We start from the raw sequence: 144,179 nt of genomic DNA, 5'->3' as shown, positions 1-144,179 counted from the left end.
GGGAACAGAAAAAGTACAGGTGTTGGAAAATGATTTATGAATATCAATATGCATTGTGTATGCTTGTCATGTTTATTCAAATGTGGAGAATTAAACATGGCCTTTTTTACCCCACTCCAATCTCTTGGTTATTAAATTAAAGATGTGGGGTTCTGCATGTTGGTTCAGGTTGAGGGTGGCGGGGGCAGAGCTGGAGGGTACGGGTCCTAAAGCCATCACAAACGTGACAGATATTTTGCCTGCCGTTGGATGTAATGCACTTGTGATACCACAAACAGGATATCTTGGCCGCCAAACTCTAAACCAGGCCCGAAGTTGTGATCTCCTTAAATGTAGTCTTATTATATTATTTCTTCACTAGTTCACTCGGTTGTGCACCTGCAGCTCATGCTGCTGATACCCAGTTGCATGTCCTTGCATAGTTCACTGCTAGCTGCTCATAAGTCACCAAGCTTGTTGCACGATAAGCTTGTTAGTGTGGTCAAGCACTTTGTGCTGCTGCATTTTTCACACTTCTCTTCAGTTTGACTGTCTGTTTGCAAATGTTTGTGTTTTGCTGTGTTGTGTTGACTGTTCTGATGTGTTAGGGCTTAGTACGTGCCATTTAAAGACCTTATAATATAAAGTATTATTTTGCTTTGCAGCTCGTACTCCTGTTACCACTTTTCACGTCTTAGTCCATCCTTGGATTTTAGCTCCTATTCCTTCTTACTAACCTTCTCTTCTTGGCATATATTTGCCACCAGAGCTCCTGCGTCTTGACACCACCCATCGTACACTGAGACATCTTTATCGCTCAGGTCCAGTTCCTCATTATCACCCTTCATGTCTTGGTGCGTCTTACTTCACGTGTTGGTGCTTCTTCACCATGGAGCTTCTATTCGTTGTTACTACCCTCAGTCGTTGGTGTTTCTTCACCACGGAGCTCCTATTCGTTGTTACTACCCTCAGTCGTTGGTGTTTCTTCACCACGGAGCTCCTATTCGTTGTTACTACCCTCAGTCGTTGGTGTTTCTTCACCACGGAGCTCCTATTCGTTGTTACTACCCTCAGTCGTTGGTGCTTCTTCACCACGGAGCTCCTATTCGTTGTTACTACCCTCAGTCGTTGGTGTTTCTTCACCACGGAGCTCCTATTCGTTGTTACTACCCTCAGTCGTTGGTGTTTCTTCACCACGGAGCTCCTATTCGTTGTTACTACCCTCAGTCGTTGGTGTTTCTTCACCACGGAGCTCCTATTCGTTGTTACTACCCTCAGTCGTTGGTGTTTCTTCACCACGGAGCTCCTATTCGTTGTTACTACCCTCAGTCGTTGGTGTTTCTTCACCACGGAGCTCCTATTCGTTGTTACTACCCTCAGTCGTTGGTGTTTCTTCACCACGGAGCTCCTATTCCTCTTTACCACCCTCGCATCTTGGTGTGCCTTCCTCCCTGAGCTCTATACCTCATATCTGTAGAGTTGATGGTTGGAACGTTAAACTCTCTAGCGTCACAGGTATAGGGTGGGCGACAGCTTCCATTCTAAGCGTCAGATTATAATGTATGATCATTTGATGGCAGCCGCGTCTGTGTAAGGTGGCGAGCAGACGTATGTAGGGTCGAAGAATAAACGTGTGCATACCGTATGGTATTGTGCGAGTAGTCTGCTTCTGGGACATGACATTGGCGACGAGCATCAATCTTCCCAGACCCCACGTGCAGGTGATCACAGGTTGGGGGCTGAGCTGAGAGTGATCCGCGTCAGAGAGGGACTGTCTTGCCAGGGAGGTGCGATCACAGTCTCTTAAAGAAGCTTTGAAGGACTGAGCGCTGCACTTCTTCAAAGTGGCTCACTGACTTTGCCTTTGGTACTGCGGAGAAGCCGGAGAGTGCAGTGAGGGGGGATCCTGGCATGCATTTTTTTAAAAGAGTTTTATATAGCGCAAACTAGACCCGAGACATCGGGTATCAGGGCGCTTTACATAGCACCAGTTTCATTACATGAGGCCACATTCATTTTTGTTTGGCACGGGGAGATACATCGATGTGTGTCCCATGGTAACAGGGCCTTTAGAGATCGGAAACCTCCTGTAGTCCACACTGTAATCGGATGACTACAAATGTGTAAGGAACACATAAAGTAAGGTTTTCGGTTCCCTAGACTTGCGGGGCCGATTCACAGAACTAATTTAAGACAAAATCCTAAACTTACTACCATTTTGGTATTCACAGAAGGCACTTACTCATTTCGGTATTCACAGAAGGCACTTACTCATTTCGGTATTCACAGAAGGCACTTACTCATTTCGGTATTCACAGAAGGCCCTTACTCATTTCGGTATTCACAGACGGCACTTACTCATTTCGGTATTCACAGAAGGCACTTACTCATTTCGGTATTCACAGAAGGCACTTACTCATTTCGGTATTCACAGAAGGCACTTACTCATTTCGGTATTCACAGACGGCACTGGCACTTACTCATTTTGGTATTCACAGAAGGCACTTACTCATTTCGGTATTCACAGAAGGCACTCACTCATTTTGGTATTCACAGAAGGCACTTACTCATTTCGGTATTCACAGACGGCACTTACTCATTTTGGTATTCACAGAAGGCACTTACTCATTTCGGTATTCACAGAAGTTAGGAGTCCTAACTTTAAGACTCCTAAACTGAGAAAAATCCTAACTTTAAGACTTTCTTTATTCACAGAAGGCATTTAGGAGTCCTAAAGTTAGGAATCCTACCTTCTGTGAATACCAAAATGAGTAAGTGCCTTCTGTGAATACCAAAATGGTAGTAAGTTTAGGATTTTGTCTTAAGTTAGTTCTGTGAATCGGACCCATGATTTGGGGAAGGAGTTCTCTTGTCAAGGGGTGTGTGGTAGAAATTATTTTTTGTGGCACACAGCTCTGTATTACAGAGGTTCTTTGCTCACAAACCCGTTATGGTCTTGCTCTGGGTGTTTCCCGAGTAGTTGACGGAATATTACTGGAATAATACCTTTATTACGAACAGTAGCCAGGATGTGCGTTGCACAGTAATTTACAACGACCCCGCCCATTCCTTTCTTGGCTGCTCAGGGAGAACCGGTTATGAAGTGGCAAGAATGAGGGGATTATTTTCAGAATCATATGGAAACAATTGACAATGAGGCCTTAAGCTCTGAAAAGAAAAAATGAATTTTTCTATACTCTCTGGGGCCAGAGGGGATTCAAGAATATAATGCAAAGACAAAGAAGTGGAGGGAACCAGATGATGACGATGGCTTTAAGAACGCGTTGTAAGACTTGAATAGTCTCTATTCATCAACAGTATGCGTTGCTATAGATAGATATACATTTTTCTATAGGAAACACAAACAGGATGAAACAATTGATGATGATGTATCAGCGGTGAATGAACTAGCTGCATCCTGTAGATCTGGTGTCTTACATGATGAGTTAATAACACACCAAATTATAAAGCACACAAAACACAAGAGTGTTCATGACAGGTCACTGGTAGAAGGGGATGCTGCACTAAAATATGTTTTAGCTGTGGTAAGAAAATCTGAAATGTCAGTTACATGCACTAAAGGCATTGTAGATTCATCTGAGGCTAAAGAGGTGGTAGGTAGAGTAACTAACAAAAAGAAGAAAAATGCGCAATTGAACAAAAATGAAGGGCCTCATTCATGAGCCCTTGCGTCACTTTTACGCCGCCGGTGCGTCACTTTTTGTGAAGTACCGGTGGCGTAAAAAATGCGCCTTGCTGCGCCATATTTACAAAGTGACGCATCTAGGTTGATGCGTCACTTTGTAAACCCCTGCGCCACATTATACCTGCGCCAGGTATAATGTATGCAAGGGGGGCGTTTTGACGCAAGAAAGGGTCAGGAAAGTGACTGCGCCACTTCTAGGACACAAATGCATACATTTATTACGCCTGCCTCACAGCAGGCATAAGACTGACGCAGGCCCTTTCACATGGGGCTTGCCCCATGTGAAAGGACGCATTGCTGGAGTTGCGTCACTTTTGTGACACACTCCAGCAATGCGTCACTTTTGCGCCTACAGATACGTCAGAAATACTGACGTATCTGTAACTCCTTGCGCCATGATGCGTCTTATTATAAATATGACACATCAATTATGTCACAAGGAGTGCGCACTGAGAAGTGATGCATCGCTGCTTTCATGCAGCGATGCGTCACTTTTCATAAATGAGGCCAGAAGTGTTTAAAAATAGTAACAGTGTAAAGACCAACAGTTAAACTTACGAGACAATGGGAAAATAACAGATTGTTAAATGCTACTGGTGTAGAAGTATGGATCATTGTCCAACATTAAGGGTTATCCTGCATGTAATAAAAAATGTTCAGGACATTTTATAAATGTCTGTAAAAAGAGAAATCAGAACCCCATGGTGAAATGCATGAGTGAGATGAACGGTGAGGAGAGTTCAGAAGGTGAAGAATGTTTGGAACATGAGTTATCGGGCTGTGTGTTTCACCAGGAACAAACCTGTGTCTCAAATGTTGATTGCTGGCATCAACATTGCATTGTAGCTGATTTGGGATCACCATGCACCATAGTTACTGAGGAGGTTTGGAGAGTGAAATTTGTACATTCAATAGTAGAAGTACTGCTGCCTTCTGATGTCAAGCCTGATTGGTTCACTGGTGAATCCATTCCAACGTTGGGCATTAGATGACGGAAGATGGATTTCAAACGGAGGATGAATGAGGGGAAACTATATGTGGCAGAACACCGGTCATCAGTGTTAGGTTGGATAGAACAAATACAGCTGAGCATAATTTTGGATCCGAACAGTGCTGAGCAGGTGTGGGTAGCAGCGGATAGTGTGGAGACAGGTAACAAATTGACAAGAGAGTTCTCATAAGTATTCTCTGGCAAGGTAGGTCAGTTGAAGGATTTCCAACACAACGTGGTATTGAAAGAAAGTGTTGTCCCAATGGTTCACAAGGTTCGTCAAGTACCGATGTTGTTGAGAGATGATGGAGAAAGAGAGCTGGGGAAACGTCAGCATTCTGGGATAATTGACCTGATTGAATGCACCAATTGGATTGCTCCCTTGGTTGTTGCTAGATGGTCAAATGGTAAATTGAGGCTGTGCGTAGATTTTAGATATCATAACAAGAATATTCTGATAGACCGATTCCCACTTCCTAGATTCAATGAGTTAATGTCAAAGATGAAAAGAAATTAACGGTCTTCCACAGTTGATCTCTTGTCTACATACCATCAAGTAACTCTACATAAGGAAAGCAAAAGGTGGACGCTTTCATAGCACATGTGGGCTGCTTTCAGTTTTTGAGGATGATGTTTGGGCTAGCCTCAGCCGCTGCAATTTTCCAGTTAAAAATGTCTGAATTGTTTTTTTAGAAATGCAATAGAGAGAAAAGGGATTAACAGTTGAATTCTCAAAGTGTAAATGGTTGATGCGGTAGGTTACATACCTGGGGCATGAAATTGGTTAGAATGGGATTAACCCCAAAAAAAGAATTGGTCGAGGTGGTTGTGAAAACACCTGCACCCTCAAGTAAGGATGAGTTAAGGTTGTTTTTAGGATTCACTGAATATTATGCCAAGTTTGTCCATCATTTTTCAGAGAAACATTTGTTTTGAGGATGCTATGAAAAGAAGGGGAAACATTTGCGAGGACAGGGGATTGCCAGACTGCTTTTGAGAGTATGAAATGGGATATTGTGAAGGCACCTTCTTTACAGGGTTTTGATCCTGGAGCTCACAGCATTATCGCCCCTGTGGCTGATGATTGTGCTTATTGAGTTGTGCTAGTAGAGAGCGAGGATGTAACATGCATAAGTAGATATCAGTGGGTGAATGAGTATGGATGTGATTATGTGCGGATGGATGTAAGGAGCTTCATCGTCAATGGTTGCCATGTAAAAGTAATTTGAGCAAAGTTTGGAAGAAATTGTGGGAAGACAAGCAGGAGCTTTGTAGTAATGATGGTTTTGTGATGAGAAATGTGAACGTTGTTCCACCTTCAAGTCTGAGAGGGAAAACTTTGAAAACATGCCATGAAGGCCACCTGTGTTACAGAAAACAAATGATGGACGGAATGCTGACAATGCAAACGATCTCCCCCAGTCAAAAGATCTGGGTTAAATCCATCGTTCTTTTGCACTCCACACCACCCCAGTTTGGACCCAGCCATATGCAAATCAGTCTTGACCCTGTGCCCCATGGGAACAGTCCAGACCAAACTGCCAGGCCAGGTCCTCCTGGGACCGGAATCAAGCATCCTGGGGCCGCTTTCAGGATATGTCACCCTTATTCCGCCAGGCTAGCTTGAATCCAGTGGCACAGTGAGCAAGGGACCCACGTCTGGGCATACCCATCCCACTTAGGGCAAAAAGTGTTACTGCAAACAACTGATGGACGGAATGCTGACAATGCAAACATTCTCCCCCAGTCAAAAGATCTGGGTTAAATCTATCGTTTTTTTGCCCACTATGCCACCCCAGTTTGGATGAGTTTAGGCCCAGATCTCTGTACCTGGGGTGAAAGTATGACATTGTTCAGCATTCAGTCCATCAATAGTTCTTTTTGCATGAAGGCCACCTGGGAATAGTTAAATGCAAGAAAAGAGTGAAGGAATCCTATCCGGGTAATGATGTTGGGACAGGACGGTTTGTGTGGATTTGTCAGGGATGTGTGGACTCTGACAAAACATTAAGGACCCTACGTCTTACTTTGAGATGACATTTTTATTCAGGTTAACTCTCTGGAGTGCGTTGTAATAGCATCTGGGATGTAATGGCATGCGTTGTAATAGCATGCGTTGTAATGGATCTTGCGTTGTAAAAGTTGCGTTGTGATGGTATGCGTTGTGAATTTATGCGTTGTAACGTCATACATTCCATACATTAGTCCTGACAAATGCTCACAACCTATTTAAGCTATTTAAGGGCATAAACATGTTTGCACCTTTGAGGTACATAAGGTCCATAGCACCCATTGGCGTCCTCTGATAATACTTTATGGTATTTTTAGTCAGACCAAGGGTTCCACTTGAATAATGAATATGGTGTACCCTAAGGTATTTTTAGCAGTATCAACTGGATATAAGGGATCTATCCAGAAAAAAAAATCCAAGAAGTCCAACCCAGCTTGAGGTTGAGCCCATCCTGGTGGTACTACCTTACCAGGGTGGGACGAGGTGACCTATGTTGAAGCACGTCACATTATGTGAGAGAGTCCACCTAGTCCAATTCTTGAAACTGCCAGACCCTGCAATAGGGATATAGTAGCAGGGAAACAGCACAATAAGAGAAGTATTAGAATTAATCTCTTCAAATGCTTCCTACAGGTTACCACACCATTTGTGTGTTTTGAATTTCATTCCTTCTTATGCATGGCCCTCAGACAAGCAACTCTCTTCCCATTACACGTGGCTCTCACGCACTCACAACCATTGTGTTCAAACCTCAATTCCTTTCACCAGCCGCTACCACGTTCCCTGCCATGTAAAGTATGCTTCAGATCATTATTAATGTAAGGTAATCAATAAACGAGTGTTTAAACTAACGTGCCCCTTTGGAAACCCAGGTGTTAACAATGGATGTATGACGTTACAACGCAACTTTTACAACGCACTACCATTACAACGAAATTTTTACAACGCAAAATCTATTACAATGCATACATTTACAACGCAAGTTTTTACAACGCATATACCTTTACAACGCATACCATTACAACGTAAGTATTGGTAAGTATATAATAATTTTTTTAATGTAAATTAATTAAAATTAATATAATATAATTTAATTTAATTTAATTTCATTAAATTAATTTAATTTAAATTTAATTTTACTTTATTTTTACACTGTACCCCTGTAACCCAAAAACTCAAAACTGACCCTGAACCCTAAAAATGCCCCTTTACCCAAAAACTAAAAACTGACCCTGAACCCTAAAAATGCCCCTTTACCCAAAAACTAAAAACTGACCCTTAACCCTAAAAATACCCCTTTACCCAAAAACTAAAAACTGACCCTGAACCCTAAAAATACCCCTTTACCCAAAAACCCCAAACTGACCCTGAACCCTAAAAATACCCCTTTACCCAAAAACCCAAAACTGACCCTGAACCCTAAAAATACCCCTTTACCCAAAAACCCAAAACTGACCCTGAACCCTAAAAATACCCCTTTACCCAAAAACCCAAAACTATAACATTTTAAATATAATTATATACTTACCAATACTTACGTTATAATGGTATGCGTTGTAAAGGTATCTGCGTTGTAAAAACATACGTTGTAAATGTATGCGTTGTAATAGTTTTTGCGTTGTAAAAGTTTCGTTGTAATGGTAGTGCGTTGTAAAAGTTGCGTTGTAAACGTTGTTTCCCGTTAACAATAGACAGACCTGCCCTGTCATAGAAGTCTTGAGCGAGATGTGCCTGGGGGCGCAGAGTGAAGGATGGGTGAGCTGGGGTGAGCAGAGTGAAGACGACCCTGTACATTTCTAGCATTCACTTGCTGATGCATCAACAGTGCTGTGTCACAGACACCGTGGAGTGTAATGTAATGTAAGGTGGAATTGTAGAGTGCTGCATGTCACCGTGAGGGTATCCAAGCACTGAGCACGTGAGTGTACATATGTGATGAGTCTGGGTCTCAATACGGACACTCCCAATGTTTCCACAAGAAGACTCATTGAATAGCTGGGTCTTCATCTTCTTGCGGAATTCAAGATGTGAGGAGGCAAGGATGTGTTGGGGGTGGTTGTTCCAGGATTTGGCGGCTTCGTAGGAGAGTGAATGACCTCTCGTTCTGTTTCTATGGATGCAGGGTGTGTGTGCGAGTCAGAGTGATGCCGAGAGTGTCAGGTGGGTTGGTGTAAGTGAACCCGGTGATGGAGGTATGCAGGTCCAATTTTGTGTAGTGGCTTGAATGCGTGTGTGAGAAATTTGAACTATCATCGCTTCTGGACGGGGAGCCAGTGAAGCACTCTGCAGAGTGGTGTGATGTGGGTTTGGTCAAGGAGGAGTGTGGGGTGATATTTTAGATGGTTTGAAGTATGTGAAGAAAATGGGTTGGGATGCCGGCTAAGAGTGCGTTGCTGTAGTCTAATCTGCTTGTGATTAGGGCTTGCATGATATGTCTGGTGTCCATTTGAAGATTTTACGTAACATGAGGAGGATATTGAAGCATGAGGAGGTGGTGGTGTTGACCTGGGACTTCATGGTGAGGTTGGTGTCCAGGATGACGCCTAAGTTCCTATCGTGGTGTGTTCTGGTGGATGAGGGTCCAAGATCGGAGGGCCACCAGGGAGAGTCCCAATGGTGAGCGCTCATTCCTGAAGATCAGCGCTTCAGTTGTGTCGGTGTTGAGCGTGAGGCAGTTCTCTTTCATCCAATTTGCCAATCTGGTCATGCATTGTTTGATGCGTGTCTTGGTGGTGACGGTGTTGTATGAGAGGTTAGAAATCAGCTGGGTGTTGTTGGCATAAGAGATAACGTTGATTCTGTGGGATATGATGATGTTAGCCACAGGTGTCATGTACATGTTGAAAAGTGTGAGGCTGAGTGAGGATCCCTGTGGGACTCCGAAGATGAGGTTCTTGGGTTCTGAAGTGAACGACGTGAGCATGACTCGTGTTCTCCCAGAGAGGAAGGAGGCTGTCCATTTGAGTGCTGGTCCTTGTATGCCCGCTGTATGTAGTCTGGTGTATGATGGGAGATGGTGTCGAAAGCAGTGGAGTATTCAAGGAGGACGAGGATGGCAGTCTGTCCATGGTGGAGGCTGGTGTGATTGGAATCTGTGGCAGCAATGAGGGCTGGTTTGGTGCTGTTGTTGTTTCAGAATCCTGATTGTGAGTTGTCCAGGAGTTTGTGGCTTTCTAGGTGGTATATGGTATAGAGAATTGTCTGTTGATGGTCTTCTCAATGACCTTGGCTGGGAAGGGTAGCAGTGAGATGGTTAGGTAGCTGCTGAGTACTTCGGGGTCGACGGAGGATCTTTTAAGGAGGTGTGTTCCCGGCTCTCTGGGAAGGTGGCTGTCTTGAGAGAGGTGTTGATGATGGGAGTGAGTGCAGCGCTGATTGTTGCTCTTCCCAGGTTGCAGATGTGATGGGTCTAGGGGCCTATGGGACCCCCTGAGTGAACTGTCTTCATTATTGCTGCAGTGTCCTCGATGGATAGTGTTTCATGCTGTGGGTTGGTTGTCTTGGGTTGATGACGTGAGAAGGCTGTGAAGGTCGATAGTGGGGTTCAAAGTTACTGTCTTTGTGATTTTTACATGGCAGAAGTCTGAGAAGTTGTTGCAGGGTCCTTGTGTAGGGGTGATGGTTTGGGTTGTGGCTGTTGGGTTGGTACATTTCTTGACAATGGCATACATTTCCTTGCAGTTGGAGCTAGATTCGATTCTCAGGGTCAAGGCTTTTTTCTTGGTCTCTTTTACTTGATGATGATAGTGTCTAAGTGCAGCCTTGTGGGTGTTTATTGCGGTGGTTCTTTGGGTAGTTCTCCATCTCCTTTCAAGTTGTTTGCAAATTTTCTTGGAGTCTCCGAGGTCAGCGTTGTCCCAGCTAACCTGTTTATTGTATCTTTTGGGTTTGGCGTTTTTCTGGGGCACGAGGATATTGGCGCAGGTGGTGATCCGGTAGTTCAAGTTGCTTGTGCCATTGATGAGGTCATTGGTGGGGGTCTGGGTAGTGTAGTTGGAGGGTGTTGAGCCATTCTGTTTCTGTGACTTTCTTCCAGCAGCAGCTTGGGGTGTTGCTAGACTCTGTAGGGGTGATTGTTGGCCCTGTTATGTGGAAGTGGATGATGGAATGGTCTAGGCATGTGAGTGGAGTAATGTGGATCACTAATGTTATCATTGGAGGTGGAGATGGGGTCCAGGGTGTGTCCAGCAATGTGGTTACTAGCTGGAAGAGGCCGATGTTCTGGAGACTTTGCAGCAATTCCGTGCTCTTGGAATCTGTGAAGTTGTCAAGATGAAAGTGGAGATCACCTAGTAGTAGGAATTCTTTGGTGCCCATTGCAAGGGGAGGAATGAGGTCGATGAGGTGATTGCTGAAGCGGGTGTGAGGTCCTGGGGCTGGTACGTGAGGGTGCCTTTGATAGTAGTTTTACTGTCTGTCTGACGCTTGAAGTACATGGTTTCCATAAGTGTTTTTTTGGGTCATTGTAAAAGGTACAGTTGATGACGCCTCTGTGGAGGATGGCGAGTCCTCCTCCTGGTTTGTGGGGTTGGTCCTGGTGCAGGATTTTTTATCCAGTAAGGATGGCTGCGGTGGTGTCCGGTGCCGATCTGGGGTTGAGCCAGATTTCAGTGAGGAAGGTGAAGTCCGGTGCTTTGGAGTCGATGCGGTCCCTGATCTCAGTGGAGTGCTTGCCGAGTCAGCATGCGTTGAGGAGCGTGCCTGCGAGTGAGTGTTGTTGTGTGGGGTGGGTGAGTGGTGCTGTGTGAGTGTGGGTCTTGAGTTCTGACTTGGTGAGGGGTGCGGTGTGTGTGGGTGGTGGGAGTGGGGTTGTGGAGGCATGTGAAGTGGCAATGCAGGCAGGCAAAGTGACCCACCCTGGACCGAGGTGCGGCTCAGCAGCAGCGTTTGTGGCTGCATCGATGGTTAAGGGAGAAGTGTGCCTGGGCATGCAGAGTGCAGGGTGAGCTGGGGTGAATGGTGTGCAAGGCACTCTTGTACATTTCAAGTATCTCCTGGCTGGTGCACCAGAGGGTGGTGTAACAGACACTGTGGAAGAGCTGTGCCTGGGCATGCAGAGTGCAGGGTGAGCTGGGGTGAATGGTGTGCAAGGCACTCTTGTACATTTCAAGTATCTCCTGGCTGGTGCACCAGAGGGTGGTGTAACAGACACTGTGGAAGAGCTGTGCCTGGGCATGCAGAGTGAAGGGTGAGCTGGGGTGAATGGTGTGCAAGGCACTCTTGTACATTTCAAGTATCTCCTGGCTGGTGCACCAGAGGGTGGTGTAACAGACACTGTGGAAGAGCTGTGCCTGGGCATGCAGAGTGCAGGGTGAGCTGGGGTGAGCAGTGTGCAAGGCACTCTTGTACATTTCAAGTATCTCCTGGCTGGTGCACCAGAGGGTGGTGTAACAGACACTGTGGAAGAGCTGTGCCTGGGCATGCAGAGTGAAGGGTGAGCTGGGGTGAGCAGTGTGCAAGGCACTCTTGTACATTTCAAGTATCTCCTGGCTGGTGCACCAGAGGGTGGTGTAACAGACACTGTGGAAGAGCTGTGCCTGGGCATGCAGAGTGCAGGGTGAGCTGGGGTGAATGGTGTGCAAGGCACTCTTGTACATTTCAAGTATCTCCTGGCCGGTGCACCAGAGGGTGGTGTAACAGACACTGTGGAAGAGCTGTGCCTGGGCATGCAGAGTGAAGGGTGAGCTGGGGTGAATGGTGTGCAAGGCACTCTTGTACATTTCAAGTATCTCCTGGCTGGTGCACCAGAGGGTGGTGTAACAGACACTGTGGAAGAGCTGTGCCTGGGCATGCAGAGTGCAGGGTGAGCTGGGGTGAGCAGTGTGCAAGGCACTCTTGTACATTTCAAGTATCTCCTGGCTGGTGCACCAGAGGGTGGTGTAACAGACACTGTGGAAGAGCTGTGCCTGGGCATGCAGAGTGAAGGGTGAGCTGGGGTGAGCAGTGTGCAAGGCACTCTTGTACATTTCAAGTATCTCCTGGCTGGTGCACCAGAGGGTGGTGTAACAGACACTGTGGAAGAGCTGTGCCTGGGCATGCAGAGTGCAGGGTGAGCTGGGGTGAGCAGTGTGCAAGGCACTCTTGTACATTTCAAGTATCTCCTGGCTGGTGCACCAGAGGGTGGTGTAACAGACACTGTGGAAGAGCTGTGCCTGGGCATGCAGAGTGCAGGGTGAGCTGGGGTGAGCAGTGTGCAAGGCACTCTTGTACATTTCAAGTATCTCCTGGCTGGTGCACCAGAGGGTGGTGTAACAGACACTGTGGAAGAGCTGTGCCTGGGCATGCAGAGTGAAGGGTGAGCTGGGGTGAATGGTGTGCAAGGCACTCTTGTACATTTCAAGTATCTCCTGGCTGGTGCACCAGAGGGTGGTGTAACAGACACTGTGGAAGAGCTGTGCCTGGGCATGCAGAGTGAAGGGTGAGCTGGGGTGAATGGTGTGCAAGGCACTCTTGTACATTTCAAGTATCTCCTGGCTGGTGCACCAGAGGGTGGTGTAACAGACACTGTGGAAGAGCTGTGCCTGGGCATGCAGAGTGCAGGGTGAGCTGGGGTGAATGGTGTGCAAGGCACTCTTGTACATTTCAAGTATCTCCTGGCTGGTGCACCAGAGGGTGGTGTAACAGACACTGTGGAAGAGCTGTGCCTGGGCATGCAGAGTGCAGGGTGAGCTGGGGTGAGCAGTGTGCAAGGCACTCTTGTACATTTCAAGTATCTCCTGGCTGGTGCACCAGAGGGTGGTGTAACAGACACTGTGGAAGAGCTGTGCCTGGGCATGCAGAGTGCAGGGTGAGCTGGGGTGAGCAGTGTGCAAGGCACTCTTGTACATTTCAAGTATCTCCTGGCCGGTGCATCAGAGTGTGGTGTAACAGACACTGTGGAAGAGCTGTGCCTGGGCATGCAGAGTGAAGGGTGAGCTGGGGTGAGCAGTGTGCAAGACACTCTTGTACATTTCAAGTATCTCCTGGCTGGTGCACCAGAGGGTGGTGTAACAGACACTGTGGAAGAGCTGTGCCTGGGCATGCAGAGTGAAGGGTGAGCTGGGGTGAATGGTGTGCAAGGCACTCTTGTACATTTCAAGTATCTCCTGGCTGGTGCATCAGAGTGTGGTGTAACAGACACTGTGGAAGAGCTGTGCCTGGGCATGCAGAGTGCAGGGTGAGCTGGGGTGAGCAGTGTGCAAGGCACTCTTGTACATTTCAAGTATCTCCTGGCTGGTGCACCAGAGGGTGGTGTAACAGACACTGTGGAAGAGCTGTGCCTGGGCATGCAGAGTGCAGGGTGAGCTGGGGTGAATGGTGTGCAAGGCACTCTTGTACATTTCAAGTATCTCCTGGCTGGTGCACCAGAGGGTGGTGTAACAGACACTGTGGAAGAGCTGTGCCTGGGCATGCAGAGTGCAGGGTGAGCTGGGGTGAGCAGTGTGCAAGGCACTCTTGTACATTTCAAGTATCTCCTGGCTGGTGCACCAGAGGGTGGTGTAACAGACACTGTGGAAGAGCTGTGCCTGGGCATGCAGAGTGCAGGGTGAGCTGGGGTGAGCAGTGTGCAAGGCACTCTTGTACATTTCAAGTATCTCCTGGCCGGTGCATCAGAGTGTGGTGTAACAGACACTGTGGAAGAGCTGTGCCTGGGCATGCAGAGTGCAGGGTGAGCTGGGGTGAGCGGTGTGCAAGACACCCCTGTGCATTTCAAGCACCCACTGGCCGATGCAACAACAGTGCAGTGCCACAGGCACTGTAGAAGAGGTGTGCCTGAGGGTGCAGAGTGAAGGGTGAGCTGGGGGTGCGCAGAGTGCAAGGACACTCGTACATTTCAAGCACCCACTGGCCGGTGCAGCAACAATGCCAAAGATATAGCGCAAGAGCTGTACCTGGGTGTAAAGAATGAAGTGTGAGCTGGGCTCAGTTGTGTATCAAACACACAAAAGATAATTGGGGAATGCTTCCAATAAGTCTAACTGCTGCCAATCGCTTAGGGTACCATTGAGATGCTATTGAGAGCTCCTGCTTTCTTGAACCCAATCAAGCAGGTTTCAGGCCGGCTCATTCCACCGAGGCCGTCATTTTGGCAGTACTAGATGCCTTGAGGGGGAACGCAGACAGGGGGGCCCCACAGGCACTAGTGCTCCTGGATCTGTCGGCCGCATTCGACAAGGTAGACCATAACATCCTTCTCCAACGTGTCGGACGGGCTGGCATCCAGGGCCCTGCCTTCGAGTGGATCAAGTCCTTCCTCTCGGGCAGAGTACAATCGGTTCGTTTGGGCCCCTTCACTGCAACTAAGGCACCTACGGCATGAGGAGTCCCTCAGGGATCCTCCCTTTCACCCCTCTTGCTCAATTTGTACCTCCGGCCACTGATCTACTCGTTAAAGAAGTGGAAGATCACTGTTTTCAATTACGCTGACGATCTGCAGATCATCTTTGCTCTAGATTTCCCCGATGCCGCAGCAGAATTCCAAGCTGTGATGCTCCACATACAGCAGTGGATGAATCGCAACCAATTAAAGCTCAACCCAGGGAAAACGGAGCTCATTCTGCCAGGCAACAGCGCGGCATACTGGGGCCCTCAGTTCTGGCCAAGCGAGCTAGGCCCTTCCCCCGCACCCTCTGACTCGGTGAAGAGCCTTGGGGTGATTATCGATTCCGATCTCTCCCTCAAAGCTCAGGTGGGGGCAGTGATTTCATCTAGCATGTTACAGCTGCGCAAAATCCGTAAGATCTCCCACCTGCTCTCGCACGCGGCGCTGGTGCAAGTTGTGATCTCCCTGGTTTTATCCCGCCTGGACTTTTCCAACTCCCTCTACCTTGGTCTGCCACAGTCATTGCTCCGCCGTCTTCAAATCGTGCAAAACCAGGCAGCAAGACTAATTCATAAAACCCCGAAATGGCAATCAGCGAGGCCCTTGCTGCGCAGACTGCATGGGTTACCAATCGAACAGAGGGCCGCCTTCATGACCGGATGTATAATCTTCAAAGCCCTCTACTGCAACAGCACAGACTTCCTGAAAGCTCTCATAGTGAAGCACCGGCCGGCCCGCAATCTTCGGTCGGCTCACCGTCACCTGTTGGTCACCATTAAACTCCAGAAGCTAGGTAGCCGTAGATTTACTCACCTGGCACCTAAGCTGTGGAATCCCCTCCCGCTTGCAATTAAGACCAGCAGCTCTCTACTGAATTTCAGAAAGATCTTAAAAATCTGGCTATTCTCTAAATCCGGTTACTCTGCTTTGCCGCGACCTCTGCACTCTCTCAGCGCCAGGAAACTTATGGTGTCAGTGCGCTTTATAAATACAGCCTAACATAACATAACATAACATTCCAACCCATCGTTCTTTGGCCCACTTTGCCACCTCAGTTTGGACCTAGACATATGCAACTCAGGCTTAACCCTACTCTTATTGGCAACATTCACCCGAGTTGCCAGGATCTCACTGAACCTCCCTGAATCCTACTCACTCTCGCAGGATGCCAGGATTCTAGTACACATCAAGTACCCACACCTTACAAGTGTCCTTGGGAGACGTCACCCTGTGACACAATGCGCTCCCCCTCACAATGTGGCTCCTGAGTGTCGACTACAGAGTATCGTGGGGCACTGGCGTCGCAGACAGGATATCGAGGCACAAAATAACGACAGGTAAGCAGGGCCGGACTGGCCATAGCGGGCACCGGGCAATCCCCTGGTGTGCCGCATGGGTGGGGCGCCGGTTTGGGGCCCCTGGGGGCCGTTTTTGTTACAGGGCCGTTTTTGCAGCATAGATGCAAAATTGGCCTGTATCAAAATCGGCCGAAAACCGGCCCCAGCAAAGAGCTCGGCGGCACCCCCAACGCCCCCCCGAGTGGTTCCCAGTTCCCAGTCCAGCCCAGCAGGTAAGTCTAGATTTTCCATGCCTAACATCAAGCTACCTTGAAGACATATGTCTTTAAAGTACATACATGTGGAGTTAGGAATAGTATCTCCCTATTAGGAGTAGGCAAAATAGTCCATTCTGCCGGCAGAGTTTTGGCCCTTCGTGTTATGCATGTAACACGGAGTTCTGGCCAAATTTCGCTAACCGCTGTGTGGTGGAGTTTTTTCTCACGTGTGGCTTGCCAACGGTAAGTTGGTGAGCATGAGCAGGAATTGGCATTCCCTAGTGTGATTTTCAGGTGCTCGGAGGGCATAGGGTGAGATTTATTTTGTCAACACAGGCGGATTCAGTCCTTTGCAGTTGGAAAGCTGCTTCTGGAGTAGAAAATGTACTCGAGCGGCAGAAAAGAAGCAGTGTCCTCTGGCCTTCCATGTGGCACCGTTCACGCTAATTTTGCAGCGTGAAACAAGCTCCCGGTGCTAAAAAGAAGCGCAGTTGTGCGACGTGCCATTTTCCGCCCGTTTGCGGAACTCTGCGGAATCTCGCAGAATTTTCAACTTTTCATGTAACTCCGCGAGTTCCTCCCACCCCTACTCCCTATGCAATGACCTCTCGATATTTTGTCCGCGATATTCGTGTGCCACGACATTCTTGCACTCGATATTCCAGAGTCTAATGGATACCGCACATTGTTCTCTCTGTGTCAGCGTCAGGTCCTTACCCTTGTGAATCACCCCTACCCAGGGTGCCCCGTGCACTATCACTGACAGAGCTGTGCCTGGTGGTGAAGTGGAGGGCGGGGTGGACTAAAGTGGGTGGAGGAAAGTGCCCAGCAGAGGGGTCCCTCTGGGTGGATGTCCGGTATGTAAATGTAAAATTGATACTTGTATAGCGCACTACTCACCCGCAAGGGTCTCAAGGCGCTTGTACGAATACCGCTGTGGAACGCATCCTGGCTTTCCCTGTGAGGTGTCCACTCCTGGTATGAAGCCTCCGCAGCCCAGGGCTGTCCTAGACTGCTGTTTCACAGTCCCTGGAGAGCTGTGTCAAGGATGAATGAATGATTGTGGGGGAGGGAATGAGGGGGGGGAGTTGCCCCTCAGATGGCCCCCTGTGGGTGGGGGCCACGGGCCAGGCCCCTGAGTGAAACCTCCCCAGCCGAGAGCTGTCCTGGGGTGCTGTTTCACAGTCCCTGAAGAGCTGTGTCAAGGATGAATGAATGATTGGTGGGGGGAGGGAGGGGGGGGGAGTGGCCCCTCAGATGGCCCCCTGTGGGTGGGGGCCACGGGCCAGGCCCCTGTATGAAGCCTTCCCGGTCCAGGGCTGTCCTAGGGTGCTGTTTCACAGTCCCTGGAGAGCTGTGTCAAGGATGAATGAATGATTGGTGGGGGAGGGAGGGAGGGGGGGAGTTGCCCCTCAGATGGCCCCCTGTGGGTGGGGGCCACGGGCCAGGGTCCTAGGGTGCTGTTTCACAGACCCTTGGAGACCTGTATCACAGATGCAGAATGGAGGGTGGAGGAGGAGGGGCAGGTGCCCACAGATGGCTCCCTCTGGGTGGGGGCCAGGTCTCTGTACATGTGACCCCCCCATCCATGGTTGCCCTAGGGGTGCTGGTTCACACACCCTTTTTTTTAGTTTATTTTAGGCGTTTTTATATAGCGCGGACTTTACCCGAAAGTGTCAGAGCGCTTCACAATAGGAGCAGAACTGAGCATGAGGAGAAAATTACAAGTGGGCATTACAAAAGCAAATGTTAAGTTACATGAGGCAAAAGTGACAATTGTTGATGAATCAAGAGCAAACAAAATACAAAACGTAGCAAACGATACGTTACAAGAGGAAAAAGTGACGTGTGTATGTTACAAAAAAGTACAAAGTACAAGTAGAGGAATAAAACTGCAATAAATGGCGGACACTCCAGCACAAGAACAAACGTTACGTTACATGAGGCAATGGTGGCAATTGTGCATGTATCAAAAGCAAACAAAGTACAAGAGGTAGCAAACAATACATTACAAGAGGGAAAGTGACGTGTGCAAGTTACAAAAGAGTACACAGTACAGGTAGAAGTATAATCCTGCAATAAATGGCAGACTCTCAAACCACAAGAACACACTGATTAGGCACTGCTATAGTCATGGAGAACAGAATTTCCTATAATGGAGGGACTTCCTTCAGATAACAGAGAGGGCGGGGCAGGTGCCACAGATGCCCCCCCTGGGCGGGTGCCAGGCTCCTGTACCTGTGACGTCGGAGGTGCCGAGGGTCACACAATGGGATGAAAGACCCGGGCGCCTCAGATCTGCAGCTGCGGGGCCGTCTCTTCAGATGTGCGGTGCACACACTGTTGAAAGGCCCAGGGGGGCGGGCGGGGGCTCAAAGAGAAGAGCACAATGCGCTGGGGGCCTGGGAGGGGCACAGCCCATCACTTCATAGATGCATCAGAGAGAGGGGGCCAGGGGGGGGGGGGGGCAGCTGGTGCCGAGGGAGCGCCCCCGGAGCGGAGGAGGGAGGGGCTGGGAAGAGGACGGGGAGAAGCACCCGCGGAAAAGATCCGGCTGAAATAAAGCAACAGTTCACAGATGAAAGGTGACAGGTCAAGGGTCAATGCTGTGCCAGGGGAATCACCTGGTCATACCAGCTCCACCGGTATGGAGGCTGAGGCAGGGGTGACCGGCAGGAGGTTACAGTACTCAAGTGCAATAGGTTAAGGTTCACCCTAGTGAAGGTCAAAGGTCACCCTAGTCGCAGGAGAGGTCAGTGTTACTGTCCGGAGCCACACTAGAGGGTGTATAGCCCAATAATGGGGCCCCAGACCCAGGGGCGTAGCTACCATTGGTGCAACAGGTGCAGTGGCACCGGCGCCCAGAGTACTGAGGGGCTCATTGAACCCTGACGGTAGCTGTGTTTACATCCACAACAGGAGGCAAATGGGTCATTCATCCTGCCTGCGCCGGGGCTCTTTGCATTCTTGCCACGCCCCTGCCCCGACCAGCCTCTGAGGGCACCAGCCCAGGGGGCAACAAACATCCGGCCACGAGAGGGTTAAGAATAAGACTCGCTGCGGCCCGCACTAAAGTCGAGCCACCCCTGATCTGCACGGCACGAGTCCGGGGTAGGGGGGAGGGGGGGGGGGGGGTACACCTGGGTAGAAGTTGTCTACGCACTCTTTTCACAGGGTGGACGCTGTCCACCCTGCCAAGAAGTGGGCCCCACTGAAATTGAGGGGACACTACACAGCTTGTTACCACTTCACATGTACTGAAGAGAGGCAACTTTTGACGTTGTTCAGTCCCTGTATATGAGAGATGCCTGCACCGTAAGAGCGTCAGATGTCTTGGAGTGTCCCAGTATTTGCACGAATAATAATTTAAATACCACTATTGTATGTCTTTTATAGTGGTACTCATCCTAAAGCAGGGTGTCCTAGCGCTTTACATCACAAATACACATATTACTATAAATACATCTTATGTGTGTAATTCACTGTGTAGGATGTGTTACATAAGCCAGTCAGGGTTCCAGGGAGTAGGAGTGACGGCAGGGCCAGACTGGCCGTAGTGGGCGACGGGCGTTTCCCCGGTGGTCCGCCAGGGTGGGGACCGGTTTTTGACCCCTGGGGCCGTTTTTGTTATGGGGGCCGGCAATATCGCCCCCTGTAACAAAACAGGCCCTAGAAAACAGCTCGGCCACACTCCCCCCTTTACCCGATGGGGGGCCAGCCGACCAGTTTTCGTTCCCAGTCCGGCTCTGAGTAACATGTCCTTCATAGCTCAGTGTGCTATATTAGAAGGATTACAATATATGAACTGCAAGTAACGCACTTACCTAGATACATAAAATATAAATCTGTCATCTGCATGTTACATGATATGCTTTGCAGGAGACACATGACCTCTCTGTGCTTCTTTAATTCAAACTGGGACTAGACAAAACAAATCATTTCAGCAAATGCATTAACCGTCAGAGTTATCTTATCCTGATTATTATTTCCAGAGATTTATTGGACACAGAAAGATCTCTACAGCAGGTGCCTTAACCCCATAAGGTATATAAAAATGCAGACTTGCAACCAATGGATCAGAACAGATTTACTACCATGTTACCAGGGCTAGAGTCGGGGTACCACGCAGGTGTATGGCGTCCCCCCACTTATTTTACCGGGAGCTCGGTAACTAAAAACTTCAACTGAGTGCAAGCCACCTTTCGTGAAGTCACTTCCTGTCGTGACGTCAGCGTCCCCCCACTTCTTTTTTTAGGACTTGTGCCCTGCATGTTACTGCTTGTTGCCAATTTCTTTGTGGCCGAGTTAAAATAAAATGTGTAAGTTGAGGCTCAGATTTTGCTTCTGGGTTGCTCACTTTTGCAGCACTACCCGACGCAGAATATGTTCGGATAAATCTTTTAATGCGCTTTAATGTGCCTTGCTAGACCTGCTAAAAATGTGTTTGAGGTCTTAAGATCTGATGTCATTGCTTGTGATGTCACTTTCTGTGAGGTCATGGGTTGTGATGCCACTTCCTTTGATGTCACTTCCTGTGATGCGACATGCGATGTTACTCGCTGTGATGTCACAGGGCATGGTGTCACTTGCAAACTGCCTAACTTGGTTAGTTCCCCCACTTGTTTTTTAGGACCATGCCCTGGGGGTGTGGCTTCAGTGGCTGTTGTGTACGCCTTGTGTGTGAGGGGGTGAGATGCACTCTGGGAACAGCAGCGGCTCCTCTTTGCACTAATTGTGTGCGCTGGGGACTTCGGGAGCGCCTACTTAATTCTGAAAGAAGCCCCAAGAGCCTTTAGTGCTTCTGTTGGGATGGCTTGAATCTTATAATCAGGGCTCGAGTCGGGGTACCACGCGGGTGGACGGCGTCCCCCCCACTTATTTTTCCGGGAGCTCGATAACTGGAGCAAATGGAGCCACACATTCACTCTTTGGCCTCTCTGGGGCGAGATCGGAGCTCATTCAGAACGCTGCTCACGCGCTGACTTCTCTGATGCAATCACATCTAAGGGGTGAGCGAGGGGAGGCAATGAGTCTGATGGTGCAAGCCACCTTTCGTGACGTCACTTCCTGTCGTGACGGCAGCGTCCCCCCACTTCTTTCTTTAGGACTTGTGCCCTGATCGTATTACACCATTTATATAGCGCTTACTACCCCTGCATGGAGCCCTGAAGCCATTGCTTCTTCGCTGTGTATACTCCTGTCCTCTGCCGCGCCAGGCCCCAAAACACTGGGATGTTCAACTAGTTTCTTAACAGAGCTCTGTGAAAAGTATGACCGTTGACACTATGATTGACACCAGGTGCACTCCACCGCCCCCTAGTGAGGAGTGCCGAGCACTGCAGGCTGATGTGACGTCATTGGTGGTAGTCAGCTGCCTGTGGGTGGCGCACTCAGTGCATCGTCCCACTGCTAGCCAGTGCCGTACCCGCCCTGGGTATGTGGTGTACCTGTTTCCAGCACGCACAGTGGTACGGCATCTAAACCCAGTGTTTAATTTGAGCTGGTGCTTTCCGGTGCTGTGCACCAGCACTTAATTGGTTTCCTGTGCTCGGCACCAGCACCTAATTGTCAACACCAGACTTAGGGCAGTCTGCCACAAGGTGGCGCTGCTCATGTAATTCAGAGATGAACAGTGTAACAATTGTTTAGGAAAACAATATACATTAAAACATTGCTGAGGCCTGGCTCCCAGTCATTCTTTTATCTTTGGGGACCTGAAATAATCTGAACTGTCGCATGTACATGCGAGAGAGATGGTTAGTAGTGGTTTTGGTGAGCAAAGACAAGGGTGATGGGTGGTGTAATCTGCAGTGGCCTCCTGGTCAGAGCCCTGGCACTTGATATTTTACAAATTAAGCACTGTAAACCTATTGGGTACTCAGCCCCCTGCCCAGTGTGGGTGAGATGGGCGTGCGCTCCTTCACTCTGTAATACAGTGAGAAGGTGCTCCGATCACTAAGGTCATGCAGAGAAAGTCGGTAAAGACTAGGAGGAAAAAGTGAAAAGTTTTGGGGTAATTTCCCCTAAGAAAGATCATGTCCAACAGTTTTATTAAGATCTTCTTGCCCCGGTGTGGGACACAGAGGTGCATTTGTGGATGGATAGCACTTTGAATCGCGGGGCAGTGCGTGGTTGGCAGAGTGATGCATAAAGTGTTTCATGCAGCATTGTGGGGCACAGAAGAGTATTTGGGGGAAGAAAGCACTCTATACCATGGGGCAGTGAGTTGTAACCAGACTGTGTGCTTGCTGTGATGCTTTCTGGGAAGTATTCGGTAATTGTGAAAGAGTTTTACTCGCAAAGTTTTGCTCTGTGGAATTCCGCAAGCAGTGGAATTCCAGTCCGACGCTCTGCTTGCGCTGATTTTTAGCACCGTGAGCTTTTCCCACACTGTAAAATCAGCACGAACAGCAACGTACAGTGTGCCAGAGGGTGCTGCTTCATTCTGCCACTCGAGCAGATTTTCTACTCAAGCGGCAGCTTACACAACTCAATCGGCAACTTTCTCAATCTCATCGGGACGCGGTCTAGTCCTCGTTTTTTAGGTCTCACGCCTGCGATTGCAGGGGCAAAGCCCCTGCTGTCGCAAAGCGAGCCTATTGCAATCGTTTCAGCTTTCAAGGACTAACAGGACTTGGAGACAAGAGACTGGCACGCGCACGCAGCCTGCCGGAATCGGATCAGGTCGCGCGCGTGAACACGCGCTCCGATTCCGGCAGGCTGTTCACACACACACAATGTATATGGACGCGCACACACAAACAGACAGGTACACACACATACAGAGACACCCCCCTGCCGCCGCTCACACACACACACACAGAGACACACACACACCAGCGCACCTACACACACGCACGCACACACACATACAGAGACCCCCCCGCCGCCGCCGCACACATACACACATACACAAGCGCACCCCCCTCCCCCCTACAACTAAGCCCCACTTACCGCCATTCTGGACTTCTGCAGCCTCCGCGGGTCTCTCCCTCGTGCATGGGAGCCCCACTCTCAGGCACTCCGTGAGCACGTGCGCGGGTTTCCGAAGACGGAAGTCCCGCCCCAAGGAAGGTTTCGGTTTCCTGACTATACTTGATTGAAATGTTGGCCCAGCAAGGATCCTGCAAGGATGTGCGAAGCTCGCGCATTGCCATGACAGCCCGCCCGCCGCCTGGGTGTGTGTGACAGTGCGTGCGGCAGGCGGGCCGGCCCTCCTCATCCGTGCAATGGGCGCTTGATTACTCTGCGGGCACAGAGAGGAAGGAGAGCCCTCCCCCTGCTCGCCTGCTCTTTTCAATGCAACTTTCATTTTTTCCCAGGCAGGGGGCTGCTGCTCGCTATCTCCCCCTCTACAGATGTGATCCCGGAGCCGGGAGGGGGCCGGGTGGGGGCGGGCTGCAGCAGTGAAGAGCGCAGGAGTCTGTAGACCCGGCCGGAGGAGGCAGCGAGGGGACCCCGGCCAGAGGCAGCCGGGCTGTGCTAGGATCGCCCTGCCGGTAGCAGCGCTCCCTCCTCCACAAGATACGAGCGAAACCTGCTGCTTTTTGGGTCCTTGAATTTCTCCCCGAAAAGCTGCCCCCACCTTCCACTGTCTCCAAAAAGGACTCAGCCTACATCGGCTGATCTCACAGGATCAACTCAGCAGAGGCGATCGCAGCCTAGATCTTCTGGTCTCTGCCTGGAGCAGATCACCGCTCGCGTGCCCCCTTCCTCTGCTAAGAGTTTCTGTCTGGATCCGCTGCCGAATCCCCGCCACGTCAGAGCCAGTCTGCTGGTAGGATCTCCGCGATCGGGTGTTCCCTTCCCGGGATCTGCTGCTCTCCCCTGGTTGGACCGGCTGTACTCTTTCTGGATCTGATCTGATCTGAGCGTCAAGTCTGTGTGGTGCAGGTGAAGTCGGGGACATATGAGCTGTGTGAATAATAACTGTGTCAGCCCCGTGCCTGAGGTGCATCATCAGAGCTGTGTGAATAATAACAGCTGTGAGCCCGTGACTGAGGTGCATCATCAGAGATGTGTGAATAATAACTGCGTCAGCCCCGTGCCTAAGGTGCATCATCAGAGCTGTGTGAATAATAACAGCTGTGAGCCCTGCGCCTGAGGTGCATCATCGGAGCTGTGTGAATAATAACAGCTGTGAGCCCCGTACCTGAGGTGCATCATCAGAGCTGTGTGAATAATAACTGCCGGCAGCCCCGTGCTGAGGTGCATCATCAGAGCTGTGTGAAGAATAACTGCGTCAGCCCCGTGCTGAGGTGCATCATCAGAGCTGTGTGAATAATAACTGTGTTAGCCCCATGCTGATGTGCATCATCAGAGCTGTGTGAATAATAACTGCCGGCAGCCCCGTGCTGAGGTGCATCATCAGAGCTGTGTGAAGAATAACTGCGTCAGCCCCGTGCTGAGGTGCATCATCAGAGCTGTCTGAATAATAACTGTGTCAGCCCCATGCTGAGGTGCATCATCAGAGCTGTGTGAATAATAACAGCTGTGAGCCCGTGACTGAGGTACATCATCAGAGCTGTGTGAATAATAACAGCTGTGAGCCCCGTACCTGAGGTGCATCATCAGAGCTGTGTGAATAATAACTGCCGGCAGCCCCGTGCTGAGGTGCATTATCAGAGCTGTGTGAATAATACCTGCGTCAGCCCCGTGCGTGAGGTGCATCATCAGAGCTGTGCGAATAATAACAGCTGTGAGCCCGTGGCTGAGGTGCATCATCAGAGCTGTGTGAATAATAACAGCTGTGAGCCCGTGCCTGAGGTGCATCATCAGAGCTGTGTGAATAATAGCTGTGAGCTCGTGCCTGAGGTGCATCATCAGAGCTGTGTGAATAATAACTGCGTCAGGCCCGTGCGTAAGGTGCATCATCAGAGCTGTGTGAATAATAACAGCTGTGAGCCCGTGGCTGAGGTGCATCGTCAGGGCTGTGTGAATATTAACTGCGTCAGCCCGTGCCTGAGGTGCATCATCAGAGCTGTGTGAATAATAACAGCTGTGAGCCCGTGGCTGAGGTGCATCATCAGAGCTGTGTGAATAATAACAGCTGTGAGCCCGTGCCTGAGGTGCATCATCAGAGCTGTGTGAATAATAGCTGTGAGCTCGTGCCTGAGGTGCATCATCAGAGCTGTGTGAATAATAACTGCGTCAGCCCCGTGCGTAAGGTGCATCATCAGAGCTGTGTGAATAATAACAGCTGTGAGCCCGTGGCTGAGGTGCATCATCAGAGCTGTGTGAATAATAACAGCTGTGAGCCCATGCCTGAGGTGCATCATATGAGCTGTGTGAATAATAACTGTGTCAGCCCCGTGCCTGAGGTGCATCATCAGAGCTGTGCGAATAATAACAGCTGTGAGCCCGTGGCTGAGGTGCATCATCAGAGCTGTGTGAATAATAGCTGTGAGCTCGTGCCTGAGGTGCATCATCAGAGCTGTGTGAATAATAACTGCGTCAGCCCCGTGCGTAAGGTGCATCCTCAGAGCTGTGTGAATAATAACAGCTGTGAGCCCGTGCCTGAGGTGCATCATCAGAGCTGTGTGAATAATAGCTGTGAGCTCGTGCCTGAGGTGCATCATCAGAGCTGTGTGAATAATAACTGCGTCAGCCCCGTGCGTAAGGTGCATCATCAGAGCTGTGTGAATAATAGCAGCTGTGAGCCCGTGGCTGAGGTGCATCATCAGGGCTGTGTGAATATTAACTGCGTCAGCCCGTGCCTGAGGTGCATCATCAGAGCTGTGTGAATAATAACAGCTGTGAACCTGTGGCTGAGGTGCATCATCAGAGCTGTGTGAATAATAACTGCGTCAGCCCCGTGCGTGAGGTGCATCATCAGAGCTGTGTGAATAATAACAGCTGTGAGCCCGTGGCTGAGGTGCATCATCAGAGCTGTGTGAATAATAACAGCTGTGAGCCCGTGCCTGAGGTGCATCATCAGAGCTGTGTGAATAATAGCTGTGAGCTCGTGCCTGAGGTGCATCATCAGAGCTGTGTGAATAATAACTGCGTCAGCCCCGTGCGTAAGGTGCATCATCAGAGCTGTGTGAATAATAACAGCTGTGAGCCCGTGGCTGAGGTGCATCATCAGAGCTGTGTGAATAATTTATTTTTATTTATTTATTTTTTGGCATTTATAAAGCGCAACATATACCCGGAGGTGTCTTGGCGCTAATTAATTTGCCAGCTGATGTTCATTAAGCTGCGTTGCTCTGACCTCTGTCCCGTACCATGCACCTATTTATCGAACAGCCAAGTTTTCAACTTTTTTGCGAAATTGGAGCAGAGTGGAACAAGCTCTGATGTTCTGGGGCAGAGTATTCCAGAGTTTGGAAGCTGCTACCACAAAACGTCGATCTCCCCACGTCACTGTTCTGGTGCGAGGAACCGACAGTTGGTTGCTGTTGGTGGAGCGCAGCTGCCGTGTAGGTTGGTAAGGACATAGATGGTCTGTTTATTTAGTGCTTTGTAAACAATGCACTGCGATTTAAATCTGGCTCTGTTCTGGATCGTCAGCCAGTGGAGTTTTGTTATTGCGTCAGAAAGAGGAGCAAACTTAGGAATTCCAAGAATGAGGCGAGCTGCCGCATTTTGTATGGTCTGCAGTTTCTTTATAACTCTGACTTGTGAGTTAATAAAAAGCCCATTACAATAGTCTAAGGATGTCAATACTAGTGAGCTCACCAATGTTTTAATAGCCGTTGTTGGGAGATTGGGGCTTATCTTCCGAATCATGCGTAATTTGTGATGGGCTGTAAAGGCCACTTTGTTAGCATGGTCCATGAAGTTTAACTGGTCATCAAAAATTACTCCTAGGTTTCTTACTTTGGTCACCGGTTTGGGAGGGGCGCCAAACGTTTGGGGCCACCAGGAGGCGGGCCATTCAGGTGAAAGTTGTCCAAAAATCATCACTTCGGTTTTTTCCGAGTTAAGTTTTAGGCAATTAACTGCCATCCACTCACCTATCTCCGTCAATCCTCTCTGAAATCGTTCGGCTGCCTCTTCTCCGTCACCTCTTATTGCCATAACCAGTTGGGTGTCATCCGCGTAGGAGGTTAGGCTCATCCCATGTGCCTTGATGACATTGGCCAGGTCCGACACGTAGATATTAAAAAGTGTCGGACTTAGGGATGAGCCTTGAGGTACACCACACGGTTGTGACAACTTGACAGATTGGTAGGGGCCAAGAGTGACGGCCTGCGTTCTCTCAGCGAGAAAGGAAGCGAGGAGAGCTCTTGCGGTAGAGGATATGCCCATCTTCCCGACACGGTCGACCAAGATGCTGTGGTCGACCGTGTCGAAGGCCACCGAGAGGTCCAGCAGTACCAAGACTGCTTTTCCGCCCTGATCTCTTATTAATCTTACATCATCTGATGCTTTGATAAGGGCGGTTTCGGTCCCATGGCATTTCCGAAAACCATACTGAGTGTCATCTAACATTTTATAAGTTTCTATATACTCAGATAATTGCATGTTCATGGCCTTTTCCACCACTTTGGCCATGAACGGGAGACTGGCAATGGGCCGATAGTTTTTTAGTTCCGACTTATCAGCTCCTGGTTTCTTTAACAGTGGTTTAAGCAGTGTGGCTTTTAGGTTGAGGGGGTATGTCCCTGAGAGCAGGATGGAGTTGCATACCTGTGTCAGGACTGGTATTATCGAGTCCATCACTGGTAAGAGAGCCGACGGTGGACATGGATCCAGCCTGGATCCAGTCTTGACCGTCGACACAATTTTTAATACCTGATCTTCTGTCAAAGGAATAAAGTTAGTAAAGGATGATGTTGAGATAGGTTTTGGGACCTCATGGATAGTGTTGGGGACCTTGGTGTGTGTAGTTTTTGCCATAAAGGTTTGATAAATATCATCCACTTTAGTAAAGAAAAAATTAGCCAGAGCATCACACATGTCTTGTGATGGAGGTGGAGTCAAGTCAGGGTTGTTACCCGAGAGAGCTTTAGTTATGTCATATAGTTTTTTGCAGGAGTTTTTTGCCTGCTCTATTTGCATCATGTAGTACACTTTTTTTGCCTTTATAATCATGGTTTTGTATGTTGCCAAGGCATCCTTGTATCTAGCTTTGCTTGTTGGGCTGTAGGTCTTTCTCCATTGTCTTTCCCAGTGTCTATTCTGTTGTTTTTGTACTTTTAATTCAGCTGTATACCATGGTGCAGTCGGGGTAGACCTGTTCTTAGATAATTTCTTAGTCGGGGCTAACGAATTCATGGCATGTCCCAGCCAGTCTTGAAGTTGTTGTACGGCCAGGTTGGAGTTGGACGAGATTAGCGGACAAGTGTTATCCAGCTGGTTTTTTAGGTCCAGCTGGTTGATATTATGCCACGCTTTAAAGGATGTTAACTGGGGGAGGACTTTTATCCATAACCAAGGTACAGAAAACCGCATAGTGATCTGTCCAGGGCATCGGAAGAATATCGCGTATATGGAGCCCCCGGACACTAGAAAATATACCATCTAGAATGTGTCCAGCTCGGTGAGTAGGTGAAGTAACCAACTGTTGGAGCCCCAGGGCTTTCATATCCGCGATGAGAGCTCGCGTCTCCTTATGGTTATTATCATCTAGGTGAAAGTTCAAATCACCTAGTACTGTAATCGAGTCCTCTAGTGCCAGAGATTCCAAATGTGTACTTATACTCGTTAAAAAGCCAGTTTTTGCTCCTGGGGGCCGGTATAATAACAGCTGTGAGCCCGTGCCTGAGGTGCATCATCAGAGCTGTGTGAAGAATAACAGCTGTGAGCAACAGCATACTCTTGCACACACTCTCACTGCTCACCAATTCAAAGTTTGCTAAAAAATTATGCAACGCATTGTCATACACAATGCCAATAACTCAAACTTTAATGCTGCGAGCCCTATTGCATTGTAAATGCTTGTCTCTCTCGTCAACTTAACGTTGACATGCTATGCATGAGAAAAACTCTGTCACGTGGCGGTTGCTGGAGTTTTTGCCGAATTCCGCGCTCCAAACGGAGCACGGAGTGAGAAAACCTCCACGAACTTCTCCAGGAGAGGGGAGTTTACCGCTCACCCCTTCCTTTGGGCTTGTGACTTGGCCCCCAGGAAGTGAAAGTGCCTGATTGTGAAAGTACTGGGAGACACAAAGTACAGAAAGGTACAAGGAAGGAATGAAGAGAAAAGAGCAAACATCAGATGAAGAGCCACCTGCCAAGACAGGAACAACGAAGAACTCATGAAACAGAAGGAAATAGAAACACACACATTAATACCTGTAACAAATAGCATTGTGTTCCCCCAAGTAGATATCCAAAAGAAAAGACAAATCTTGGATTTTAAGATGGGAGCTAAGAAAGGGACGGTATAGTTTATGATTGACGAGGATACTGCCCGGGCTGATCTGGACAAGGGGCCCAGTGGTCAAGAATCAAGAAACAGGCTCTGGTTAAGGGTGGGGGGGGGGTGTTTTATTACCATACAGAGTAAACATTTTCTGTTCAATTCTATATCCCGTGATTCTTACATGATATTACATCACAACAATCTTGATCCGGATTGAAGTGCATTGGTAGAGCTGTGCACGTGGCTCGGATAGAAGACGCTGTGGGGTCAGGTGTAGGAAGCCCCCTGGGGAGGATTGCTGCCAGATCCCCTCCCAGGCACTCCCTGAAGATGGAAGTGGGCAGCATTTCTATCTTGTTCCTACCTTACAAACCCATGTGCACACATCTCACAGTGTTGACATGGGCCTGTCCATCCCCTCCTGGGATACCAATACCAGGGCAGAGAGGGGGCTCTGATGGTCCCATTAAAAATGAGTAATTGTCGGTAAGTAAGTAAAAAACATAGGGCCATATTATCAAGAAAGGGCGATACATTACCACCGCTTTTATCGGCAGGAAACTGCCGCTACAGCGGCGATAATGGGCTTGATAATATGCTGTAGAGAATTCCAATAGAAGCCCAGGTTCTGGTGTTATCCTGGGCTTCTATGGGAATTCACAAGGGCATATTATCATATTAGTTTCCTGCCGATAAAAGTGCCGGTAATGTATCGCCCTTTCCTGATAATATGGCCCAAAATTTTGTCTGGTTAGTTAAAAACTTTACAAATAGATAATAAAAAGCACAAAAACAGTAATCTATAATGAAAGATACCACAATTCCTGATTTAAAATCAAATAGACTAATACAAAATGGTGGATAACTTAGTGAGCTCAGCTGCTGATAGGAAATAAAGAAAATGTCTCTAGGGGGCTGAGAGCGTATGCAAATTATACAATTCCCTCTTGGCTCAAAAGTGAAATGCAAACCCTCATTTCAAGGCGGTACCCAGGGGCAGTGGCGGATCAATGGAAACAACTGTTTGTAGCTAAGATCTCCAAGGCTGTACATAAAACTAAACTCAGCGAGTACAATTAGGGGCATATGTACAAGAACTACTGCTAACTAACGCTAACGCTAGTTAGCGGCAGTTTTCTTAACGCGGCCTATCACCAAAAACTATCGCCCTGTTAGCAATGTATTTACAATACATCGCTACATGGCAATAGTTTCATGTAGCCACGGTAAAAACTGTCGCTAAGACTAGTGTGAAGGCGATACAAATTCTGACATTAGAGGGTGAAAACTGACAAAAGGCCGATTAGCAGCAAAAAAACTCACGTTACACTGTTTTTGCCTCTAAAGGCAAAAATAGCCTATAAGTCCACGTCCAATGAAAAATAGGAAAACAAAACCAATGGAATGCTGAATGGAGCAGCCAGGGCCAAGTGCAGCACAGATCAACAATCCCCCTCAAGACCCCAACAGGCAGGATGACCACCCAGAGTCCCAAGGGAAGAGGAAATTCAGGGCTACAATCAAGAAAAGAGGTGCATCGCTGTACAAAACCAGTGATGCATCACTTAGCATTGTGCACTCCTTGCAACACCATGACATCGAAAACCTTTAAAGCGCGGACAGTCCCCGGGGCTGAGGGCCTCTCTGGGCTTGCGTCTGGGACCCGGAGTGGGATGCGGAGGTGCTGTGGAGTTGCTGGGCCTTGGCAGTAGACATTGAGGTGTCAGCAATCACCCTTATCTGGTGGTGAAGGCTGCCAGGTCGCATGGAGACATGTTGCTGACCAGTGTGAGAAGACCGCCTGGTGCCCCTTGGAGCTGTGAACCGTAGAGGCGCTCCTGCGCACCAACGTAGGGAGGTCTGCATCTCATAACACACGCCACCACTACACTGGGATGCACAGAGATTACCAATGATGGTCCGCCCTCTCTGCATCACAGGCCGGAAAATGTTATGCTTGCCAGACGCTGTGGAGGGTGAGGCCCCTGAGCTGTGTCTAACTTGTGTGGCGGGAGCCCTGCAACTTCATGCATAAGGGGGCCCTGTTGCATCACCTGCAGCAGTAGGTTCCACCATGGACTTGGCGGCGACGGCTGTACTCAGGCTTGCGAAATCCCACTTGGCTGAGGCTCCTGATGGCTGAGTCACAGATTTGGAGAGAGTGCCACGGATTGCGCCACCGTGTCAATGTCTAGGTGAGGAAAAGGTGGGAGGCCTAGCGGAGGAGGCCCGGGGGTAGAGTCAGGCCCAGGCCTAGCACCTGTGGTTGACGCATCGCCGGTGGCGGCTCATCCGCTATGGCGGTAGGGTGTCACCCTACTGCTTTCAAGCAGTGCAAGAAGAGGAAACATAACATGATGATGACTTTCTGATGTTTTCTTTGCAGGCGGGATGGTGGGTGGGCCTGCTCTACTCACGGAGCAGGGCAGGGGCGGGGTGGTATGCCCACTCAAGTGCACAATGACTGTTTGGTCGGCCCTCTCAGGCCGCCCAAAGTAGTCATGCACACTTCCCTGTTTGCAATGCTGTCTGCATTACAGCCTGCATAGAGTACACGCCCACCCATCCAGCTCCTGGATGAACGCCTTGTCATGGCGCTCAAGAGCAATCACAATGCCACATTGCAGCATTGTGATCGACTTAGGGGAGGGAGTCTGGCTGCCTGCTTCCTGTTCCTGGAAGCCGACTCAGGAGAGCAGGAGCACAGAAAACGCGGGACCCGGACTCGAGGTAAGAATTTAAAAAGAATATATTTACAACTCCACTCCCCCCCAGCCTCCCCACCCCCTCCAGTATCCTTACCCATGTTTCCCGCCTCCCGGCTGTCCATTCCCCCCGCAGCACTACTTAATGGCACCACTTTGCGGCCATGCGCAGCGGGCGTACCACTGGTGCACCAAAGACAAACCTATCTGCGTCCGTCCGCCCCTGGACTGCGCCCAGCACCAAGTACCCTTCCTCTCGGACACTCCATCGCTACAATGCCAGCACCCTCCTCGCCATCAACCCTGGACACCACACCACCTGCCATCTAGCAACACTGTAGAATCCTCTTGCACCCTGCGCCTGTCAAAACTGCAAATGCACCTTCTTCCACTTCAGCACACCAGTGCCTCCTGCCGCCCAGTCGACCAACAGCGCAGCCGACCGGCTCCACTGCATCTTCCTCAACGTGCAGTCTCTCCACAAATATGCAACCGAAATCTAGGACCTCCTCGATGCCACCTCTTCCGACATTGCCTTCTTCACGGAAACCTGAACCAACCTCTGCTCTTGACCAGACATCACCATCACCATCCACGACGGCTACAAATTCACCCGCACGGACCACTCAGAGTGCCCAGAGGAGGCATTGCCGTTGTCTAAAAAATACACACTCCAACTGACCACGCGCTCTTATGACCCGACAGTGACCATGGAACACCTCCACTTCCAGATCCGGACAAACCCCAACACTACCCTCTGCGGCACCCTCATCTACAGGTCCCCCGGGCCATGAACCCCCATAACCGATGCCATTGAATGCCTTATTGCACCCTAGGCTCTCCCATCCACCGACTACATCCTACTCAGAGACCTCAAATTCCACCTGGACAACTCCAGTGACCAGAACACCACCCCCTCCTGGGGAACCTCGCCAACATCGAACTCAAGCAGCTAGTCACTGCTCCAACCCACATAGCCTGACAGACGCACGAGTCCGTCTTCTCTACCAGTGGGAACTTTGACTACAGCCACAACACAGGACTCTCCTGTACCAACCATCACTGTTTACATCACGCCTTCTGTGAGAAGTTGGCCTGATGTGCAGTGCTCACTTTTCTAGTGATCACTATATATCAGTCCAAACAACCCTTATTGATGATTGGTTGTAAGTCAACCTTATAGACCAGCTATCCTAGTAGCATGGATACGAGCAGTCTAAGGCTAAGACTCTAGAGGGCGTGTTAAGCCAGCTGTTTTACCATCACATTACCCCTTGAACACCCAGTGAAAGGACACCACACAAGTGTTATGAAAATAAACAATGTATTTATTAGAATCACAACAACCCTGTACTCTTTATGAGGACAGGGTGCTAGGCACACAACAAAACTCTTACGAAAATACTTTTAAGTTAGCACGTTACACAAATGCCCGAGGGGCACGAAAAACCATATACGCTAAAAGTGGAATGCGAATTACTAGCAGGTAAGTAACAGTTCTAATAGGCTTTGGAATCGCTAGGACTGGACTAGGGAATCGTTAGATTACTACTAGGAGGCCCAGGGGACTCGGGTGCAGAGTGTGCACTCTCACGCGGGATGCGGGACAAAGTCTATGGAGGCTAGTAAAGGCAAAGTTAGTGTTCACGGGCGAACCCGACCTGGTAGGAAGAAAACGACAGTGGATCCTGACCCTTGGATAGTGAGGCTATGCTGGGACACCGGAGTGCCGAAGTTACCTAGCCCAGGGGCTGCAGCTGCATAGGTCTGAAAAGACGTCGGGGATCTCGTTGCCGGACCGGGAGCCTGGAAGGAAGAAGTTGCTGGCAGGCGACCAGTGAAGGAAAGTTCGATGGATCCAAGCCTGGATCAAGGAAGAAGAAACCTGAAAGCAGAGGGGACCAAGTTCTTGAATCACTAGCCAGTGATTAAGTGGGCACCAGGATGGCACCGGGCGAAGTCACCGCAGTCAGGTGAGTGGGCGCTGCTGGGCTCTGCAGTCTCTCGGACCAGGAGGCGTTGTCGGCGACCAGGATGGAGGTGCGAGCTGTCCCACGAAGGATGAAGTCGTTGGCGTCGAAGTTACCCAGGATTGGGCAACAAGCCTTGGCTAATTCAAGCCCACGCGGTGGACTCAAAATGGCGTCTTGAGTGGACCAGGAGGGTCCAGGGTGCTCCTCTTCGGGAAGGGAGCAAGGGCCAGTCTGGAGCAACCAGACCAGCAGCAGAGATGTCGTCGGGCGTCGTCAGGAAGGCCACAAGCCAACGGGCTAGTAGCCAAACAACGCGGTGAGCAGCGGAAAGCAGAAGGGCCCCACGCAGATCGTGGAGATGCTGGGGGGCTGCACTTCGGAGCTGGAGCTGCTCAGAGTCGGGGCTTCTCGGACCCCAAAGCACTCACCAGTGGAATACTCGGTGGGCTTGCTGTGCAGAAGTCGTGCAGTCTTGGCGATGGCCGGTCCCTCGAGGTCTCGTCGCACCCACGGTTCTCAGCTGTGCTGTAGAGGTGGGTAGAGGTCAGAGGTGCCAGGGAAGCCGGGTCTCGTCGAGCTGGGCAGTCGGATTCCGGAGGAAGGACGTGCAGCAGACCGCAGTGTTCTGTAGATGGTGCCTGCGGGTGCAGGGTGACTACTCCTTAGTCACAAGGGAGAAATCTTAGGAAGAAGTCTTGAGTTCCTTTCGCAGAAAGTAGTTTCAGGATTCAAAGATGATCTGATTTGGAAGGGGGCCAGTCTCTACCTTTATCCTGTAAAAAGGGGCTGGCACGCGGCTAAGTCCTGCCCTATGGGTGGGACTAGGAGGGGGGTGGTTACACCCACTTCCTTGGCGGGCTTTTCCCCAGCACAGGGTCTGGAGTGACCCTGGAACTGGTTCCAGCCAGCCTATGCACAGTGAGCACCGGGGTGCCACGTGCAGTCACCTTCCTCTAAAGCCCTGCCTACCTACAATACACAAAACCCTGTCTGGGACGGTGCTGGCACCGCCCCTGGCAGGAAACCCTTTGTCCTTATCTCCTGCTCTGGGAGGACTCCCAGCAGCAGGAGGGCAGACTTGTGTCTCGGTGGCAGCATCCATTTTGTGGAGCTGAGGCTCTGTTCGACTTTAACCGGGGTTAGGGGTTACATGCATGTCGTGTCCCTCTAGAAGGGTGGAATGCTAACCCCGTCGCCAGAATTGGCGAGGGGTTAGTATTCCAATTCGTATGACACCTTACTCGACATGTTTTGATAAAGCGATACCAGAGTTGGCACATAACCGCGAGGATTATAATGCACTTAAGAGTATATGGTATGCGATATCATGGAAACGGCTAAGGGATGGATCCCGAAAGCCGCAGACAGGCTCAGCTCGTGCCAGAGCACCATCTCACACGATTCCAAGCACTCTGCCTTCAGGATTGTTAAGGCCTGCCATAGGAGTGACTGATAGGAGATCTGTGTGTCCATTTTAGGGTTAGATATAGGTATACTATATCTAAAGCAAAGGGTGAGTACACCACCTTGCCCCAGCTGTCGTGCAGCCAGTTGTGTCAGATTTGGATGGCCATCCAGGGGTGGCATAATACATGCTGCAGCCCCTGGTAGGCCCTGGGTACACCTAGGCCCTGGGTACCTAAGGTACACAGTACAGGGACTGATAAGGTGACTCAGTATCCAATTTAGATATGTACCTAAGGTACATGGAATCCATTTTACAGAGAGAGCAGTGGGCCTGAGGTCCTGAACAGCAGGGCCTCAGGTCAACTAAGTCAGAAAACCAGCAAAACACCAGGCAAAAAGTTGGGGGCAACCATAGTCAGGGGTCAACCTTCCTACACCTTCACCACGCCCACCGCACACCATTGCAATCATTGCCCCCATCACAGCTGGATCAAGGCCACTGAAAAACTTCCAGTCAACTCCCTCAGCACCACCACTCCGCCAACGCTTACAGACGCCAACACCGCAGTGTGCAAACTCCACAGATGAGTCTCCAACTGTGCAGACAACCTGCATCCCTCGAAAAAAATACCAGGCAAACAACACCCCAAGAAGGCCAACTGGTTCATTCCCGCTCTTCACTAGTCCAGCCCCATCTGCAGACGTCTCGAGAAGAGATGGAGCCACACCATCAATCAATTCCGAAACACAGTCACTCTTGCACCATGGCGCAAAGGTGTCTGCGTTGGCACATGACTGCAATTGTGCGCCAATGTTGGGGAAAAAGACAGGGGGACTTACTTATGAGCCCCTTCAGACAATTTCACCCCGCTGGAGCGTTATTTTCTTGACGTACTTGCAGCGTGATTCTTGCGCCACGTAGTGTCATATTTGCAAAGTGACACATCTAGGCATGTACGTGACCTTGTGAAGTCCTGTGCCACATTATACCTGCAGCAGGTATGATGTATGCAGGGTAGGCGTCCCCACGCAACAAAGCCTCAAAGGAGTGGCGCAGTGAAATCCATCCGATTTCACTGCAACAATTGTAGGACACCACTGTGTCAGTACCTTACGCTCATGGCAGGCGTAAGGTGTTGCCTTGCCACATGGATAAGCTGGCTCCATGCATTGCTAGAGTTTCGTCATCCTTGTGACACAACTGCAGCAATGCGTGACTTTAGCGCTGACAGATACATCAGGATTCCAGGCGTATCTGTCATTAATTGCGACATGGACCGCTGTACAGTAAATACAGCGCATCCATTGTGTCACAAGTAGGGCACAGTGAAAAGTGTTGCAATGCTGTTTTGTCGCAGCGATGCAACACTTCTCATGGATGTGGTCCAGGAATGCGCCCTGTGTTATTGATGGTGCGCATTCCTGCCCTGTGGGTTTGTCGCAGGGCAGTGCAGCAACATTGCTTGCAGCGCTGTCCAGCACCAAAACCTTCTGAAATGAGGCCCCGAGTGTTTGCACCATTTTTAAGACCAGCTATTTTCTGGTCTTAAAAAACTGCCTCTAACTGGAATTAGAGGCAGTTTTTTGGGTTTTGCACCATACAAGGATTTCCTTGTAAATATCGCGAAGTGGAGTTAGCGGTAGTGTTTACAATGGAACACCTACCTTGCTTCTCATTTTTGTTAAGTCCCGCTAACAGAATGGCGATCCTAAAAATTCATGTTTACGCCTGAAAACTGCTGTTAACTGCAGTTAGCGGCAACTTGTAAATGCGGTGATTAAATAAAAGCAGCCATAACATCAAAAAATGTACGCTACTGCGGCGTTAACTCCTTGTACATATGCCCCTTAATGTCGAAAAAACAGTGATCGTTTTTACAGAAATGTACAATCGTTAACAAATCAATAATGTGAGGGTTAAGCGCTACATTTGAGCTGTCTTAGTCCATACTCATCCAGAGACTTTAGCAGGGAGCTGCTGCTTACAGGATGTTTTACATTCAGGAGCTTACCTGCCTGACGTATACATTTCTAATAGCGCGCTGACAGTTGCAGGAATTTCTCGGCCTGGCAGGCAGCGACTGCGTCTTGGCAGGTTCTCAAGTTTAGTTGCAGAAAGAGTGGACGCAGCCAATATCTTCGAAGTGGCATTGGAGGGGGGGTTCACAGATGCAGCTTATGCACTCCACTCCGGCGGTGCTCCATGACGTCTGCATGACCGCTCCGTGGTACCTTCCGCTCGCCCAAAACGGTATTGTTTCAATAACAAAACAGGTGTATTTGTAAAGCACACAGGGGCATATTACCAACGATTAGCGATATTTAATGCTAAAGAGGCTTAGCAACACATTTTTTAACGCTAAGCATCGCCGGAAATTATCGCAGAGATAACTTGCTATTAGCAAGGTTTATTTCAGAAGTGATAAAAATCCTCGCGCTAACTGCCAAATGAGATATTGTCGCTGGAAAACCAACAATAATCTCTCGAAGTTTGGCGTTAGCTTGATGATAGGGGCTCACAAACTTAGCCATGATATCCACCTTCCATGGGATATCATGGCTAAGTCAGGAAAATACCAGGTGTAAAAAAAGCAGCGCTAACCGCGGTTAGCGCTGCTTTTTTTTATCACTAACAGGGTTAGCGAAATCCTTGATAATAGGAGAAATGTCGCTTAACAACATTTCTCCTATTATTTTTCTCCGGAACGCCCCCTTTGCATCTCATTAGAGATGCAAGGGGAAGCGTAGAGAAAAAGGGTGCAACATGCGAATTTGCGTGTTAGCACCCTGTTGCTGATAGGGAGATCATTTTATCTCCGGTTTCTTGGCTTTTAAAGCCAAAAAAGCGGGGATAAATCCCTTGATAATATGCCCCACAATTACCCGTAGGTGTCCTGGCGCTGAATACCAAATGTTTATTGTTACCCAACTCAATGGTAGTCATTTTATCAACCCCAGATGGATGAAAGGCTGAGTGGATCCACTGGGATTTGAACCAGCAACCATGAGGTCAAACACAGGCACCTGCAGGGGCTGCTTTAGTCCACGGAGCCACGAGACCAATGGGATCACCCCACACCTTAAAGGTCATCGACTCTGCTTCATCAACATTTTCCAGGGCAAGTACAAGAACTCCGCGACTCCCGATTCATTGGACTCGGAGGGTGGAACTCCAGGTCTCTTCATGCCGCGACTGCATCAATGTCCAATGATCTTGAAATTAATCTGGTTTTTACCTGGGAATTTGGAATATCATGACAGAATCCCCTATAATTCTCCATTTTCCCCAGACATACACCAGGACATTTCATGTGCAAAGAGCTGCTGAACTCTCTGGGGCAGATTTACAGCCCCTTGCGCTGCCAGTGGGGCACTTGTTGTGACGCACTGGCAGCGCATTTTCCTGCCCCATATTTACAAGGACAGGAAAAGCCACCCAGCGTGGATTTTCATGGCCTTGTAAATACGGCCCCTTTACAGGCAGCACTTTGCGTGAAAGGCGCGTTCCTGGGTGTTGCTGTGGGTGTTCCCACCAACACCCATGGAACCAGATACTTTTCCAGATTTACAAGAAATCGTGAATCTGGAAATGCATCTGAATGCTACACCTCCCAAGGGGAGGCATAGCGAGGCGCAACGAGGAGAAATGTATTCATTTCTCCTCGTTGTGTGCATTCTGCAGCACACATAGCATGAGGAAATAACCTCTAATGATTGTTTATGTGCAGGAAGGTGTCCCTTTCTCCATATAAACAATCCTTTAAATAAATGAAGTTCTACGTGTGCTAATGCCGCATACAAATAATTTGGAAAACGCCGTTTCTGATTGTTCATCACAATCATCTCGTGACGCAGGTTTCCTTGCACCATGGTGCACGGGTGCCTGCGTCGGGGCTAGGCAGCAGTTTATGCGCCAGCTCAGGGGGCAGCATAGAGATGCGACACATTGTTGTAAACATGTCACATCCGTGTGCTTCCAAACGAACGCAGCGCGGAACAGAAAAACGTCTTGCTGCACCGTGCTGCGTTAGTTTATTGTAAATCTGCCCCTCTGAGTGAAGACTAATGGATGGACAGTCTGCGCAGTGGAGGCAAAATAGGCCTATGCTTCACCACATGGTGCCTTATGTTACCTCTCTGGGCACCCCCAGATGATGCCGCGGCCCTCTTCATGGCAAGGTGGCGGCTGGTCAGGAATCCCTGCTCCCACTCTCCACACACAGGGGCGTGGCTCGCTTCACAGGGTTCTCTGCTGCTCCCTCCATATCCAGGACCGTGGGTAACTTCAGAGGGGTCTCTGCTCCCCGCAAAATAAACACATGCACAGCTCGCTTCCAAGGGGCCTTTGCTCCCCGTGGCTCGCCTCAAAGGGGTCTCTGCTCCCACCCTCCATATCCAGGAGCGCGGCTCGCTTCCGAGGGGTCTCTGCTCCCACCCTCTATACACAGGAGCGTGGCTCGCTTCAGAGGGGTCTCGGCTCCCACCCTCCATATCCAGGAGCGCGGCTCGCTTCAGAGGGGTCTCGGCTCCCACCCTCCATATACAGGAGCGCGGCTCGCTTCAGAGGGGTCTCTGCTCCCACCCTCCATATACAGGAGCGCGGCTCGCTTCAGAGGGGTCTCTGCTCTCACCCTCCATATCCAGGAGCGCGGCTCGCTTCAGAGGAGTCTCGGCTCCCACCCTCCATATACAGGAGCGCGGCTCGCTTCAGAGGGGTCTCGGCTCCCACCCTCCATATACAGGAGCGCGGCTCGCTTCAGAGGGGTCTCTGCTCCCACCCTCCATATACAGGAGCGCGGCTCGCTTCAGAGGGGGTCTCTGCTCTCACCCTCCATATCCAGGAGCGTGGCTCGCTTCAGAGGGGTCTCGGCTCCCACCCTCCATATCCAGGAGCGTGGCTCGCTTCAGAGGGGTCTCGGCTCCCACCCTCCATATACAGGAGCGCGGCTCGCTTCAGAGGGGTCTCGGCTCCCACCCTCCATATACAGGAGCGCGGCTCGCTTCACAGGGGTCTCTGCTCCCACCCTCTATACACAGGAGCGCAGCTCGCTTCAAAGGGGTCTCTGCTCTCACCCTCTATACACAGGAGCGTGGCTCGCATCAGAGGGGTCTCGGCTCCCCCCGTGCATATACAGGAGCGCGGCTCGCTTCAGAGGGGTCTCGGCTCCCACCCTCCATATACAGGAGCGCGGCTCGCTTCAGAGGGGTCTCGGCTCCCACCCTCCATATCCAGGAGCGCGGCTCGCTTCAGAGGGGTCTCGGCTCCCACCCTCCATATCCAGGAGCGCGGCTCGCTTCAGAGGGGTCTCGGCTCCCACCCTCCATATACAGGAGCGCGGCTCGCTTCAAAGGGGAATCTGCTCCCACCCTCCATATACAGGAGCGCGGCTCGCTTCAGAGGGGTCTCTGCTCCACCCTCCATACACAGAGGCGCGGCTCGCTTCAGAGGGGTCTCGGCTCCCACCCTCCATATACAGGAGCGTGGCTCGCTTCAAAGGGGAATCTGCTCCCACCCTCCATATACAGGAGCGCGGCTCGCTTCAGAGGGGTCTCTGCTCCACCCTCCATACACAGAGGCGCGGCTCGCTTCAGAGGGGTCTCTGCTCCACCCTCCATGCACAGGAGCGCGGCTCGCTTCAGAGGGGAATCTGCTCCCACCCTCCATATACAGGAGCACGGCTCGCTTCAAAGGGGAATCTGCTCCCACCCTCCATATACAGGAGCGCGGCTCGCTTCCGAGGGGTCTCTGCTCCCACCCTCCATATACAGGAGCGCGGCTCGCTTCAGAGGGGTCTCGGCTCCCACCCTCCATATACAGGAGCGCGGCTCGCTTCCGAGGGGTCTCTGCTGCCACCCTCCATATACAGGAGCGCGGCTCGCTTCAGAGGGGTCTCGGCTCCCACCCTCCATATACAGGAGCGCGGCTCGCTTCAGAGGGGTCTCTGCTCCCACCCTCCATATACAGGAGCGCGGCTCGCTTCAAAGGGGTCTCTGCTCCCACCCTCCATATACAGGAGTGCGGCTCGCTTCAGAGGGGTCTCTGCTCCCACCCTCTATATACCGGAGCGCTGCTGCTTCAAAGGCGTCTCTGCTCCCACCCTCCATGCACAGGAGCGCGGCTCGCTTCAAAGGGGTCTCTGCTCCCACCCTCCATATACAGGAGCACGGCTCGCTTCAGAGGGGTCTCTGCTCCCACCCTCCATATACAGGAGCGCGGCTCGCTTCAGAGGGGTCTCGGCTCCCACCGTGCATATACAGGAGTGCGGCACGCTTCAGAGGGGTCTCGGCTCCCACCCTCCATGCACAGGAGCGCGGCTCACATCAGAGGGTATCTCTGCTCTCACCCTCCATGCACAGGAGCGCGGCTCACTTCAGAGGGTATCTCTGCTCTCACCCTCCATGCACAGGAGCGCGGCTCGCTTCAGAGGGTTCTCGGCTCCCACCCTCCATATACAGGAGCGCGGCTCGCTTCCGAGGGGTCTCTGCTGCCGCCCTCCATACACAGGAGCACGGCTCGCTTCAAAGGGGCCTCTACTCAAAGTGACTCACTTCAGAGGGTATCTCTGATCCCACCCTCTATACACAGGAGCGCGGCTCGCTTCAGCAGGGTCTCTGTTTCCACTCCCCATATACAGGAGCGCGGCTCGCTTCAGAGGAATCTTTGCTCTCACCCTCCATGCACAGGAGCGCGGCTCGCTTCAGAGGGGTCTCTGCTCCCACCCTCTATACACAGGAGCGCGGCTCGCTTCAGAGGGGTCTCGGCTCCCACCCTCCATATACAGGAGCGCGGCTCGCTTCAAAGGGGAATCTGCTCCCACCCTCCATATCCAGGAGCGCGGCTCGCTTCAAAGGGGTCTCTGCTCCCACCCTCTATACACAGGAGCGCGGCTCGCTTCAGAGGGGTCTCGGCTCCCACCCTCCATATACAGGAGCGCGGCTCGCTTCAAAGGGGAATCTGCTCCCACCCTCCATATACAGGAGCGCGGCTTGCTTCCGAGGGGTCTCTGCTCCCACCCTCCATATACAGGAGCGCGGCTCGCTTCAGAGGGGTCTCGGCTCCCACCCTCCATATACAGGAGCGCGGCTCGCTTCAGAGGGGTCTCTGTTCCCACCCTCCATATACAGGAGCGCGGCTCGCTTCAAAGGGGAATCTGCTCCCACCCTCCATATACAGGAGCGCGGCTCGCTTCAGAGGGGTCTCTGCTCCACCCTCCATGCACAGGAGCGTGGCTCGCTTCAAAGGGGAATCTGCTCCCACCCTCCATATACAGGAGCGCGGCTCGCTTCCGAGGGGTCTCTGCTCCCACCCTCCATATACAGGAGCGCGGCTCGCTTCAGAGGGGTCTCGGCTCCCACCCTCCATATACAGGAGCGCGGCTCGCTTCAGAGGGGTCTCTGCTCCCACCCTCCATATACAGGAGCGCGGCTCGCTTCAGAGGGGTCTCGGCTCCCACCCTCCATATACAGGAGTGCGGCTCGCTTCAGAGGGGTCTCGGCTCCCACCGTGCATATACAGGAGTGCGGCACGCTTCAGAGGGGTCTCGGCTCCCACCCTCCATGCACAGGAGCGCGGCTCACATCAGAGGGTATCTCTGCTCTCACCCTCCATGCACAGGAGCGCGGCTCACTTCAGAGGGTATCTCTGCTCTCACCCTCCATGCACAGGAGCGCGGCTCGCTTCAGAGGGGTCTCGGCTCCCACCCTCCATATACAGGAGCGCGGCTCGCTTCCGAGGGGTCTCTGCTGCCGCCCTCCATACACAGGAGCACGGCTCGCTTCAAAGGGGCCTCTACTCAAAGTGACTCACTTCAGAGGGTATCTCTGATCCCACCCTCTATACACAGGAGCGCGGCTCGCTTCAGAGGAATCTTTGCTCTCACCCTCCATGCACAGGAGCGCGGCTCGCTTCAGAGGGGTCTCTGCTCCCACCCTCTATATACAGGAGCGCGGCTCGCTTCAGAGGGGTCTCGGCTCCCACCCTCCATATACAGGAGCGCGGCTCGCTTCAAAGGGGAATCTGCTCCCACCCTCCATATCCAGGAGCGCGGCTCGCTTCAGAGGGGTCTCTGTTCCCACTCTCCATATACAGGAGCGCGGCTCACTTTAAAGGGTTCTCTGCTCCCACTCTCCATATACAGGAGCGCGGCTTGCTTCAGAGGGGTCTCGGCTCCCACCCACTATATACAGGAGCGTGGCTCGCTTCAGAGGGGATCTCTACTCCCACCCTCTATAAACAGGAGCGCGGCTCGCTTCAGAGGGGTCACGGCTCCCACCCTCCATATACAGGAGCGCGGCTCGCTTCAGAGGGGTCTCGGCTCCCACCGTGCATATACAGGAGCGCGGCTCGCTTAAGAGGGGTCACGGCTCCCACCCTCCATATACAGGAGCGCGGCTCGCTTCAGAGGGGTCTCGGCTCCCACCGTGCATATACAGGAGCGCAGCTCGCTTCAGAGGGGTCTCCGCTCCCACCCTCTATACACAGGAGCGCGGCTCCCTTCAGAGGGGTCTCCGCTCCCACCCTCTATACACAGGAGCGCGGCTCGCTTCAGAGGGGTCTCCGCTCCCACCCTCTATACACAGGAGCGTGGCTCGCTTCAGAGGGGTCTCCGCTCCCACCCTCTATACACAGGAGCGCGGCTCGCTTCAGAGGGGTCTCCGCTCCAACCCTCTATACACAGGAGCATGGCTGCTTCAGAGGGGTCTCCGCTCCCACCCTCTATACACAGGAGCGTGGCTCGCTTCAGAGGGGTCTCTGCTCCCACCCTCCATATACAGGAGCGCGGCTCGCTTCAGAGGGGTCTCAGCTCCCACTCTCCATATACAGGAGCGCGGCTCCCTTCAGAGGGTCTCTGCTCCCACCCTCTATACACAGGAGCGCGGCTCGCTTCAGAGGGGTCTCTGCTCCCACCCTCTATACACAGGAGCGCGGCTCGCTTCAGAGGAATCTTTGCTCCCACCCTCTATACACAGGAGCGTGGCTCGCTTCAGAGGGGTCTCTGCTCCCACCCTCCATATACAGGAGTGCGGCTCGCTTCAGAGGGGTCTCTGCTCCCACCCTCTATACACAGGAGCGCGGCTCGCTTCAGAGGGGTCTCTGCTCTCACCCTCTATACACAGGAGCGTGGCTCGCTTCAGAGGGGTCTCTGCTCCCTCCCTCTATACACAGGAGCGTGGCTCGCTTCAGAGGGTTCTCTGCTCCCACCCTCTATACACAGGAGCGTGGCTCACTTCAGAGGGGTCTCTGCTCCCACCCTCTATACACAGGAGCGTGGCTCGCTTCAAAGGGGTCTCTGCTCCCACCCTCTATACACAGGAGCGCGGCTCGCTTCAGAGGGGTCTCTGCTCCCACCCTCTATATACAGGAGCGCTGCTCGCTTCAGAGGGGTCTCTGCTCCCACCCTCCATACACAGAGGCGCGGCTCGCTTCAGAGGGGTCTCTGCTCCCACCCTCCATATACAGGAGCGTGGCTCGCTTCAGAGGGGTCTCTGCTCCCACCCTCTATACACAGGAGCGTGGCTCGCTTCAGAGGGGTCTCTGCTCCCACCCTCCATATACAGGAGCGCGGCTCGCTTCAGAGGGGTCTCAGCTCCCACTCTCCATATACAGGAGCGCGGCTCCCTTCAGAGGGGTCTCTGCTCCCACCCTCTATACACAGGAGCGCGGCTCGCTTCAGAGGGGTCTCTGCTCCCACCCTCTATACACAGGAGCGTGGCTCGCTTCAGAGGAATCTTTGCTCCCACCCTCCATGCACAGGAACGCGGCTCGCTTCAGAGGGGTCTTTGCTCCCACCCTCTATACACAGGAGCGCGGCTCTCTTCAAAGGGGCTCTGTTCCCACTCTCCATATACAGGAGCGCGGCTCGCTTCAGAGGGGTCTCAGCTCCCACCCTCCATGCACAGGAGCGCTGCTCGCTTCAGAGGGGTCTCTGCTCCCACTCTCCATATACAGGAGCGCGGCTCGCTTCAGAGGGTCTCTGCTCCCACCCTCCATATCCAGGAGCGCGGCTCGCTTCAGAGGAATCTTTGCTCCCACCCTCTATACACAGGAGCGCGGCTCGCTTCCGAGGGGTCTCTGCTGCCGCCCTCCATACACAGGAGCACGGCTCGCTTCAAAGGGGTCTCTACTCAAAGTGACTCACTTCAGAGGGTATCTCTGATCCCACCCTCTATACACAGGAGTGCGGCTCTCTTCAAAGGGGCTCTGTTCCCACTCTCCATATACAGGAGCGCAACTCGCTTCAGAGGAATCTTTGCTCCCACCCTCCATGCACAGGAGCGCGGCTCGCTTCGGAGGGGTCTTTGCTCCCACCCTCTATACACAGGAGCACGGCTCGCTTCAGAGGGGTCTCTGCTCCCACTCTCCATATACAGGAGCGCGGCTCACTTCAAAGGATTCTCTGCTCCCACCCTCCATACACAGGAGCGCGGCTCGCTTCAGAGGGGTCTCTGTTCCCACTCTCCATATACAGGAGCGCGGCTCACTTTAAAGGGTTCTCTGCTCCCACTCTCCATATACAGAAGCGCGGCTTGCTTCAGAGGGGTCTCGGCTCCCACCCACCATATACAGGAGCGTGGCTTGCTTCAGAGGGGATCTCTACTCCCACCCTCTATAAACAGGAGCGCGGCTCGCTTCAGAGGGGTCACGGCTCCCACCCTCCATATACAGGAGTGCGGCTCGCTTCAGAGGGGTCTCGGCTCCCACCGTGCATATACAGGAGCGCGGCTCGCTTCAGAGGGGTCTCTGCTCCCATTCTCCATACACAGAGGCGCGGCTCGCTTCAGAGGGGACTCAGCTCCAACTCTCCATACACAGGAGCGCGGCTCGCTTCAGAGAGGTCTCGGCTCCCACCCTCCATATACAGGAGCGTGGCTCGCTTCAGAGGGGTCTCTGCTCCCTCCCTCCATACACAGGAGCGCGGCTCGCTTCAGAGGGGTCTCTGCTCCCACCCTCTATATACCGGAGCGCTGCTCGCTTCAAAGGGGTCTCTGCTCCCACCCTCCATGCACAGGAGCGCGGCTCACTTCAGAGGGTATCTCTGCTCTCACCCTCCATGCACAGGAGCGTGGCTCGCGTCAGAGGGGTCTCTGCTCCCACCCTCTATATACCGGAGCGCTGCTCGCTTCAAAGGGGTCTCTGCTCCCACCCTCCATGCACAGGAGCGCGGCTCACTTCAGAGGGTATCTCTGCTCTCACCCTCCATGCACAGGAGCGTGGCTCGCTTCAGAGGGGTCTCCGCTCCCACCCTCTATACACAGGAGCGCGGCTCGCTTCAGAGGGGTCTCCGCTCCCACCCTCTATACACAGGAGCATGGCTCGCTTCAGAGGGGTCTCCGCTCCCACCCTCTATACACAGGAGCGTGGCTCGCTTCAGAGGGGTCTCTGCTCCCACCCTCCATATACAGGAGCGCGGCTCGCTTCAGAGGGGTCTCTGCTCCCACCCTCTATACACAGGAGCGCGGCTCGCTTCAGAGGGGTCTCTGCTCCCACCCTCTATACACAAGAGCGCGGCTCGCTTCAGAGGGGTCTCTGCTCCCACCCTCTATACACAGGAGCGCGGCTCGCTTCTGAGGAATCTTTGCTCCCACCCTCCATGCACAGGAACGCGGCTCGCTTCAGAGGGGTCTTTGCTCCCACCCTCTATACACAGGAGCGCGGCTCGCTTCAAAGGGGTCTCTGCTCCCACCCTCCATATCCAGGAGCGCGGCTCGCTTCAAAGGGGCCTCTGCTCCCACCCTATATATCCAGGAGCACGGCTCGCTTCAAAGGGGCCTCTACTCAAAGTGACTCACTTCAGAGGATATCTCTGATCCCACCCTCTATACACAGGAGTGCGGCTCTCTTCAAAGGGGTCTTTGATCCCACCCTCTATACACAGGAGCGCGGCTCGCTTCAGAGGGGTCTCTGCTCCCACTCTCCATATACAGGAGCGCAACTCGCTTCAGAGGAATCTTTGCTCCCACCCTCCATGCACAGGAGCGCGGCTCGCTTCGGAGGGGTCTTTGCTCCCACCCTCTATACACAGGAGCACGGCTCGCTTCAGAGGGGTATCTGCTCCCACTCTCCATATACAGGAGCGCGGCTCACTTCAAAGGATTCTCTGCTCCCACCCTCCATACACAGGAGTGCGGCTCGCTTCAGAGGGGTCTCTGTTCCCCCTCTCCATATACAGGAGCGCGGCTCACTTTAAAGGGTTCTCTGCTCCCACTCTCCATTTACAGGAGCGCGGCTTGCTTCAGAGGGGTCTCGGCTCCCACCCACCATATACAGGAGCGTGGCTCGCTTCAGAGGGGATCTCTACTCCCACCCTCTATAAACAGGAGCGCGGATCGCTTTAGAGGGGTCACGGCTCCCACCCTCCATATACAGGAGTGCGGCTCGCTTCAGAGGGGTCTCGGCTCCCACCGTGCATATACAGGAGCGCGGCTCGCTTCAGAGGGGTCTCGGCTCCCACCCTCCATATACAGGAGCGCGGCACGCTTCAGAGGGGTCTCAGCTCCAACTCTCCATACACAGGAGCGCGGCTCGCTTCAGAGGGGTCTCTGCTCCCACCCTCTATATACCGGAGCGCTGCTCGCTTCAAAGGGGTCTCTGCTCCCACCCTCCATGCACAGGAGCGCGGCTCACTTCAGAGGGTATCTCTGCTCTCACCCTCCATGCATAGGAGCGCGGCTCGCTTCAGAGGGGTCTCGGCTCCCACCCTCCATATACAGGAGTGCGGCTCGCTTCAGAGGGGTCTCCGCTCCCACCCTCTATACACAGGAGCGCGGCTCCCTTCAGAGGGGTCCCCGCTCCCACCCTCTATACACAGGAGCGCGGCTCGCTTCAGAAGGGTCTCCGCTCCCACCCTCTATACACAGGAGCGTGGCTCGCTTCAGAGGGGTCTCCGCTCCCACCCTCTATACACAGGAGCGCGGCTCGCTTCAGAGGGGTCTCCGCTCCCACCCTCTATACACAGGAGCATGGCTCGCTTCAGAGGGGTCTCCGCTCCCACCCTCTATACACAGGAGCGTGGCTCGCTTCAGAGGGGTCTCTGCTCCCACCCTCCATATACAGGAGCGCGGCTCGCTTCAGAGGGGTCTCTGCTCCCACCCTCTATACACAGGAGCGCGGCTCGCTTCAGAGGGGTCTCTGCTCCCACCCTCTATACACAGGAGCGCGGCTCGCTTCAGAGGGGTCTCTGCTCCCACCCTCTATACACAGGAGCGCGGCTCGCTTCAGAGGAATCTTTGCTCCCACCCTCCATGCACAGGAACGCGGCTCGCTTCAGAGGGGTCTTTGCTTCCACCCTCTATACACAGGAGCGCGGCTCACTTCAGAGGGGTCTCTGCTCCCACCCTCTATACACAGGAGCGCGGCTCTCTTCAAAGGGGCTCTGTTCCCACTCTCCATATACAGGAGCGCAACTCGCTTCAGAGGAATCTTTGCTCCCACCCTCCATGCACAGGAGCGCGGCTCGCTTCGGAGGGGTCTCTGCTCCCACTCTCCATATACAGGAGCGCGGCTCGCTTCGGAGGGGTCTCGGCTCCCACTCTCCATATACAGGAGCGCGGCTCGCTTCCGAGGGGTCTCTGCTGCCGCCCTCCATACACAGGAGCACGGCTCGCTTCAAAGGGGTCTCTACTCAAAGTGACTCACTTCAGAGGGTATCTCTGATCCCACCCTCTATACACAGGAGTGCGGCTCTCTTCAAAGGGGCTCTGTTCCCACTCTCCATATACAGGAGCGCAACTCGCTTCAGAGGAATCTTTGCTCCCACCCTCCATGCACAGGAGCGCTGCTCGCTTCAGAGGGGTCTCTGCTCCCACTCTCCACATACAGGAGCGCGGCTCACTTCAGAGGGTCTCTGCTCCCACCCTCTATACACAGGAGCGCGGCTCGCTTCCGAGGGGTCTCTGCTGCCGCCCTCCATACACAGGAGCACGGCTCGCTTCAAAGGGGTCTCTACTCAAAGTGACTCACTTCAGAGGGTATCTCTGATCCCACCCTCTATACACAGGAGTGCGGCTCTCTTCAAAGGGGCTCTGTTCCCACTCTCCATATACAGGAGCGCAACTCGCTTCAGAGGAATCTTTGCTCCCACCCTCCATGCACAGGAGCGCGGCTCGCTTCGGAGGGGTCTTTGCTCCCACCCTCTATACACAGGAGCACGGCTCGCTTCAGAGGGGTCTCTGCTCCCACTCTCCATATACAGGAGCGCGGCTCACTTCAAAGCATTCTCTGCTCCCACCATCCATACACAGGAGCGCGGCTCGCTTCAGAGGGGTCTCTGTTCCCACTCTCCATATACAGGAGCGCGGCTCACTTTAAAGGGTTCTCTGCTCCCACTCTCCATATACAGGAGCGCGGCTTGCTTCAGAGGGGTCTCGGCTCCCACCCACCATATACAGGAGCGTGGCTCGCTTCAGAGGGGATCTCTACTCCCACCCTCTATAAACAGGAGCGTGGCTCGCTTCAGAGGGGTCACGGCTCCCACCCTCCATATACAGGAGTGCGGCTCGCTTCAGAGGGGTCTCGGCTCCCACCGTGCATATACAGGAGCGCGGCTCGCTTCAGAGGGGTCTCGGCTCCCACCCTCCACATACAGGAGCACGGCTCGCTTCAGAGGGGTCTCTGCTCCCATTCTCCATACACAGAGGCGCGGCTCGCTTCAGAGGGGACTCAGCTCCAACTCTCCATACACAGGAGCGCGGCTCGCTTCAGAGAGGTCTCGGCTCCCACCCTCCATATACAGGAGCGTGGCTCGCTTCAGAGGGGTCTCTGCTCCCTCCCTCCATACACAGGAGCGCGGCTCGCTTCAGAGGGGTCTCTGCTCCCACCCTCTATATACCGGAGTGCTGCTCGCTTCAAAGGGGTCTCTGCTCCCACCCTCCATGCACAGGAGCGCGGCTCACTTCAGAGGGTATCTCTGCTCTCACCTTCCATGCACAGGAGCGCGGCTCGCTTCAGAGGGGTCTCGGCTCCCACCCTCCATATACAGGAGCGCGGCTCGCTTCAGAGGGGTCTCTGCTCCCACCCTCCATATACAGGAGCGCGGCTCGCTTCAGAGAGGTCTCGGCTCCCACCCTCCATATACAGGAGTGCGGCTCGCTTCAGAGGGGTCTCTGCTCCACCCTCCATGCACAGGAGCGCGGCTCGCTTCAGAGGGGTCTCTGCTCCCACCCTCTATATACCGGAGCGCTGCTCGCTTCAAAGGGGTCTCTGCTCCCACCCTCCATGCACAGGAGCGCGGCTCACTTCAGAGGGTATCTCTGCTCTCACCCTCCATGCACAGGAGCGCGGCTCGCTTCAGAGGGGTCTCGGCTCCCACCCTCCATATACAGGGGCGCGGCTCGCTTCAGAGGGGTCTCTGCTCCCACCCTCCACATACAGGAGCGCGGCTCGCTTCAGAGAGGTCTCGGCTCCCACCCTCCATATACAGGAGTGTGGCTCGCTTCAGAGGGGTCTCTGCTCCACCCTCCATGCACAGGAGCGCGGCTCGCTTCCGAGGGGTCTCTGCTCCCACCCTCTATACACAGGAGCGCGGCTCGCTTCAAAGGGGTCTCTGCTCCCACCCTCCATATCCAGGAGCACGGCTCGCTTCAAAGGGGCCTCTGCTCCCACCCTCCATATCCAGGAGCACGGCTCGCTTCAAAGGGGCCTCTACTCAAAGTGACTCATTTCAGAGGGTATCTCTGATCGCACCCTCTATACACAGGAGCGCGGCTCGCTTCAGAGGGGTCTCTGCTCCCACTCTCCATATACAGGAGCGCAACTCGCTTCAGAGGAATCTTTGCTCCCACCCTCCATGCACAGGAGCGCGGCTCGCTTCGGAGGGGTCTTTGCTCCCACCCTCTATACACAGGAGCACGGCTCGCTTCAGAGGGGTATCTGCTCCCACTCTCCATATACAGGAGCGCGGCTCACTTCAAAGGATTCTCTGCTCCCACCCTCCATACACAGGAGTGCGGCTCGCTTCAGAGGGGTCTCTGTTCCCACTCTCCATATACAGGAGCGCGGCTCACTTTAAAGGGTTCTCTGCTCCCACTCTCCATATACAGGAGCGCGGCTTGCTTCAGAGGGGTCTCGGCTCCCACCCACCATATACAGGAGCGTGGCTCGCTTCAGAGGGGATCTCTACTCCCACCCTCTATAAACAGGAGCGCGGCTCGCTTTAGAGGGGTCACGGCTCCCACCCTCCATATACAGGAGTGCGGCTCGCTTCGGAGGGGTCTCGGCTCCCACCGTGCATATACAGGAGCGCGGCTCGCTTCAGAGGGGTCTCGGCTCCCACCCTCCATATACAGGAGCGCGGCACGCTTCAGAGGGGTCTCAGCTCCAACTCTCCATACACAGGAGCGCGGCTCGCTTCAGAGGGGTCTCTGCTCCCACCCTCTATATACCGGAGCGCTGCTCGCTTCAAAGGGGTCTCTGCTCCCACCCTCCATGCACAGGAGCGCGGCTCACTTCAGAGGGTATCTCTGCTCTCACCCTCCATGCACAGGAGCGCGGCTCGCTTCAGAGTGGTCTCGGCTCCCACCCTCCATATACAGGAGTGCGGCTCGCTTCAGAGGGGTCTCTGCTCCCACCCTCCATATACAGGAGCGCGGCTCACTTCAGAGGGGTCTCTGCTGCCGCCCTCCATACACAGGAGCACGGCTCGCTTCAAAGGGGTCTCTACTCAAAGTGACTCACTTCAGAGGGTATCTCTGATCCCACCCTCTATACACAGGAGTGCGGCTCTCTTCAAAGGGGCTCTGTTCCCACTCTCCATATACAGGAGCGCAACTCGCTTCAGAGGAATCTTTGCTCCCACCCTCCATGCACAGGAGCGCGGCTCGCTTCGGAGGGGTCTTTGCTCCCACCCTCTATACACAGGAGCACGGCTCGCTTCAGAGGGGTCTCTGCTCCCACTCTCCATATACAGGAGCGCGGCTCACTTCAAAGCATTCTCTGCTCCCACCATCCATACACAGGAGCGCGGCTCGCTTCAGAGGGGTCTCTGTTCCCACTCTCCATATACAGGAGCGCGGCTCACTTTAAAGGGTTCTCTGCTCCCACTCTCCATATACAGGAGCGCGGCTTGCTTCAGAGGGGTCTCGGCTCCCACCCACCATATACAGGAGCGTGGCTCGCTTCAGAGGGGATCTCTACTCCCACCCTCTATAAACAGGAGCGTGGCTCGCTTCAGAGGGGTCACGGCTCCCACCCTCCATATACAGGAGTGCGGCTCGCTTCAGAGGGGTCTCGGCTCCCACCGTGCATATACAGGAGCGCGGCTCGCTTCAGAGGGGTCTCGGCTCCCACCCTCCACATACAGGAGCACGGCTCGCTTCAGAGGGGTCTCTGCTCCCATTCTCCATACACAGAGGCGCGGCTCGCTTCAGAGGGGACTCAGCTCCAACTCTCCATACACAGGAGCGCGGCTCGCTTCAGAGAGGTCTCGGCTCCCACCCTCCATATACAGGAGCGTGGCTCGCTTCAGAGGGGTCTCTGCTCCCTCCCTCCATACACAGGAGCGCGGCTCGCTTCAGAGGGGTCTCTGCTCCCACCCTCTATATACCGGAGTGCTGCTCGCTTCAAAGGGGTCTCTGCTCCCACCCTCCATGCACAGGAGCGCGGCTCACTTCAGAGGGTATCTCTGCTCTCACCTTCCATGCACAGGAGCGCGGCTCGCTTCAGAGGGGTCTCGGCTCCCACCCTCCATATACAGGAGCGCGGCTCGCTTCAGAGGGGTCTCTGCTCCCACCCTCCATATACAGGAGCGCGGCTCGCTTCAGAGAGGTCTCGGCTCCCACCCTCCATATACAGGAGTGCGGCTCGCTTCAGAGGGGTCTCTGCTCCACCCTCCATGCACAGGAGCGCGGCTCGCTTCAGAGGGGTCTCTGCTCCCACCCTCTATATACCGGAGCGCTGCTCGCTTCAAAGGGGTCTCTGCTCCCACCCTCCATGCACAGGAGCGCGGCTCACTTCAGAGGGTATCTCTGCTCTCACCCTCCATGCACAGGAGCGCGGCTCGCTTCAGAGGGGTCTCGGCTCCCACCCTCCATATACAGGGGCGCGGCTCGCTTCAGAGGGGTCTCTGCTCCCACCCTCCACATACAGGAGCGCGGCTCGCTTCAGAGAGGTCTCGGCTCCCACCCTCCATATACAGGAGTGTGGCTCGCTTCAGAGGGGTCTCTGCTCCACCCTCCATGCACAGGAGCGCGGCTCGCTTCCGAGGGGTCTCTGCTCCCACCCTCTATACACAGGAGCGCGGCTCGCTTCAAAGGGGTCTCTGCTCCCACCCTCCATATCCAGGAGCACGGCTCGCTTCAAAGGGGCCTCTGCTCCCACCCTCCATATCCAGGAGCACGGCTCGCTTCAAAGGGGCCTCTACTCAAAGTGACTCACTTCAGAGGGTATCTCTGATCGCACCCTCTATACACAGGAGCGCGGCTCGCTTCAGAGGGGTCTCTGCTCCCACTCTCCATATACAGGAGCGCAACTCGCTTCAGAGGAATCTTTGCTCCCACCCTCCATGCACAGGAGCGCGGCTCGCTTCGGAGGGGTCTTTGCTCCCACCCTCTATACACAGGAGCACGGCTCGCTTCAGAGGGGTATCTGCTCCCACTCTCCATATACAGGAGCGCGGCTCACTTCAAAGGATTCTCTGCTCCCACCCTCCATACACAGGAGTGCGGCTCGCTTCAGAGGGGTCTCTGTTCCCACTCTCCATATACAGGAGCGCGGCTCACTTTAAAGGGTTCTCTGCTCCCACTCTCCATATACAGGAGCGCGGCTTGCTTCAGAGGGGTCTCGGCTCCCACCCACCATATACAGGAGCGTGGCTCGCTTCAGAGGGGATCTCTACTCCCACCCTCTATAAACAGGAGCGCGGCTCGCTTTAGAGGGGTCACGGCTCCCACCCTCCATATACAGGAGTGCGGCTCGCTTCGGAGGGGTCTCGGCTCCCACCGTGCATATACAGGAGCGCGGCTCGCTTCAGAGGGGTCTCGGCTCCCACCCTCCATATACAGGAGCGCGGCACGCTTCAGAGGGGTCTCAGCTCCAACTCTCCATACACAGGAGCGCGGCTCGCTTCAGAGGGGTCTCTGCTCCCACCCTCTATATACCGGAGCGCTGCTCGCTTCAAAGGGGTCTCTGCTCCCACCCTCCATGCACAGGAGCGCGGCTCACTTCAGAGGGTATCTCTGCTCTCACCCTCCATGCACAGGAGCGCGGCTCGCTTCAGAGTGGTCTCGGCTCCCACCCTCCATATACAGGAGTGCGGCTCGCTTCAGAGGGGTCTCTGCTCCCACCCTCCATATACAGGAGCGCGGCTCACTTCAGAGGGGTCTCTGCTCCCACCCTCTATACACAGGAGCGTGGCTCGCTTCAGAGAGGTCTCGGCTCCCACCCTCCATATACAGGAGTGCGGCTCGCTTCAGAGGGGTCTCTGCTCCCACCCTCTATACACAGGAGTGTGGCTCGCTTCAGAGGGGTCTCTGCTCCCACCCTCTATACACAGGAGCGTGGCTCGCTTCAAAGGGGTCTCTGCTCCCACCCTCTATACACAGGAGCGTGGCTCGCTTCAAAGGGGTCTCTGCTCCCACCCTCTATACACAGGAGCGTGGCTCGCTTCAAAGGGGTCTCTGCTCCCACCCTCTATACACAGGAGCGCGGCTCGCTTCAGAGGGGTCTCTGCTCTCACCCTCTATACACAGAGGCGCGGCTCGCTTCAAAGGGGAATCTGCTCCCACCCTCCATATACAGGAGCGCGGCTCGCTTCAGAGGGGTCTCGGCTCCCACCCTCCATACACAGAGGCGCGGCTCGCTTCAAAGGGGAATCTGCTCCCACCCTCCATATACAGGAGCGCGGCTCGCTTCAGAGGGGTCTCTGCTCCACCCTCCATGCACAGGAGCGCGGCTCGCTTCAGAGGGGTCTCTGCTCTCACCCTCTATACACAGGAGCGCGGCTCGCTTCAGAGGGGTCTCGGCTCCCACCCTCCATATACAGGAGTGCGGCTTGCTTCAGAGGGGTCTCTGCTCCCACCCTCCATATACAGGAGCGCAGCTCACTTCAGAGGGGTCTCTGCTCCCACCCTCTATACACAGGAGCGTGGCTCGCTTCAGAGAGGTCTCGGCTCCCACCCTCTATACACAGGAGCGTGGCTCGCTTCAGAGGGGTCTCTGCTCCCACCCTCTATACACAGGAGCGCGGCTCCCTTCAGAGGGGTCTCTGCTCCCACCCTCTATACACAGGAGCGTGGCTCGCTTCAGAGGGGTCTCCGCTCCCACCCTCTATACACAGGAGCGTGGCTCGCTTCAGAGGGGTCTCTGCTCCCACCCTCGATACACAGGAGCGTGGCTCGCTTCAGAGGGGTCTCTGCTTCCACCCTCCATACACAGGAGCGTGGCTCGCTTCAAAGGGGTCTCTGCTCCCACCCTCTATACACAGGAGCGTGGCTCGCTTCAGAGGGGTCTCTGCTCCCACCCTCTATACACAGGAGCGTGGCTCGCTTCAGAGGGGTCTCTGCTCCCACCCTCTATACACAGGAGCGTGGCTCGCTTCAGAGGGGTCTCTGCTCTCACCCTCTATACACAGGAGCGTGGCTCACTTCAGAGGGGTCTCTGCTCCCACCCTCTATACACAGGAGCGTGGCTCGCTTCAGAGAGGTCTCGGCTCCCACCCTCTATACACAGGAGCGTGGCTCGCTTCAGAGGGGTCTCTGCTCCCACCCTCTATACACAGGAGCGCGGCTCCCTTCAGAGGGGTGTCTGCTCCCACCCTCTATACACAGGAGCGTGGCTCGCTTCAGAGGGGTCTCCGCTGCCACCCTCTATACACAGGAGCGTGGCTCGCTTCAGAGGGGTCTCTGCTCCCACCCTCGATACACAGGAGCGTGGCTCGCTTCAGAGGGGTCTCTGCTTCCACCCTCGATATACAGGAGAGTGGCTCGCTTCAGAGGGGTCTCTGCTCCCACCCTCTATACACTGGAGCGCGGCTCGCTTCAGAGGGGTCTCTGCTCCCACCCTCTATACACAGGAGCGTGGCTCGCTTCAGAGGGGTCTCTGCTCTCACCCTCTATATACAGGAGCGCGGCTCGCTTCAGAGGAGTCTCTGCTCTCACCCTCCATATACAGGAGCGCGGCTCGCTTCAGAGGGGTCTCTGCTCCCACCCTCGATACACAGGAGCGCGGCTTGCTTCAGAGGCGTCTCTGCTCCCACCCTCTATATACAGGAGCGCGGCTCGCTACAGAGGGACCCAGTAAGTCTCCTTGAGTTTTTACCAAATCACATCCATGTCTGGCAGGCTCATCCTTAGCTCTATCTTCTCTGCCACCCACCCACGAGGGCCAGAACTGAGTCCAGGGGCAACAATAACACTGCCCCCAGCCAAGCAGAGCAAGTATACCTTCCATCCTGGCCATACATGGGTCAGGTTGAGAGGAAACTTCTTAAACAGGGAGGAGTGGTAGGTACATCTTTTACTGGGGGCAACAGGTAAAAAAGCAGTCCTGTTACCTTAAACCATAATTATTTGTTGGGGGTTTACATTTGTACATGGGAGTCCCTCGGTGATCATGCATCATGTCTCCGGAGACATATCTATCTATCTATCTATCTATCTATCTATCTATCTATCTATCTATCTATCTATCTATCTATCTATCTATCTATGTATCTATCTATCTATCTATCTATCTATCTATCTATCTATCTATCTATCTATCTATCTATCTATCTATCTATCTATCTATCTATCTATCTATCTATCTATCTATCTATCTGTCTATCTATCTATCTATCTATCTATCTATCTATCTATCTATCTATCTATCTATCTATCTATCTATCTATCTATCTATGTATCTATCTATCTATCTATGTATCTATCTATCTATCTATCTATCTATCTATCTATCTATCTATCTATCTATCTATCTATCTATCTATCTATCTATGTATCTATCTATCTATCTATCTATCTATCTATCTATCTATCTATCTATCTATCTATCTATCTATCTATCTATCTATCTATCTATCTATCTATCTATCTATCTATCTATCTATCTATCTATCTGTCTATCTATCTGTCTATAACAAACCGATACCCATTCACTAGCGCACCCCTGTATTCCGCAACCTGATCACTCATCTATCCACACACCCATCCATGCACCCATTCATCCAGCCACGTATACAGCTCTTGACCCACTAGGCAACTATGCGCACACGTACACAAACATAAACAGTTACACACATCATTACAGGCTACCACAACACAGCAATGTATCCTTCCACCTACTTATATATCCACATACACTCTTACTAACCAATTGAGGCACTCATTCTTCCACTAATTAATTATTTAGACACTCATCCAATTGCTCACTCATCCATCAATACAGTCACCCATCCAAAAAATCATTGTTCTATTCTGCTCCCCCATCCACAGATTCATTCATCATATCGCCCAGCCATAAACACACTCATCCATCGACACACTTACAAGCAAACAGAAAAAGGCCCATCAGGAACAAGCACTGCCTCTGGATATGCATCTGAGAGCGATTTGTACAGAGGTAGCACATCCTCTCGCTTTCTGCTGATGACGTGTCTCCATGACAGTCCAGTACTCATTCTAGTTATCTTGAGCTACATATAGGATGTTACCTCTCTCTATAGTGCACTAAAAGGAAGTACGCTGTGCAGAGAGTCCGGTGAGAGCCAGCTTGGTATACAGAGGCAAAAGTAGATAATATTAACGCTCTATTTGTGGTAGTGCGGGTGAGCAGTTAAGCTTAGCAGAGGGTAGGGCTAAGCATTTGTTGTACTCACAGAGCCACTAAATGAAACATACATTGAGGAATAAATCTGACACCAATTTATAAAAATAACACAGATTTGTATTAAATTTTTAAGACCAAAAACTTTGTTCTACAGTAATTACTTTTTTAGATATGATTTTTTCAAGTTTGCAAAATAGTCACTTGTGAGCACCATTGAAGTCAAATGGAGGAAAGAGGAGAAAAATGTAGACAAAATCACACAGTTGGACTTCAAGGTTCACCTTCAGGGTTTAAGCAAGTAGCACGGCCAGGCACAATGTCCCACCAGCGAATTCTCTGGAGCATCCTGGATTCATCCAGGAGCAGGGTGCTGAGGTCATTGGAAGAGGTGTGGCACCGCGGCTAGGGTGACTGACTCCAGAATCTGGGGATCACGGTTCGATCCCCGGCACCGGTGGCACATTAGACCAGCACCGTGTGACTCTGGGCAATAGCTTGCTTAATCTTCCTGATGGCCCCCAGAGACTAGAGACCCTTACGGGTGATTGTGCACTTTACAATTGTGGGTTATTATTATTATTATTGGTAGCTGGTGCACAACGATGAAGGGGGGCACTTGAAAACACATTGCACAAAGGGACTTAAAGGTAGGTCCGTAGGGTCCCACTCAAGGGAGTAGGTTGCACGGGATGCAGGACGGGAGCACAACTGGATCATCATTACCAAGGCCATACGGGCCAGGTGCAGAGTAGATAGGTCAGCTGGGTAGTGCACATCAAAATGTCCTCGTGGTCAGGAGCAAGCAGCTTGGAGAGGTGATTCCAGGACATCTGGGCCACTCACAAAGTCGGTCTCATGGGTCTCAAACTCCCTCGATGGGTGCTTGATTCCTGGGAAGTTAGAGTTCAGATTGGTGTTATAATATCGTCCTCAGGATCGGTTTATTGAATAGTACGCCCACCTCTAAATCGACCCAACGCCTGAATTGCCGTGATGGCACAGAGCATTGGGAAGATCAAGCGAGGGGAAAAAAGGAAAGGAGCAGGGAAGGAAAGGAAGGGGACAGCGGGAAGGGGGATCTGAAAGACATAAACAGAGCACACCCATGAAAGTACAATTCTTCACCAATGCTACCGACTCACATATTAGGCATACATCTATTGGTTATACCTGTAAAGGAATAAATAAACCTCGTAGATGTGCAGAGGTATCTGGTAGCGTGGAGTTGTTGCGGTGTAACTACAAATAATACAAAAAGGCAAGGAATAGTCAAAGGATATATGTCCGTATCATTTCAGGAGGTCACACTGATCACATATATCACAGATACCAGAACCTACCTAAGTATACCTCTATAATGCTTCACAGGGGTTAGAGTGCAAGCAATACACCTCCAAAATCCCCAGTTAAATAGAAGAGGTATAATATGTAGTTAACACCAATACACAGTTTCACGCACGCTGCCACATTAGGGAATAGACATCCAATCCAATGAAAAGAAATAACTGTAGACCCCAGGAACACAAGTAAAACCAAGATCCATATAATGCCTCTTATATGGATGGGGGTAGCATCCTCTGAACAAACAATCCCAATCACCAAAGTATATGATTGCACTCCAAATAACAAAAGGTCAGTTGCAGTAACAGTTTCCTGAGAGGCTTCCAAAACCTCCTTTTCTCTGTCGGCCGAAAATGCCGACCGAGAAATATCCAACACCCAGCAGTTCCCAAAAACCAAACACAAAACCACAGTCTTTCTGAATTCAGCGATCCCGCTGAAAAGCCCAGTGGTGCAAGCACCCTTACCGCACCGACACAGCTCCTTAAACGAATCACGGATAGCCAGTATTCAGAAGGAATTCCCGACGCCGGTTCCCTGCCGCCGACTTCCTTAAATGTTCTCTCGCGAGAACGCGTTCCGTCGCGGAGGATCATGGGAACAGTAGTTCTGGCCCAGGGCATGCCGGGAACTGTAGTCCCCCACTAACCCAATCTTGACAATTGGACTCTTTGTCTCGCTGTACGCTGCAGAGGATCCAATATCCCGGGTATTTGTGTGGCACGGCTCCGGTAGGTCCTAGTGTCTCCAAGCTTGGTGGGGAGGCTGATGTGACCCTCCGGAGATGGTGTAACACTTTGTGTTTGAGTGCTGTATCAGAGTCGCCGAGGAGCAGCAAGTGGATAAAACCGGCTTCTGCAGTTCGGTGCCAGTGGCTGTAGGGGAGCGGTACCTCCACTCCAAGGGAGCTCTTTAGCAAGTTGTAGAAGGCTGGGGGACCTCTGATGTTATGTTTTGTAATGCACCCCATTATAGGCCTTGGTATTCACCTAACTTTTCACCTACATTTCCCTTGCCATTACACTACATAACAGTTTTTGGTATTGACCTTTTACCTAGTTAAGGTGCTGCATAAATGTGGTGTGGTTTTTCCAGGAAACTAGCCTAATTTGTTATGCCTGAGGATTCTCAGAATCACAGCAGGATTACCATCTTCTGCATAATAACTATGCATAAGGGTCATCCCTTTCGTCATCCTCGGCCGACATGACACAGCAAGGTAGAACTCCTGAGGGTACCTTCTTGGATATATGAACACCATTTCTTTGCTGAGGCAAGGAGAGGAGAAAAAAGACTTTCATGCTGACACACTGACGTGAGGCTCGCTCGCAGTGGTCTGACATCCCTCGCGGGGAGTCCATCTCAAGACCAAGGCAGGGTTCCACAGTCTCTCACTCCAGATAATGGGGTTGGCTTCAGCCGAGGGGGATTCTTGGCTCTACACCTACATACATGCTAGGTACACTTAGAGTGTGGAGAAGTGTGGCTCAATGGTTAGAGCGGCAGACCCTGATGCAGAAGTCTAGCCCGGGACCAGGGTTCAATTCCCCGCCTCGTCGGGTCTTGGGCTCAAAATTCCACAAACCTGATAATTCTCACCTTGGTGCCTATTCCAATCATGGAGTCCCACTCTGCAACTCTGGGCAATAGCTTGCTTAATCGCCACAACGACCCCAACAACACTTGGATGCCTAGCCTCTACCTTGGGGGTGCCCAGGAGTGGACACCTCACAGGGAAAGCCAGGATGGGTTCCACAGCGGTATTCTACAAGCGCCTTGAGACCCTTGCGGGTGAGTAGTGCGCTATACAAGTATCAATTTACAGTTTTACAATTTTCTTAGGTACGTCTAGTTAGGGATGCATCATAGGAGTACGCATTATTATTGTCATGTATTTCTGTACCTGCAAATAGTCATTATTTTAGCACGATGGTAGGAATCTACCATCCACTTATTATATTGGAGCTTATAATCATTTATATCTGTTTCTGTCTTATGGTTGTTTCAGCACACCTATTTTACACAGAATGATGCAGATTCAATAAATGCTTATTGAAAAATATTCCCACCATTTACTCAGTGTGTCTCTCTGAGACAAAGTGAGCACGAGTGACTGAGTGAAAAGTACTGTACTGTTTCCACAATCCCTGATGGGACAGAGTTATCATGTTTGATAGTTGCCAAGAACAATTATCTCCTTGGTAAGAGGGGGTTATAGTGGCACTGTGAGCTCGCTGGTATACAGGCGAACATACTCCGTGGGGGTGTCTGGTATCAGTCTATACACCAATCCCACAGTCTATGTTGTCTAAACACACAAATCCTATATAGATTTATAGGAACTACACGACATGGCGCCAATGCTGGTTTGGTTCTTATTTAACGGTAAAATCTGAGTAGTTCAGTCGTGCTTCGTCAGAGACCCCTACTCACATAAATCCTGAGACGCCTGAAGTGGGAAGGGAACTATCTGTCACAGCTGAGTAGGCATATCCTATGTATTGGCTGTAGGTTTATCAAGCTTGATGGACAAACAGTTCCTACTATGCATAAAACCTTATCTCAGTTTCCTTGAAATCTTTTCAACAATGGCTGACGAAGACCCTGCTGCACCAGCACTATGTGCAAAAAAAGTGGGGGAAGGAGAGCAGAAAGGTGAAATAAACATTTTATAAAATGTCAGAACTGCCCTTAATTTAAAATTAGCAGACTATGGAGTCACAGCAAGAGGTAGGACAGTAATATTCATGATTGAGGCACACGAGTCATATAGAACAGAGGTATTCTATTCATAGGTTAAATTCCCACCTGCAGATGCACGAACAAATACATTTTATTCTTACACTGAAGATGAAATACCAGAGGAATATTGTCCATACGAGGACATTGAAGTTCCGCTCACCTGCCAGGAGCACATAAACTAGTTTAAAGGTGCCCTCCCACACACAACAGATAAAATAAGACCCGGTCCACTCAGCAGAGATGGAGCCATTTAGCCAGTCCGAGGGCACCGCATCCAGACATTGACACAATGCCAGCAGCAGACTTACGTCCACTACACAAAGAAATAATAAAACTTTACAGAAATCTGACACAGTTTGTGATGAGAACACTCACACTTCAGCCAACAAGGGCTACACCAGCAGGACTAATTCAGGGGTCTGCAACTAAAATAACTCCACCAACGCTAAACGCTGTTATGGGTAAAATGCCCACTAGACGTGAGCAAATGCCATTTTGGATAGCTCAGAAAATCACACAGTTAGAGTCAGTGTTTCCACACACAGGCCCTCAAGAAAAACACAGAATGCTAACAATCTGCTTGCTAATGGGGCTAGCTCCCCAGATAGAGGATCGTACCTCTTGGGGTGCAGTTTTTGCTGCCATCTATACCAGAACTCATGGTATCCCTTCAATAGGAGTAATACCAGATATATTAAGAAAGATACAGACTGAGTAAGGAGCAGAACCAGCTCTGAACTTAGGGATGAAATTGTTAGAAAATTTTCCCCAGGAATTTATTATTATATTAGCAAACATAAAAGGGGAGGCAGTGGCAATATGCCAAAGCCTGAGGGACTTCACTCCTATACAACAGGAGCATGAATTACCTAGAATTATTGAAGATACATATGCCGAATTAGGTAGAGATAATGTGGGAGCTAGAGCAACAAAACCTTAACTCATGCGTGGACCTGAAAAGGATAACACCAATCAAGCACCTGATTCTTCCAAAAAGAAATGGGGCAATAAAAAACAAAAGAATAGAGAAAATAGATCACAATCAAGGGGTAGGTCTCCTCAACAGGAGACCTCCGAAAGGAGGTACAACCTTAGGAACCGGGATAACATCAAAAAATCTGACAGGCATCAGGATACTGATATCCATCCTTTCGTTTCTTTAAGGGTTCATCAAAAAACTCCGAGAGGAAGGACAGTCATAACACAGCCAAGAAGAGTATACAAAGTCAAGAGACATGCAACGTGCTTCAGACTATAAAATCAAAAAGAAGATAAACCAAAATCAAACCACAATTCAAAAAGAAGAAAGTGGCAGGTCTTAAAGTAAGAAATGGCAAGGATACTGAGGACTCAATTACTGAACGGGGAATGGGCTCTGACGATGTTAGACAGCGCAGCACAAGTAGCAATAGCTCGCCAGAACCTAATGGAATTTCTGGTGACAGCGGAGTGGAATGAACATATGACGGTGGAGACACCTGTTACGAGGGTAAGTGTCCCACATCCGTTATAAGAAATAACACTCTAGATGGAGGGGTACAAGCCCAGGAAAGTTAGAGGTCTCTTTTGGGAGAACCTGACTTATGGTTATGACATCCTTTTGGCAGAAAAAGATTGGCTGCCTGAGATTGTTATGGAGTGCCCAAGGGAGAAACAGTAATTGTATCGGCCTTCTCCAACCTCGTTCCACTATCACTAAAACATTCATACGCGCAGGAGTGGGTGGTAGCACTTGCTCCAGCATTATATCGCAACCATGTAGGGTGGGATGCCGAGTCACCTCGCCATGTAATCCCAGGAAAAAATACTCCAACTCCAAATAAACAGTACCCAATAAAACAAGTCAGGGAGATCAACTTGAATACCAAGGTGTAATAGAAAATTGCACCTCTTCAATGAATAATACTTTGTTTCCCATAATGAAACCTGATAATTCATACCGTCTAGTGCTAGACTACAGACATCTGAACACATGCACAAAGACATTTGCAGTACAGAATGCACACAGTACCGCACTAATGAATAACATTGTGAGGAAAAAATACAAAACAACACTAGATATCTCAAATGGACTTTTCTGCCAAAATATAGCCCCTGAGAAGCCCGAATTACGCTATGTACAATGAGAACACCTGGGGGTGGTGACATCATACAGTGTTGGGAAGTTATGCCTAGATTGGCTAAGACCCTCAACACTGTCTCAGGTGAAATAACACTTGTCCCTACTCTCAGACGACATGGATTTAAGGGTTTTTTGCTACAGTTACAGGACGAGACAACAAACCACAATTGTTGAGTCCTTAAGGCAGAGTTTGGCACCAATTTTCTGCAGCAGGGCTTCAGTCCTCGGGTGAGCAGCTCTTCTTTGTCCTTTACTTCTCTGTGTCCAACGAATCTAAGATCAGGGTCCAGGAATGCCACCGAGCAACTAAATCTAGGCGTGATGAAGGGGGAGACCGGTAGTAGCTGATAGGCTACCTACTTACCTTTAGGGTGTCCACATCATCTAAGGGTCTACTTCCTGTGGGAAGGGGCACTATTCTGACCCTAATTGGCTAATTACCTCTCAAACCAAGATAGAGAGGAATGAAAAGTGGGGTTCACATCGCCTGCCCTACCTTAGGGGTGGTGCTGACTGAATGGGGACCCATCTCCTAATGTATCAAATGTTCCCGTCTTTCCTCCCACCAAATGTGGAGCAGGAAAGGGGGGGGGAGTTGGCATCTTCCACTGGCTGGAGCTGCCTGGGTCACATTTCAAAGGTGGCATCACCTTTGAAGCATCCTGTCTTGGAAGGCCATCATGTCCTGGAGGGGGTGTGAAGTACCTCTGCGCAGACCAGGCTTTGCTCCTGGCCTCTGAGAGCGCTGGCTCTCACCCCATGAGGTCAGATATACGGCTGGTTGTAGCAGGCTGGTTAAGACTAGTCAGAGACCACACCAGTGCGTGATATGTTTTCAGTAGACACTCTCAATGGTCTCCTGCATACATTTATTAATAAATTCAACGCTGGCATCAGTAAGGATTTATTAAGATGCAATGTTTGGTAGCAAACAGTTTAGGGCGCAGTGAAGCCATCATGGAGCTAGGAAACTCGTAATGACAAGTATTCAGCCCATGCACTCTCTATGGTGTCCCTGTGCACTTACAATATCCGAGAATGGACTTGATATTATAGGGTCTTATCACACACATGGGATGAAGTTGAAGTTGAAGTTGAAGTTGGGGCAATTTATAGAGCGCACGTATACCAGAAAGGTTTCATGGCGCTAGTACCGTGCAGTTCCCATAAAAGACAACTTTGGGCCCGATTCACAGAACTAACTTAAGACAAAATCCTAAACGTACTACTTTTGGTATTCACAGAAGTTAGGATTTTGTCTTAAGTTTGTCTTAAGACAGACTTAAGACAAACTTAAGACAGACTTAAGTTAGGATTTTGTCTTAAGTCTGTCTTAAGTCTGTCTTAAGTCTGTCTTAAGACAAAATCCTTACTTCTGTGAATACCAAAAGTAGTAAGTTTAGGATTTTGTCTTAAGTTAGTTCTGTGAATCGGGCCCTTAGACTTCAAACGCTCTGATGAATAACCAAGTCTTCAAACCTTTGCGGAATTCCGAATATGATGGAGAAAAACGAAGGTTGTCAGGAAGGGCATTCCAAAACCTGGGCGCCAAGAAGGAGAAACACGACCCCCCATGTTTCTTCCTGACAAAACGAGGAACAACCAAAAGGTTTTTTGACGAAGACCGTAAATTCCTGAAGGAGTATAGATTAGGAGCCTGGATGCCATATAATGGGGCGCTAAGCCCGCCAGAGATTTAAAAATGAGGCATCCTAATTTAAATTGGCATCTATGAGTAACCGGCAACCAATGCAATTGCCTAAGAAGCGGGAGGGCATGGTGGAATCTAGACCGACTATAAATCAGCCTAGCAGCCTGATTTTGAATGAGCTGAAGTCGGCGCAATTCATAGGCAGGGATGCCAATACACAAAGAATTGGCGTAATCCACCTTAGAGATAACAAGGGCCAGGAGGAAAGACTTCAGAGCGTCAATGGTAAAAAAACAGGAAACTTTCCGAATAACACGGAGAGATAGAAAGCAAGAAGAAACAATCATGCTGATCTGGGTGTGCATCGACAAATCATCACTAATTTTAATGCCTAAGCTTTTCACAGATTTAGACGCAGAGGGAGCAGGTCCAAGAGAGGGAGGCCAAAAGTTGGAACACCAAGGATTGGGCGAGCCTCCGATCAAGACGAGCTCCGTCTTGTCGGGATTTAGCTTTAGATGGTTCGTGCACATCCAATCATGGATAAAAATCATAATGTTCTGAAAATGGGAGGCAGAATCAGGGGAAGCAGAAAGGGTAAAAATAAGTTGGAGGTCATCAGCGTAATTAAACACTGTGACCTCCTGACGACGCAAAGCATAGATTAAAAGAAAAATATAAAGATTAAAAAGAAGGGGAGAAAGAGCGGAACCCTGGGGGACACCACAGGTAACCGCTCGGGGGAAGAACAAAAAGGGGACAACCGGACCGCCTGTTGGCGGTTCTCCAAAAACGAGGAGACCCAACTTAGGGCAACATCCGAGATGCCAGCGCATCTGACACGGTCGACCAAAAGAGAGTGGTCGACCGTGTCAAACGCCGCTGATAAATCCAGGAGTATCAAAGCCTGGGAAGAACCATGATCAGCACTCACTCTTAAATCATCCAAGACCGAGAGGATAACTGATTCGGTCGAGTGAGTAGGCCGAAAATCAGCCTGGTAAGGGTCTAGATGGTTGGAGGCTTCGATAAAGGGATATAGTGCACCCTTCCTTAGTGCTCTAAGGCCTGCAATAGGGGTGACTTACCTAAACCTCATGCAGTGTAGGTGGCCATGTCGACTCTTCGGTTTTCTCTGCACCAAGACACGCAGCCTGCAGTGGCAGTTTGCATGGTCTTGGAGAGGGGTCCCAAGGGTGGCACAATCAGTGCTGCAGCCTCAGTGGACCCTCTTTAGTTCCAAGGCCATAGGTACCAGGGGTACTATTTACTAGGGACTTATAGGGGTTGCTGAAGTTGTGCCAGTCATGGAAGAGTTTTAGGAAAGAGATCTGGCACTGGGATCCTGGTTGGCAGGGACCCAGTGTACTTTCAATTCGAAATCAAATCATACACCAGGCAAACAGTATGGGCCTACCATGTCAAGAGAGTCACATTTCTACATTACGTCTCTTGCCCACCTCTGCTTGATGTCTCCAAGATTCCTATTTCTTGACCTTTGTGAAATCAAGATACATTTGTTTTTGATATTTTATTGAGCTTCACAAAAGCCTAAAAAGCCACCAGAGAGCGACACAGAAGGACAGAAGCACACCGGGGGACATGCCTTCAGTGACCACTGCACAGTCATGATCAGTGTTGGTCAAAGATGCATAGAAACTAAAGCAGCATTGGCCATAATGTCTGACCAGCCCCGCATGGCACCGAGGGATCAAGCGAGAACCACCCACAGGTTCATGCGCATCCTCTTCTCAAGAACGTACCAGGAGGAAGAATTTGTTTCACAACTTGTCAAATGTAATTTGTGAAAAGCTATATATTTTTAGGCAGTTCTGGAGGAAAATTACTAAATTATCCTAATGATTATGGGTCGGTCCAAGTACCTGGGAGCAACATTTTTCGGAACAAAAGGTTTGTTTCTAATGTTCTATTCATCTACCTCTCAAATTCTCTCTCACCATCCTCCCCTCTTCAGTGCCCTGCCTAGAAGCCATTGCCTCTGTTTCCCTGTCTCACCCGGGAAGGAAGCAGGCTAGACCTGCCAGAAGCCCCAGTTGTATTTTGCTTTAGGACCTGTGATTTGTGGCCTCTGCTGTGAGTCCAGGTGGAGTCTCACTCCCTGGAAGCTTCTGCTAAAAATGGATTTGACCAGCAGACTCCAGTGACCATCTTTTAAAATAAGGTCTGCTGCGGCACAGCAATGGTAAGGGACTCTGACCAGCTTATGCGTGAACATGTGTACACACGCGTGCACACACATGTGCAGGCTGAGCAATGTGTCTGTTGTCTGGCTCAGTCTGGCATCTACGTACAGGTTCACTGTGGTAGAAGGGACCTAAAGTTAATTGGCCTGCTAAGCCTTATAATTCATTCAGAAATCTAAAAATAAATATTCAATTTGTTTAAATTGTAAAGTCTGTAGCTTTTAAACTCTGTACACTTTGGATTTGAGTGTGCCCGAACTATGACTTTCGATTGGCATGAGCTAGGACAGACATTGGGTTGCATTTCTTTACCAAAGGCTGAATGAAGAAGGCATAATGTTGACAAATTCTACACATTTCTGTGACTCACCTTGAATGGAGTTTGAGCTGCCCTGCTGGCCAAGACAATGATTACTCTGCTGACCAGTTGGTAGTTCAGAGCTCCTTTGACCCATTCTGGGAGATTGGCCTTCTCCTGACAGAGGAAAGGGGACACCTCCAGAAGGTAATTAAGAGCATCTCCTTGACAAGCACTGGCAGGACACACTCAAAGAGGAGACAGGGACCGCAAGCAAACCTGCAGCTCCAGTCACCACATGGGGGTTCTTTGATGCTTAGAGGAATGGAACCAGACCTGGATGGTGGGCGCTCAAATCAAAGGCTTTTCTCTAACGTTCCTTCAAGCTGCCATCTTGACTTCCTCTGGAAGGTGACTGTCTCTAAAATCTTTAAAAATTGAAACGAAAATGTTTCATTTTTTTTTAAATGCATCCCGTTTTCCTTTAAGGCGGCAAAGTGGATCAGTGATTCCAGTGGATGTTGCTTCTATCGGCCGCCATGTTGTGAAGTGGAGCCGTTGACAAGGAGAATGGAAAGTGAAGGTAATTGGTAGCATTGGGCCCGATTCACAGAATGAACTTAAGACTCAATCCTGAACTTACTACTATTTTGGTATTCACTAAATCCACTTACTACTTTTGGCATTCACAGAAGTTAGGATTTTGTCTTAAGTTAAACTTAAGACAAAATCCTAACTTCTGTGAATACCAAAAGTACTAAGTTCATTCTGTGAATACCAAAATAGTAGTAAGTTTAGGATTGAGTCTTAAATTCATTCTGTGAATCGGGCCCCATATGTTTGCTGCGATTCGCACACCAGATTGCCTGGTATAAAAATGTAATTTGAGAAGATGTATACTATGTATAATAAAAAATATGAAACAAGCCTGGATGTTGGATCTCAAGGAGGATGTAAAGAAGGATGTGAGTAGAAGTCTGGTGGACTAAAGGTTTTCAGAGAAAGAAACTTCTGAGGACTACCCAGACAATCTAGCAAAGATGGAACTGAGCTGGCATGGGGGATGGGTGTGTGTGAGGAAGAGTAGGTCAGTTGGGTCTGGTGAGTCCAAGTTGTGAGAGCTCTTGAGAATTGTACGAGTGGATACACAGTTGGTGGAATTGATGGATATGTGACGTTACAACGCATGCCATTACATCGCATGCCGTTGCAACGCCAAACTTTACCCCGGCGTTCTTTCGGGGGAGCGCTGGCAGTTGGAATAGATTCATTTTCTATTCCAACTCCAGTGTGTGCATCAGTAGGGAAGGCGTTGGAGTTAAATCCAATACCTTCTACCCACTGCTACACACCTTTTGCATTGCAACGGCATGCGTTGTAACGGTTGCGTTGTAAATGCTGTTTTCCGGAATTGATGGATGGGAATGTGTGCAGCATGAGTAAAGTAGTTAAGGTTCCAGGGTGTCTCACGAAAGGCAAGTTCAAATGTTCTGGTTCTGGTAAGGAAAGGAGTGATGGGTGTCCTCTGTGAGACAAATGTGAGGGTTCACCCGATCTCAGTTGTATGGATTCAACAGTACTTCAGTGTTCTCAACGTTCACAACAAAGTAGACACAGTCCCTGGTGGTTAAAAGACTACCGTGTAAATTAATGTCGCACTACAGGGGTGACATTTATGTGTTCATTAGTGTTCACTACTGTCCCTGTGTCAAGTTTAATGTATATATGGACTAAGTTGTAATATTATGAGTTTTCACCGTACTGTTGTGGAAGTATAATAGCAAGCTTTTGTGTGCAACTTGTGGCATGTTTGCTTTCATTATACTGTTGTTATCATTTGTCTGCAACTAGGGCAGATGTGTGGTGTCTTGGGTGGAATTGAGATGGGGGTTCTTGGATGGATCGCACATGGGGTCCAGCCTAGACGGTTGGCCCGGGCTCCCTTTGTCGGAGACGGATCTCTATTCTGTGTTACAAATAAAATATAAATATATTTATATACTTGGCGTTTGGATCTTAAATCATTTCAGGACCGTAAAGGAAGGGATATCCTTGAACCTCCATGCAGTGGGCCTGGCTAGGTATTGGGTTCTTCAAAGTGTGCGTGCGCTGTGCGCGTTCCCTCGCCTTCTCTGCTGGAATCCCGCTAACTGAGCTCTGAGTATGGCGTCCCAGTGTTCTGACTTTCATTGCCCCATTTTATGGGGTGGTAAACTGATAATATAAGCAGCTGTAGCTCCTGCCTTCAGGGGAGTATGATGGTGGGTGCTGCTCTGTTGCATGTCGTTGATGGGTGCTATGCCGGTTAGTGGTAACTGGTGTTGGTGGCAGCAGTTGGAGCGGGTGAGTCATTTCAGTGCTCCAGCTTGGATAGGCTTTAGACACCATCATCTGCCTGCACAGTAAGCGGCAAATGGGTTTGTCGTTCATTGATTTGTGATGTTAATGTGCATGGCATTGGACGTTCTGCTACTGAAGAGTGAGAGCTTCATGCTACAGAGAAAATTATTTGTCTAATTTCGATGTCTAGAATGGATCTTGCTTCACTGTCACACCTTTGGAGAGGTTTATTGCTCTGTTCTGCTGCTTGAGTAAAGGTTTTGGAAGAAAGGTACTGTGAACCTTTGGAGGGTTAAACTGACTTTTGAACACTGTAGGAACTGGGGTCACCAGTTCCTCGAGGGGTAGCCTGGCACGAGCAGGTAGGCACCCGGAAGCTTAGGTGTAAAGTGACCATACTGCACACACATCCACTGAGGAGTTAACGCACACAATGACTAAGACCACACCAGTAAGTTTGATTCAAATCAATAGGCTTTTATCTAGAGCAGAGTCAGGGTAATCAATAATCACAGTATCAATTTCATCAAAGCATTTCCTCAAACCAATTCAACGGAGCATTTCATCAAAGATAAGCGTGTCATTAGGTAATTTGAGGCAATTAATCAACATCCCCCTACACAAGAATAAACGGCTCCTTTTGCAGTGCTAAACATTTCATTACAAATCTGGCATGACCACTCATTAGGCAAGAATAAAACCTTTCATTAGATCAGGGTCAGCATTTCTGTAGGCACAAGCAAATCACTGGAGTAGCAGGGGTAGAAAACACTTGCCTGAGCAGGAGTAAAACATTTCCTTACGCAAGAGTAACCATCTCCTTAATCAGGAATAAACATTTCATTCCTCAAGTAGGAACAGGTCATTAAAAATCAGGAAGGAATAAACAGCACTTCACTATGCAGTACCAGACCCCTAGCCAGGGGTTAACTCTAGCTTACAACAGTCACGGGGCCTAACTGAGATCCTGGCCCAGTTCAGTAAGCATGTCATGAAACATAGGTTCACCCTTTCCTTGGTCGTAGAGCAAGCACTACACTCATTGGTCCACTCGAATAAGGAATTCCCTAACAGCCCCTAATCAGGGGTTAACCTCCTCTCTGCCAGGGGAATGGCCAAGTGTTTCATGGGGCACTGGCCCAATTTGGTTCACGAGGGCCAACGGGGCCCAACAACAACAATCTCCCTCGGGGAGGGGCGATCTCGGGGCCTTCCTCCAGCTCCCGCGAGACCCAGCGTTTCCTTGAGCGGGCCACCCTCTTTCCCCGAGGGGTTACCTTTTTCTTCGGGCCGCTCCAGGCCCCTTGCGGTGATGCCTCGTGGTTGGGAGGGCTCTCGGTCTCCTCCGAGCCCTCCGGTGGTGTGGTTTCCTCGTCTCGGGCCCCTGGTGACGTGGGAGGCCCGGGGACCAATTGAGCGTGAGGCGCGAAGAGGGCTCGGCCACAGCGGCCAATCGCAAGCAGTTCTGGTGTCCGCGGCAGCCTGGGCCAATGGCTGCGCGGCAAAGGGGTGGGGCGCGGCTGATGGCGTGGCCGGGCGCCCCCGTCACGTGAGACGAGTGATCTCGCTTCTAAGGCCTAGCGCGGCCTTCGGGAACTCCCAGGCGCTCTCCTCAGGCCTCGGGCCCGCCACGGTGACGAGCAGTAGTTGGGATGTGGCGGCGGCCCTCTCCTGGCTCCGAGGGCCGCCGGGGGCAAATTACTTTGCTGAGGCCGCGGTGGTGAGTTCATGCGGCGCCGCACAGGAGCGCAGAAAGGGCAAGCAGCGCTCAGGGCCGGTCAGTCTCTGAGGCTCCAGCGCGAAGCAGCAGGCAGCGCGGGGGAGCCGACGACCATTCAATGGCTCAGCGATCTCGAGGAGCCTAGCGCCTGGGTGGGAGTCACAGTGCTAGCAAGGGCACCTTAGCACTGGGGTCAACAGCGCTTCTCCAGGGCACAGTAGGAGAGCGCTGGGTAGGTAGGGCAGGACAGTTAACAGTCCAGGTAGTTCAAGCAGGACAGGCCACACGACAGTGGCAGATCAGCAAAGGGGACCCAGGTGGAGTCAGGGAGCGCAGGGGGTGACACAGCGCCAATACCTGGTTGATCCCCAGTAGTCCTGTGGGCAGTAGAAGGGTATTCTTGGCGCTTTTCGGTTCCTGCACCCTTAGTAGATGACAGATTCTTGGTTTTTTGGGAGGGGGGATTGAGTTGAGGGCTGCTGACAGGATTCCTCAGCAGGTCACTGCAGGTGGTCCCTGGGTCCCCCTCCCGCCGGGCCAGATCAGTGGGCTAGTTCAGTGTTCCTCACACAGCTTGGTGGGCAGCGCCTAAACCCTGTCACCCCCAGTGGTATAAGTTCCTGACTAGGCCCTACCGCCTAAGTCTCCTGCGTAGGGTCCCCCAGGTCAGTGAGGCCCCAACTGACTAAAAACTTTCCCTCCTTTGCTTATATATGCCCAGGTCAGGTGACCACTCTCTGAGGCGGCAAAAGCAGACCCCGCCCCTATTCTAGAAGGTTCCAGGAGCTTCCCTACTCTAACTATGGGCAGGCAAGGCTGGTATGGCAACAATGTTTAAGGGTTCCAGCCAGCTCCTGGCAACTAGGGTGCTACACAAAAAGACAGCGCTGCAGTAGCAGGGGCCTATGGCAGCCATGTTTGAAGTAGAGAGCGCCTGCACCTTAGCATTGGTTAGCAAATGGAAGGTGCTCGGAGACCTAAGGCCAACAAAAAAGAAGGTGGGAAAAATGAGGCAAGGGCGAAAAAAATAGGGAAAGACCACCCTAGGGCTGACAGGTCTAACAAACACCTTCAATTGAGTCCTAGGAACCTGAATGTCTGAAAGGGAATTTACCCAAAAAACTTTGTGCAAGAATTTGAACAACACTTGGTACATCATGAAAATGTGATCACACAGATTAAAATCTGCAACATAACATAAAACTGTTTTTCTATTAAGCAGACAGAATGTCTACAAAAGCTCGGAGGAAAAGGGAGCACAAGCAACTACAGAATCTATGCAGAACTGAGACACAAAACTTGCAAAATGAAGAAAAAGTGGTGAAAAAGAAGACATTTCCAAAGATTACAAATAATGAAAGTTAAATTCAAACTATGAGAAAGATTAACATAGGACAAAATCTACATAACAGGAACAGAAAAGAATGTAAGAAAGATGGACACACCTTAACCGTGAGACAGAAGCAGTTTCAGGAAATCAGAGCCAGGATGATTTGTAGTAAAGCAGTTATAAATCTATTGAAAAATATGAAGAATTATAGAAGAAGGAGAGAGGCACTGAAACAGAAAGAACGAGTCGAGAGAGTAGTTGATAAGGCCTTTGCTTTGAAGAGGAAGCTTTTCATTTTGATTCTAAATAGAATGAAGACTCTTGACAAAATGGTATTGTGCATGAGGAGTTCAAAAACAGAAACAAAGATTAGTGAATAGAAATAACTTTTGTACAGGTTTTAGTGGAGAATGCATACATAGTTCTAGTACCGAGTCTTTCTTTAATGAAGAAAGCTTTTCCCAGATAATAGATTAGTTCATGCTATTGATTATGCAGGACCATGTTATGAATTGAAGAACGGCACTCCTATAGCGAAAGAGGTGATGGTATCGACAAATGTAGAACAAGTTATTGGAGAACAAGTACAAGGAAGGTGGAGTCAGGCGACTGTATAGAAATGGAACTGTAGTAGTGTTTGTAGTAGTCGACAGCGATCCATCGATATATTAAGGAGAATTCTAAATTTCTTTCCAAGGTGAAGTTTAAAACACAAATAAGTATTTTACAAGGATTTGATCCTTGCAAGATTAGAAAGCATAAAAATTTGCAGGGACACTCACTAGCTTGTTTATCAAACAAGGTGTGCCAAAGCACATTTCATCATTTCAGGATGTTAGTTGTACACCACTCAACAATGCAAACTTTTGTGAGGAGGCTGTACTATGTGAAAACTTCTGCTTTATGTTTAGAAGAAATGAATAGAGCACTTTTGTATGGTATTGTGGCAGATGTAGAAGTTGTTTGTGATGATGTGCAGTTTTATTTCTTTGGTCCTCACAGGATTCTAGGGAAAATGAAGAGTTGCTAAGAGGAGGAGTTTTGGGACAGGACACAGATGTTACAGCTGATCGCTTTGAAGAAGTGATTACAAAATTTTACACAGTGTGGTCTAAACAAATCGAGTATGTTTATATATGTTGTCGATGCACACACTAGAAGATTTAAACACAGACTGTTGACTTGTTTAAACTGGCAATAGTTAACTGTGTATTTATTTGTAGAGGAATGCTTTGACTCCTCCATACGGCAAGTGATATGTAAGTAGTGTTACAAAAAGTAGAAGATAATAAAATGAACAACACCTAGATATTAGATACCCATTTTGTAAGATAAAAAAAATGCCTGCTAATGTAGAAAAACTATGAAGAGCCAAAAACAAAAAATTAAAATAAACATTTATGGTTCTTTGCAGCATTGCGAAGGGCTCTGATAGACTGCTCTCCAGCACTCTCTACACTTCATGATCCATGCAATACGATGCCATCCGGGATAACTGTGGAGTCAAATCTGGAAGTTGACATTGGACCTCTGAAGGGACTCATGGCCCCAGTGTTGGTGCATTGGTATTGAAGTTCAGGGTTCTTCAGCCTTGCGTTGCCTTCTTGCTGCTTTTACACTATTGCTTTATTATGTTTTTAGATGGTAAAGCCTAGATGTTGTACGGGAAAAATATTTTTTATTTGTACCCCTTGACAATGTCTTGTGACATGTTGTTCATTGTGCAAATCTGCTCACTGTGAAATCCTCTTAAAGAATGTTTAAGATAGATAGATAAATGGGTGTGTTCCTCTTATTGTTTTCGTTGAAACGTGTATTATCCAATGATATTCCTTTATTTTCCTGTGACATGATTTTCTGTTTTTTTAATAAAAAAAATTTGCAGTGGTTTTGTAAAGTTGTAACTTTTTTTGTTGGCTTTATGGTTGGAGACTTTTTCTATGTTAGGTTTTAAAATGAAAGAACATGGATATTATCCCATTTAAAAAACAATCATCCCTCTAGAGTGGGTCTTTTCACAGAGTGTGCATTGCACTACATTTGGGGCAGTTTTTCATTCCTGTTGAGTTTGGGTAAGATTGGGTCGTTTGATGGGTGTTTTGTAGTTATGTTCTATTCATGAGTTCAGCTGTTGAAAGTTATTTTTTGAAATTGTTGTTTTGTTAAATGCATTGTTAAAATTAAGTTAAACAATTATGTTACCAAACAGCTAGACTCAATGATTTTTAAATATGTGTTTCTATATCTTATTTGCATTTTGTCAATTATATTTGTGACTACTGATATCATTGCAACCTCCGGTGTTGCTGTGAAGAACGAAAATGCATTTTTGATGTAGTTTTTTTGACAAATTAATACAAAGGAGAACGTTAAATTAGTATCTTATTATATAGCTACACTGAAACTTTAGGTAAAATATGTATATATATATATATGTGTTCGCAGCGTGTCCTTCGCAATTGCACTCATAGAATCACAAAAGCACTACCTGTGCAATCATAAAGGATGTCCTTTCTCTGCCACTCTGCAAACGAGCCTCCTGGCACACTAGTAGTCAGGGGATGAAGTCCCCTTGGTTATTGAGGGTCGTTGGGGGTCAACTACCCCTCCAGTTACCTCCTGCAAGTGCCACACACTGAGTTTCCTAACAGGGCTTCAGAGGCCACGCTCCCTTTCTCCACCACTCTGCAAACATGTCTCCTGGCATACTTCTTCAAGGGGAATTAAGATATCTTGGATGCTAAGGGACCTTGGGGACCAAAAAGCCCTCTTGGTACTTTCTGACAGTCTTGGACAGCGGTATTCCTGAGAGTTGGTCAGAGGCCCGCCCCCTTTTCCCACCATTCTGCAAACACATTGCTACTTAAAAAGCTATAGAAATTCACTGACAAAAACAAAGGTTACAGGGACATTATAGCAAGGAGTTAGCAGTTAAAAAACCTTAGAAATTCACAGAAAAAAAACAAAGTTGACAGAGACATTATAGTTAGGAGTTAGCATAAAAAAAACTTACAAGTTTACAGAAAAAAAGTAAACAAAGGATACAGGGAGGTTGTAGTTAGGCTGACATTTCACTCGTACAAAACCAGAGACATTCAGCAGTTATAGTTAGCTGGGCTATCTATAACTCGTGCCACGCAAGGCACTGCTTATGACCTCACATATTACACCACTCATGACATGTTCGGTGACATCACAGATAACATCTCCAATTACATCACTGGTGACATCGCATATGACATCACTGATGACATCATCCACAGAATCTCTGACAAACCCACTCACATCCCAAAACAACCTTTCTTAAACCCACTCCAACTTCTACACTAGCATTCTCAAAACCATTGACACACCCTTACCAGTACTTACACACTCATTCACTGATTCACAGGTCTACACACACATCGACTCAGTTACCCATACACCAACTCACTCACTAATACAGCCACTGATATATCCACTCATACACCCATACAGTCACTCACACAGTCAGTCACTCATAGGGCTACTCACACCGCTACTCACCTATAGAGTTAATCATACAGCAATTTACTCACCTATAAAGTTATACACACTCACTCACTTATTCATACATATACTAACACATACTCACTCACCTATACAGTCACTGACACAGGCCCATGCTCAAGAATATGGCCACTATCAATCACTCAGTCACACATACACTGACTCACTCAGATACTCCACCACTCACCTGCACTGCCTTTCATATATGCAGTTACCCATATAGCACTGACCCATCCATTCACTCGCCAACACAGCCATACACACTCTCACTCACCCATACGGCCCCTTACACACACACACACACACACACTCACTAACCCATAGAGCCACTGACTCACCCACTCACTCATCCATACAGGCAGTTATACACACCCTCACCCACTCACACATTGAGACACCCATACACATACTCAGACAACCAATCACTCACCCAAAAAGAAACCCGTTCACAGACCTATACAACCATTTAGACCCAATCTGACAGACAGATACAGACATTCACAGAAGTCACTCGCCCATATATTCCTTGAGACACCTAATCACTCCCTTATACAGTCAGCCATGCACCCACTGAATCATCTATACAGGCACACATACACAAACTGTTTCACCAATACACCTTGGTATCGGCGGCCGGCGCAGGTAAGAACGGTGCGGCAGGGGCGGGGCAGGTCAGGGTGGGATTGGGGAAGTCAACATATGATGGGATAAGTTAAATTACATTAAAAATCAATAAACCCTTCTTGCTATCTGATTTTGTATTTAATACTACTAGAAAGAAGAGAAATCTGTAAAGTGTGGACTCCGTGTAGCTCGAGCAACATTTGGGACGAGAGCGTCAGACTCACGAGTTCAAGATTTGGGGACAAAATAGGATCCCTCAGATGCATTGTGACTGAATCCCTTTGTGGGTTGGAAATATCACCATAAAAGAAAGGTCTTTATCAAAAAGGACTTAGCCTTGAGAAAGTCGCAGGACGATTTCCCTTTGTAATTGACGAAACACGTGTTGGCTGTCTGGAAAAAGAATAAAGAAATAACTTGTGTATAATTTGTGCTTACATTGTGCACTTAATGAATTGTTGACACACCTATGACGTGTGCTGAGGATATCTTTGTATATTTTGTTGGCTTTGGCTGCTATTTTGGGGAGGTTGGTGGTTCTCCTCATTTTACAGCACTGTCTTCCAAATAAGTGGTTTTATGTACAAATACATGTGTTATTCTCCTGAGTGGCGCCAATATACCTGAGCATTATACCACTCTTCATTAGTAGTTACTCTGACCCACCAGCTCACCGCTCACCAACCTACAAAACGCATCCTGAAGACCTAACTTAAACACACCACACTCACTCAGAATGGAATCAAATCCACTAAGGCAGGTTGTCTCGAACGCTACCAACCATCTGAAGCCGAGCAACAGACAATAGGACACCCCAGAAAATGACCCCGGCCGGTGGCAATGTGCTTCAGCGCAGGTATCCATAGACATAATGTTCCACACACAGAGGTCCATTATCACACTTAGCAGCCACCATTCAAATATCCCATTCCTAACCAAGCATTGGGACGTGCCAACCTTACAGGATATATCCGGTAGGGCTCACCTCTAAAAAAACACTGAAAACAACCAAACACACTGCCGACATCCTGTTCTGGCTCCAGCTTGTAGCGACGCTCCAATGACGTAACTGGAGCGTCGGACCCAGGCCTGGACTGGCCACAGCGGGCACAGGGCAATCCCCCGGTGCGCCGCACGGGTGGGGGCCGGTTTTGGGCCCCTGGGGGCCGATTTTGTTACAGGGCCGTTGCAAAATCGGCCCTGCAACAAAATCGGCCGAACACCGGCCCTGGCAAAGCGCTCGGCGGCACCTCCAACCCCCCCGAGTGGGGAGGGGGGGCCGGCCGAGCACTTTGCCAGGGCCGGTTTTGGTTCCCAGTCCAGCTATACTGTCTCACATGAAGGGTTGTTCATATGTACACCCCTTGCTGCCTGAGGATGTTGAGATTGACCCCTGTGTCACATTGGGAGACATAATAAAGAGTGTGGACTGCTAGGAGTGGCCAGGGAGTCCTGAGGAGCAGCCCGCTGAAGCAGGTCAGCGGGCCGGCCCTGGCATAGGCCGCAGTCGATAAGGTACCTCATAACACACAAGGACCTCGCTTCATCATAGGCCATGACACTACACTGGCGACGAGGGGTGGTTGGCACCCACACCTCGACATGCTGCAAGCGTCTGTGTACCTCTGTGCACACAGCGCTCATGTTGCGCACGACTGACTGCTGCACGCATGCAAGCCTGGCTGTCGGTCCTCTACACTGCTGTACCCTCTCTGGCCTCAGAGTCACACAGTGATGTCTTTCTGTACACAAGAAGGGAAGGGAAGGGAAGAATATAGTATTGGCCAGCACCACCACCACCACAGTACTAAGGATCACCTCATGGTGCCTTTAAACTGACATATAGCACACTAAGGGCTAGGTGTAGGCAATTGCAAATTACCGATTCGAAAATACCGAATTTTACAGATTCGGTATTTTCGAATCGGTAATTGCTATGTAGATAAAAAAATCGGTAAAAATTACCGAATCGTTAAGATTGGAGGCCCATAGGAACGAATGTCAATTACCGAATCGGTAAATACCGATTCGGTAAAATAGGGAAAGAGTCAAGGGTGGCAGGGTGTCACTTTGACACCCTGTTGCACCCCTGATTAGTGCTTGTGTGCACACATACATGACCTAAGGGCATGTGTGGCACAGCTGAAAATGCATTGATTTGCATTTTCTAAGGTATTCCTTATTTACCACCAACTAATAGTTGGTGGTAAATAACGAATCCTTAAAGCACATGAGCACTCTTTAAAGTGCTTCCTACATGTCATTTACTGATTCGGTAAATACCGAATCGGTAAATGATGATTCGGTAAATACCGAATCGGTAAATACCGATTCGGTATTTATCAAATCTGTAATTTGGCCCCCTACATAACAAAAGCCTATTACCGGTCGGTAACGGACGAAATTCGTTAATTTCGGCCGTTACCGACCGGTAATAGCCGTCCTACATCTGGCCCTAAGCTCCTCAACCTGCCCTCACACAAGAGCACGACAGTAAAGGAGATCTCAATGCCTGCCGAACTATGGCCAGCATACCCTCCATAGAACCATTCACCATTGAAGTAAGCCCGGGCGGGTAACTGCGCTCCGCCAGCATAGTTTACGTAGTTTTGCCTACTCTGTGTTCCATTGCAAACGCGGAGTATAGGCAATACTAAGACTCCGTGGTGGAGCGTAGTTAGCCAGCCCTTCCACCCTCCCAAAGTAACTATAGAGTAATAAAAAAGGCACTTACCTGCCGTGGCTGCCTCCTCCTTGCCGTGGCCGCTCTCCTTCCTCCTCCTCGCTGTCTTTCTTCACTGATAACCTGTATGTTGTACATCTTGCACGTGCGCATGTGCACGTGCAAGATGTACAATATAGGGCTTATCTAAGAAGGACGGTGAGGGTGAGAAAGCAGAGCAGCCATGGCAAGGAGAAGGCAGCCACGGCAGGTAAGTGCCTTTTTTATTACTCTATAGTTACTTTGCGAGGGCACGGAGCAGAGCGAAGTTCCACAGGGTTGTTTTCCAACTCCATGGAACTTCCAGTAGAGGCACTACGCCTCCTCTGTCCAGGGTTACATTGAAGGTTCACCTTCAGCCCGAGCTCCCAGATGGAAAGACTGGGTTGAAAGACTAGTGCTACTCTTTGAAGCCACCAAAGTTGAAAGCGCACAAAAAAGGGCCATACTCCTTCATCTAGGAGGAAAAGAAATACACAGAATATTCAAGTCTCTCACAGAACCTGCGCCAAAAACACACCTTACCCTCATAGCAGCCCTAAAAGCATACTTTGAACCGATGGCCATCAAAGATTAGGAGCAGTTCGTGTTTCGACAGGCCAGACAACAAGCAGAAGTCTATTGACATGTTCCACACCCGACTGAAAGAACTGGCCAGCACATGTGGGTTCGCTGATGAGACCGAAGAAATACATGGCCAAATAATTCAGGGATGTGCATCAGCCAAGCTCCGTGAACACATCCTGGAAGAATCCGGAAGGTCACTAACAGACACCTTAACCATGGGCCACACGATAGAACTCTCGAAGAGACGGGCTTCTCACATGGAAACCGTCCTGAACAAACCTCTGAAGGTGGAATCAGTCAACACCAATGCATCACCGCCTAACACCATTAAGCCCAGGAAAGACCAAATGAGCCCTAGGGCAGGGGGCTACTGTGGAGGTCCAGCACAACGACCCTCAGAATGCTCTGCCAGGGGAAAGAAGTGTTCGGGATGCGGCAAACTCTATCACTTCATCAAGGTGTGTTGTTCTGGAAAACTACGCGCTCCGCATACCACGGTCAATGTTGTACCAGACGTACAAGAGAGGAGCAGTGACATGGACGACGACAACAAAGAACACACTATCCACTCCATTTTTACGGTATGCACAGCTTCCTAAGGTGAATGTCGGCTTCCCCAAAGCCATATCCTCTTCGGAAGCCACCCCATAATGGCAGTGGTAGATACTGGAGCACCCATCAACATCATGTCCTCTGCAAAGAACCACATGATGCATCCATGCCCACAGCTGTGCAAGGCATCAATCATAAGTATTCGCCTATGGCCAAGGCAAGCCACTAGACATAAAAGGGAAATTCCAGACAACACTAGCCTGTGGATCACAATCACTAAACACACTGATATATGTTGCTGCAGAAGGCCATGGATTGTTACAGGGATACAGAACAGCAGAAGCACTGGGAATTATTCGTTTTGCATTTGATATGTACCAACAAGCAAATAACTCACATCCTTGATGAATTCCCCAATGTATTTGACGGCATCAGATGCCTGAGAGACAAGATGGTAAAACTACACATCGACACTTTGGTGCAACCAATAGGGTTCTACCATAGACAAATTGCGTTCCATCTGAAACCCTTAGTAGAAAAAGAACTAGATATACTAGAAGCTGCCGGCATCATCGAAAAAGTAACCAGGCCCACCCCATGGTTATCCCCAATTTTAGTAACCAGAAAATCCAAACAGCCTGGTGAGGTCGGTATATGTGTGGACATGTGCATACCCAAGAGTAGCAGCATCTAACGCCAATAGTTGATGGCCTAATTGGGGGAACTCAGTCGAGCCTGCTTGTTCTCCAAACGGGTTGGGATATCACCAGCTGGTCCTTAGGGAGGAGTCCCACTACATCAGAACTTTCTCTACTCATGTAGCCTTGTGGCAATACAGGCGGCTACATTTTGGAATTTCCAGCACCACAGAAGTATTACAAAATGTAGTACTAGAGCTCCTAGCCGACCTCCCTGTTTTTGCCAATGTCAGCGATGACATACTAATACACGGCAAGACCATCCCCGAACACAACATGCAACTGAAAATGGTACTCCAATGGATCCAAGACGCTGGACTCCACATACACCTCAGCAAGTGTGAATTCCTACAACAGAAATTGCAATTCTTCGGATATGTGTTCTCGGCAGAGGGAGTGGCACCTGACCCTGACAAGGTGTGAGACATCAAACAAGCATCACCGCCGACTACAGTGACAGAACTGCACAGTTTTTTAGGCAGGGTGAATTACAGCGGCTGCTTCATTAACAACCTCACAAAGCTCAAGCAACCACTCAGAGACCTCACCAAAACCACAACCCCCTGGTCGTGGGGTTGCAGACAGGAATAAGCTTTTCAAGCCACCAAAGAAGCCCTGTCTGCCGACACCACTCTTATGTACTTTGATCCTCATAAGGAGACAACTATGGCGGTGGATGCAGGGCCGAAAGGGCCAGGCTTGGTGCTGATGCTACAGAAAGAAGGAGAGTGGACCCCAGTAGCGTTTGCAAGTCAATCCCTCACGTTGACAGAGCAGCGATACTCACAAATCGAGAAGGAGGCAATCGCCATACACTGGGGATACCGACATTTCCATCTATATGTCTATGGCAATCTGTTTACCGTCACAATGGATCACAAACCCCTCATACCTCTGTTCAATGGCACCACTTCCAAGCTGCCTCCCTGGATCGAAAAGTGGAGGCTCCAACTTCAAGAATACAACAGGAAAGTGGAATACCGCCCTGGATCTCGAAACCTGGCAGACTACCTGTCGAGACACCCTCGTGCTGCCATGCTCCAGGAACAAGAGGCAGACAAAATGGAAGAGTATGTGAGATACATGACTGAGAGGAAACAACTTTTACAACGCAGTCATTACATCGCACTACATTTACAACACAGTCATTACATCGCAACATCCTTTACAACGCATGTCACTACAACGCAGCCATTACGTTGTATGTCACTACAACGCATGACACTACAACCCATGTCACTACAACGCAGGAATTACATTGCATGTCATTACAACGCATACCATTACAACATATAGTACCCCTACACTATCCAACACTTACCCTACTGTTGTACCCCCTGGAGTTAGAATAGTAATTTTACCCCTACACTAACAAACACTTACCCTACTGTTGCACCCACTGGGGTTAGAATAGTAATTTTTACCCATACACTATCCAACACTTACCCTAAATGCAATGTAATAGTATGCGTTGTAATGGTATGCGTTGTAAAGGTATAATGCGATGTAATGGAGTGCGTTGTAAATGTAGTTAAAAAAATTTGTTGTAATGGCATGCGATGTAAATGTATGCGTTGTAAAGGTTGCTGTGATGTAAAAACTGTGTTGTAAAGGCATGCGTTGTAAATGTATGCATGGTAACATCATACATTCAGGACTGAGAGGTCACACTCTCTCTAGTTCTCCCTAGAAGTTATTCAGCGAGCAACACACAAGGACGAATGCTTTCAAAAAGCTCTCGATGCTGTAAAAAACAACCGATGGGCTGCATTCAAAAATGATTATGCTCAACTCACCCCAGCAGCCAGGCGCGTCATGGAAAGCCTCTACCATGTTATTCAGCAGCTGAGCGCTGACCCAGAGGGTTGCCTTCTGAGAGGACATCGCTAAGTCATTCCCACTAGTCTCACTGACCATGCTGTCTAGTTAGCCCATGCTGGTCACGAGGGCATAGTCAAGACCAAGAAAAACCTACGGACAAAATTATGGTCCCCCTTAATGGATGAACAAGTGGAACAGAGATAAAGTTCTGCCCCTGGTGTCAAGCCTCAGGTAACACTGATCTGCCGGCACCAGTGATCACGGAACCCGGACCCCAACAGCCACGGGTGAATGCGAGCCTTGACTTTGTAAATGTGTAAAATGTAAATTGATACTTGTATAGCGCACTACTCACCCGCAAGGGTCTCAAGGCGCTTGTACGAATACCGCTGTGGAACCCATCCTGGCTTTCCCTGTGAGGCGTCCACTCCTGGGCACCCCCAAGGTGGAGGCCAAGCATCCTTAGCGTTGTGGGGGCCGTTGTGGAGATTAAGCAAGCTATTGCCCAGAGGTGCAGAGTGGGACCTATGATTAGAATAGGCACCGAGGCGAGAATTATCAGGTCCAGGGAATTTTGAGCCCAAGACCCGCCGAGGCGGGAATTGAACCCTGGTCCCGGGCCAGACCTCTGCATCAGGGTCTGCCGCTCTAACCATTGAGCCACACTGCTCCACTTTGAAGACTTTGGTGAGCCTCCCGGATGGAAGACACACCACGGTCATGATTGATGACTACTCTTGATACCCAGAAGTAGAGATACCATCATCCGTAAGTGCGAGTGAGGTAATACCTAAGATAGAAAAGGCCATGGCCACACATGGACTGGTGAAAGTGTTAAAGACCGATAATGGACCACCGTTGCAAGACCAAGAGATGGCTGCCTACCTAAAGACGCTGAACATCTCTCACAAACGAATCACACCCCGTTGGCCTCAAGCCAATGGTGAGGCGGAAAGATTTATGCGGACATTAAATAAGGTGACCCGGATTGCCTCTGGCAGTCAACAAGCTCCTGACCTCGTCATTTACTGTTTCCTGCGCGACTACAGTCAAACCCCAAACTCCACAGCAGGGCGAGCTCCTGGACACCTCTCCATGGATAGAGTGACCAGAGACACAATTCACCATCCTGGTGGTGGGCACCTGCCTCCATTGACGACCGCCCAGTGTAGGAGAGACGCCAAAGAACCAATGAGATAGCCAGTTACTAACCGCGTGCGAAGCTCTCCAGCTTTGCAGTTGGAGACTCTGTCCTCATCAAAGATGGTTTCCCAGGGAGCAAGTTCAGGCTGCCCTTCGAGATTTGCCCGTGGACCACCACTCGAGTGGCAGGCACGAAGATTACCGCTCGTCGGAGGACTGAAGAAATCACTCGGAATGTGTCTGTGGTCAAGAGGTTTCACCACAACACTACGACCCATGAAGACCTAGGTGGCACGGAGCCACTGGTGGATGAGCAAGACATGACGCCCGAATCCGGAAGGCTGGCTTCACTCCCACTCGAGTCACGCGATGTCACTCCAAGTTCAGCCCCGCAGGAGCAGGACAGCGAACCAAGAGATGTTGTGGGCTCCCCTGAGTTACAGGACAGTTGTGCTACTCGCATCAGATACGCCCTAAGAGGAAACCCCGCTCCAGTGGAGAAGTGTGGCTCAATGGTTAGAGCGGCAGACCCTGATGCAGAGGTCTGGCCCGGAACCAGGGTTCAATTCCCACCTTGGCAGGTCTTGGGCCCAATTTCCTCGGACTTGATAATTCTCGCCTCGGTGCCTATTCCAATCATGGAGTCCCACTCTGCAACTCTGGGCAATAGCTTGCTTAATGTCCACAACGGCCCCAACAGTGTTTTGAAGCCTGGCTTCACCTCGGGGGTGCCCAGGAGTGGACATTCCACAGGGAAAGCCAGGAAGGGTTCCTAAGCGGTATACGGACAGCGCCGGGACACCTCGGGTGAGGTAGCTGTGCCCTTTACAAATGCCCTCATTTCATTTAATTTATTCACAGGCCGCGACACTACATAGCTGAGAAGCCAAAAACGTGAGATTCCAGCGTGCAAAAGCGCATTGTGCCCCTACACATGAGGGGAAGGAAGGCGCTACATAGACAGAACATTTCATTACAATTCCGCCCTTTGATTGCATGCCCCCTCCCTCCTACCTCTTCGTGTATTCTGAATTTCCTGGAAATGCAGAATCCTTCCCTGGCAGCAGGGCGCGCGGCCAGGGCTCCTGGGAGGCTTTTGGAGAGCCCAGACTGGCACATCTCGTGCAGACGCAGCAGGACGAGCGCGGCGTGGAAGTGGCATCTGGAGGCGCTGGCAGCGGCGGGCCCCCGGGCATACACGGGGCTTATACTGTTCATTCCAGAAACAAGCATTTGCAATGCAATAGGTCTCGCATTAGGAAAGTTTGAGCTATTGGTATTGTAAATGACACATTTTTTTTTAAAACAGCCAAATGAATAGCTTTGTCAATAGTTATAGCTTTCGCAAATGTGATACCTATAGCATTTGTAATGCAATATGTGTTGTATTTACGTGACTTACATGTATTGATATTACCAATAACAATGGCTTTTTTTTTAAATTATTACTTAAATAAAAGTTATTGTAATGTATAATGGCAATAGCTTAAACGTTTGTAAATAACTTTTATGAAGATTATGTTCAGTGTATTTTACTGTGACGAAAATCCAACAGAAGTGAAATATTAACATCTTTTTGTTACATTTGTAATAAAGCTTGAAGCATTGAGAGAACATATTTGAACCAGGTGTTGTTGAATGGTTGCACAGATTGATGCTGTGGTGGCACTGAGTGATGTTGTGATGGCGAACGAGTGATGCTGTGGCATTCAGTGATGCTGTGGTAGCGCATAGTGATGTTGTGGTACCCCTGAGTGATGCTGTGGTGGGGATGTATGACGGTACAACGCGTACCGTCACAACGCATCCCTTTACCACGCATCCCTTACAACGCAAGTCGTTACCACGACTTGCGTTGGGGGTGCGGATTTCGAATAGTTTAATTTACTATTCTAACACCAGTCCCCGTGGACCCTAGGGAAGGTGTTGGGATAGTAAATTAACTATTTTTTATCCTTTAGCGCCCTCCAGCGCAAGTCGTGGTAACGACTTGCGTTGTAAGGGATGCGTGCTAAAGGTACTGCGTTGTGAAAACATCATGGTAAACGATGTTTACCCTGTGGTGGTGCTGAGTGATGCTGTATGCTATGCTATGTTTTGTTTTGCTATCCTATGTTTTGTTTTGTTATGCTATGCTATGTTTTTCTATCCTATGCTTTGATTTGTTATGCTATGCTTTGTTTTGTTATGCTATTTTTTGTTATGCTATGCTATGTTTTGCTATGCTATGCTATGTTTTGCTATGTTATGCTTTGTTATGCTATGCTATGTTTTGTTACGGTATGTTTTCATGTGTTTTATTATGCTATGCTTTGTTTTGCTATGCTATGTTTTGTTATGCTATGCTATGCTATGTTTTGTTGTGTTTGGTATGCTATGCAATGTTTTGCTATGCTATTATATGTTTTGTTTTGCTATGCTATGTTTGGTTGTGTTTTGCTATGTTTTGTTATGCTATGTGTTGTTGTGTTTTGCTATCCTATGCTTTGTTTTGTTATGCTATGCTATGTTTAGTTTTGCTATCCTATGCTTTGTTTTGTTATGCTATGCTATGTTTTGTTGTGTTTTGTTATGCTATGCTATGTTTTGTTGTGTTTTTCTATGCTATGTTTTGTTATGCTGTGCTATGTTTTGTTGTGTTTTATTATGCTATGCTTTGTTTTGATATGCTATGTTTTGTTATGCTGTTTTGTTATGCTATGTTATGCTTTGCTATACTGTGTTTTGTTATGCTAAGCTTTGTTTTGTTATGATATACTATGTTGTGTTTCGTTATACTATGCTATGCTATGTTTTGTTATACTATGCTATGCTATGTTTTGCTATGCTTTGAAATGCTATGTTTTGTTATGCTTTGCTATGCTATGTTTTGTTATGTATGCAATGTTTTGTTGTGTTTTGTTATGCTATGCTATGTTTTGTTATGCTATGCATTGTTTTGTTATGTTATGCTATGTTTTGTTATGTTATGCTATGTTTTGTTCTGCTATGTTTTGTTGTGTTTTGTTATGCTATGCTATGTTTTGTTATACTATTCTATGTTTTGTTTTGCTATGATTTGTTATGTTATGCTATGCTTTGTTTTGTTATGCTAGGCTATGTTTTGTTGTGTTTTGTTAAGCTATGCTTTGTTGTGTTTTGCTATGCTATGTTTTGTTTTGTTATGCTATGTTTTGTTTTGTTATGCTATGTTTTGTTTTGCTATCCTATGCTTTGTTTTGTTATGCTATGCTATGTTTTGCTATCCTATGCTTTTTTGTTATGCTATGCTATGCTGTGTTTTGTTATGCTATGCTATGTTTTGTTATGCTATGCTGGTGAGGTTGTGTGAGGGTGTGTGAGGGTGAGGGGGTGTGAGGGTGAGGATGTGTGAGGGTGAGGGTGTGTGAGGGGTGTGAGGGTGAGGGGGTGTGAGGGTGAGTGAGGGTGTGTGAGGGTCAGGGTGAGGGGGTGTGAGGGTGTGAGGGTGAGAGGTGTGAGGGTGGGGGGGTGTGGGGGTGAGTGAGGGGGTGTGAGGGTGAGAGGGTGAGAGGGTTTTGAGGGTGAGGGTGTGAGGGTGAGTTAGGGTGTGTGAGGGGGTGTGAGGGTGAGGGGGTGTGAGGGTGAGGGTGTGTGAGGGTGAGGGGGTGTGAGGGTGAGGGGGTGTGAGGGTGAGTGAGGGTGAGAGGGTTGTGAGGGTGAGAAGGTTGTGAGGGTGAGGGTGTGAGGGTGAGTGAGGGTGTGTGAGGGTCAGGGTGTGAGGGTGTGTGAGAGTGAGTGTGTGGGGTTGTGAGGTTGAGGGAGTGTGAGGGTGTGAGGGTTGAGGGGGTGTGAGGGTGTGAGGGTGAAGGGGTGTGAGGGTGAGGGTGACAGCGTGAGGGTGATAAGGGTGAGGGTGTGGGTGTGTGAGGGTGAGGGGGTGAGGGTGAGGGGGTGTGAGGGTGAGGGTGTGAGGATGATGGGGTGTGAGGGTGTGTGAGGGTGAGAGGGTGTGTGAGGGGGTGTGTGAGGGTGAGAGGGTGTGTGAGGGTGAGAGGGTGTGTGAGGGTGAGGGTGAGTAAGGGTGAGGGTGAGTGAGTGTGAGAGTGAGGATGTGTGAGGGTGAGGGGGTGAGAGGGTGTGTGAGGGTGAGAGGGTGTGTGAGGTGAGAGGGTGAATGAGGGTGAGGGTATGTGAGGGTGTGTGAGGGTGAGGGTGAGTGAGGGTGAGTGAGGGTGAGAGTGTGTGAGAGTGAGGGTGTGTGAGGGCGAGGGTGTGTGTGAGGGTGATGGTGTGAGGGTGAGGGGTTGTGGGGTGAGGGTGTGTGTGAGGGTGAGGGTGTGTGAGGGTGAGGGGGTGTGAGGGTGAGGGTGGGTGAGAGAGTGTGTGAGGGTGAGGGTGAGAGGGTGTATGAGGGTGAGAGGGTGTGTGAGGGTGAGAGGGTGGGTGAGGGTGGGTGAGGGTGGGTGAGAGGGTGAGTGATGGTGAGGGGGTGTGTGAGGGTGGGGGGGTGTGAGAGTGCGGGGGTGTGAGGGTGAGGGGGTGTGAGGGTGAGGGTGTGAGGGAGGGTGAGGGGATGTGATGGGATGTGAGGGTGAGGGGGTGTGAGGGTGAGGGGGTGTGAGGGTGAGAGGGAGGGTGTGGGGATATGAGGGTGAGGGGGTGTGAGGGTGAGGGGGGGTGAGGATCAGGGGGTGAGGGTGTGTGAGGGTGAGGGTGTTTGAGGGTGAAGGTGTGTGAGGGTGTGAGGGTGAATGAGGGTGAAAGGGTTGTGAGGGTGTGAGGGTGAGTGAGGGTGTGTGAGGGCGAGGGGGTGATGGTGAGTGTTTGTGAGGGTGAGGGTGTGAGGGTGAGGGGGTGTGAGGGTTAGTGAGGGTGGGTGAGGTTGGGTGAGGGTGTGAGGATGTGTGCGGGTGTGTGAGGGTGAGAGGGTTTGAGGGTGTGTGAGGGTGCGTGATGGTGAGGAGGTGTCAGGGTGAGTGTGTGTGAGTGTCCGAAGGAAATGGTGGCAGGGCAGACATCATAAGACAGAGAGAAACACAAATGTTAAGATAACAGTGCTCGAAGGGGTTGTGAGAAAGTGGAAATGGGATTAAAGGAGAAAGGATGAAAAGTTAAGTAGGAAAGAGGCCAGAAAGGAGGCACAAAGGAGTGGAGTGTGTGGCGGAAACAGGGAAAAGCAGAAAAGAATGCAGACGGATCCGAGAGGGTGCACGTAGGGTCAAATGCGGGACAAGGAAGACTCGTTAGGAGAGTGTAATGAGGGTGATGATAGAGAAAACAAACAAGAGGACACGAGTGTGCAGAAAAAATTACTATTTTCCACTGGCTCATTTTTGTAAAGCTCCTGAATACCATCTGGTGCATGTGCGCTGTGTATGACTCAATGTAAGCAAAGATTCTGCATTGCCTGTAGCCCAGTACTGAACCAACCCCTACAGCTGCTGCTTAATTCCCTGCAATCGCACGCAGAAGTGCCAGGGCACTCCAAAAACAAGCTCGGGCATTGCGCGGAGGGGGGTGGGGGAGTTGCTTCCTTTGAAGTCTGATTGGAGAGGCGGGGGAGCAGCTTCCTTTGAAGTCTGATGCCGAGGCATGGTCTGTGATGTGGCTGGTGATGTGCACGTGCCTGCCTCACATGAACTGTACCTAATCCTCAGTTTGGGGAGACTTTTCGGAAGCCTTACTATAAATCTCGCCCACCATCCCTACGGGATGGCATAGGCTCGACCTAACAAGGGGTTGTTGCATGTTAATGGCGTGACGAGGGTCTGGGGCGCGGCAGTGGTGCCCACAGCCCTGGGCGAGTAAGGAGGGACCCCCACCACTGTTTATTAGTACAAAAAAGCCCAGTAAGGGGGCAGCAGGCCTCTCATGGGTCCGTGTCTCCGGTGCCACTGCACCCGCTGCATCACTGATCACTACACGCCCGGCGTGGGTCAGACCCCTCCCAAAAATGACAAAGACAGGAAGGGGGTGGAGAGCGGAGTTTACCGTATTACCATATATGCACATGGTCCCCATGTGTTTAGAGTGAATATGTTAATGTTATTAGGTTGGTAACTTAATCCCTCCTTGGGGGGTGTGGTGTCCCCTGGCAGGACATACAGACAAGGCCAGCTCCGAATAAGGATAGACACCCCTAAAACCTTGGTGGGGCTCCTGGGATGTTCCTGACAGAGAGGGCCATAATACCAATTAAAGACCCAGTGACCTACCTTCACACTGGCAGTGAGAGCTCTCAGTCTGACTACAGCCGGAGTCTCACTGACTTCACTGCCAGTGGGAGCTCTCAGTCAGACCTGAGCCTGGGTCTCACTGACTTCACTGGCAAAGGGGGCTCCTAGTCAGACTACAGCCAGAGTCTCAGTGACTTCACTGGCAGTGGGAGCTCTCAGTCAGACCTGAACCTGGGTGTCACTGACTTCACTGGTAGTGGGAGTTCTCAGTCAGACCTGAGCCTGGGGTTCACTGACTTCACTGGCTGTGGGAGCTCTCAGTCAGACCTGAGCGTGGGTGTCAATGACTTCACTGGCAGTGGGAGCTCTCAGTCAGACCTGAGCGTGGGTGTCAATGACTTCCCTGGCAGTGGGAGCTCTCAGTCAGACCTGAGCCTGGGTCTCACTGACTTCACTGGCAGTGGGAGCTCTCAGTCAGACCTGAGCCTGGGTGTCACTGACTTCACTGGCAGTGGGAGCTCTCAGTCAGACCTGAGCCTGGGTCTCACTGACTTCACTGGCAGTGGGAGCTCTCAGTCAGACCCGAGCCTGGGTGTCACTGACTTCACTGGCAGTGGGAGCTCTCAGTCAGACCTGAGCCTGGGTCTCACTGACTTCACTGGCAGTGGGAGCTCTCAGTCAGACCTGAGCCTGGGTGTCACTGACTTCACTGGCAGTGGGAGCTCTCAGTCAGTTCTGAACCTGGGTGTCACTGATTTCACTGGCAGTGGCAGCACTCAGTCAGACCTGGTCCTGGGTCTCACTGATTCCACTGGCAGTGGGAGCTCTCAGTCAGACCTGAGCCTGGGTCTCACTGAATTCACTGGCAGTGGGAGCTCTCAGTCTGACTACAGCCAGAGTCTCACTGACTTCCCTGGCAGTGGGAGCTCTCAGTCAGTTCTGAGCCTGGGTGTTACTGACTTCACTGGCAGTGGGATCTCTCAGTCAGACCTGAGCCTGGGTATCACTGACTTCACTGGCAGTGGGAGCTCTCAGTCAGACCTGGTCCTGGGTCTCACTGATTCCACTGGCTGTGGGAGCTCTCAGTCTGACTACAGCCAGAGTCTCACTGACTTCCCTGGCAGTGGGATCTCTCAGTCAGACCTCAGCCTGGGTGTCACTCACTTCACTGGCTGTGGGAGCTCAGTCAGACCTGTACGAGGTGACAGTTGGAGCTCTAATTCAGACTTGAGACAGAGGTTTGTGGACTTATCTGGCAGTGGGAGCTCTCAGTCAGACCTGCACCTGGGTCTCACTGACTTCACTGGCAGTTTGAGCTCTCAGTCAGACCTGAGCATCACTGACTTCACTGGCATAGGGAGCTCTCAGTCAGACCTGCGCCTGGGTCTCACTGACTTCACTGGCAGTGGGAGCTCAGTCAGATCTGTACAAGGTGGCTGTTGAAGCGCTCAGTTAGACCTGAGCCTGGGTGTCACTGACTTCACTGGCAGTGGGAGCTCTCAGTCACACCTGAGCCTGGGTCCCACTGACTTCACTGGCAGTGGGAGCTCTCAGTCAGTTCCGAGCCTGGGTATCACTGACTTCACTGGCAGTTTGAGCTCTCAGTCAGACCTGAGCATCACTGACTTCACTGGCATAGGGAGCTCTCAGTCAGACCTGCGCCTGGGTCTCACTGACTTCACTGGCAGTGGCAGCTCTTTCAGTTTTGAGCCTGGGTCTAACTGATTTCACTGGCAGTGGGAGCTCAGTCAGATCTGTACAAGGTGGCTGTTGGCGCGCTCAGTTAGACCTGAGCCTGGGTGTCACTGACTTCATTGGTAGTGGGAACTCTCAGTCAGACCTGCGCCTGGGTCCCACTGACTTCACTGGCAGTGGCAGCTTTTAGTCAATTATGAGCATGGGTCTCACTGACTTCAATGGCAGTGGGAGCTCAGTCAGACCTGTACGAGGTGGCTGTTGGAGCGCCCAGTCAGACCTGAGACTTGGTGTCACTGACTTCACTGGTAGTGGCAGCTCTCAGTCAGTTCTGAGCAAGGGTCTCACTGACTTCACTGGCAGTGCCACCTCTCAGACAGAAACTGCATTTACCACAATGCCAGGGGTGAACCTTGCTGGGAGGTAAAGCGGTGTGCTCCCACCCCTGTTCCTGTCATTGTCTTTACTGGCAGTGGCAGCTCTCAGTCAGACCTGAGCCTGGGTCTCACTGACTCCAGTGGGAGATCTCAGTCAGATCTGAGCATCACTGACTTCACTGGCAGTGGGAGCTCTCGGTTAGACCTGAGCCTGGGTCTCACTGACTTCACTGGCAGTTGGAGCTCTCAGTCAGACCTAAGCCTGGGTGTCACTGACTTCACTGGCAGTGGGAGCTCTCAGTCAGACCTCAACCTGGGTGTCACTCACTTCACTGGCAGTGGTGGCTCTCAGTCAGACCTGAGCCTGGGTCTGACTAACGTTCCTGGCAGTGGGAGCTCTCAGTCAGACCTGAGCCTGAGTCTCACGGACTTCACTGCCAGTAGGATGTCTCCGAGCCTGGGTATCACTGATTTTAATGGCAGTGGGAGCTCTCAGTCAGTCCTGAGTCTGGATCTCACTGACTACACTGGCAGCTCTCAGTAAGTTCTAAGCCTGGGTCTCTCTGACTTCACTGGCAGTGGCAGCTCTCAGTCAGACCTGAGCCTGGGTCTCACTGACTTCACTGGCATAGGGAGGTCTCAGTCACACCTCAGCCTGGGTGTCACTCACTTCACTGGCAGTGGGAGCTCAGTCAGAGGTGGCAGTTGGAGCTCTCAGTCAGACCTGAGCCTGGGTCTCACAAACTTCACTGGCAGTGGGAGGTCTCAGTCAGTTCTAAGCCTGGGTGTCTCTGACTTCACTGGCAGTGGGAGGTCTCAGTCAGTTCTAAGCCTGGGTGTCTCTGACTTCACTGGCAGTGGGAGCTCTCAGTCAGACCTGAGCATCACTGACTTCACTGGCTCAGTCACACCTCATCCTGGATGTCACTCACTTCACTGACAGTGGTGGCTCTCAGCCAGACCTGGGCCTGGGTCTCACTGACTTCACTGGCAGTGGGAGCTCAGTCAGAGTTGTACGAGGTAACAGTTGGAGCACTCAGTCATATCTGAGACTTAGTGTCACTGGCTTCACTGGCAGTGGGAGCTCTCAGTCGGACCTAAGCCCGGGTCTCACAGACTTCACTGGCAGTGGGAGCTCTCATTCAGACCTGGGCCTGGGTCTCACTGACTTCACTGGCAGTGGGAGCTCTCAGTCAAACCTGAGCCTGGGGCTCACTGACTTCACTGGCAGTGGGAGGGACGTCGGTAAATCCCAGCGCTGGAGCAGACAGAGCCAAGGTCGTGGACACGTGGACTCTGGCAGATGGTATAAGATAAGTGACGTCAGACTTAAGAGGTTCCTTTCTAGGAATAGCAAAGCATGAGAAGGGGGGCGCAGGGGGATTCCGGTCCTGCAAGGTGGGGAGGGGAGGGGCAGCGTGATCCCAATAGACAGAGGGCGTGGCCCACGCACTGCCTGCTGTACCTTTACAGTGATCTTATAAACTGTGACGTGTCACTGCTGCAGGTACAATCAACGATTGCATGTATTGCGCGTTATTACTGGTGTGTGTGTATTAAAGGGCCAGTTCCAGCACTTTCCTGCGGACCCCCAGGTATCTAAGGGGCAAGTGCCAGCACTTCTCTACAGATCCTCAGGTATCTAAAGGGCAAGTGCCAGCACTTCTCTGCAGATCCTCAGGTATCTAAAGGGCAAGTGCCAGCACTTCTCTACAGATCCTCAGGTATCTAAAGGGCAAGTGCCAGCACTTCTCTGCAGATCCTCAGGTATCTAAAGGGCAAGTGCCAGCACTTCTCTGTAGATCCTCGGGTATCTAAAGGGCAAGTGCCAGCACTTCTCTACTGATCCTCAGGTATCTAAAGGGCAAGTGCCAGCACTTCTCTGTAGATCCTCGGGTATCTAAAGGGCAAGTGCCAGCACTTCTCTACAGATCCTCAGGTATCTAAAGGGCAAGTGCCAGCACTTCTCTGCAGATCCTCAGGTATCTAAAGGGCAAGTGCCAGCACTTCTCTGCAGATCCTCTGGTATCTAAAGGGCAAGTGCCAGCACTTCTCTGGAGATCCTCAGGTATTTAAAGGGCAAGTGCCAGCACTTCTCGGGAGATCCCCAGGTGCATTAAAGGGCAAGTGCCAGCACTTCTCTGTAGATCCTCGGGTATCTAAAGGGCAAGTGCCAGCACTTCTCTGCAGATCCTCTGGTATCTAAAGGGCAAGTGCCAGCACTTCTCTGGAGATCCTCAGGTATCTAAAGGGCAAGTGCCAGCACTTCTCTGGAGATCCTCAGGTATCTAAAGGGCAAGTGCCAGCACTTGTCGGGAGATCCCCAGGTGCATTAAAGGGCAAGTGCCAGCACTTCTCTGTAGATCCTCGGGTATCTAAAGGGCAAGTGCCAGCACTTCTCTGGAGATCCTCAGGTATCTAAAGGGCAAGTGCCAGCACTTCTCGGGAGATCCCCAAGTGCATTAAAGGGCAAGTGCCAGCACTTCTCTGTAGATCCTCGGGTATCTAAAGGGCAAGTGCCAGCACTTCTCTGGAGATCCTCAGGTATCTAAAGGGCAAGTGCCAGCACTTCTCTGGAGTTCCTCAGGTGCATTAAAGGGCCAGTGCCAGCACTTCTCTGCAGATCCTCAGGTATCTAAAGGGCAAGTGCCAGCACTTCTCTGGAGTTCCTCAGGTGCATTAAAGGGACAGTGCCAGCACTTCTCTGCAGATCCTCAGGTATCTAAAGGGCAAGTGCCAGCACTTCTCTGCAGATCCTCAGGTATCTAAAGGGCAAGTGCCAGCACCTCTCTGCAGATCCTCAGGTATCTAAAGGGCAAGTGCCAGCACTTCTCTGCGGGGCTTTTGGGATATTTAATCGAACAGTTGCTTACATTCTCTGCTCGTAGGGCTCAGGTGCTCCCCGGCTCTCATTCCGGCCTCGTTATCAGTGCCTTTAGGCCGCGCGAGGCTCGATCCAATGGAGGGAGGGATGGATGGATAAAGTGCTTCCTTTGCAGCTCGTCTCCCTGACAGGCGGGGCCGCCGCTGCCGCCTTCCCTCTAAAAATACCTCCTTTATTTGCGCTTGGCTGGGTTTGAAATGGCATGTTTATTCTCTCAAGTAATTGCAGCCCCAAACCCTGAGCAGTAAATAGAGATTTTTATTTCAGGAGGCAGACGCCATGACAGGCCCTGGGCGGGCGGGATCCGGCGGGCACTGCCCCCCCCCCCCGCCCCCCTATGAGCCGAGGCCTGGGGGGGGGGGGGCGGATCTCAAGACGTTCCCTTTCTGCCCTGGACCAGACTGGTGCCCCCGGGGCACCGGGAACCGAGGCAGGGACCCGCGGTGCATCCACCAGCAGAGAACGCCTAGCGCCCTGAAGCAAGGGAAGGTCAAAGTGGGGTGGCCAACTTGCATGGGCGCAAATTCAGGACAGTGAGTGTAAAAATTCAGGACAAAAAATTCGGGGCAACAGGTGTGCTCTGCAGACACATCTGTGGATGTTATGCAATAGTGAATAAATAAACAGGCAAGAAACACAAGTACAAGTCACTTCTCCTGCCCCGTCCCTTACCCTGCCCCATCACCGCTCCTTCCCTGTCATTGTCCCTGCCCCGCCACTGCTCCTGCCCCGTCACTGCTCCTGCCAGGTCACCTCTCCTGCCCCGTCACCTCTCCTGCCCCGTCGCCTCTCCTGCCCTGTCACCTCTCCTGCCCCGTCACCTCTCCTGTCCCGTCGCCTCTCCTGCCCCGTCACCTCTCCTGCCCCGTTACGTAACCTGCCCATCACATCACCTGCCTGTCACTTCTCCTGCCCCGTCCCTTACCCTGCCCCATCACCGCTCCTTCCCTGTCATTTTCCCTGCCCCGTCACTGCTCCTGCCAGGTCACCTCTCCTGCCCCGTCACTGCTCCTGCCAGGTCACCTCTCCTGCCCCGTCACCTCTCCTGCCCCGTCGCCTCTCCTGCCTGTCACTTCTCCTGCCCCGTTACCTCAACATCCCCGTCACCTCTCCATCGCCGTCACCTCTCCTGCCCCATCATTTTTCCTGCCCCGTCACTGCTCCTGACCCATCACCTGTTCCTGCTCTATCACTTCTCCTGCCCGGTCACTTCTCCTGCTCAGTCACTTCTCCTGCCCATTACTTCTCCTGCCCAGTCACTTCTCCTGCCCATTACTTCTCTTGCCCGGTCACTTCTCCTGCCCATTACTTCTCTTGCCCGGTCACTTCTCCTGCCCGGTCACTTCTCCTGCCCATTCCTTCTCCTGCCCTTTCACTTCTCCTGCCCGGTCACCTCTCCTGCCCTGCCGCCTCTCCTGCCCTGTCACCTCTCCTGCCCCGTCACCTCTCCTGCCCCGTCGCCTCTCCTGCCCCGTCACCTCTCCTGCCCCGTCACCTCTCCTGCCCCGTTACGTAACCTGCCCATCACATCACCTGCCTGTCACTTCTCCTGCCCCGTCCCTTACCCTGCCCCATCACCGCTCCTTCCCTGTCATTTTCCCTGTCCCGTCACTGCTCCTGCCCCGTCACTGCTCCTGCTCCGTCACTGCTCCTGCCCCGTCACTGCTCCTGCCCGGTCACCTCTCCTGCCCCATCACCTCTCCTTTCCTGTTGCCTCTTCTGTCCCGCCACTGCTCCTGCCCTGTTCACTCTGTGCACAACATTGACATACGTGTGTTGCTCCGCTTGCGCAAGAATGCCCACACCTGCTGCTGTTTGTCTGCAGACATGTCTGTATTTTTGTTGCTGTGTGTGTTCAAGGAGGCCTGGAAGAGTGTTGTTATGTGATGTCTGCGAGTCTGTGTGTGTGCACAGATGCTTATATATGGTGTTCTGTGTGAGCATGGACGTCTGTTGGTGTGTTGTTAGGTGAGAGAACGGATGTCTGTCTTTAAGTCTGTGTGTCTGCATGTTTGATGATAGATGTGGTGTTCTGTGTGAGCCTGGATGTCTGTAAGTATGTTGTTAGGTGAGTAAACGGATGTCTGTAAGTCTGTGAGTGTGCACGGATGCCTTTAGATGTTGTGTTCTGTGTGTGCATGAATGTGTGTTGGTATGTTGGCCTGTGTATCCAGGGATGGTTGTAGGTATGCTGCTCTTTGTGTTCATGGGTGTCTGTTGGGCTGTCTGTGCAGGGATGTCTGTAGGTGTGCTGTTATGTGAGTGAACGGATGTCTGTAAGTCTGTGAGTGTGCACGGATGTCTTTAGATGTTGTGTTATGTTTGTGCATGAATGTGTGTTGGTATGTTGGCCTGTGTATCCAGGGATGGTTGTAGGTTTGCTGCTCCTTGTCTGCATGGGTGTCTGTTGTCTGTCTGTCTGTGCAGGGATGTCTGTAGCTCTGCTGTTATGTGAGTGAACGGATGTCTGTGTGTGTTTCTTCTCTCGGCTCATTGCCTGTAAATGGGGTGCATCTGCCCCCTGCCTCTTTGTCAATGCATTATAAACCCTCTCCCTTCTTGGCATAATCGTCTTTACTACTTCCGGTGTGCCATCACGAGCCAGGGGGGGCTCGAGACAAACCTGACAGACTCTTCCCCGCGTCATCATTTGCACTTTTCATCTGTCAGGCGGCCTGGCTGCCCCCGTCGGAGGCTGGCATCCTAAAAATAGCACCCGCGACCCCGATACCAAAACCCTCCGTGGACCGGACGGATTAGAATAATTATCTGCGTTAGACAGACGGCTCCCCTCAAAGAGAAAGAAAAGGGAGCGCCGCCTGCCTCCTGGCACTGTGCCTCAGAGGGAGAGCGCCTGGCACTGTGCCTCAGAGGGAGAGCCTGGCACTGTGCCTCAGAGGGAGAGCGCCTGGCACTGTGCCTCAGAGGGAGAGCGCCTGGCACTGTGCCTCAGAGAGAGGGCGCCTGGCACTGTGCCTCAAAGGGAGAGCGCCTGGCACTGTGCCTCAGAGGGAGAGCGCCTGGCACTGTGCCTCAGAGGGAGAGCCTGGCACTGTGCCTCAAAGGGAGAGTACCTGGCACTGTGCCTCAGAGGGAGAGCGCCTGGCACTGTGCCTCAGAGGGAGGGCGCCTGGCACTGTGCCTCAGAGAGAGGGCGCCTGGCACTGTGCCTCAAAGGGAGAGCGCCTGGCACTGTGCCTCAGAGAGAGGGCGCCTGGCACTGTGCCTCAAAGGGAGAGCGCCTGGCACTGTGCCTCAGAGGGAGAGCGCCTGGCACTGTGCCTCAGAGGGAGAGCCTGGCACTGTGCCTCAAAGGGAGAGTACCTGGCACTGTGCCTCAGAGGGAGAGCGCCTGGCACTGTGCCTCAGAGGGAGGGCGCCTGGCACTGTGCCTCGGAGGGAGAGCGCCTGACACTGTGCCTCAGAGGGAGAGCGCCTGGCACTGTGCCTCGGAGGGAGAGCGCCTGGCACTGTGCCTCGGAGGGAGAGCGCCTGGCACTGTGCCTTAGAGGGAGCACCTGGCACTGTGCCTCAGAGGGAGAGCGCCTGGCACTGTGCCTCAGAGGGAGAGCGCCTGGCACTGTGCCTCGGAGGGAGAGCGCCTGGCACTGTGCCTTAGAGGGAGCGCCTGGCACTGTGCCTCAGAGGGAGAGCGCCTGGCACTGTGCCTCAGAGGGAGAGCGCCTGGCACTGTGCCTCAGAGGGAGAGCGCCTGGCACTGTGCCTCGGAGGGAGAGCGCCTGGCACTGTGCCTCAGAGGGAGAGCGCCTGGCACTGTGCCTCGGAGGGACAGCGCCTGGCACTGTGCCTCGGAGGGAGAGCGCCTGGCACTGTGCCTTAGAGGGAGCACCTGGCACTGTGCCTCAGAGGGAGAGCGCCTGGCACTGTGCCTCAGAGGGAGAGCGCCCTGGCACTGTGCCTCATAGGGAGGGCGCCTGGCACTGTGCCTCATAGGGAGGGCGCCTGGCACTGTGCCTCACAGGGAGAGCGCCCTGGCACTGTGCCTCAGAGGGAGGGCGCCTGGCACTGTGCCTCAGAGGGAGGGCGCCTGGCACTGTGCCTCAGAGGGAGAGAGCCTGGCACTGTGCCTCAGAGGGAGAGCGCCTGGCACTGTGCCTCAGAGGGAGAGTACCTGGCACTGTGCCTCAGAGGGAGAGTGCCAGGCACTGTGCCTCAGAGGGAGAGCGGCTGGCACTGTGCCTCAGAGGGAGAGCGCCTGGCACTGTGCCTCAGAGGGAGAGCGCCTGGCACTGTGCCTCGGAGGGAGAGTGCAGGGCACTGTGCCTCATAGGGAAAGCGCCTGGCACTGTGCCTCAGAGGGAGGGCGCCTGGCACTGTGCCTCAGAGGGAGGGCGCCTGGCACTGTGCCTCAGAGGGAGAGAGCCTGGCACTGTGCCTCAGAGGGAGAGCGCCTGGCACTGTGCCTCAGAGGGAGAGTACCTGGCACTGTGCCTCAGAGGGAGAGTGCCAGGCACTGTGCCTCAGAGGGAGAGCGGCTGGCACTGTGCCTCAGAGGGAGAGCGCCTGGCACTGTGCCTCAGAGGGAGAGCGCCTGGCACTGTGCCTCGGAGGGAGAGCGCAGGGCACTGTGCCTCATAGGGAAAGCGCCTGGCACTGTGCCTCAGAGGGAGAGCCTGGCACTGTGCCTCAGAGGGAGAGCGCCTGGCACTGTGCCTCAGAGGGAGAGCGCCTGGCACTGTGCCTCGGAGGGAGAGCGCCTGGCACTGTGCCTTAGAGGGAGCACCTGGCACTGTGCCTCAGAGGGAGAGCGCCTGGCACTGTGCCTCAGAGGGAGAGCGCCTGGCACTGTGCCTCAGAGGGAGAGCGCCTGGCACTGTGCCTCGGAGGGAGAGCCTGGCACTGTGCCTCAGAGGGAGAGCGCCTGGCACTGTGCCTCAGAGGGAGAGCGCCCTGGCACTGTGCCTCAGAGGGAGAGCGCCCTGGCACTGTGCCTCATAGGGAGGGCGCCTGGCACTGTGCCTCATAGGGAGGGCGCCTGGCACTGTGCCTCACAGGGAGAGCGCCCTGGCACTGTGCCTCAGAGGGAGGGCGCCTGGCACTGTGCCTCAGAGGGAGGGCGCCTGGCACTGTGCCTCAGAGGGAGAGAGCCTGGCACTGTGCCTCAGAGGGAGAGCGCCTGGCACTGTGCCTCAGAGGGAGAGTACCTGGCACTGTGCCTCAGAGGGAGAGTGCCAGGCACTGTGCCTCAGAGGGAGAGCGGCTGGCACTGTGCCTCAGAGGGAGAGCGCCTGGCACTGTGCCTCAGAGGGAGAGCGCCTGGCACTGTGCCTCGGAGGGAGAGCGCAGGGCACTGTGCCTCATAGGGAAAGCGCCTGGCACTGTGCCTCAGAGGGAGGGCGCCTGGCACTGTGCCTCAGAGGGAGGGCGCCTGGCACTGTGCCTCAGAGGGAGAGAGCCTGGCACTGTGCCTCAGAGGGAGAGCGCCTGGCACTGTGCCTCAGAGGGAGAGTACCTGGCACTGTGCCTCAGAGGGAGAGTGCCAGGCACTGTGCCTCAGAGGGAGAGCGGCTGGCACTGTGCCTCAGAGGGAGAGCGCCTGGCACTGTGCCTCAGAGGGAGAGCGCCTGGCACTGTGCCTCGGAGGGAGAGCGCAGGGCACTGTGCCTCATAGGGAAAGCGCCTGGCACTGTGCCTCAGAGGGAGAGCCTGGCACTGTGCCTCAGAGGGAGAGCGCCTGGCACTGTGCCTCAGAGGGAGAGCGCCTGGCACTGTGCCTCGGAGGGAGAGCGCCTGGCACTGTGCCTCGGAGGGAGAGCGCAGGGCACTGTGCCTCATAGGGAAAGCGCCTGGCACTGTGCCTCAGAGGGAGAGCCTGGCACTGTGCCTCAGAGGGAGAGCGCCTGGCACTGTGCCTCGGAGGGAGAGCACAGGGCACTGTGCCTCAGAGGGAGAGCCTGGCACTGTGCCTCATAGGGAGGGTGCCTGGCACTGTGCCTCAGAGGGAGAGCCTGGCACTGTGCGTCAGAGGGAGAGCGCCTGGCACTGAGCCTCAGAGGGAGAGCGCCTGGCACTGTGCCTCAGAGGGAGAGCGCCTGGCACTGTGCCACGGATTGAGAGCACCTGGCACTGTGCCTCACAGGGAGAGCGCCTGGCACTGTGCCTCATAGGGAGGGCGCCTGGCACTGTGCCTCAGAGGGAGGGCGCCTGGCACTGTGCCTCAGAGGGAGAGAGCCTGGCACTGTGCCTCAGAGGGAGAGCACCTGGCACTGTGCCTCAGAGGGAGAGTGCCAGGCACTGTGCCTCAGCGGGAGAGCCTGGCACTGTGCCTCAGAGGGAGAGCCTGGCACTGCGCCTCATAGGGAGGGCGCCTGGCACTGTGCCTCAGATGGAGAGCACCTGGCACTGTGCCTCAGAGGGAGAGACTGGCACTGTGCCTCAAAGGGAGAGCGCCTGGCACTGTGCCTCAGAGGGAGAGCGCCTGGCACTGTGCCTCAAAGGGAGAGTGCGCCTGGCACTGTGCCTCAGAGGGAGAGCGCCTGGCACTGTGCCTCAGAGAGCGCCTGGCACTGTGCCACAGAGGGAGAGCGCCTGGCACTGTGCCTCAGAGGGAGGGCGCCTGGCACTGTGCCTCAGAGGGAGGGCGCCTGGCACTGTGCCTCAGACTGAAGGCGCCTGGCACTGCGCCTCAGAGGGAGAGCGCCTGGCACTGTGCCTCAGAGGGAGAGCGCCTGGCACTGTGCCTTAGAGGGAGCACCTGGCACTGTGCCTCAAAGGGAGAGCGCCTGGCACTGTGCCTCAGAGGGAGAGCGCCTGGCACTGTGCCTCAGAGGGAGAGGGCCAGGCACTGTGCCTCAGATCATGAGCGCCTGGCACTGTGCCTCAGAGGGAGAGCGCCTGGCACTGTGCCTCGGAGGGAGAGCGCCTGGCACTGTGCCTTAGATGGAGGGTGCCTGGCACTGTGCCTTAGATGGAGGGCGCCTGGCACTGTGCCTCAGAGGGAGAGCGCCTGGCACTGTGCCTCAGAGGGAGAGCGCCTGGCACTGTGCCTCAGAGGGAGAGTGCCAGGCACTGTGCCTCAGAGGGAGAGTGCCAGGCACTGTGCCTCAGAGGGAGAGTGCCAGGCACTGTGCCTCAGAGGGAGAGCGCCTGGCACTGTGCCTCAGATGGAGAGCATCTGGCACTGTGCCTCGGAGGGAGAGCGCCTGGCACTGTGCCTCAAATCATGAGCGCCTGGCACTGTGCCTCAGCGGGAGAGTGCCAGGCACTGTACCTCAGATGGAGAGCGCCTGGCACTGTGCCTCGGAGGGAGAGCGCCTGGCACTGTGCCTCGGAGGGAGAGTGCCTGCCAGTGTGCCTCAGAGGGAGAGCGCCTTGCACTGTGCCTCAGAGGGAGAGCGCCTGGCACTGTGCCTCAGAGGGAGGGCGCCTGGCACTGTGCCTCAGATGGTGAGTGCCTGGCACTGTGCATCAGAGGGAGAGCGCCTGGCACTGTGCCTCAGAGGGAGAGCGCCTGGCACTGTGCCTCAGAGGGAGAGCGCCTGGCACTGTGCCTCAGATGGTGAGTGCCTGGCACTGTGCCTCAGCGGGAGAGTGCCAGGCACTGTACCTCAGATGGAGAGCGCCTGGCACTGTGCCTCGGAGGGAGAGCGCCTGGCACTGTGCCTCGGAGGGAGAGTGCCTGGCACTGCGCCTCAAATCATGAGCACCTGGCACTGTGCCTCAGACGGAGAGTGCCTGCCAGTGTGCCTCAGAGGGAGAGCGCCTGGCACTGTGCCTCAGATGGTGAGTGCCTGGCACTGTGCCTCAGAGGGAGAGCGCCTGGCACTGTGCCTCAGAGGGAGAGCGCCTGGCACTGTTTCTCAGATGGTGAGATCCTGGCACTGTGCCTCAGATGGAGAGCGCCTGGCACTGTGCCTCAGATGGCGAGTGTCTGGCACTGTGCCTCAGATCATGAGCGCCTGGCACTGTGCCTCAGATGGAGAGCGCCTGGCACTGTGCCTAAGATGGCGAGTGTCTGGCACTGTACCTCAGATGGCGACCGCCTCTGTCTTCCAAGGTGTGCCTTAGATGGAGAGCGCCTGGCACTGTTTCTCAGATGGTGAGTTCCTGGCACAGTGCCGGGGCAGAGGGCTCCTTGTGCTTATTGGGTCACCGGGTACCAGTCACTGGTGCTCTGTGTTAACCAGTGCTAGAGTCCATCACCCTTCACATTCCACTGGGATCTGCACTTTAGAACAGTTGGGTCAAATGAAGTGAGCTTAGACTACAACTCCCACAATGCCATAGTCTGTAAAAAGAAAGCCCAGTACTAGAAGTGACATTAAGGCGCCACCTGCCAATCCTACCTTGTACTGCTGTGTGAAGATGTTTCCCAGGTGGGTAACGCTGCTGTGCACCTGCGTTTCTCCACCTCTGGCTAATGGTGGTGTCTCCACATCTGCCGCACAATTGTGCTGTCCGCCCCCCTGCTCGATCATGGTGGCGTCCGGCCACCTCCTGGGCAGTGGCCTTGGTGGTCACCTATTGCTCATGCCCCGGTTACTCAACGGTAATCTTCATTACCCTCAGTCCATCTCGTCCCAGTCATTACTGGTAAATACCCGGGGCATTACCCCTACGTCCCTCGTCCCAGTCATTATGAGTGAGATATACCAAAGCTGAGGAAGAGGTGTGGCGCAGCGGCCAGGGTGCCTGACTCCAGACCACGGGGTTCACGGTTCGATCCCCGGTGCCAGCGGCAGGTCAGCCCAACACCATATGACTCTAGGCAATAGCTCGCTTAATCTTCCCGACGGGCCGAGCGCCGGGACACCACTTCAGAGGTAGCTGTGTGCTTTCCAAATACTGGTATTTCATTTCAAGTCCTTTGACACTACAGAACCAAAAGCCTTGGCAATGCAACACACATAGGGCCATATTATCAAGAAAAGGCGATACATTATCGCCGCTTTTATCGGCAGGAAACTGCCGCTAAAGCGGCGATAATGGGCTTCATAATACGCCCTTGAGAAATCCCATTGAAGCCCAGGTTCTGGTGTGAACCTGGGCTGCTATGGGAATTCCCAAGGGCGTATTATCAAGCTCCTTATCGCCGCTTTAGTGGCAGTTTCCTGGCGATAATGTATCGCCCTTTCTTGATAATATGGCCCATAATTTTTATAGATAACAAGACAAACCTAAAAAGAGTACAGCATCCATACATTTAAGTACTCATAAAGCTGAATTCAAAACAGCTGTATCCAATTTTAGTTGGCAATCTGAAACAGAATTCAGATGGTAATGTCTCACAAAGGTAGGTTTGGAAGCCCAAGTGGCCGCTCCACAAATTTCCTGGAGTGATATCCCCTGTAACTCCCCCCATGAGGCAGCCCTCGCCCGGGTGGGTCTGCTCTGGGTGGGAAGGCTCGCGTCCATATCCTGCGGAGCTGAGGGAAGAGTAGATCTGAGCCCCCTGCTGAGAGGGAGGGTGGGTGCTGTCTTGCCCCTTCCAAAAGGGATGATTAATCACTCTTTCTGTATTGCTGAGACCTGTCAATATAAATCAAAAGAACATGGTTAACATGGAAGTAAGAAGGTAGGATTATATCCTGGGAACTATGAAAAACAGAGTTAACTTTAGGACTAAAGGTAGGCTCAGGTTTCAACACCACCCCAACCTCTATAAACCAAGAGGGGCAGAGACACATGGAGCCCTGACAAGAGAAGAGAACTAGAGAGATGGGAATGAATCAGGAGGGGCAGAGAGATGTGTAGCCCGTCTACTTTACAAAAGGGACCAGAACTGAAGCAGGAGGGGCAGAGACGCATGGAGCCCTGTCTATATAACCAAAGGGACCAGAATTAAACTAAGAGGGGCAGAGACATATGGAGTCCTGACAAGAGAAGTAGAGGGACCGGAACTAAACCCGTAGTTGCAGAGACTCAAGGAGCTCCATCTATATAAGCAGAGGGACCAGAACGGAAACAGGAAGGGAAGAGAAACACAAAGCCATGTCCAGAGAACCAGCAGGACCGGAACTGAACGAGAGGGGCAGACACACATGGAGTCCTGACAAGAGAACTAGAGAGACTGGTACTGAACCAGGAGGGGACGAGACACATGGAGCCCTGTCTATATAACCAAATGGACCTGAATAAAACCAAGAGGGGCAGAGAGACATAGAGCCCTGACAAGAGAACTAGAGGGACCAGGACTGAACTAGGAGGGGTAGAGACACATGGAGCCCTGCCTATACAACCAAAGGGAGCAGCACTAAACCAAGAGGGGCCGAGACACATGGAGCCCTGACAAGAGAAGAGAACTAGAGAGATGGGAACGAATCAGGAGGGGCAGAGACGTGTGGAACAACTCTACATAACAAAAGGGACCAGAACTAAACCAAGAGGGGCAGAGACACTTGGCGCCCTGACAAGAGGATGAGAGGGACCGGAACTGAACCAGGTGGGGCAGAGATACAAAGAGCCCTGTATGGAGAACCATAGCGACGAGAACTGAACCAGAAGGGGCAGAGAAAGGCGGAGCCCAGTCAATATAAAACTAGAGGGACCGGAACAAAGGCAAGTGGGGCAGAGATACACGGAGCCCTGACAAGAGAGGTAGAGGGACTAGAACTGAATCAGGTGGGGCAGAGACACATGGAGCCCTGACCAGAGAACTAAAGGGACCGGAACTGAACCAGAAGGGGCAGATAAAGGCGGAGCCCAGTCAATATAACCAAAGGGACCTGAACTAAAGAGGGGCAGAGACACATGGAGCCCTGACAACAGAAGTAAAGGGACCAGAACTGAATCAAGAGGGGCAGAGATACAAGGGGCCCTGCCTGTATAAGCAGAGGGACCGGAACTGAATTAGGAGGGGCACATACATATGGAGCCCTGTCTATATAACAAAGGCACAAGAACTGAACCAGGAGGGACAGATACACATAGAGCCCTGACAAGAGAACCAGCAGGACCAGAACTGAACCAGGAGGGGGAGAGACATGCAGAGCCCTATCTATATAACCAAAGGGGCCAGAACTAAACCAAGAGGGGCAGAGACACATGGAACCCTGACAAGAGAACTAGAGGACCAGAACTAAACCAAGAGGGGCAGAGACATATGGAGCCCTGACAAGAGAAGATAATTGGAGGGACTGGTACTGAGGCAGGAGGGGCAGAGACACATGGAGCCCTGTCTATTTAGCCAAAGGGACCTGAATTAAACCAAGAGGGGCAGCGACACGTGGAGCCCCACCTATTTAACCAAAGGGACCAGGCGTACCCAAGAGGAGCAGAGACACATGAAGCCCTCACAAGAGAAGAGAACTGGAGCGACTGGGACTGAATCGGGAGGGGCAGAAACACATGGAGCCCTGTCTATATAACCAAAGGGACCAGAACTAAACCAAGAGCGGCAGCGACACGCGGAGCCCTTTCAATAGAACTAGAGGGACTGGAACTGAACCAGGAGGGGCAGAGACGCATGGAGCCCTTTCAATAGAACTAGAGGGACACACGGACTCAACACTGATACGTAGTGCAACGGATAACAGGCAAGTCTCACACACATACACACACAACACCATAATGCGATGCAACTGAAATTTGGCTGGTCAAATGGTAAAACACTGCAGACCCCGTGGCCCAAGCCTCCCTCCACCCTCCAACTCAACCGACTACCCTACACACGCGAATTGGCGATAACCAGCCCTTCCCCCATGCATGCAACTGAAGTCACACTTACTCAGGGTCCCAGGGAAGAAAGTGGGCGTAGGTACTAGGACCAATTAGTAGGCAGTCGTCAAATGGGGGGGTTTGCCCACTCTAGAAGTTCACAAACATGATACAGAGCAGACGTGTGTTGGGGGCAATAGCCGGTTGCTTAAAAGGGTTCCACCAGGGGCCTTCTGATACCAGCCCAGCTTCGCGAAGCACAGTGGCGGGACACGTAGTCTCTTGACCTGCTTCGGATTGGTCTAAATAGTATACCTTTAACCCTGTCAGACACTTTCAATACCCAGACCCATTCCAGGTAACAATACCTGGCCACACGATGTCATTGTGGCCTGAGTGATGAGAGGGCAGTCGGCCTGCCGCACTGAAGGCCCAAAAGAACAAGTGATGAAAGGGGAATGTAGCGGGGAGGCCTCGCTGAAGGAGGGGGTACCTTGCCTGGCACACGTTGATCAGAGTCTCACTCAGGCATTCCTGGCACAATGTCTGGTGCACGGTGGTGATACGAGCCGCACCAGAGAATACCTGTCCCACACAACCGAGAGCTGCAAATTCCATACTTCCCTGGAAATGAGGCATAACGTCTGGTGCACATTGACACGGTCACACCTGACAATACCGGTCACACACAATGAAGAGGGTGTCTGTGCCACACAGCAGCAGGCAGTTAGCCCAGGCCAGCCACTATTCAGGAAGGGCGCACGGTCCCTTTCAAAGGCGGTAATCCTCCTTCTGCACAACAGATTCCTCTGGTAGTGTGCACTAGGTAGTTCTGGGTTCCCCAGTCCCACGTCACCGCAAGTGTATCTCTCACCTGCTGAAGTATGGTACCAGAAGTGTGCCGTTGAAGCAGGGGTTGGCTCAGAGGGTTTCCCTTTTGATCCACAGATGTCTCCCGAAATCTCAGTCCTGTCTGCCATGAAGCTGTGGAATGCACATCTTAATCTTTAATGGGGCCATGATCTGGCTCCCAGAGGCCAAGTGTCAAAATCTCTCCCTCCAATCTATCCAGTGGCCTAAGAAATCTGGTGTTCCCATTGCATGGCTAATGTTTATGACTGTCTCTGCACAGATGTGCCCCTCCCCCCCAGCCTCCAGCGTGGACTGGAGTCAACTAAAAGGCAGACAAAAAGGTTTAGAACAGTGCTTAGTCCTGTCTAGTGCATATTTGTAAAAACAACAATGGGGGGGAGAGAGACCAATTAACCGCACCTGAGTGTATATAATGCGAACCTCCGCCTTCACAGCTCACTTCCAGCGGAGCAGCGTTGAGGGGAAGGCAGGCATTCGGTCCTTGCAGTCATCGTGAGTAGAAGCCAGTTGGGACTGAGGGTGTATTTTCACTCGCAAGTAACCTGGCTTTTTTAATCTCTATTTCACCTCCCTGAATACCGCTATTTACTATCTTTTAGGTTGCTGACTGGGCAATGAGGAGTGATACCCCCAATACTACGCTAAGGCTCATGGGGCCATCCGCATTTTGAACTTAAGTAAGCTTGTACCACTACAGAATACCATCTTTTATATTCCCATTTATACCAGGGAGATTGCATGTATGTATGTATGATTGTGTCTAGAATTGTATGTCCCCCTTAAATGTCTTTCTCTCGCAAGGTACCAGATCCACAGTGGAGTTCTGCATACTTACCATTGTTATAAAAGGAATTCCCCTTTTTTTTTTTTTTTTTTTTTTTACATTTTTTTTTTTACTTTTTCTTGTTTCCTGGACATCCGACTAGCAAGTCTATTATGTTCCTGGACATCCGACTAGTTTATTTACTTTGTCTTTCCTTTTCAGATATTTCATACGCCAATTCATACGCCAATTGGGCGCAACGAGCATACCATCACTTAAAACATTGATAGGTACATTACACATTGTTTTTATAAAAATATTTTTTTGAACACTTTCACATTCCATGTGAGTAAGGTGAGGATCATAGTGCATATCCTCGTCCTGAAGAAGGAGTCTTGTACTCCGAAACATGTTGACACTGTTGTTGGTTGATATACCCTAGCACGTATTTTTTCAACCAGTCTTTGCACTTTTTACTAATACCAGCCAGGGACTGAATAAAAATTTCTTTTTTTCCTTAGTGCCAGGTATTTTTTATTCACTTTTTCACCTCACCTCACTCACATCACGTATATACACACCCTCACATAGTTCACTGCCAAGTGCTCCTGCGTAGTCGTTCTGTCGTAGCACGCCGCATCCCGTAGAGGGGTGCGAAGGCCCCGATGATGAAGCATGACACCAAGGGGCCTGTTGGTGTGTGAGGGGCATTTTAAAAAACACGGTGTGCTCCCCATCCCTTAGGGACCACTGAACAACCACCTTGTGGATTCTATTTTGTTTATTCATAGTGCATATTTGTGGCTGCCCAAGGCCACCGTAGGTGGCCACTCAAGAGGGCGGCCCCTTTAGTAACATTGGGCTTCCCCCGCCCATGCCTTTCCACCCCCTCGTGTCCCCAACGGGGAGGGCGGTGGAGAGGAGGAGCCTTGTGAGGGGCCGCGGGTTCGACGTCATGTCCGGTGCTGCAGGTAGGCAGGGCGATGGGTACTTAAGTCCCCATCGCCATGCTACAAGCCTCTTTGTGGCACCGGATGTGCCGTCGAGGCCGCGCTAGAGGACACGCAATCTCCCTCTCTACCGCTTACCTTGCGTGTGGGCATGGGGGATAAAGTCTGAACTTTTAATGTTTTCTTTCATCGTTGCAGGCGGAGTTACAGTGCGAACTTCAAGCAGAGGGGTACAGAAGGGTACATCAGCATGGCACATAGGGGTGCCAGAGCCTAACACCAGGGGCCTCATGGGAGGTTCCTGGAACCGTTGTCGGCGCCCCAGCTGGGCCGGACTGGGACCCAGAACCGGCCCTGGCAAAGTTTTCGGCCGGCCCCCCTCCCCACTGGGGGTGGGGTTGGAGGTGCAGGCACTCTCTTTGCTGGGGCCCCTGGGGCCGATTTTGTTACAGGGCCGATTTTGCAGAAATGGCCCTGTAACAAAAACGGCCACCAGGGCCCCAAAACCGGCCCCCACCAGTGCAGCGCACCGGGGAATTGCCCGGTGCCCGCTATGGCCAGTCCGGGCCTGCGCCCCAGTAGTCCTTCGGGTGGTTGTGGACCTGAGCAACTGGGAGTTTGCCTAGCTACGCTCCGCCCCGAAAGGGGTGTGAGGCAGAAGGAACGATGGTCAGATGATCCTTGAAGGATTACCAAAAGGGGCAGCACAGAGGTGGTTCGCCACGGTGCTACCCGGCTCCTCAGGTGGGCAGGTGGCTAGAGCAATCCTGATGTTACCAGGGTATTCACCAGGGCCAACTGAAGTAGTGCAGCCGGCTGGGAATTGTGCCCTGCTTCCATGTTCCAGCATGACCCGTCGTGAGTTCGGCACTGGGAGCTTCAGTTAGCCCCTTCCTGGCAGGCTATGTTTACCAAAGAGACAAATTGCTGCTCCAAGGGCTGGATTGTACAGAAGAAGCGTCAGGACCGTTACGCCACAGAGACACTTGTGGGAAACCTATAACCTGAGCTAAGATTTCAGTAGCCAGGTTTATTTTCTTACAGAGGGCTATTTTGAGTGAAACTGAGTACATTGTGTCATCTTGACAGAGACGAGTGATATGCAAAATCATTTTTTTGTAAAATAGAAATTCTTTGTAATAAATAAGTAGAAATGCATATGGGTCAAACAGACTTTAGATCTAAACTCTGTGCCAGGGGGTTATTAAAGATCTGATAAAAAACATGTCTTATGAATAAGCGCCTAACTGCTGTGCACTGAGGGGCAGATTTATGTTAACTGGCGCATCCCCAGGGATGCGCCAGTTAATATGCACCACAGTGCGCCACAGCTCCGCCACCCATAGTGCGCCGCATTTACAATGCGGCGCACCATGGGGCAAAAACGGCACAGATGCGTGACGCATCTGTGCCGTTAAGGTGGCGCATTGCTGGAGTTGCGTCGCAAGCGCGACGCAGCTCCAGCAAGGCTCGGGGGTGCCCCATCTTAACAATGCTGCGTCAAGACCTACGCCTGCTTCAAGCAGGCGCAGGGTTTTGACGCAGCATTGGCCTGAAAGTGACTGAGTGAAATCTTATAGATTTCACTCAGCCACTTTTGCGAGGCGCACCTGCCCCGGAACGCCCACCCTGCGCCGGAACGCCCACAAGCGGCGCAGGGCTTTACAACGTGACGCATCTGCCTAGATGCGTCACGTTGTAAATCGTTCGTAGGGATGCGCCACGTTTACGCCGCCTTGCGTGACGCAACAGCGGCGTAAACGTGGCGCAATGGCCTCATAAATCTGCCCCTGAGTGTTTGCAGTGTATGGGTTACTGTCGGCGGTTATCCCTGTGAATTGATACAGTTACTCATATGAACCCCATTCCTATTCTATGGCTGGATCAGGGTACTGACAGGTGAGTTACGTCAAGAATGAATTCCAGGGGATATTGTAATTCAATCAATGCATGTGGACGGACAAACGGTAAATCCAGAGTTGTTTTTTCATATAAGAGATCCTACAAGTTGTTGAGAGTCCCTTCGAGCTGTGCAATGACCACCCATCTAAAGTCACGCGGTGTATGACCTTCCTTCAGCAACGATTCTGCATGGTGTAATATTGAGAGAGTATCTAAGATCGAACACTGCCCGAGGGGACTGAGAGTACCAAATGCACCTGGTACCTTCGTGGAGGATGCTTCCGTCGGGAGGCATTGGACTCAAATAGCCTGGCAATGCACAAGAGACTGGATCATACTTATAACAAAAACAGCAAAAAGGTTATCCAAGGAAGTGTTGATGGAGATCCAAGCATATGAGAATCACTCCTCAAGAAGAAATTTGATGAGATGAATAAATAGATAACAGAATATAAGGACCATTTGACACAGTCTGAGATACATCAGTTTCAAAAGACCTGAAACGTTTTTCATATGATAAAACATACCCCTATTTCGACCCAGATTACACAACCATAGACAAACAACTGAAATCCGCCCACCCCGGCCGATCCATGTCGCTTGAAATCCACATGACATAAGTATGTATTAGACCTAGGCACTGTCAATCACTTTTTAAGCAAAATGTGCATGTGACGATTGCACAGCCCTTGATTTTATGACATTATGTTGCACATGACGCCGGTATTCAAGAGAAGGCCCTGGCCTGGACCACATCCTTCCTCTCCGGCAGAACCCAGAGCGTCCGCCTCCCACCCTTTCACCCAAAAAACACAGAGATCATCTGCGGCGTCCCACAGGGATCCTCCCTCAGCCCGACGCTGTTCAACATCTACATGGCACCTCTCCCCCACTTCGCACGACAACATAACCTCAACATCATCTCCTATGCTGACGACACCCAGCTGATCATATCCCTCACCGAAGACCCCCACACCGCCAAAGCCAACCTCGACAGAGGAATGAGGGCCGTAGCCGACTGGATGAAGGACAGCAGACTGAAGCTGAACTCAGCCAAGACGGAAGTCCTCATTCTCGGACCCGCTCCATCAGCCTGGGATGACTCCTGGTGGCCCACATCGCTAGGTACAGCCCCTGACCACGCACACAGCCTGGGGGTCATCCTCGACTCCACCCTCTCCATGACCAGGCAAGTCATCGCCGTCTCCGCATCCTGCTTTATCACCCTCCGTATGCCCCGCAGAATCTTCAAATGGATCCCCATCGACACTAGAAAAACCGTCACCCAGGCCCTCATCACCAGCAGACTCGACTACTGGAACGCCCTCTACTCAGGAACAACAAACAAGCTTCTGAGACGACTACAACGAATCCAGCATGCCTCGGCCTGACTGATCCTCGACCCCCCCCCCGGCGCAGCCACATCACACCCCACCTGAGAGGCCTACACTGGCTCCCCGTCAACAAGAGGATCACCTTCAAGCTCCTCACCCACGCACACATAGCACTACACAACACCAGACCTACCTACCTCAACAAACCACTCAGCTTCCACACCCCCACCCGAAGCCTCCGCTCAGCCAACCTTGCCACAGTTCCTTGTATCCGGAAAACCGCCGCGGGTGGCAGATCCTTCTCCTACCTCGCCAAGACCTGGAACACTCTCCCCACCAGCCGACGACAGACCCAGGACCTGCTGGTCTTCAGAAGACTTCTCAAGACCTGGCTCTTCAATCAGTAGCGCCCCCCCCCCACCAGTGCCTTGAGACCCTCACGGGTATGTAGCGCGCTTTATAAATGAAATGATTGATTGATTGACCGCATATGCCCAGCTATCTGAGTAATATGTTCTTCATCAACGAACCAGGCCTCTGGCATCAAAAGACACAAGATGTCGGAACTGCATGGTATGAGTCTTGTGGCCCTACTTTCCACACATATGTAATTATAGTATTAAGCACTGTGTGTGAGGAGACTGAGCACTCAGTCAGTGCCGACCACTGATCTGTGCTTGTGATGGCGTTTGATAACACAGTGGGGCTAGTGTGTCTCGTTGCCCAGAGCATGCCTGCATGATGGCATGAATGTTGGTTACGGACTTTAACGCAGAATGGTTGGCTACTGTTGTTTGCCTGTGTAATGTTTTCTCATATATGCTCTGGATAATATTAAAGAAGATGGTGATAAAAGTACATTATTATTCATAAAAAAAGCGTTCACTTCATACCTTAGTGCGCATGCCCACACTACAGTAAGGCTGGTTCCTAATACACCAGGCCCTGAAGAAAGCCACAGTGACTTAATAGCACTCATCATTGGCTGAAACATGTAAACCGCACACCGTGGTGTATGAGACGATTATTCTCTCATCCTACATCCACTGCTTTTCATTTACCTACCCAAGGTATCCATTAATAAAAATCTTGACTGGTATAGACAACCTTGAGGTAGTTTTAAAACCACTCACAAATTCACAACCACATAATGAAAATACAGCTCTGCTGTAATCAGGCGTCGCAGCACACCCGGGATGCGCTCGGCACATTGGATGGGGACCCAATGATGAAGCAGGCCACCAACCAGGCTGGGGGGTGAGGGTCCTTTTAAATAACCTAATGGTTCCCCTGGAACATGAGTGAATGACATTTGTGGCAATAGGGCCTCGTGGTGGCTGGTGCGTTCTTGTTTGCTTTTGATGTATTGAAAGGGGAAGAGAAACGAGCCTGTTTGCATTTTCTTGCCCTGTTTTTGTGATTATTCTGATGTGTTTGAAACCATCATAGATGCAAGTGCGCACACACAGGCCTGCGAGGGCAGGCAGTGACATATCTTTAAAAAACATCTCCACTTCCTAACATGGGTAGGATTCGGAAGATTTGCCTACTAAGCGGGTAAAACCCCAAAAGAGTATTTTTCACTATCTGGGCAGGGAACGCATATGTACACCTGCCTTACCTTTCCCATACCACTTGCCCCACCCCTCAGGGCTTACACTAGAGGTGCCCCTGTGATAATGAACAGCCCACTCAGCATTGGCTATTGGTTTAGAAATGCCAACCTGAGCACAAGTGCATCTGCGCGAACACAGGCCTGCAACGGCGGGTCTGACACTTGTTTAACCCGTTTACCGCGGCGAATATTTCACCGCAGTGCGGGCGTTCGACGGAGTGGGCGGGGCTGCGTCGGCCGTTGGTCGTGCGCAGCACCAGGGAGGTAGTGCTCACTTCGCCAACGGTTGGTGACAGCACGGAAAGGGTTAAAGACTAGTCTGGTGGGTGGCACCTTCAGTGCCGTGGCCCACTAGTAGCCAGTGTAGTACCGGCTCTGTGTATGTGGTGCACCTTTTTACGGGGCACTCACGGGTACCACACCTAAAGCAATCAGATAATCACCACTTCCTAGCATATTTAAGAAGAACGCGGGTGGTTTCACACTCCAATATGGTGGGAAAGTGTACAGAGTCCTAAGGCCACAGAAAGAGATTCAGCACAAACCAGGCAGGATCAAACAAAAAAGGTTTAGGGAAATCCCCCAAGAAGGCCATGGCAAACAAACCCTGCCTGGAGAACCAGAGGGACTAGAACTGAACCAGGAGGGGCGGAAACTCATGAAGCGCAGCGCTATTTATATAACCAAAGGGACCAGCACCAAACCGAGAGGGGCAGAGACTCATGGAGCCCTCACAAGAGAAGAAAACTAGAGGAACTAGAACTGAACCAGGAGGGGCGGAGACTCATGAAGCGCTCGTAAAAGAAGAAAACTAGAGGGACTAGGACTGAACCAGGAGGGGCGGAGACACATGGAGCCCTCACAAGAGAAGAAAACTAGAGGGACTAGGACTGAACCAGGAGGGGCGGAGACACATGAAGCCCTCACAAGAGAAGAAAACTAGAGGGACTAGGACTGAACCAGGAGGGGCGGAGACACATGGAGCCCTCACAAGAGAAGAAAACTAGAGGGACTAGGACTGAACCAGGAGGGGCGGAGACACATGGAGCCCTCACAAGAGAAGAAAACTAGAGGGACTAGGACTGAACCAGGAGGGGCGGAGACACATGGAGCCCTCACAAGAGAAGAAAACTAGAGGGACTAGGACTGAACCAGGAGGGGCGGACACGCATGGAGCCCTCAAGAGAGAAGAAAACTAGAGGGACTAGAACTGAACCAGGAGGGGCAGAGACTCATCAAGCCCTCACAAGAGAAGAAAACTAGAGGGACTAGGACTGAAACAGGAGGGGCGGAGACACATGGAGCCCTCACAAGAGAAGAAAACTAGAGGGACTAGGACTGAACCAGGAGGGGCAGAGACACATGAAGCCCTCACAAGAGAAGAAAACTAGAGGGACTAGGACTGAACCAGGAGGGGCGGAGACTCGTGAAGCGCAGCGCTATTTATATAACCAAAGGGACCAGCACCAAACCGAGAGGGGCAGAGACTCATGAAGCGCTCGTAAGAGAAGAAAACTAGAGGGACTAGAACTGAACCAGGAGGGGCGGAGACTCATGAAGCGCTCTCTATATAACCAAAGGGACAAGAACTGAACCAGGAGAGACAGAGACACATGGACTCCTGACAAGAGAAGAGAACTAGAGGGACAGAAACGTAACCAGGCAGGACAGAGACACATGGAGCCGCGACAAGAGAAGAAAACTAGAGGGACCAAGACTGAACCAGGAGGGGCAGAGACACATGGAGCCCTGACAAGAGAACTAGAGGGGCCGAAACTGAACCAGGAGGGGCGGAGACTCATGGAGCAATGTATAGAGAATCAGAGGAGCCGGAACCGGACTAGGAGAGACTAAGACACATAGACCTTTTTCTGACAGACATATAGAGCCCAGTCTAAAGAACCAGCGAAAGCAGAACTAAACCAGGAAGTACAGAGACACATGGAGCCCTGTCTAGAGAATCAGAGGGACAAGAACTAAACAAAGAGGGGCAGAGACACATGGAGCACTGACAAGAGAACTAGAGGGGCCGATACTGAACCAGGAGGGGCAGAGACACATGGAGCCCTGTCTAGAGAACTAGAGGGACCGGAACTAAACCAAGAGAGGCAGTGACACATGGAGCCCTGTCTAGAGAACTAGAGGGACCGGAACTAAACCAAGAGAGGCAGAGACACATGGAGCCCTGACAAGAGAACCAGAGGGACTGTAACAGAACCAGGAGGAGCAGAGACACATGGAGCCCTGTCTAGAGAACTCGAGGGACCGGAACTAAACCAAGAGGGGCAGAGACACACGGAGCCCTGTCAAGAGAACTAGAGGGACTGGAACTAAACCAAGAGGGGCAGAGACACATGGAGCCCTGTCTAGAGAACTCGAGGGACCGGAACTAAACCAAGAGGGGCAGAGACACATGGAGCCCTGTCAAGAGAACTAGAGGGACTGGAACTAAACCAAGAGGGGCAGAGACACATGGAGCCCTGTCTAGAGAACTTGAGGGACCGGAACTAAACCAAGAGAGGCAGAGACACATGGAGCCCTGTCTAGAGAACTTGAGGGACCGGAACTAAACCAAGAGGGGCAGAGACACACGGAGCCCTGTCAAGAGAACTAGAGGGACTGGAACTAAACCAAGAGGGGCAGAGACACACGGAGCCCTGTCAAGAGAACTAGAGGGACTGGAACTAAACCAAGAGGGGCAGAGACACATGGAGCCCTGTCTAGAGAACTCGAGGGACCGGAACTAAACCAAGAGGGGCAGAGACACATGGAGCCCTGTCAAGAGAACTAGAGGGACTGGAACTAAACCAAGAGGGGCAGAGACACATGGAGCCCTGTCTAGAGAACTCGAGGGACCGGAACTAAACCAAGAGGGGCAGAGACACATGGAGCCCTGTCTAGAGAACTCGAGGGACCAGAACTAAACCAAGAGGGGCAGAGACACATGGAGCCCTGTCAAGAGAACTCGAGGGACCGGAACTAAACCAGGAGGGGCAGAGACACATGGAGCCCTGTCTAGAGAACTCGAGGGACCGGAACTAAACCAAGAGAGGCAGAGACACATGGAGCCCTGTCAAGAGAACTAGAGGGGCCGAAACTGAACCAGGAGGAGCAGAGACACATGGAGCCCTGTCAAGAGAACTAGAGGGACCGGAACTAAACCAAGAGGGGCAGAGACACATGGAGCCCTGTCAAGAGAACTAGAGGGACTGGAACTAAACCAAGAGGGGCAGAGACACACGGAGCCCTGTCAAGAGAACTAGAGGGACTGGAACTAAACCAAGAGGGGCAGAGACACATGGAGCCCTGTCAAGAGAACTAGAGGGACTGGAACTAAACCAAGAGGGGCAGAGACACATGGAGCCCTGTCTAGAGAACTCGAGGGACCGGAACTAAACCAAGAGGGGCAGAGACACATGGAGCCCTGTCAAGAGAACTAGAGGGACTGGAACTAAACCAAGAGAGGCAGAGACACATGGAGCCCTGTCTAGAGAACTCGAGGGACCGGAACTAAACCAAGAGAGGCAGAGACACATGGAGCCCTGTCTAGAGAACTCGAGGGACCGGAACTAAACCAAGAGAGGCAGAGACACATGGAGCCCTGTCTAGAGAACTCGAGGGACCGGAACTAAACCAAGAGGTGCAGAGACACATGGAGCCCTGTCAAGAGAAGTCGAGGGACCGGAACTAAACCAGGAGGGGCAGAGACACATGGAGCCCTGTCAAGAGAACTAGAGGGACCGGAACTAAACCAAGAGGGGCAGAGACACATGGAGCCCTGTCAAGAGAACTAGAGGGACTGGAACTAAACCAAGAGGGGCAGAGACACATGGAGCCCTGACAAGAGAACTAGAGGGGCCGAAACTGAACCAGGAGGAGCAGAGACACATGGAGCCCTGACAAGAGAACTAGAGGGGCCGAAACTGAACCAGGAGGAGCAGAGACACATGGAGCCCTGTCTAGAGAACTTGAGGGACCGGAACTAAACCAAGAGGGGCAGAGACACATGGAGCCCTGTCAAGAGAACTAGAGGGACCAGAACTAAACCAGGAGGGGCAGAGACACATGGAGCCCTGTCTAGAGAACTTGAGGGACTGGAACTAAACCAAGAGGGGCAGAGACACACGGAGCCCTGTCAAGAGAACTAGAGGGACTGGAACTAAACCAAGAGGGGCAGAGACACATGGAGCCCTGTCTAGAGAACTTGAGGGACCGGAACTGAACCAAGAGGGGCAGAGACACATGGAGCCCTGACAAGAGAACTAGAGGGGCCGAAACTAAACCAAGAGAGGCAGAGACACATGGAGCCCTGGCAAGAGAACTAGAGGGACCAGAACTGAACCAGGAGGGGCAGAGACACATGGAGCCCTGGCAAGAGAACTAGAGGGACCAGAACTGAACCAGGAGGGGCAGAGACACATGGAGCCCTGGCAAGAGAACTAGAGGGACCAGAACTGAACCAGGAGGGGCAGAGACACATGGAGCCCTGGCAAGAGAACTAGAGGGACCAGAACTTAACCAGGAGGGGCAGAGACACATGGAGCCCTGTCAAGAGAACTAGAGGGACCGGAACTGAACCAGGAGGGGCAGAGACACATGGAGCCCTGTCAAGAGAACCAGAGGGGCCGAAACTGAACCAGGAGGAGCAGAGACACATGGAGCCCTGGCAAGAGAACTAGAGGGGCCGAAACTGAACCAGGAGGGGCAGCGACACTTGGAGCCCTGACAAGAGAACTAGAGGGGCCGGAACTAAACCAGGAGGGGCAGAGACACATGGAGCCCTGACAAGAGAACTAGAGGGGCCGGAACTAAACCAGGAGGGGCAGAGACACATGGAGCCCTGACAAGAGAACCAGAGGGGCCGAAACTAAACCAAGAGGGGCAGAGACACATTCAGAACACTGTCTATATAACCAAAGGGGCCAGATCTGAATCCGGAGGGACAGACTTGACTTCTGGAAGAAGCTCTGCAGCTCACCACTTCTCCTCGAGAATCCTGCAGTGACAATCCGAGGATCAGCCTTCAGGATCAGTATATACAGAAAAAACAAGATCTTTCCTCGTGCACAATCTTTCCATCCCTCGGGGGATGCAACGCGTGCAAGTGGCCTACATTCCCTCTCCTCGCCCTCCTCTGAAATCAATCATTTACCACTTAAACGACGCCCCTGCACACACACCTTCCCAGCGCCATTAATAAAACACAAACTGGGGCACAGCTGCGTGTGTAGAGTCTATTTATACTCCTGCCCGTATCGGGGGGGCCCCTGCGCCGGGGCCCAGACACCGGGCCGAGTCCAAGCACCGGAGACACTCCAGGTGTAGAGTCGGAGGATCCCCCGAGTGCCCGGTGAATAATTCACGAGCCCTTGGAGCAGCCTGTGCATGTTTAATGTGTTTAATTAGGCGCCGCTCTCGGCTCACATGACTCGGCTGCAGTGTAATGTGCTCTTGGGCTAATAATGGCCGCTCAGGGGGCTCGTTAATCACTAACCACGGTTCACGTGTTTCAGATGCTTAATAATCTGTGGACCCAGCACAGGAAAGTGTGAGTGGTGGCGGGGGAGGGAGACTTGGGGAGGGGGGGTGAGCAGTGGAGCAATGAGGCTACCCCTGCCTCGGTATCCAAAAACTCACCACTGTCAGAAGGAATCAGACAGACGAAAACAAGACACAGACCCCGGACAGGACCATCCAGGGCTCATGAACAGCTGGTGCTCGGCCCCAGGGAAACAGCTGGAGCTGGAACTAAAAACTGCTCTTTCCGATACTAGTAATATATACACATTAATACTAGGGGTGGGCTAATTTGCGTGACGCCATGTAGCGTAATCAAGTTGATTTACCCAAGAATTCCAGGAGATTCTGCTGAATTAGTTACCCAAGGGAAGAGTAATTCTGCGTTTAGTGCTATTTACAAAACAGATGCGAGGACGCATTTTGCGCTATGAAACCGCGCTGAATGCAGCAAAAAACGAACAGTGTCCACTGGCACTCCCTAACAGAAGACCCGATTCACAGAACTAACTTAAGACAAAATCCTAAACTTACTACTTTTGGTATTCACAGAAGGCACTTAGGGGCATATTATCAAGGAGGTTTGTCTCCGCTTTTTTGGCTTTAAAAGCCAAGAAAGCGGAGATAAAATTATCTCCCTATTACCAAGCTGTCGCTAACACCAGTTAGCGACAGCTAATAGGAGATAGCGACCATCTTGGGCCCCGCTTTGCATGTCAGTGATATTTATCACTAATGACATGCAAAGTGGGCGTGCCAAGATGTTAGCGACTGGAAACAGTCGCTAACATTGCTATCTCCTATTACCAACTTTTGGAGATATTCGCGCTAAGCGCGAATATCTCCAAAAGCTAACACCTGCCCTGAGCAGTTCTTAGCCATGTTAACCAATGGGAGGTGGATAACATGGCTAAGAGCATTTGCTCGATAATGCATGAATATCGCTGACTTTTCAGCGATATTCATGCATTGCGGCCGTTTTTTATCGCATTTGCGATAAACCTTGCTAATAGCAAGGTTTATCTGCGATAAAAATCGCCGATGTGCGGCGATAATTTTTGTCTCTAAACAAGTTAGAGACAAAAATTATCTCTATTGGTTGGTAATATGCCCCTTAGTTGTAGTAAAGTTAGGATTTTGACTTAAGTTTGACTTAAAACAGACTTAAGATAGACTTAAGACAGACTTAAGACAGACTTAAGACAGATTTAAGACAAAATCCTAACTTTACTACTACTAAGTGCCTTCTGTGAATACCAAAAGTAGTAGGACAGACTCAAGACAGACGTAAGACAGACTTAAGACACACGTAGGACAGACTTAAGACAGATTTAAGACAGATTTAAGACAAACTTAGGACAGACTTAAGAGAGATTTAAGACAAAACCCTAACTTTGCTACTACTAAATGCCTCCTGTGAATACCAAAAGTAGTAAGTTTAGGATTTTGTCTTAAGTTCTGTGAATCGGGCCCTGAGCTCCCATGATAGGATCTGACCCACAAATGATGCCTTCTAAAGTGAACACATAATATCCGGTAGTTCTGCGTCAACGCAGAATGACACCAAGGTAACTAAAATTACGCCCAGGCCTATACAGTAACAAACGGTGTTTCCAGCAGTGGCGGCTCGCCGATGAAGTCCTGCGGGGCAGTGGGGCGGGTTGGGAGAGGGGCAGGGTGGAGGGGTAGTGGACTCCGACATACGGCGGAACGGAGTTAAGTAAGTATATAAATAAATAAAACAATTTACATTGCGCGCATCATCGCAAACTCGGCGATGCAGCGCACACAATGTAAAGTGTTTTCTTTATTTATTGTCTTACTTAACTCTGTTCCGCCGTATGTCGGAGTCCACTACCCCTCCACCCTGCCCCTCCCCCACCCTGCCCCTCCCCCACCCTGCCTCACCACCCCGCAGCACTCCCCAATCGAGCCACCACTGGTTTCCTGGTTTGTATCTATGTCTTTTAACAAGGAAAAATAGGTGAGATGAACTTGTTTTGATGGACTGCACGCTGGAATCATGGCTGGGGTTCAGTATCAGTGCAGACTGACAGCTCAGTGAGCTAGAAACAGGAGTGGTATTTCCTTAAACAGCTGCAGGTGTGCACATGTGTTGGTAACATAAAGCACCGCTGTCTGGCTGTCAGGTGAGTGTGCTGTTGTGTATCGCTGGTTCTGCTACCGACTCCATAGTTAAACTGGAGCACTGAATATAACCTGAGGATAATGCACAGCTTTCAGAGTTCAAAGTTCAAAGAGTATGTAAAGCAGCCCAGCCCCTGGGGAAGCACTACCTGGAACTGAGAGGCTGCAAACCTGGCTTGCTGCTGTGCTGCTGAGGGCCCATATTGCAGCATCTCTGCAAAACCGGCCCTCACTGCTGCAAAACCAGCCCCAAGTAACAAAACCGGCCCTCACTGCTACAAAACTGTCCCCAAGTAACAAAACCAGCCCTCACTGCTACAAAACTGTCCCCCAGTAACAAAACCAGCCCTCACTGCTACAAAACTGTCCACAAGTAACAAAACCAGCCCTCACTGCTACAAAACTGTCCCCAAGTAACAAAACCAGCCCTCACTGTAACAAAATTGTCCCCAAGTAACAAAACCGGCCCTCACTGCTACAAAACTGTCCCCAAGTAACAAAACCGGCCCTCACTGCTACAAAACTGTCCCCAAGTAACAAAACTGGCCCTCACTGTTACAAAACTGTCCCCAAGTAACAAAACCAGCCCTCACTGCTACAAAACTGTCCCCAAGTAACAAAACCAGCCCTCACTGCTACAAAACTGTCCCCAAGTAACAAAACCGGCCCTCACTGCTACAAAGATGTCCCCAAGTAACAAAACCGGCCCTCACCGCTACAAAACTGTCCCCAAGTAACAAAACCGGCCCTCACTTCTACAAAACTGTCCCCAAGTAACAAAACCAGCCCTCACCGTTACAAAACTGTCCCCAAGTAACAAAACCGGCCCTCACTGCTACAAAACTGTCCCCAAGTAACAAAACCAGCCCTCACTGTTACAAAACTGTCCCCAAGTAACAAAACCGGCCCTCACTGCTACAAAACTGTCCCCAAGTAACAAAACCGGCCCTCACTGCTACAAAACTGTCCCCAAGTAACAAAACCAGCCCTCACTGTTACAAAACTGTCCCCAAGTAACAAAACCGGCCCTCACTGCTACAAAACTGTCCCCAAGTAACAAAACCAGCCCTCACTGCTACAAAACTGTCCCCAAGTAACAAAACCGGCCCTCACTGCTGCAAAACCGGCCCCAAGTAACAAAACCGGCCCTCACTGCTGCAAAACCGGCCCCAAGTAACAAAACCGGCCCTCACTGTTGTAAAACCGGCCCCAAGAAACAAAACCAGCCCTCACTGCTACAAAACTGTCCCCAAGTAACAAAACCAGCCCTCCCTGCTACAAAACTGTCCCCAAGTAACAAAACCGGCCCTCACTGCTGCAAAACCGGCCCCAAGTAACAAAACCGGCCCTCACTGCTGCAAAACCGGCCCCAAGTAACAAAACCGGCCCTCACTGTTGTAAAACCGGCCCCAAGAAACAAAACCAGCCCTCACTGCTACAAAACTGTCCCCAAGTAACAAAACCGGCCCTCACTGTTGTAAAACCGGCCCCAAGAAACAAAACCAGCCCTCACTGCTACAAAACTGTCCCCAAGTAACAAAACCAGCCCTCACTGCTACAAAACTGTCCCCAAGTAACAAAACCGGCCCTCACTGCTGCAAAACCGGCCCCAAGTAACAAAACCAGCCCTCACTGCTGCAAAACCGGCCCCAAGTAACAAAACCAGCCCCCACTGCTGCAAAACCGGTCCCAAGTAACAAAACCGGCCCCCAGTAACAAAACCGGCCCCCAGTAACAAAACCAGCCCTCACTGCTGCAAAACCAGCCCTCACTGCTGCAAAACCGGCCCCCAGTAACAAAACCGGCCCCCAGTAACAAAACCGGCCCCCAGTAACAAAACCAGCCCTCACTGCTGCAAAACCAGCCCTCACTGCTGCAAAACCGGCCCCCAGTAACAAAACCAGCCCTCACTGCTGCAAAACCGGTCCCAAGTAACAAAACCGGCCCCCAGTAACAAAACCAGCCCTCACTGCTACAAAACCGGCCCCCAGTAACAAAACCAGCCCTCACTGCTACAAAACCGGCCCCCATTAACAAAACCAGCCCTCACTGCTGCAAAACCGGCCCCCTTGTAACAAAACCAGCCCTCACTGCTGCAAAACCAGCCCTCACTGCTGCAAAACCGGCCCCCAGTAACAAAACCGGCCCCCAGTAACAAAACCAGCCCTCACTGCTGCAAAACCAGCCCTCACTGCTGCAAAACCGGCCCCCAGTAACAAAACCAGCCCTCACTGATGCAAAACCAGCCCTCACTGCTGCAAAACTGGCCCCCAGTAACAAAACCAGCCCTCACTGCTGCAAAACCGGTCCCAAGTAACAAAACCGGCCCCCAGTAACAAAACCAGCCCTCACTGCTACAAAACCGGCCCCCAGTAACAAAACCAGCCCTCACTGCTACAAAACCGGCCCCCATTAACAAAACCAGCCCTCACTGCTGCAAAACCGGCCCCCAGTAACAAAACCAGCCCTCGCTGCTGCAAAACCAGCCCTCACTGCTGCAAAACCGGCCCCCAGTAACAAAACCGGCCCCCAGTAACAAAACTGGCCCCCAGTAACAAAACCAGCCCTCACTGCTGCAAAACCAGCCCTCACTGCTGCAAAACCGGCCCCCAGTAACAAAACCAGCCCTCACTGCTACAAAACCGGCCCCCATTAACAAAACCAGCCCTCACTGCTACAAAACCGGCCCCCAGTAACAAAACCAGCCCTCACTGCTGCAAAACCGGTCCCAAGTAACAAAACCAGCCCTCACTGCTGCAAAACCAGCCCCAAGTAACAAAACCGGCCCTCACTGCTGCAAAACCGGTCCCAAGTAACAAAACCGGCCCCCAGTAACAAAACCAGCTCTCACTGCTACAAAACCGGCCCCCAGTACCAAAACCAGCCCTCACTGCTACAAAACCGGCCCCCAGTAACAAAACCAGCCCCCACTGCTGCAAAACCGGTCCCAAGTAACAAAACCGGCCCCCAGTAACAAAACCAGCCCTCACTGCTACAAAACCGGCCCCCAGTAACAAAACCAGCCCTCACTGCTACAAAACCGGCCCCCATTAACAAAACCAGCCCTCACTGCTGCAAATCCGGCCCCCAGTAACAAAACCAGCCCTCACTGCTGCAAAACCAGCCCTCACTGCTGCAAAACCGTCCCCCAGTAACAAAACCGTCCCCCAGTAACAAAACTGGCCCCCAGTAACAAAACCAGCCCTCACTGCTGCAAAACCAGCCCTCACTGCTACAAAACCGGCCCCCAGTAACAAAACCAGCCCTCACTGCTACAAAACCGGCCCCCATTAACAAAACCAGCCCTCACTGCTACAAAACCGGCCCCCAGTAACAAAACCAGCCCTCACTGCTACAAAACCAGCCCTCACTGCTACAAAACCAGCCCTCACTGCTGCAAAACCAGCCCTCACTGCTACAAAACCGGCCCCCAGTAACAAAACCAGCCCTCACTGCTACAAAACCGGCCCCCAGTAACAAAACCAGCCCTCACTGCTGCAAAACCGGCCCCCAGTAACAAAACCAGCCCTCACTGCTGCAAAACCAGCCCTCACTGCTACAAAACCGGCCCCCAGTAACAAAACCAGCCCTCACTGCTGCAAAACCAGCCCTCACTGCTACAAAACCGGCCCCCAGTAACAAAACCAGCCCTCACTGCTGCAAAACCGGCCCCCAGTAACAAAACCAGCCCTCACTGCTGCAAAACCGGCCCCAAGTAACAAAACCAGCCCTCACTGCTACAAAACTGTCCCCCAGTAACAAAACCAGCCCTCACTGCTACAAAACTGTCCCCAAGTAACAAAACCAGCCCTCACTGCTACAAAACTGTCCCCAAGTAACAAAACCAGCCCTCACTGTAACAAAATTGTCCCCAAGTAACAAAACCGGCCCTCACTGCTACAAAACTGTCCCCAAGTAACAAAACCGGCCCTCACTGCTACAAAACTGTCCCCAAGTAACAAAACCGGCCCTCACTGCTACAAAACTGTCCCCAAGTAACAAAACCGGCCCTCACTGTTACAAAACTGTCCCCAAGTAACAAAACCAGCCCTCACTGCTACAAAACTGTCCCCAAGTAACAAAACCAGCCCTCACTGTTAAGAAAACTGTCCCCAAGTAACAAAACCGGCCCTCACTGCTACAAAAATGTCCCCAAGTAACAAAACCGGCCCTCACCGCTACAAAACTGTCCCCAAGTAACAAAACCGGCCCTCACTGCTACAAAACTGTCCCCAAGTAACAAAACCAGCCCTCACCGTTACAAAACTGTCCCCAAGTAACAAAACCGGCCCTCACTGCTACAAAACTGTCCCCAAGTAACAAAACCAGCCCTCACTGTTACAAAACTGTCCCCAAGTAACAAAACCGGCCCTCACTGCTACAAAACTGTCCCCAAGTAACAAAACCGGCCCTCACTGCTACAAAACTGTCCCCAAGTAACAAAACCAGCCCTCACTGTTACAAAACTGTCCCCAAGTAACAAAACCGGCCCTCACTGCTACAAAACTGTCCCCAAGTAACAAAACCAGCCCTCACTGCTACAAAACTGTCCCCAAGTAACAAAACCGGCCCTCACTGCTGCAAAACCGGCCCCAAGTAACAAAACCGGCCCTCACTGCTGCAAAACCGGCCCCAAGTAACAAAACCGGCCCTCACTGTTGTAAAACCGGCCCCAAGAAACAAAACCAGCCCTCACTGCTACAAAACTGTCCCCAAGTAACAAAACCAGCCCTCCCTGCTACAAAACTGTCCCCAAGTAACAAAACCGGCCCTCACTGCTGCAAAACCGGCCCCAAGTAACAAAACCGGCCCTCACTGCTGCAAAACCGGCCCCAAGTAACAAAACCGGCCCTCACTGTTGTAAAACCGGCCCCAAGAAACAAAACCAGCCCTCACTGCTACAAAACTGTCCCCAAGTAACAAAACCGGCCCTCACTGTTGTAAAACCGGCCCCAAGAAACAAAACCAGCCCTCACTGCTACAAAACTGTCCCCAAGTAACAAAACCAGCCCTCACTGCTACAAAACTGTCCCCAAGTAACAAAACCGGCCCTCACTGCTGCAAAACCGGCCCCAAGTAACAAAACCAGCCCTCACTGCTGCAAAACCGGCCCCAAGTAACAAAACCAGCCCCCACTGCTGCAAAACCGGTCCCAAGTAACAAAACCGGCCCCCAGTAACAAAACCGGCCCCCAGTAACAAAACCAGCCCTCACTGCTGCAAAACCAGCCCTCACTGCTGCAAAACCGGCCCCCAGTAACAAAACCGGCCCCCAGTACCAAAACCGGCCCCCAGTAACAAAACCAGCCCTCACTGCTGCAAAACCAGCCCTCACTGCTGCAAAACCGGCCCCCAGTAACAAAACCAGCCCTCACTGCTGCAAAACCGGTCCCAAGTAACAAAACCGGCCCCCAGTAACAAAACCAGCCCTCACTGCTACAAAACCGGCCCCCATTAACAAAACCAGCCCTCACTGCTGCAAAACCGGCCCCCAGTAACAAAACCAGCCCTCACTGCTGCAAAACCAGCCCTCACTGCTGCAAAACCGGCCCCCAGTAACAAAACCGGCCCCCAGTAACAAAACCAGCCCTCACTGCTGCAAAACCGGCCCCCAGTAACAAAACCAGCCCTCACTGCTACAAAACCGGCCCCCAGTACCAAAACCAGCCCTCACTGCTGCAAAACCGGCCCCCAGTAACAAAACCGGCCCCCAGTAACAAAACCAGCCCTCACTGCTGCAAAACCAGCCCTCACTGCTGCAAAACCGGCCCCCAGTAACAAAACCAGCCCTCACTGCTACAAAACCGGCCCCCAGTAACAAAACCAGCCCTCACTGCTACAAAACCGGCCCCCAGTACCAAAACCAGCCCTCACTGCTGCAAAACCGGCCCCCACCCTTCCAGCCTGCATGGCCAGCCAAGCCCTGGTTCATGATCTTACATATAGAGGCATTGAAGCATGAGGGAAGGAGGGTGGGCAGGAGGACAAACAGACAGACAGACGGGAGGGATGGAGGGACAGACAGACAGGTAGGAGGATGGATAGAAGGATAAGTCAATGGAAGGACAGATGTCCAGATGGAAGGATGGACAGACACCTCCCCAGAGATGGCCAGACATAGGGAAAGATGACTAGATGGATGGACAGACAGACTGGTGGACGTGTGGATAGATTGATGAATGGATGGACAGACATGTATAAAGGCGTATAGAGGAATGCAAGTAGAGACAGACGGGTAGACATATTGGTGGGTAGATTGATGAATGAATAAACGGACAGACAGAACGACAAGAAATTTGAAACGTGTAGGTCCAAGGACAGACGGATGACTGGAAAGAGATGGTCAGACACAAGAGTACATAATTAGATGGTTGAACAGACAGACTGGTGGACATAGGGTGACAGGAAAGGACGGGTGGACACAGGATTAGATGAATATATAGATGGGCAAATGAGCAGATGGACATATGGGTACATGAATGGACAGATGGACATAGCAATAGATGGATAGGTGGGTGAACGAGCAGACAGACGGATGGACATATGGATGGGTAGGCTGGGAGGAAGAAAGACAGACAGAACAGCTCAAGTGAGACACTGTGTGTCAGCTGTGGAGCAGAATTAGTATGGGAGATAAGCAGGGCCTCTCAGCTTTAGCTAGTTTGGGAAATGATACATGGCCTCTCAGCTGGAAGAAGTATGGGAAGTGACACAGGGCCTCTCAGCTGCAGGTAGTATGGGAAGGAATGTAGAGCCTCTCTGCTAGTGGTGTTTTAGGAAGTGACACAGGGCCTCAGCTGGAGGTAGTATGGGAAGTGATGCTTGGCCTCTCAGCTGGAGGTAGTATGGGAAGTGATGCTTGGCCTCTCAGCTGCAGGTAGTAAGGGAAGTGATGCTTGGCCTCTCAGCTGGAGGTAGTATGGGAAATGACACAGGGCCTCTCAGCTGGAGGTAGTATGGGAAGTGACACAGGGCCTCTCAGCTGCAGGTAGTATGAGAAGTGATTCAGGGCCTCTTAGCTTTAGCTAGTATGGGAAGGAATGTAGAGCCTCTCTGCTAGTGGTGTTTTAGGAAGTGACACAGGGCCTCTCAGCTGGAGGTAGTATGGGAAGTGACGCTTGGCCTCTCAGCTGGAGGTAGTATGGGAAGGGTTGGTGGGCCTCTGCCTGATGGTATTATGGAACGTGACGCAGGGCCTCTCAGCTGGAGGTAGTATGGGAAGTGGCACAGGGCCTCTCAGCTGGAGGTAGTATGGGAAGTTACACAGGGCCTCTCAGCTGGTGGTAGTAAGGGAAGTGGCACAGGGCCTCTCAGCTGCAGGTAGTATGGGAAGTGACACATGGCCTCTCAGCTGCAGGTAGTATGGGAAGTGGCACAGGGCATCTCAGCTGGAGGTAGTATGGGAAGTGGCACAGGGCCTCTCAGCTGGAGGTAGTATGGGAAGCGACACAGGGCCTCTCAGCTGCAGGTAGTATGGGCAGTGATGCTTGGCCTCTCAGCTGGAGGTAGTATGGGAAGTGATGCTTGGCCTCTCAGCTGGAGGTATTATGGGAAGTGATGCTTGGTCTCTCAGCTGGAGGTAGTATGGGAAGTGACGCAGGGCCTCTCAGCGGCAGGTAGTATGGGAAGTGATGCTTGGCCTCTCAGCTGGAGGTAGTATGGGAAGTGACACAGGGCCTCTCGGCTGGAGGTAGTATGGGAAGTGATGCTTGGCCTCTTAGCTGGATGTAGTATGGGAAGTGATGCATGGCCTCTCAGCTGGAGGTAGTATGGGAAGTGATGCTTGGCCTCTCAGCTGGAGGTAGTATGGTAAGTGATGCTTGGCCTCTCTGCTGGAGGTAGTATGGGAAGTGATGCTTGGCCTCTCAGCTGGAGGTAGTATCGGAAGTGATGCTTGGCCTCTCAGCTGGAGGTAGTATGGGAAGTGATGCTTGGCCTCTCAGCTGGAGGTAGTATCGGAAGTTGTAGGAGAGTAGGGTCTGCTATCCTATGGTCACCCCAAATTTTTGCTTTTTGCTTCACTGGTTTTCGACTACTGAGGCTGTGGGCCTGCTGATCAGACCCCCAGCCTGCTGTTCTCTCACTAAATTAATGACACATGTGCTATAGGCACATACCAATTGGAAATGGACTCCTTGTCAGCCCCTGTAGAATGCACTATAGGTGCACAGGGCACAGGAGCCACTAAGGCCTACCAGGGGCTGCAGCATACCTTTTGCCACCCCTGGCTGGTTCTTAAATTGACACAACTGGCTGATCACTCAGCTGGGGTAAGGTGGTGTACACACCCCTTGCTTAGATATAGTATACCTATGTCTAAACCTATATCTGGACACATGTAAACCTGTGAGCCACTCCTATAGACAGGCCTCACCAATCCTGGAGGCTGGGTGCATGGTTTTTATGTGAGATGGAGCTCTAGCATGAGCTGAGCCTGTCTGCAGCCGTCGGGAACAAATCCCTAAGCTGTTTCAGGATAATGCCATACCATATACTATTAAGTGCCTTATAATCCTCGCGGTTATTTAGCAACTCTGGTTTGGCTTTATCAAAACATGTCGTGTAAGGTGTCATACGCTTTGGAATACCATCCCCTCGCCAGTTCTGGCGACGGGGATGGCATTCCACCCCTCTAGAGGGGTAAGACATGTTACTTCACTTTAATGCGGTTGATTTCTCCAAAGGCCTTAAGATCCACAAAATGGATGCCTCTGCCACAGACAAATGTCTGGACCCCTGGAGCTGACCGAAACCCAGTCAAGGGGGTCCTGGACAAAGGGTTTCCTGTCACAGGAGGGTGTCACCGCCCTCCAGACAGGAGATAGTGTATTGTAGCAGGGAGGTTTGAAAGAAACCAGACACTGCCTGGGGCGCACAAGGCTGCCCCTTGCATAATCCGGCCAAACCGGTTCTGGGGCACTCCAGCCCTCGTGCCAGGGCGGCCTGGATCAAAGGAAGGGGGTGTATCCACCCACTTCCTGGGTCCCACCCATAGGAGGGGACCTAGCAGGTAATCACGCCCACCAGATTCGAATAAGAGTGGGAGCAGTGCCAATGCACATCAGATTTCCTGGAAGAAACATTTGAAACGATATTCTGGACCCTTCGCCCTCCATCTCAACGTGGAAGCCCGAAGAATCTCCCTTGTGGTCAAGGAGTGACCACCCTGCAGCAGCAGGCACCATCCAGCCCTCGACGTCTACTTAGTTGCAGTTCCCGCCGGAACTCGAGCGACTGAGATCGACGAGATCAAGCCTGCCCAGCTTCTAACAGCCCGATCCACAGTCCCTGCAAAGCTGAGACCCGTGGAGGCGACCGGAAGCGTGGGGCACGCCATCTTGAAGTGACCACGAGACGCTGACCGTGCAGCCCACGAGTGACCCTCGAAGCTGTACACCGGGGTTTGAGAAGCCCCCACCCTGAGCTACTCCTGAGCCGAAGTTCAGCCCTCCACACTCGACGAGTGCTGCGTGGGGCCCTTTGGCACGATTTGGCTCAACGCGTTGGCCCGGTCACTTGCCAGCTGGCTTGTGGTCCCTGTGCCGACGAACTACAAAAGAAGACTCGTGATTCTGGTTGCTCCAGATCCACACCAGCTCCCCTGAAAGGGAGCCCCGACTCTGACCTTCCTGGTCCGAGTAAGACGCCATCTTCCAATCCCGCGTGGATTGCTCTTACCAAGGCTTGTTTGCTCCAAACCGGAAGCCGACTGCACCGACGGTGAGAGCCTGCGTGGGACAGATCGTGACTTGCTCCTGGACGTCGCAGATGCCCCAGAGCCCACGTGACAGCGAAGAGAAGCGCCTCGACGACCACCTGATTGCGCCCGACATTGCCTGGTTCCGTCCTGGTTCCACCCTGGTCACTGCTGAGTGACCCAGACTCTGTCCCCTCTGCTTTCAGGTACTCTACAACTTGAGTCCACCCTTGGACTCCACCGGACACTTCGTCTTCACCCTGCCTGCAGCCCTTTCAGCTTCAAGCACCAAGAGCCTGCGTGTCAAAACCCGACGCCACTTCGACCCTGTGCACCCACTTCCTGTGGGTGAGGTAACTTTGCTCCGCCGGTGTTCCCACACTGGTGCACACCTCTAGGGTCTGTGTGTTAAGTTTTGTTCCTCTAGGTTCAGCGGAAGTGTCCTTAAACTTTAACTATTTGACTTTTACGCACCATTGGTTAACATTGGTGCATGCGTGCGCTTTCCGCACATCTCCCGAATCCCGAGGGCCATTCCCGACTTCAGCATTGCTTGTCCTGACTGCTCCCAGCGATTCCCTAGGCCCTAGGCCTAACCACTGTTCGAGTGGCCTCTCTTATACCACTTGTTTAGTATATGGTTTGAGTGGCCCCCTGCCCTCATCCATAATTGTGCAACTTTGTATGTTTAAACAGTGCTTTTGATTTAACGCTTGTGCCCCTTTATGCATAAAGAATACTGGGGATTGTTTTTAGTAATAAACACATATATTTTTATAATATATACTTGTGTGGTGTCCTTTCATTTGGTATTACAGGATTGTATGTGGTAAAACAGCTCGCTTAACACGACCTCTTAAGTTAAGCCTTTAGGCTGCTTAGTCCATGCTACCACTAGGATAGCTTGTCTAATAAGGTTGACTTACAACCAGACACCATAAGGGGATTGTTTGGTCAGGTAGTAGGTGGTTCCAGAATTGGAAACATCCCCTACCAGGCCAACTTCTCACATTGGTGAGCAGCGGTGCGGATTTGAGCTTGCTGTTGTTTTACCATTGCAATCTTTATATCAAATTGAAAGATCACATCAAGTACCTCTAGGTACATATAAAATCAAAAGCTTAGCATATTAAGTTCTACTGAACTTAGTAGTTGTAGGTTGAAGGGAGTAGCACACCCCTGACTACAACTCACTAGCAAGGTCCAGTAGGAAAACACTTAGTGTAGGTAAGTGCACCACTTACACCTCACTAGTAACCATGTCCGACACAGGAAAGGCCTCAGGGTCTAGTCCTGTGACAGTTGACCCTACCCAGGCAACTTCTGGATATGACAAACTAACCCGCAGAGACTTGATTGTCTTGTGCAAAGCAAGAGGGTTAAAAAGGGGCAGAAGCCCCACCTGCCTAATCCTGATAGGACTCCTAGAACAGGATGACTTAGAGAGGGCAAAAGCAGCTTCCCTAGATACAGGAACTGAAGGGAACCCCCCTGCAGTTGATCCCCCTGAAGAGGAGGATGATGATGACTTGGATGAGGACTCAGAGGTTGAGGACTTAGAAGTACAGGATCAGGGTAGCCAGGTTCCAGTTGGTAGGCTTAGCCAGGCCAACTTGGACCTACTGGGGAATGGAGAGGGCCAGCACCTCCCCAGAACCCAACATGTGATTCTCCCAGGCAACAGAAGAGTGAGATCTCCCTCAGGGGACTCTCATCTTTCTAGTGCCTCCAGAGAATCAGAGAGAGGCATGAGTGCTTCTCAGAAAGCTGAGCATAGGGCTAGAATGAGGGCTGTCAGACTCCAGATAGAGAGAGAGGAGGTAGCCCTGAGTCAAGCTAAGCTTACCTTAGCTCAAGCTAAACTTGCCTTGGCAAGAGAGCAGAAATTAAGTGGCTTAGATGTCACTGGTGGCAGCAATTTTCCAAGAGAAAAAGACAGGGCCTATGATAATAGAAACCTGACCAAAATTGTGCCCCCCTTTAAAGAAGGGGATGACATCCACAAATGGATGACTGCTCTTGAGAGAGCCTGCATGGTACAGCAGGTTCCTGAGAACCAGTGGGCTGCAATTTTGTGGTACTCCTTTTCTGAGAAAGGGAGGGACAGGCTCCTCACAGTTAGACCTGAGGATGCCAAAAACTACTCTGTTTTGAAGAGTGCTCTCATTGAAGGGTATGGCCTAACCACTGAGCAATACAGGTTGTTGTTCAGAGACACCCAGAAAGCACAGACTCAAGACTGGACTGATTTTGTGGAGTGTGCCACTAAGGCTTTGGAGGGTTGGTTACAGGGAAGTAAAGTTTCAGACTATACAGGATTGTACAATCTTATGATGAGAGAACAGATCCTTAATAACTGTACAAACCAGCTGTTGCATCAATACCTTATTGACTCTGATCTGACCTCTCCCCAAGAATTGGGAAAGAAGGCAGACAAATGGGTCAGAACAAGGATTAAGCAGAAACCCCAGAACCAAGGTGGTGACCAGAAGAAAACAGACCAGAAGGGTGGTAATCAGAATCAGAAAGATAAAGAAAAAGACCAGAAGTCTTCAGGCCCCCAAACTAATAGTAAGGAGGGTGGTTCCCAAAATGGTAACAAGAAGAAGAAGAACAAAGGTCCAAAGACACCTTGGTGTAATACCTGCAAATCAGTTTCACACTGGGGCAGTGAGTGCACCAAGGCAAATCCAGTTCCCACCACTACAGCTCCTAAAGCAACTGCAACCCCAAGTACAGTAAGCAGTGGTGGAACACAGTCCAAGGGTGTAGCTGGGTTGACCCTGGGTATTGAAGTAGGATCTGGCCTAGTCAGAGTCCCTACACAGGCAGTTCTCCTGTATGATGTGGACATTGAGTTGCCCACTGCAGTAAGCCCCACTAACCTGGGCAAATACAGGCAGACTCCCTTAATAAATGAGAAACTGGCTCAAGCTTACAGGGACACATGTGCTAGTGTCACCATGGTGACCCCTGGCTTTGTGGACCCTGGACAGATTGTACTAGGAGAGAGCTACCTAGTAACCAATGCAAGCAACTCCACTACCTCCCATAGTGTGGCAGTTGTGAACTTCTCCTGGGGAGGGGTTGATGGCCTAAAGAAAGTTGTGGTGAGTGCAGACCTACCAGTAGACTGTCTGTTAGGCAATGACCTTGAAAGCTCAGCATGGTCAGAAGTGGAGTACAGGACTCATGCAGAAATGCTAGGGATTTCAGAGCATGACCTTGCCATGACAAGGGCTCAGGCTAAGAAGTGCCTTCCTGAACCAGTGGTGGATCTTGAGACAATAGACCAGCCACAACCCAAGAGAAGGAGCAAGAGAGGAAAGGCCTCGCCTTCCACCTTGCCCCAGGTTGAGGATCAGGTTTCAGAGGAAACTGATTCTGCAGTCCAAGAGGAGACTGTCTCTGAGGAGCTTGAACCTGACCAGGTTGAGTTTCTGGGGACAGGGGGACCCTCAAGGGCAGACCTGAGGCAGGCTCAATTAGATTGCCCTTCCCTTGAACCCCTCAGACAGCAGGCTGCTGCTGAGGCTGCTGGGGATGCCCAAGGTACCCATACAGTGTATTGGGATGAGGGACTCCTTTACTCAGAGGCTAGAACCCCCAAGCCTGGCATGACCAGGAGGTTGGTGATACCTCTGCAGTTTAGGGGATTCCTCCTTACCTTGGCCCATGATATTCCCCTTGCAGGACACTTAGGCCAGAACAAGACGTGGGACAGGCTTGTTCCACACTTTCACTGGCCTCACATGTCAGAGGATGTCAAGGAGTTTTGTCGCTCCTGTGTCACTTGCCAAGCCAGTGGTAAGTCAGGTGGCACAACAAAGGCCCCCCTAATACCACTACCTGTGGTGGGGGTCCCCTTTGAGAGAGTTGGAATTGATATTGTGGGTCCAATGGACCCCCAAACAGCATCTGGGAACAGATTCATACTGGTGGTAGTGGATCATGCCACCAGGTACCCAGAGGCTATTCCCCTAAGGACCACCACAGCACCTGTGGTGGCAAAAGCCCTCATTGCAGTTTTCTCAAGAGTGGGCTTTCCTAAGGAGGTACTATCAGATAGAGGGACAAATTTTATGTCCAGCTATCTAAAAGCAATGTGGAAGGAATGTGGAGTAAACTACAAGTTTACCACCCCATATCATCCACAATGCAATGGGCTTGTGGAGAGATTTAACAAGACCCTTAAAGGCATGATAAAAGGATTACCAGAGAAGCTCAGGCGGAAATGGGACATTCTTTTACCCTGCCTGCTCTTTGCTTACAGAGAGGTCCCACAGAAGGGGGTTGGCTACAGCCCTTTTGAACTTTTGTTTGGCCACCCTGTGAGAGGTCCATTGTGTTTGGTGAAGGAAGGATGGGAGTTACCTCTCAAAAAGCCCAAACTAGACATAGTGGACTATGTACTTGGTCTCCGCTCCAGGATGGCTGAGTACATGGAAAGAGCATCCAAAAACCTGGAGGCCAGCCAAGAATTGCAGAAAGCTTGGCATGACCAAAAGGCTGTACTGGTAGAGTTCCAACCAGGACAGAAGGTATGGGTACTGGAGCCAGTGGCTCCAGCAGCACTCCAAGACAAATGGAGTGGACCCTATCCTATTCTTGAGAAGAAAGGGGAAGTCACCTACTTGGTAGACTTTGGAACACCCAGGAGCCCTCACAGGGTAATCCATGTGAATCGCTTGAAAGCATTTGTAGACAGGGAGGACATGAGCTTGCTCATGGCCACAGATGGGGAACAGGAGGAAGAGAGTGACCCTCTCCCAGACCTGCTTTCCCAGAACCCTGATGATGGTTCAGTTGATGGAGTAGCCTTGGCAGGCAGCCTCACTGACCAGCAACAGAGGGACTGCAGACAAGTTTTGCAGGCTCACAGGCAAATGTTTTCACTCACACCCAGCCAAACTGACTGGTGTACCCATGTTGTGGACACTGGTGACAGTCTGCCTGTCAAGAATAAGATCTACAGGCAACCTGATCATGTCAGGGATTGCATCAAGGCTGAGGTGCAAAAGATGTTGGAGCTTGGAGTGATTGAGCCATCAGAGAGCCCATGGGCCAGCCCAGTAGTCCTGGTGCCAAAACCTCATACCCAAGATGGTAAGAGAGAAATGAGGTTTTGCGTGGATTACAGGGGTCTCAATGCTGTCACTAGGACAGATGCTCACCCCATTCCAAGAGCAGATGAGCTCATTGACAGATTGGCTTCTGCCAAGTTTCTGAGCACATTTGATCTGACAGCTGGCTACTGGCAAATCAGACTAGCTGAGGAGTCAAAAGCCAAAACAGCATTCTCTACCCCTAGTGGACATTATCAGTTTGTGGTAATGCCCTTTGGTTTGAAGAATGCACCTGCCACTTTTCAAAGGTTGGTGAACCAAGTCCTTACTGGGTTGGATGACTTTTGTGCAGCTTATCTGGATGATATTGCTGTCTTTAGCTCCACCTGGGAGGATCACCTGATCCACCTGAAGAAAGTTTTGGAGGCCCTGCAAAAGGCAGGCCTAACTATCAAGGCCACAAAGTGCCAGATAGGGCAGAGTAAGGTTGTATACCTGGGCCACCTAGTAGGTGGAGGCCAGGTTCAGCCACTGGAAAGCAAAATCCAGGCCATACAGGACTGGGCTCCTCCAGTTACCCAGACACAAGTCAGAGCCTTCTTGGGCCTGACTGGGTATTACAGAAAGTTTGTGAAAAACTATGGGTCTATAGTGACACCATTAAATGACTTGACATCCAAGAAGATGCCAAAAAAGGTTCAGTGGACAGTTAGCTGTCAGAAGGCATTTGAAGACCTGAAGAAGGCCATGTGCTCTGCACCTATCCTAAAGAGTCCTGACTACTCCAAACAGTTCATTGTTCAGACAGATGCTTCTGAGTTGGGGGTGGGAGCTGTACTCTCACAACTTAATCAAGATGGTCAAGACCAGCCAATTGCTTTCATTAGCAGGAGGCTAACCCCAAGAGAAAAACGTTGGTCAGCCATTGAGAGGGAGGCCTTTGCTGTGGTTTGGGCATTAAAGAAGTTGAGGTCCTACTTGTTTGGAACTCACTTCCTGGTGCAAACAGACCATAAGCCCCTCTTATGGCTTAATCAGATGAAGGGTGAAAATCCCAAACTGCTCAGGTGGTCCATTTCCCTACAGGGGATGGACTTTACAGTGGAGCACCGCCCAGGGACTGACCATGGTAATGCAGATGGTCTCTCCAGGTACTTCCACTTAGAACATGAAGACTTATCTGGTCAAGGTTAGTTTAATGTCCCTGCGTTTGGGGGGGGGTTGTGTAGGAGAGTAGGGTCTGCTATCCTATGGTCACCCCAAATTTTTGCTTTTTGCTTCACTGGTTTTCGACTACTGAGGCTGTGGGCCTGCTGATCAGACCCCCAGCCTGCTGTTCTCTCACTAAATTAATGACACATGTGCTATAGGCACATACCAATTGGAAATGGACTCCTTGTCAGCCCCTGTAGAATGCACTATAGGTGCACAGGGCACAGGAGCCACTAAGGCCTACCAGGGGCTGCAGCATACCTTTTGCCACCCCTGGCTGGTTCTTAAATTGACACAACTGGCTGATCACTCAGCTGGGGTAAGGTGGTGTACACACCCCTTGCTTAGATATAGTATACCTATGTCTAAACCTATATCTGGACACATGTAAACCTGTGAGCCACTCCTATAGACAGGCCTCACCAATCCTGGAGGCTGGGTGCATGGTTTTTATGTGAGATGGAGCTCTAGCATGAGCTGAGCCTGTCTGCAGCCGTCGGGAACAAATCCCTAAGCTGTTTCAGGATAATGCCATACCATATACTATTAAGTGCCTTATAATCCTCGCGGTTATTTAGCAACTCTGGTTTGGCTTTATCAAAACATGTCGTGTAAGGTGTCATACGCTTTGGAATACCATCCCCTCGCCAGTTCTGGCGACGGGGATGGCATTCCACCCCTCTAGAGGGGTAAGACATGTTACTTCACTTTAATGCGGTTGATTTCTCCAAAGGCCTTAAGATCCACAAAATGGATGCCTCTGCCACAGACAAATGTCTGGACCCCTGGAGCTGACCGAAACCCAGTCAAGGGGGTCCTGGACAAAGGGTTTCCTGTCACAGGAGGGTGTCACCGCCCTCCAGACAGGAGATAGTGTATTGTAGCAGGGAGGTTTGAAAGAAACCAGACACTGCCTGGGGCGCACAAGGCTGCCCCTTGCATAATCCGGCCAAACCGGTTCTGGGGCACTCCAGCCCTCGTGCCAGGGCGGCCTGGATCAAAGGAAGGGGGTGTATCCACCCACTTCCTGGGTCCCACCCATAGGAGGGGACCTAGCAGGTAATCACGCCCACCAGATTCGAATAAGAGTGGGAGCAGTGCCAATGCACATCAGATTTCCTGGAAGAAACATTTGAAACGATATTCTGGACCCTTCGCCCTCCATCTCAACGTGGAAGCCCGAAGAATCTCCCTTGTGGTCAAGGAGTGACCACCCTGCAGCAGCAGGCACCATCCAGCCCTCGACGTCTACTTAGTTGCAGTTCCCGCCGGAACTCGAGCGACTGAGATCGACGAGATCAAGCCTGCCCAGCTTCTAACAGCCCGATCCACAGTCCCTGCAAAGCTGAGACCCGTGGAGGCGACCGGAAGCGTGGGGCACGCCATCTTGAAGTGACCACGAGACGCTGACCGTGCAGCCCACGAGTGACCCTCGAAGCTGTACACCGGGGTTTGAGAAGCCCCCACCCTGAGCTACTCCTGAGCCGAAGTTCAGCCCTCCACACTCGACGAGTGCTGCGTGGGGCCCTTTGGCACGATTTGGCTCAACGCGTTGGCCCGGTCACTTGCCAGCTGGCTTGTGGTCCCTGTGCCGACGAACTACAAAAGAAGACTCGTGATTCTGGTTGCTCCAGATCCACACCAGCTCCCCTGAAAGGGAGCCCCGACTCTGACCTTCCTGGTCCGAGTAAGACGCCATCTTCCAATCCCGCGTGGATTGCTCTTACCAAGGCTTGTTTGCTCCAAACCGGAAGCCGACTGCACCGACGGTGAGAGCCTGCGTGGGACAGATCGTGACTTGCTCCTGGACGTCGCAGATGCCCCAGAGCCCACGTGACAGCGAAGAGAAGCGCCTCGACGACCACCTGATTGCGCCCGACATTGCCTGGTTCCGTCCTGGTTCCACCCTGGTCACTGCTGAGTGACCCAGACTCTGTCCCCTCTGCTTTCAGGTACTCTACAACTTGAGTCCACCCTTGGACTCCACCGGACACTTCGTCTTCACCCTGCCTGCAGCCCTTTCAGCTTCAAGCACCAAGAGCCTGCGTGTCAAAACCCGACGCCACTTCGACCCTGTGCACCCACTTCCTGTGGGTGAGGTAACTTTGCTCCGCCGGTGTTCCCACACTGGTGCACACCTCTAGGGTCTGTGTGTTAAGTTTTGTTCCTCTAGGTTCAGCGGAAGTGTCCTTAAACTTTAACTATTTGACTTTTACGCACCATTGGTTAACATTGGTGCATGCGTGCGCTTTCCGCACATCTCCCGAATCCCGAGGGCCATTCCCGACTTCAGCATTGCTTGTCCTGACTGCTCCCAGCGATTCCCTAGGCCCTAGGCCTAACCACTGTTCGAGTGGCCTCTCTTATACCACTTGTTTAGTATATGGTTTGAGTGGCCCCCTGCCCTCATCCATAATTGTGCAACTTTGTATGTTTAAACAGTGCTTTTGATTTAACGCTTGTGCCCCTTTATGCATAAAGAATACTGGGGATTGTTTTTAGTAATAAACACATATATTTTTATAATATATACTTGTGTGGTGTCCTTTCATTTGGTATTACAGGATTGTATGTGGTAAAACAGCTCGCTTAACACGACCTCTTAAGTTAAGCCTTTAGGCTGCTTAGTCCATGCTACCACTAGGATAGCTTGTCTAATAAGGTTGACTTACAACCAGACACCATAAGGGGATTGTTTGGTCAGGTAGTAGGTGGTTCCAGAATTGGAAACATCCCCTACCAGGCCAACTTCTCACAGAAGTGATGCTTGTCCTCTCAGCTGGAGGTAGTATGGGAAGTGATGCTTGGCCTCTCAGCTGAAGGTAGTATGGGAAGTGATGCTTGGCCTCTCAGCTGGAGGTAGTATGGGAAGTGATGCAGGGCCTCTCAGCTGGAGGTATTATGGGAAGTGATGCTTGGTCTCTCAGCTGGAGGTAGTATGGGAAGTGACGCAGGGCCTCTCAGCGGCAGGTAGTATGGGAAGTGATGCTTGGCCTCTCAGCTGGAGGTAGTATGGGAAGTGACACAGGGCCTCTCGGCTGGAGGTAGTATGGGAAGTGATGCTTGGCCTCTTAGCTGGATGTAGTATGGGAAGTGATGCATGGCCTCTCAGCTGGAGGTAGTATGGGAAGTGATGCTTGGCCTCTCAGCTGGAGGTAGTATGGTAAGTGATGCTTGGCCTCTCTGCTGGAGGTAGTATGGGAAGTGATGCTTGGCCTCTCAGCTGGAGGTAGTATCGGAAGTGATGCTTGGCCTCTCAGCTGGAGGTAGTATGGGAAGTGATGCTTGGCCTCTCAGCTGGAGGTAGTATCGGAAGTGATGCTTGTCCTCTCAGCTGGAGGTAGTATGGGAAGTGATGCTTGGCCTCTCAGCTGAAGGTAGTATGGGAAGTGATGCTTGGCCTCTCAGCTGGAGGTAGTATGGGAAGTGATGCTTTGCCTCTCAGCTGGAGGTAGTATGGGAAGTGATGCTTGGCCTCTCAGCTGGAGGTAGTATGGGAAGTGATGCTTGGCCTCTCAGTTGGAGGTAGTATGGGAAGTGATGCTTGGCCTCTAAGCTGGAGGTATTATGGGAAGTGACGCTTGGCCTCTCAGCTGCTGGTAGTATGGGAAGTGACGCTTGGCCTCTCAGCTGCAGGTAGTATGGGAAGTGATGCTTGGCCTCTCAGCTGGAGGTAGTATGGGAAGTGATGCTTGGCCTCTCAGCTGGAGGTAGTATGGGAAGTGATGCTTGGCCTCTCAGCTGGAGGTAGTATGGGAAGTGATGCAGGGCCTCTCAGCTGGAGGTAGTATGGGAAGGGATGCTTGGCCTCTCAGCTGCAGGTAACATGGGAAGTGATGCTTGGCCTCTCAGCTGGAGGTAGTATGGGAAGTGACGCTTGGCCTCTCAGCTGCAGGTAGTATGGGAAGTGATGCTTGGCCTCTCAGCTGCAGGTAGTATGGGAAGTGATGCTTGGCCTCTCAGCTGGAGGTAGTATGGGAAGTGATGCTTGGCCTCTCAGCTGGAGGTAGTATGGGAAGTGATGCAGGGCCTCTCAGCTGGAGGTAGTATGGGAAGGGATGCTTGGCCTCTCAGCTGCAGGTAACATGGGAAGTGATGCTTGGCCTCTCAGCTGGAGGTAGTATGGGAAGTGATGCTTGGCCTCTCAGCTGCAGGTAGTATGGGAAGTGATGCTTGGCCTCTTAGCTGAATAGGTAGGTAAGGGTATACGTTTGCATTGAGTGACAGGCCATGGACACACTCTGCATTCCTTCTGTGAAGATACTGGGGGTGGTCTGCAGATGGGGGGCTGAAT

The sequence above is a fragment of the Lissotriton helveticus genome, chromosome 8 (genome assembly GCF_964261635.1).
Source record: "Lissotriton helveticus chromosome 8, aLisHel1.1, whole genome shotgun sequence".
Taxonomy (NCBI): Eukaryota; Metazoa; Chordata; class Amphibia; order Caudata; family Salamandridae; genus Lissotriton; species Lissotriton helveticus.
Note: the sequence above shows the minus strand (reverse complement) of the source record.